The following is a 144,179-nucleotide window of genomic DNA, read 5'->3' as shown; positions in this document are numbered from 1 at the left end:
ATTGTGGCTCGGCTGATCACCTTCTGCGCACTTGTCCTGTTCGCCCAGAGGGTAATGGTCCTACAAAGACTGAAATTAAGTCCCAGCTCCAATTTTCAAGTGCCCATATTTCTCTGTTTATCTCTTTGCAGTGGGGAACAAACCGTCTGCAAGTGGCGGCAATCCTTGACTCAGGCGCTAGCAGTTGTTTCATGGATTCAACTTTCGCAAGGGACCATCAAGTTCCATTAATGACGAAGTCTCAGCCGATCCTTATCAAGATGGCCGATGGGTCTCCTCTTCGTTCTGGTCCAGTTACTTTAGAGACTTCACCTTTATTTTCCTCAATAAATGAGATGCATTTTGAGTTTATTCGCTTTGATGTGGTCTCTTCTCCTTTATTTCCAATTATTATTGGACTGCCATGGTTAAAGGCACATAACCCGGTGGTTGATTGGGCATTAGGAACTGTAACATTTTCTTCTCCATATTGCCTCCAAAATTGTTTTCATCCACAGGCCCCTCCTAAGACTGTGGCTTGTACTACAACTGAACAAAAACTGCTGTTGACAGTGCCTGCGGTTTACCATGAATTCTTGGACATCTTTAATGAGAGGAGTGCTGATGTCCTTCCACCCCATAGGGCATACGATTGTCCGATCGACTTGCTGCCCGGTGCTCCTATACCGTTTGGACGTATCTTTCCTCTTTCAGAAAGGGAGCTAGGGGTCCTTCTCGAATACATTAACGAAAACTTAAAGAAAGGTTTCATTAGACCATCCACGTCACCTGCCGGAGCTGGAATTTTTTTTGTAGAGAAGAAGGACCATTCTCTTCGTCCTTGCATAGATTATCGGGAGCTTAATAAGGTAACCATCAAGAACCGTTATCCGCTTCCGTTGATCCACGAACTGTTTCAGAGATTTCGTTCTGCTTCTGTGTTTTCAAAATTGGATTTGAAGGGAGCTTATAATCTCATCCGAATTAGGAGAGGGGATGAATGGAAGACAGCCTTCAGAACCAGATACGGACACTTCGAGTATCTCGTTATGCCCTTTGGGTTATGTAACGCTCCAGCAACGTTCCAACATTTCATTAACGACATTTTCAGAGACATTCTGGACATTTATGTGGTTGCATATCTTGATGATATTTTAGTATTCTCCTCATCACTGGAGGAACACCGTTGTCACATGAGAGAAGTGTTTCGTCGTTTACGCCTTCATGATCTGATAGCGAAGGCAGAGAAATGTGAGTTTGAAAAAGACACCATTGAGTTCTTGGGGTTCATTATTTCTGTTAATGGAATCATCATGGATCCAAAGAAGACGTCGGCAATCCTAGATTGGCCTATTCCTACAGATCGTAAAACAGTACAAAGATTTGTGGGGTTCGCCAACTTCTACCGTAAATTTATTAAAAACTTTTCCATGATTATCCGACCAATTACTGACCTAACGAAGAAATGTTCTAAATTTCTGTGGTCTTCCCAAGCGCAGGAAGCATTTGACACCTTGAAGAAGAGTTTTACTTCGGCCCCTATTCTTGCACATCCTGACCCTTCCCAACCATTCGTTCTGGAAGTGGATGCTTCTGAAGTTGCCGTAGGGGCAGTTCTATCTCAACGTCTGGGGACCCAAAACCTTCTTCACCCGGTTGCCTTCTTTTCAAAGAAATTGTCCAGTTCTGAATGTAACTATGACGTCGGAGATAGAGAGCTGTTAGCAATTAAATTGGCTCTAGAAGAATGGAGACACTTGCTGGAGGGCGCAGTCCATCCTATCTTGGTGTATACAGACCATAAGAACCTTGAATACTTGCGAACTGCCAAAAGATTAAGACCTAGACAAGCAAGGTGGGCCCTTTTCTTTTCGAGGTTCCAGTTACACATTACCTATCGTCCAGGCTCACGAAACAACAAGGCAGATGCTTTGTCCCGTTTGGGTTCTCAAGAAGTAGCTCCAGTAAAGTCCCCCGAAACTATTCTCTCAGCCAACAGCTTCTTATTGTTACAATCTTCATTGTTACATAAGATTCGAGAGAAGTCGGGGAGTTCTCCCCCTTCTACAGAAGTTCCCTTACACCTTCGGGAAGGACTTTACTTCAATAAAGGAAGACTATTTGTTCCTGAAACTTTAAGGACTGAAGCATTAGAAGCCATCCATGATTCTCCTTTGGCTGGACACTTTGGGTTACGTAAGACTCTAGATTTGGCACGGCGGCATTTCTGGTGGCCAAAATTGGGCAGTGACTGTTCCAGATTTATTCGATCTTGTGACATCTGTGCCCGTTGTAAGTCTTCTACGGGGAAACCAATTGGACTTCTTCATCCGTTACCCATCCCAAATTGTCCTTGGGCTTCCATCTCAATGGATTTCATTACGGATCTTCCTCCTTCCCAAGGATGCTCAGTTATATTTGTAGTCTTAGACCGGTTGACTAAATGGGCGCATTTTATTCCTCTATCTGGAGTTCCAACGGCAGCAGAGACAGCAGACACCTTCATTAGAGAGGTGGTACGACTTCATGGGCTACCAAAAGACATTGTGTCTGATCGAGGAGTCCAGTTCACTTCAAGGTTTTGGAAAGCTCTCTGTAGGGGATTACAAATTAAGTTATCCCTTTCGTCTGGATACCATCCACAGTCAAATGGTCAGACTGAAAGGACTAATCAGACCTTAGAGCAATACTTAAGATGCTTTTCGTGCTTTCTTCAAGACGACTGGGTCAAACTCCTACCTATGGCGGAGTTTGCCTATAATAATTCCGTACATTCATCCACCAAGCAAACTCCCTTCTACGCTAATTTTGGTTATCATCCCTCCATGATTCCTGGGTTACTCAAGGAGGAATCTGTTCCTGCTGCACAAGATAGACTTGCCCTGTTAAGATCTAATATTGAGATGTTACACGAGAATTTGATAAAGGCACAGGCTGATACCAAATACTTTGCTGACAAAGGCAGAAATCCAGATCCGGAGTTTGTGGTCGGAGACAAGGTGTGGCTGTCTACTCAAAACCTGAAGCTGAATTGTCCATCCAAGAAATTGGCGCAACGTTTTCTGGGGCCTTTCGAGATTATACAACGAATCAACCCAGTAGCCTTTAGGTTACGATTACCTGATTCCTTTCGGATACATCCAGTTTTTCATTCTTCATTGCTGAAATCTGTAGTACCAAATCAATTTCCGGGGCGGAGGAAGTCTACTCCTGATCCTATCCTGGTGGAAGATCATATGGAGTTCGAGGTTGAGTCTATCGTGGATTCCAGACGTAGAGGAGGTAAACTTCAGTACCTCATAAAGTGGAAGGGCTTTGGCCCAGAAGAGAATTCATGGGAACCAGCAGCTAATGTTCACGCCCCTAGACTGGTGGAAATCTTTCAGTCTCGGAGGTCTGGTAATACTACTAAGGACCGCGTCCGGAGGCCGCGCCTAGGGGGGGGGCACTGTCAGGATCGTAAGGGTTCTGGCTCCGCCCCTCGAGTCATTCCAGGCGCAGTCACGCAGCGCGTCAGAAGCGACGCAGGCGCGGTGACGTCGACGCAAGCGCGGTGACGCCGGCGCAAGTGCGACGGCACTGACGCAAGCGCGACGGTACTGACGCCGGCGCGGTGACGCTGACGCCATTTGGACGCTGGGCCTATTTAAACCATCTTTTTAGAGCAGGACCTTGCTCAGACATCGTCTTTGCTACTCTGAAGATTCCTGTGAATTATCCAAGCTTGATTCTTTTCGACCTGATCCACTTGACTACGCCTCTTGCCTACTCCTCCTGTTTTGACGTTCCGGTTGCTGTTTTTCTGGTTTGACCCTGCCTGACCTTGACTTCGCTGACCTCTCCGTTCCTGACCCGGCCTGCCTGACCAATCTTCTTGTTCTCCGCTGGGAGCTGTGCTTCAACATCCAACGGCTAATCGGCTCTCATACCTTCCCCTACCAGTCTCTCCTCTGTTCATATCGAGGGTATACCGTGTGGGGTACTGTAGGAGCGGCCTTCTATCAGCATATTGGTTCCAGATTCCTGGTAAGCCTGACAACATGTTTCCTGCTTCTTGCTGTCATGTGGGCTAATAGGGTTTAAAAAAAAAATAGAAAAAGAATATCCACTGTGATTTATAGCTAAAAGCCCCCTCAGCACCAACATGATTTATTTATGTGGTTTCAATCCTATCCTGATTTATACTTATTAAAAAACCATTTCGAAGGTAATACTGGTATTGTTTCCAACATTACCTAAGGGTTACTAAAACATTTCACCTCTAGGTCATTGGTTCAAATTAGACACTGGTAAGTATTGACTAGAAGTGTTTTAATATTTGATGGCTGTTGATGGCCTATAAGGGATAAGTTAATGGTTTCAGTTCAACTCTCAGTGGAGAGAGGTCAGCATCACACTTGCACCTTTCTTGTCAATTTTAACAGCAAGTCCTTGTTTTCTAAATATGGCCACTTAATAATAATTTCAGTGACAACACTGATTCTTGTACAACAAAAACTATACCTAGACATGATTTTAAAATGTTCTAGAGCAATTAACCCTACAAACAACAATAGAAACACTATTCATTATTAGAAAATAAATGGGTATTTAGTTTTACATTTATCAGAGCACTGCTAAAACTGAAGAAAAATATGAGATTGGCTTGTATCTATCTATAGCAATGTGCAGTCAAAATTTGCTGAGATAAAAACCATTGCAAATCAGAGGCTGCAAACACAAAATTGCTTAATATTACAGGGAGTCCTTGAGTTACATTCATCGACTTACATACAACTCATACTTACAAACAGAGGCTATTACAGTAACATACTATGGTTTGCTTGGCCTTTATTAGCATTTAGCTTAAATAAACCACCTGCCTCAATCCCTTCTGGCATGTGTTGTCTACTGCAAAGCACAGAAAGGTGAAAATAAATATCACATAAAGGTAAAAATAAATACTATGTTGAGACAGACATCTGTCTAAGTTGCATTTAATAAGTTTCAACTTACATACATATTCAACTTAAGAACAAACCTACGGACCCTATCTCGTACATAACCCGGGGACTGCCTGTATTTTAAAAAAATAAGAAAATACATTCTAGCATTTCTACAAAATATTTTTTTCTGAAACTCCTATATTTAGAAATGTATTTTTCATTCCTTTTGTGTCTTGTGTCATTTTTTTTTTATTCCTTTTGTGTCTTGTGTGTTTGTGCAAATAAATCTCATAAACTCTTCCTAAGAATGAAATGTATTTTAAGATAATAATGGCAAATAGAAAATATTTATGAGCACACGGGCATTTTTCTGCATTTTAGTTATGTCCACAATTTTGGTGATGGAAAGAAACGTATGCTAAATAGTTCGCACAAACTTCAAGTTTATATTGAAATATTACTAATCACCACTATATTCACGCACAATGTTCACCCATCTCATTTGCAAATATTTGTGTACAATGTACATCTCACTGTGTTTTACAAATATAAGAAATGAAGGGCACAGCAGTGCAATATTTAAGTATTCAGAGGAAAACCATATACGATATTACGGATTTCTCAAACACGATTTCCAAAGTATAAAATATTGTACTTTATTTGTTCATTACATATTATCAGCTAATGTACAACCATATGCAGATAACTATGTGCTGCCCTACATTTATAAATGACCCCATTTTTGTCTTCACATTTTTCCTTGGTAAACCAAGAATACATGACTACAAGAGCTGCTGTGACTTGTGGTACGTATGGCATACAGGTGTGATACTTTCACATGGAAATACAGATGCAGATATATGCATTTGCCATTTACATCCATCTGTCTTAAAGCAGATGAAAGTTTCCTACTTCCCACTATGACAGAAAGCAATGAGAACTCATTGAGTTTTCCCAGAAGAAACACAGAGACAAAATGCCCCATGTGCTACACCATTAAATGTTCTCATATATCACTTAGTAATTAACAGGAATAAGGTTCTCCAACGTCATAAAATTGAGTAGAATGTAATTAATTAATTATTGTTCTAGAGGTACTACATAAATATAGTGGACCATGCAGAAAGTTAAGTGCACTAATTTCAGTAAGATTCAGTTTTAGGTAAAGTAATACAAATTTCTTAACCACTTTAAATATATTCCATTTTTATACCCCATCCCCCATTACAAACACAGTGCAATACATCATCATGTATTTACAAAGTGCCAGCCTATTTTACAGAGGTGTACAGGTGGGTAGACCTAATTACAGAGTGACAAATGGAAACAAATGGTCAGGCATTTGGTTCATTACTGGAACAATATTCTAATCTCTAAAGCATACCAAAAATAACAAGGATAGCATTTGAAATAATTTCTGAAAGCTTTCGCAAATCAACTACAGACTATTTGCTTAACTCTCAGATATTCCTAAATTCATCTTCCTTTTGGCCCATAACCCCTATTTGTTTTTATTCACTAAACAATAAACTAAATAATGCAAACATGTTTATTGGAATTTTTGCTCTAGCTCTAACAAATAAAGCAGTCTTGTTGAACTAAATCCTCCACATTTTCTTTAGCCCGTTTAAATTAAAAGCATGAGTTTCTACAGTTGAAAAAAATATCTGTGCTTAGAAATGTTTGAAGCCCATCAATCTCCCTAACCACAGAGTTAATGTGTTCCTTCTGTTTACTTTGAATGAAATCACTCTGAGTGGTTATATGTTGATGTAACATAAAACAAATGGAAATGGGTGTTTCCTCAGTTGAGTATAGACTTTATTTTGAAAAACAATTAGAAACTATTGTGTGAAAAGATGAAGAGTTTTTATATACTAGTACATCTTATATAAAAAAAAATGGACATTGTATACTATTTAGGCATGAATTTTTAGATTAGTTTATTTGGCATATACCAGCTGATTTCCTATAACAGTAAGGTCACCTGTTTTGAATGTATTGACTTATGTCTACTAAATTTGCTTAAAAATGTTTATTTGAATATAAAATACCTTTTTTTTTTCTTTTTAAGCCAATGCATTTGGGGTAAATATCTACAGATTTAAATGCCATGATAAGCAACATACTTTATTTAAAAGCAACACGAGCAAGTTCTTATGCATTTTCAACTCAGTAATAAGCAAGGGAATATACCAGGAAGAACAGTGTACTCAGGGTCGGACTGGAGCATTAGGGGCCCACCGGGTCTGCAAAACAAGGGCCATGTAGTCCCCAGGGGCCCCCTTTCAACTTTAAAGCTCATAGCGCATGTATGTGCGAACGCGCTGAGCATGTGTTAAAGACGTGGCACCTGCTGCTGCTCTGGAGCCGTATGTCCTTATGGGCAGCAGGAGGAGCAGGCCTGGGCCGGCGGGGGGCCAAAGAGGGCCGGGGCCCACCAGGTTTTTTTTCACATACCTTAGTTTGTTAATCAGAGCGAATATATTTTAAACTTGGATGTTATTTCTTAATTGTACTAAATGTCTCTCTCACTATCACACTCCTGTTTTTATTTTAAACTTTTGAAGTTATGCCCTGTTTGTAGTAATGAGCAATTCATATGAATGAGATTGATAGTTACAGTTGTAGCTTTTGTTTATACCCAGCATTTTTGCTTTGTGACCATTTTGTTTTTGATAAGATGTATAAGATATTTTACCTTATTGGATAATACTAATAATTTGATAAAATCAACTATAAGCCAAAAAATAGCAATTCTAGTAATGGCCATGTTAACACAAAAAATATGCAGCCTTAGGCTAATGACACTATTTCCACTGGTGACTGGCAGTTGCCAATAAATGCAATGGCAGGAAGCATGGGTGGTGACAGGCACTACATTTGCCATTAACCTAAAGGGAATCATGAACAGTGCCAGCTGATGTGTTATATAAAAAGATGGTAGCTACTCCATCAGGCTTTTGTTGCATGAACATGTTGGTAAATGCTGCTATTTTGATATTATAAACTAACATTAACACACATTGCACTTCAATGTATTTTATTGTATTTGTATTTTTGTGGTAGAGAGAGAATTCTCAAAATTACAATAGAACAACTAGAGAGGTACATTTCCTGAAGAAAATGTGAGTGGTGCTTGCCGTGGCAAAACTCAGGCCCAAATCTGATTGGCTGTTGTTGCCCCGCCCCTTTTTTTCCTAATTGTGAACCACAGTCACTCAGTGACTAACATACCAAAGTTTGGGAATGCTGTCATTTAATGTGTAAAAATGGCAGCATTTCTATTTTTTTCTATTGAAAATCAATGAATGAAATTTGATTGGTTGTTGGTGGCTCCGCCCACTTTTTCTAAACTTGAAGTGGAAACCCCCAGCGACCACATTTGTGATATTCAAGGTCCCTGACATCAATACTGAGAGAATGGCAGCCTTCTTAATTTTTCCCATTAAAACCAATCAAAGAAATCTGATTGGTTGGTTTTGGCTCCACCCAATTTTCTTAATTTTAATCCCAGTCCCCCAGTGACCAACTGTGCCAAGTTTGAGGACCCTGCCATTAACCGTCTAAGAGCGGCAGCAGTTTAAAATTTTCCTATTTAATTGAATGGCTGAAATTTGATTGGCTGTTGTAGACTCCGCCCACTTTTTGTAAATTTTGGCTGCAGTCACCCAGTGACCCACGGTGCCAAGTTTGGGAGCTCTGGCTTTATTACTGTGAGAATTACAGCTGTTTACATTTTCTCATTGAAGTCAATAGGGAAAATCTGATTGGTTGTTTGCGGCTCCGCTCACTTTTTTGGGTCCCCAAAATAGGACAGAAAAGTCACAACACCCCATTCCCGAATAAGCTGAACGGTTTGACACCTCATTCATGGGTCTGCGACAAACTAATTATTCGATAAATTCCCCATTATAAGTCAATGGGGCAAATTTGGGGACCTCTCCTGCCCCGGGGGTAAAACTTATACCCTCGTGTGGGGTATCATCTGACACAGGTCGCAAACCTCTTCAAATATGGTAAATTTAACGTTTCTACAAGATTCCCTCTCTGCGCTACAATCCGTCAAAAGTTGGCCTCAATGTTAATCTATGGGACTTTTCGGGGTGGTTAATTGCCCCCGCAAGGGGCAATTAACCACCCACCCCTTAGAAAAGTCATACCACCCCATTCCCGATTAAGCCGCACGATTTGACACCTCATTCATGGGTCTAGGACAAACGGTGCGGGACTAGTTACGCGCCAAACTTTCATACGGAAGAAGAATAAAAATAAGTTTGCAAGATAACAGTAGTGATGCTTTGCTTCGCAAGCACCACTAATTATTAGTTAGGATCTTGCTAATCAGCCTGATTTGTAAATGTTTTGACATGTTAATGAAAATATATTCACTCTGATTAACAAGCTAAGGTATGTGAAACCTGGGCATGCATTTGATTATTATGAAGATACAACCTTGAAAGGCACCTTTATTTGTATGATGGACATAAGAGTTTTAGTTAAAGGTGATGCAATCAGCAGCTGCTAAAATTTTCCAAACTGCACCATAAAAAGCTATTCAATGTTTTTCTATCAGTCACGTAGATTATTTAAGGCTCCTGCATGAACCAATGTGAGGACAGTTTGACAACAATGTTAGTCTGTACGTAGACAGCAGCACTATTTTCCTTTAACTCAGATTGTGAATGGCTTACTGAAAGTGAAGCTTGGCTGCCTGACTGATGGCTTTGGGTCAGCTGAAATCTATGCATTTTATAATATACATCATTAAGCAGAATGAGTAAAAAGTCTGGATTCATCTTTAAGATGTTTTCTTGGAAACCTCATTGTGTCCAGATTACACATGAGAGGCAAAAAGGGCCATGTTATTTATATACTTGTACTTATGACCATTCAGCTATTGTTGTACTACAGTTACAACCCCTTGACAGCTGAAGGCTGTTGGAGGGTTATTTGGGTTCAACACCAATTCAAGGTCCACAGGTTAGACATGGCAACACTAAGGTAAAGTGTTACTGCTGCATACCTCCCAACATTTTGGAAATAAAAAGAGGGACACAAAAATTGGTGCGTGTAGCGCGGCAATTTTTTTTATACCACGTCCATTTTTGTGGCCACACCCCCTAATTACCATGTTTGTTTTATACAAAATGAGGCAGGTTATGAAAGTTTGAACATATTTCTGTGTTTTTTCAGTTATTACAGTTTTGCTAAGCTGTGAGTCTAACTTCTCCCAAGGGACCTGTTATCTTATATTGTTACAGTAAATTATTTGTTTATCTCGAAATTGTTACAAAATTATCCTATCTACTGTTGTGGCTGTTCTGGGCTCTCTGCCAAAAGCCAATTAAGTTAGAAACATTGTTTCTTTTTCTGGCTGTTCAGTGCAGAGAAAAACGGGACTTTCCAGTACAAATGAGGGACTTGTATTGAGCTGTCAAAAGAGGGACTGTCCCTCTGAAAACAGGCCAGTTGGGAGGTATGCTGCTGTAGTGTCATCTGACTTTTACCATCTTGCTCTACTATACATGCTATAAACTGTTTTTACTGCTTATCGCTGTTGCATTATGGGCCCGAAAAGCCCAGGAAAGTGACCTATATTTGCTGGCAGTTACACTAAAAGGACCAGTAACATAATTTTTTTTTAAATCGTTTGTACATAATGAAAAAACCCCACAAAGACACATTTAACTTTAAATTCGCAAAGTCTTTATTAAGAAATAACTTACCGACACGCTGCTTGTGCTCCTCTTCAGAAAAGGCTACAGGGCAACGATCCATCGTGCGGCGCTCAATTTCTCCTCCCTGGCTATCTCCTATACACGGCAGGAGATATCGAGCACTGCACGATGGATGGCCCTGTCGCCTTTTCTGAAGAGGAGCACAAACGGAGTATCGGTAGGTTATTTCGAAATAAAGACTGCAAATTTAAAGTTAAATGTGTCTTGGTGTTTTTTTTTCATAATGTAGAAACTATTTTTTTTTTTTTTTAAAAATAATGTTACTGGTCCTTTAAACAACAGCTGAAGGGTCACTGATTGGGTGACATTAATTATAGTTGCTATGTTGCTCAAAAGCATACATATTTTCCTACTATGCATACCATCCAACATATATGAGCAGCCGCCCCTACTTACACTTCTCTAAAGACAAATCTGTGTTTAAGAATAGTACAATAGTTTATAAGCTATGTTTGCATTTTACAACATAAACATCAAAAATGCACTTACTTGACAAAGATATCTCTATTTGGTTGGATCCCCCTCCCCCACTCTGTTTTGGAATGCACAAATTTGTATGAGCACAATGAGAAGCGAGGCTCTTGGGCTCAGAGTGAAAGGGATTTAATGAATGTGCATCGAGTGAAATGCGTTCAGTCAGGCTTCTGTGCATGCATTCTTTGTAAGCAGGGATTGTTTGGAGAAAAGACATTCTAGATACGTGCCAATCTCAGAAACACACCTAAAATGTATCAACTCATGAACTCACAGAATTTGCTTTAAAAAAATGAGATCCGAATTGAATATTAATCTCTGGGAAACTGACACAAAAGCTTTTCATTGTCTTTTGTAGGGTTCCAATTTCTTTGGTGTTTGTGAACATCATAGTTTGATGTTTAGTGTGAACTGAATGAAGACTAAATGCTACACCATGTCATTGTGTATTTAAAGCCTTCCTAGTGTATCTATATCAGCCCCTTTTTTGCATGTTCATAATTATATCTAGCTAAATGTCTGTTATTTTGTAAACTTGTTTTCTGAACCTTCCTTTTAATGAAAAATATCTAGATACATGGTGGGCAACTTGTGACCTTCCAGATGTTGCTAAACTACAATTCCCAGAATACAAATGAGAGCCCAGCTGTTGATATAATGGAGGCCACACACTTGACGATCTGATTGTTTGATTGCCAAATTAGCGTATTTTCCCCAATGTGGCCAACTAGTGCTAAAAAAATATCATTATGATCTGATAATTTATCCCTTGGGCCAACATCTTGTTCAAAATTTTCACTTTGAAATTTTGCTGTTTTTTGTGAAAAATTGCACAGATGGCAAAATGTGACATATTGCCACTAATCCATGCATTGCAGAAAATTTTGCTCATCAATAAGCATGTCACAATGAAAATCCATGGTTAAAAATTAAATATAAAAGGTCAGCTCATGTTTGATAATATGTTAGACCATTATAAACTTGTGGCATTAATAATCATCATTACAACAATATAATATCAAGCAAAATGACTGTTAGGTGAACAGGTCTCACTAGAAGGTCAGTAGAATGTTTGCAGGCCCAAAGTGAGAAAATAAGGAAGGTTGGGGGTCCAAATCGAGAAAAGCCTATGCAAATAAAAGATGTCCAACCTGCAATCCTCCAACCATGGTTAAAAGGCAATTCTCAGCATCTACAGGAAATAGAAGTTCAACAATAGCTGGATAGTCATAAATTATACATCACTCACATCAGCTGCTGCCTCATTCAAGTAAACAGTCTAATTTCCCTGTCACATTCACACACACATACAATTTGGTTAAATGTATCATATCCCTTAATTATTAAGCGAAGGCTCCCAAACTGTGTGGTGTACTCCCTAAGATTTCTGAAGGCAGAGAATGAGGATGCAGCCTAGAAATTAATTAGGTTATTAAAGTATGGGACACTCACGCTACATTCATGGTTCAATGTGAATAAAGTATAATCTCTGTAAAGCACCTAGCAAATAATACATAACAGATGACAAATAAATAATAAATATACCTATAATCGTGCATGCACTGTGGTAGTTCAAACAAATATGGGACCACAAAGGAGATCTTGAACCCAGAAAGTATGAACTTCTTCTACAGAGGGCACTGTCAGGGTCTACACTAAAGCACAGTTTCATTCAGCTGCATTAGATTGTGCTTGTGTTCCGGTAACTTTTATTTGGATTATATGCACTGTGTCCTCCTCTACAATCAACTATGCTTGTTTCTTCCCTAATAATGAGATCTTATATCTCATAATAACTAATGAACTTATGGTGTCACAAACATTTAAATGACAATAAACAAAAGAAACCTAGAATATTGCTACTGAAATTCTACAAATCTGAAACTCGTTTTTCTCTGGTAACAAACTGAAGGGCAGTAGAAGAAAAATAAAACCATTATTGTCTCAATAATTACAGCTGCTGACTCTCAGCGCCCGTCAGTAATTCAATCCAAGCCTGTGGTAAAGCCAATAGGAAGGACCCCTGCAGGGCAGAATGACTCCCTGGTGGCTATTTGTGTTTGTAAAAGGCCACCAGGGCCACACAAATACAAACAGTAAAAGTAATGATACTGAATGAGTGTGTCCATCAGATGTCAGTGTAATTGCTTATGAGACAAGAATAAGAATGTGTTTTTTGTCTTGAAAATAAAATGAATATTTCCAATGGTTTTTAAAAATACTTAGGATGCTATTAAATGATTGAAGGGTATAGCTTTTGATTAAATATAATTTACGACTGTTAAAGACAATGTCACATATTAATTTGTCGTTTGTTAAATATTAAAGCTAAATGAAACATACATTTATTTTTTTTCTAATTCAGTATATTAAAATAAATCATGCTTCTTAATATCACTTGAATTTATAAGCAGAAAATTGGACATTTCCAACAATGTGACATATATCATTTTTAATTAATAGCTATCTTCCTGGCACTGTTTTACTGTACTCACTCATAACATGCTTAGTTTTCTTTGGCCCTTTGTTCATTTTTAGGTTTGATTACTGCCTTTGATTCCAGGCACTGATAACAAAGACATTCCTGTACAAGGCAGCAAATGTGCTCAGCGGACAATAGCAAACTTGATGGGATAATTTCAATCTAAGGAAATGAAGGAAACAGACCCAAAAAAACTCTGATTACATTGGGAGCCTTAAGCTTTGTCATCCTTCCTTCCTCTTCCATAAAGCCCTCATTTATTTATAACAAACAAAACCTTGTGACCTGGTCACCACCTTGAAAGGAAAAAAATTCCTTATTTATGAGTAAGGTTTATCTTGAAAAAATAATTGCAGCATTACTTCACCAAACATTCTGCCTACATATATGTATACATTTCTGTTGATGTTCTTTATAGAAGGCATTCTCCATTTTACCCTACTGATCTATGGCTAATTTAAGGTCAGCAATATGGCAGCTCCTACAAAAATAAGTGAATCCAAATTTATTTGATTGGACTGGTTAGTATTAGCCAGAGCCAAAACAATAGATTCTGCCATTGGGAGGATAGAACCACATGGCCAAACCACAACTTCAATCTTCGACTAAATAAACTGGTACAGCACATACAATGCATAGTACATCAGTCAGTTGAAGTACATTAAAACTGTGTAATTCTATGGGTGTGCTGGTGAAATTTGAAGAGTACAAATTTAATTTATGAATATCATTAAGAGCATATTTCTTTATGAAGGTTATACGTTTAAGGTTTTTTACCTTCATAGTTTGCCTTTCACACTGTATTGACATGTAACATTTCACACATGTATTAACACATCAACATAATATGTTGTATATATGTTATTTCACTATGTATTAACAGAGTGCAGTGCTAATTTGCAATCAAATTGAGAGAAATGTAAATTAATTTCCATCTGAAGAGAGAAAAAATAGTTTCCAGCACTTCCCATGATGCCTATTGGTGTACTAAAGCCATGCACTGTGGTGCTTCACCTCCAGCCACCATTGCTGGTGTTACAATGCATTGTCTCCAAGCAGGTGTCCATTGTTGTTTTCTGCTTTCCACCATTTTGTTTAGCCTTTATCCTCATATTGTCTCCCTGGTTTTCTGGGTTGCTGTTTGACTGTGATGCTGGTTATGTACCTATAATCTATACATGTGGAAACATTTTCTGTTTTTGATGTTACTCGCCCTTAAAATGACTATTTTGGCCCTTCTGCAGTACAAACTTTATTCATTATGCTAAAAAATATTTTGCAGTTTTGTTCATCTTGAAAGTAAGAATTACAACAAATATTTACTTCTAAAGTACATAACCACACTATATAAATATTTGCTTGGATCAGTTAAAGACACATCTGTGACAATTATGTTTATGCCTTGCCTCCATAAAAAAACTGTTATGGTATGTTTTGTTGAGAAGAGAGGGTGAGTGAATTTTCCTTTACACATTATACATGTGTTCTACTCTGCACAGTAACACTGTAGACTACAATATCATATATCTTATGTTTATTTCAAAGACTCTAAATGTTCATGGCCATCTTTCAGTTTACTTTAATTGTATTTAAGCAGCAGTTGTTGTTCACATAAGAGGAATATGCACTAAACTGACATAAAGTATTATAATGGAAACGCATCATACCAAAGTAAAGCAGCTTATCGAACAGACCTTCTTCTACATAATCTGTAAAGCACTTTCTGCTTACCCTTGTTTTCATAAAATAAAGTGCCAATCCTTCCTGCAGAATTACTATAGCAGCATGCGCTTTTCTCTGCCTGGCTAGCCTGTCTCATGGCTTATATAGTTTTCTGAACAAAATGACTAGCGCCCTGGGAGATTCTAAAACACTGGATAGGGAGGTTTTCTACAGTGTATTCATCCATCAACATATTTGTTATAAGGTAAAGTGGGCCAAGCTAAACGCTGAACCACAAATGGGACTTCATTGTCCAAAAATAACTATTCTTCAGATGAGACTTAGTTAGAGTCACATGCCTGGAAGTCAAACCCATGTTATCAGGAAATACGCAAGCAGAATTGATATTTTTTCTGCACTTTCATTTAGTAAACAAGCCAATGGCAGAAAAGAGTCCAGCCCCCCCCCCCACCGACATTTGTTAATTAAAAAATGTTAGAGGTTTCAATTTATTTGCAAATATAATTCATTGCTATAAAAAGCAGTACATGCCTATTTCTTTCTTATTTCAGAAAGCTCGTTCACAGACCTGAGCATAAGCAAGGCATTTTGAGAGTCAGAACTAGGAGTTCAAAAGAAGGACATATACATTCGGATTTCAATTGCAAGTATATTTGGAAACGACTTCAAAACTGTGAAAAATTATAAGTGTACATTAGTTGCTTAGAATTATAATTTATTTCCTTGTGTGAAATTTTTTGGAGGGTTTACATCCCCTTTAATTCTCCAGGACATGACATCTAGGTGCCATGATGCACTTAAGGCTATTAAGGTGCGCTTTACTCCTGTCTAGTAATGCTTCAGCATTGGCCTATGACCTGAATTGGAGCATTCCAGCTCAGCATTCCAAAACGCAAGTTTGTATCTTTGTGGGAACACAGCTTGCAACATTCAAGAGCAAATGCTTTGGCTGACATTGGCATTTCTTGCTGCAGGCTGTACATAGTAGTTGTACAGGTGGACTAGCTGGCATAACTGAAGAATTTCAGTTACGTTTTTAATTTTGAGAGAAATTAAAAACATTGTGGTCGTGGTTTGAATCTCAGTCTGCCAGGATTGAAGAATAAACAGGCACATATACAGTTATTTAATACCCTTTTCTGTGTAAAAGGAAAATAGAAAGTCTACTTATGTTCAAAATGCCTGTTAATTAATTCTATTGGAGCTCTCCTCTCCTTTACTATACATTAGGCAATGTTCTCAGGCATGGAGATTATTTTTTCATGATAATATTGCTTTAAATACCATCTGCTTGCAAGGGCCGGAAAGAAATAATAGCATCCACAAAATACAAATATATTTGAACATATGTCAACACAGCTTCTTCAACAAATGTTTAAGGTCACAGGCAGAACATTATTCTAACTTATTAGCCTGATATGATTTTTTTTCGGACTAGAAATAGGGTTTTTGAAGGTGAAAGAAAACATTGTTTTCCAACATTAATCATCTAATTTATCCTGAAGATCTTATTTTCCAATCACGCATACATCGCTCCTTGTATATTGCCCCTGGGAATAAAAGCGGATATATTTTCAAGAGTAAGCCCTTCATTGGAGATCTACTAACATTTGTACTTTGTATCTTTTTTTGTGATAGAATAGCTTTGTTGCTATGGAATATACCTTATAGAGGTTGTGATTTGCATAGACTGAAAATAACGTTTATCATATAACCTAGATGCATTGCTTAATGTCGGGAATGGGATGATTCTCTTATGTATGAAGTTACTTAACTGTGTTCTCTTCTGCATTAGAAAAGCAAAATATTTCAGGCCAGATATAAAAATCTTCTCTGAACCAGAAGTTGATTTATGCCCCCTGTCTCAGTGACCAGTCTTGTCAAATGTTCTCCTATACTTTCCAGCAGTGTGCAGAACTATTATCTTGCAGAGGTTAGATTAGGTAGCTTTGGTTCTCTATAATGAAAGGAGGTTGATAAACCTAGCATTGTATTTAAGGGATTGAGGGAGCAAAAAGACATCTTAATGCACTGTGCAAATAAATATAATGGTTTTCTAATACTCGGCCTACTACCTTAAGATGTTATAACAATAAGCAATATAGGTAAATATATTTTTCCAGAAGAGTAGCTAAAGGCAAAATTGAACACAGGGCATCCTTTATATCACCCCAAAACAACCAAATTCCCCTTTTCCCACAATGTATAGTTGTGAACTGGAACTATACATGACACTATTTTCTTTCTTCCTTGGTTAAAGGTCTCATTATTATACATTGTTTATGAGCCTTACCTGGGTCCTATCCATGAACCCTATGCAGCTTCTGCTATACTAATATAGTTCCCTTGGCACTGCCTCGATTTTCCTGCCTCCTGTTCTGAATTTTGCACAGTTACTCCTACAGATGCAGGGGAACCCTGGAGCTGCTGCCCTAAGAACAAGATGGTAGCTCCAAGGTTCCTACAGTGGCCTATGTCAATTGCTATAGCACAGTTACACCAAAAAAATAGAGCGTGCACGTCATGCCGAAACTAGATATAACACCAGACTTTTCAGCGCAATGGCATCCAATCCATGTCAAAGTACAAGCACAATTGCATTGGTTTTGTTACTTTGCAATTGCATCAAGCACATCTCCCCGCAACTACAATTGCATTAAGCACTTCTTCCCCTGGCGACTGCATTTCCATCAAGCACATCTCCTCCTGGCGAATGCAATTACAATGGAATCATGGGAAAAACACTGCAGTGTGGATAAAATCATGGCAACTGCACTTAGAATTTCATTTAGCCCTCTGTATTTGCAGTTGTGAATGACCCTTACTGGTTTTGGGCAGAAATTTCAAAGAATATATATTCATGAGACTAAGAGGCAAATTTACTAAAGGGCAAAGTGACTAATGCGGGCGAAAATTTGCCAGCATGATGTCATTTCGGTACTTCGCCAATTTACTAATGGTTGCTGGCTTAACATCGCTAGGGAAGGAGATAGGCTCTAGAGGTACTTCGCTCCCTAACGCCTGGCAAAGTTGCGCTCTGGTGAATGGACGTAACTATGCAAATTCATTAAGATGTGGATTTTACTGAACATTACCTCTTACGCCAGACTTGCCTTCACCACCTCAGACCAGGCGAAGTGCAATAAAGTAGATAGGACTTCCTAAAAAAATAGTTGAAAATTTTTCTAAGTCCTAAAAACATGCTAGTATCTTTTCCCTTTTCACGGTGATAGGCTGAAAAATATCATTACATTTTTTTGGGGTAACCAGCTTCCCCCCTACATTTCCTAACATATGGCACATAAACTATACACTGGGCTCACGTGTAGGGCAATGTAACAACTTTATTTTATTATATTTTATTAAGGTTTGCTGGGCTTGTGTAGTGTAATGTATTGGCTACAACATATACGTCTATTGAACGTTAACTTGCCGCCGTACTTCGCCAGCATTCGGTGCCCTGGACGCAACTTTGGATTTTAGTGAATCAGCATTGTCCTGGCGAATCTACGCCTGGCAAAGTGTTACGATGGGAACGAAGCCGTCGCTGGCGAATTTTCGGAGGTTAGTAAATTTGCCCCTAAATCTATTTTAATCACTAGGTAACCAAGTATCCTATTGTTCAAGAATATTCTACATTGATGGAATCTGCAGACATGTTCAGCTGACCAACTAACATTTTTTTCTAATTATCGAAAAAATGAACACAGAAGGAACAATGTGTAGCAGAGATGTGCTCATCTGCCTAGATGCAAGGCACAAAACAGTTAACTGCCGCTTTGTGCATTTATGAAATGACTGCTAAAGGGGGTGATAAGGAGGTTACAATCCACCCTGAATTGTTGCATTTCACCTGTTGGCATCATGTTAAATTGTATAATTCTACCACACAATCCAGACAAGCATATGTACATTTTTTCAACTAGGAAGTAAGGTCTATAACTTCCAACTGCCAAATCATATTGATGCAAAGACCACTTTTTTATTTTTTTATTTGCATCTTAGCTATGTAGCCTCTAGGTGACCCGTATTCATAAACAAAATATGGAGCATTTTCATTTCTTCTTTTATTGTACTAGATGTCAATATCCAATATTACCTTTTACTCTATCAACCTTTATCTGCGGATATTTTCCACAGACATGAAAATACTGTGCTTTATAATGTGAGCTTCCTATGAACTGTTTTTTTTTTTTTTACCTGGAATAACCAACTTAATTGCCCCTTTCACTCTGCCACAGTTTGTGAAGATTGATATAGTAAAGAAAGATATTGCACATTAGCCTTTCACAATGAAGGCTTTTCCCTAGTTGCTGTACCTTTATTACACGAAAACAAATGCAAGTAGTCCTTTTTGTTTATTGTAATAAAGTGCCATGAAATGGAAGTTCCATGACATGGAATTCCAATGTGAAATAATGCAGTTCTTTACTTAAAACATATTCAATACCAACTACAAGTTCAGCACCTATGAAATAGTTGAGTGTCCACACATAACAGCATAACGTATTTTGCAGTTTACAAAGATTATAGCTTTGTATCACATCCATACACAGGTATATACTGTAGATGTGAATATTCTGTGCCCTATTGTAATTGTAATAGTAATTCCAAAAGCCATTTATGTATGGGTGCTATAAATGGAAAATGGATGAATCCACCACTCATGTTTATTTACCATATTGTTCATTTGCTAGTACTCTGAATACAAGCGTTTTTCAGTGTTGTGTAATGTTGTGGCACAATGCAAACACATTTGGGTAGCTCAGCTATAACCTATGAGTTGCTGAATATATTCCAAATTTAGAGGCTTTCCGTGAAGTCAAATAAAAGAGACTTCATGCCTCATTTACCTACAGCAAAAGAACTGTAAACATCAGTGCAACTGACCATAATGTTTGCCCACAACCCATATTTTTTTTTAAAAAGGACATCATGGTGCACAATGCAAAATTTTCCTCCCATGGCCAGATAAAAGACCAATAACAGTGCAGGGATCAGACGCATATGGTAATTTCTTACAAGACCTCTCTTTGTGCCCAATAACTTGCTGATAAAAATGTTGTGTATGGGAGCAGATTGCTAACTTAATGGGCAGTTTGCTGGACATAGTGAGTGGTCAAAGGCAGATATTTGCACCTAGCATTATGCTATTGCAGTTCACCTTATTCACAAGAGTTACTGCTGTGGCTTAAGCAAACTAGGCACAACAAGATGACTCTAAACTAGAGATGCACTGAATCCAGGATCCGGTGTGTGATTTCAGATCAGGGGGGATTCTGGCCCGTAAGCCGCCCTTAGGAGGCTCCTGTGTTTCCGCATCCCCCCCCCACTGTTCTTACCTTCTTCTGAGCAGATCCAGGGGGCGCATCGCTAGTGCAGAAAGTGCAATTGCACTCTCAAACTAGAAGAGCTGAATTTTCATTTTAAAACCTGGAAATTCAGCTCTTAAAGTTACCAGGAACAGCTTTTTGCACTCCTGGTAACTTTCGGGAATATGCCGCCTGTTGCAAGGCTCTTACCTTGCCTCATGGCTGGTGTGCCCCCGATTCACATTCGACCAGATATTTGGTATTCAACTTAAACTGAATCCTTACCCATATCTGGGTTTGCCATCTGGCCGGTATGTTACCAGCCAGGCCAGTAAAAATAATGGTTGATCCCAATGTTATTAATAGAGGAAAAAGATAAATATATAGGAAGGCCGGTATTTTCTTCCAGAAAAGATGGCAACCCTACCCATATCCTTAATGCCACATGAATTAAAAGCTCTGCTAAACTGATGTTGAACTGACTGTGACATGTTTTCTTTAACAAAAATTAAGGAATTGTAAAAATGATTAAAAAATGTAAAATGATTACAAATTTTACTCAGATTTGAATATGCAAATTAGGGTTAGGGTAAAATGAAGCCCTGAATGGTTTTACATTTAGGTTTATCCTCCAAGTTAACTTATACAAATCGTGCTTAACATAACCAGTCACTGTGCTACCTAGCAGAATACCAGTGGTGCGAAATTACAGCTTTATTAATCTTTGCAGAGTTAACACTGTAATGACCTAATGACCTCCCCCCAGGAAATGAAATGTTAATATTAAGTTGTCAATATCCCCTTGGTGGACTGGAATTCCATCATAACATGGAAATTATTTTATTTAAAGGAGATCCATACTTTGTAATTCTAATTTTTTGAGTCCTGTTAATCTGTAATCTATGCATGCTCCTTTGGACGGATACAAAAATGCTAATTTTAGAACTACAGTGACCAATGGCATTTATAAACCACCACATAAAATATAAATCAAGCCTATAAATATGCCCTTATGCTATTATTTTAAAGGGGTTTTAATATATGAGTGCACATTTATGTTATTTTAGTATACACTGAAAACATTATAACGAATTCTGTTCCTACAAGATGTATATTTAGAGACATACAAAGGGCGTGCGCCAGTCGAACAAGACATTTTACACTGAAATTAATTTAGTTGTGCATATTTAGAAAAAAAACACAATTGCTGTTTTTATATTTAGTTGTCAGCCAGAGACCAAAACTCCCAGCATACACTGCCAGAAGGATACTGGATGTTGTTGTTTTGTAAAATGGGAGGGCAAAGTAAACATGTAATCTGTCAACAGGTGACCCTGAAATGCCTGGATGGTGTTTCTCCTCCCCTTCCGCCAAGTGCTCCATTTGATTATGCCAGGGTCAACTGGCTGGATCAAAGAAATGTCATTATGACATACAGATGCATGAGCAAATTGCACTTATATTCAGCCAGTCTGCAGGACAGTCACCAATTATGCTTAGTTCTTGGCAAGAACTAAGCCTCCTTCACACAGAAAATATAGATTGTGCTGTATATATAATCAAAACTGGATTTGAATTACAGGATCTCCCCTGAACCCTTTTTAAAGACTATCCAGTCTCTAAACTGCTTGGGTTAGTTTGCTCTGCTCCTTTATGTGACCCTGCTGACCAATTTGGCCTTTGGGTTACGCACCTTCTTTAAGCAATTCTTCATTTAGTTTTTCTAGAAAAAAGTTAAACAATAACTATTTAAACAAACACTAGGTCTGACTAGTCCCATGGAAACGGTATGCATAGTTCATGTGATTTATTTTGTGTTCCATGAAGATGAATGCATATGTGTTAAACCAACTGCCCGGATTAGAGCATAGCTGCAGCATACTGCTATTCTGTTGGCATTGGATCAGATCTGATTGCATAGTGTGAAGAGGACTAGATAAAGGCTGCTCTGTGAAAGAGGCCTTCAGAGTTAAGCTTTGTTTAAAGATAAACAGCACCACTATAAAGAGGGCAGAACAAATATTTTAGTTGCAATGCAAATACAATAGGGGAGAGAACTTTAACAGATCACTAATCACTAGTTTGTTGCACCACTTAAATATCTATCATGACAAGGGTACAATGTTAATAGCTCTGTAAACCTTAGATGTTGAAGGAAGAGTAAAGTTTGAAGGCAAGTATTTTTTGTATTGAAAATGGATGCAATAACTTGTTAGAAAAAACAATAGATGAAGTTGTCAGTTTACAAGGACAAGAATGTGCTGTTTTACTTCAGGAAAAAGTATTGTTTTGTGTAAATTCCATACGTGTTGTATCAAAGCCACCCTACACTAATCATTTCTTCAAAGCTCAACCGTTGTACAAGGCAAATGGCGGGGTAAAAAAAAATCCAATGCTTTTTATGGGGAAATGAAAATTGACATGAAGATCAAGTGCGTCAGGGCAGTGTGGTTATTATTTGTATTAATACTTTTAATGACAGATGAGATTCTACTATTGCTAGTGAAAAATGATCCTTGCAAATACAGTTGTGTTGCATGATACAGACTCATTTTACAATTTGGGGGTTGGATTATTTTCTTACTCTTTGTAAGTAATGGACCAGTTGGCTGACATACATATCAGTGGGCCAGATTATATAAAATTATAATGTTATATGCAGAGGTCTTTGGACCCCAAAAGCAGGCTGGAGTCTGTAAAAATTCCTTGGCGTACCACATTCTCCCTACAAGCTGCAACTTTAAAAACCTAATGTAAAGCAACTGCCTCCTTTATCCATAATATATATGTCTAATTTTTCATAATTAGTCATATAATTAATACTCTTTTATTCATCTGTAAGCCCATGTAGCAACCGTTTCAAATTCTAAAATATCTTTAAAGTGTTTCCTTGAAATTAGAGGGGAGGAAAATATTCCCCTAACCATGTGCATGATAGCTACTTTTTCAGCCTTTAATCTTCTGCGTTCTAGATAATTTTACGTCTGTGTCTGCAAATGACACAACATGACCTTTCAGCTGAAAGCACAAGCTATTTCTAAGCGTTCCTGTTCCTTTGAATATCATAGGAAATATTTTTATTCCTTACTTGGAAAGTTTTTGTTACAGGATGCTTGCACTACACGGCCCTTGGTAAGATTCTCAGCATTCTATAGAAGAATTTCTAAAGTGCAAAGGAAAATGACGTTCAGGCAGCCTCCAGCGTACACGGCACCTTATATGAAATTATACCAATATATGTAAAGATTAACACATGCATATTTATGTCTAAATCAGCTAATTAATGTTAGTATTATGTTATGCACTGATGATCTGAAGGTTATTGCAGTACTGAGAGATAACACTTGAACTTGTTAAGACTTTAGCATTGTACTCTGAAAACAGTACATTGTTTAAAAAATATATATATATATTTGTCAGCTGAAATGGATCCAGTTTCTGCTCATCTGTTCAGCAATCGGCTCCCACATAATAAAGAAAAATAAGGACAGCCATTATCATTCTATCAGGGCTTCGGGGAAATGACGCCACTCTTAAGAGAACAATTGTGTCTTGCAGAATATTCCGAACTTGAATAAACACCTGGCTCCCTCGGATAAGGCAGGGCAAAAGAAAATGACACCATTGGTTTACTTTGGAAATTTTGCATAGACTCTGTGCTCTGAAAGGAAAACAAGGCACTGTGGTAGGCAGGAGTTTAGAATGGGTGTAGAGCAGGAGGCTGTGAAAGTCAAACTGGAAGAGAAAAAGAATATGATTAAAAGCATCACCAGCAATAAGGCTGGCTAGGGTTAGGCATCATCATCCCATAGAGATGAGACTGGCAGCTCAGAAAAGCCCAATTCAGCCTCCTTCGGTCAGTAGCTTTGTTGCTGTATTACAGTCTAGATTTACTTCTGCACCAGCCAAATGACTAAGTGATACACAGTGATACACAACATAGCACAGCCCGGGATGGGGGGAAACAAAGAACGTAGAGTAAAGAAAAGTCCATGTTCTTACGCTCTCTAGCGGCTGTTGGACTACAAGTCCCAGAATCCCACAACGGGGCATGCTGGGATTCGTAGTTCTACAAAGATAATGGGGTTCAAGTTCGGCAGGAAATACAAATAATTGGAAGAGTCCACTTCGGGGAAACGTTGCAGGAATAGGAGCTGTACGCTCTCGCCGCATGATACTTAGCTCGCTACACAAAGCACGAGCGCTACATGGGATGCAAAGTGATACAATGAGCGCGGCTGTTGTTGGATAGAGTTTCCAGTGAGCCGGGGAAGAAGCCACCATTGCTACACTGGCCCTGGTTGCTGTGGGGATACACTGAGCGCAGCGGACTCTGGGGATACGTGTTGATACAATGAGCCGGCGGTACTGAGGGATACGTGTTGATACAATGAGCCAGGGCTGGGGGCGGAGCCTCCTCTTTCCAGTCTGTGCGGCTCCAGTTCAGCCCTTGGCGGAGTCTGTGTCGGGATTGTGCAGTTACCAGTGAGGGAGGAGGGGGCTCCAGAGACAGTCAGTGCTGCCTTTCCCCCACCTCTCAGTCCCGGTCTGTGGCTCGGTGATTGCCCGCAGTCGGAGCAGGGGGATATCTGAACGCTGTTGGATGTGAATGCAGCTATAGGCCGGAATGTTACCCAGGGAAAAGCCCTCCATGTTCGGAGCGTTATAGGGAAGAACTGAGGGAGCGCTCCTTGCCGCTGCAGTCCGGCTCCACTCCCCTCCAGTCCGGCTGTCCTCCAGCCCGGCTCCACTCCCCTCCAGCTTGTGCTCAGTGACCAGGACTACTTGGAGTGTGCCCGGGACTCACAGTGAGCCGTGTGTGCGCGCGCGCCGTCGTGTCTGGAGTTTGTGGGGCTTTTGTCGGCGCACATTGCATGGTTTGTTGCTTACTTGCCTGGAGAAAGTGCCGAACAATGTTGACTTAAAGCCGGGGAGCTGAGGAGAGAGACCCGCCTCCTACATTGGGAAAAAGGCATTTCGCGGCCAGGGACCCCCCGGGGCTGCCGACTTGTTTGGTCTCTCCGGTCCTTTTCACAGCGCAGGAGCGAAAGGGTTAAAGGCCGGCCGAGCCCGTTTCCAAGGTCGGAGCAGGCGGCAGGTAAGAGGCAAAGCCTGAGTGTCTGGGAGAGGTCGGGCCGGTGTTTGTGCATTATACAGGGAACGGTGTGTGCGAGTGTTACAAAGTTCCATTCCACTGGTGTAATGCGGGTCAATGCTGATCACTGCCTATAGCAACCACCGCACGACATCGGCTTGAGTTTTGGTTATAGGAACAAGCCCCGCACAATGGCCACATATATATATATATATATATATATTTATATATAAAGACTTGTGCTGCTGTGCATTGCACTCACCCTCTTTACCCAGCAGGGTGAACGACATGGAATCAAATCTGAGTTGCTACAGTGGAGACCTAATGAGGGATAAGCAGTTTTTTCAGTGGGTCATAATAACATAATGCTATTTCTCACTGAATCACAAGTGTAAGATCATGTCAAATCAGTGGTATGTGTGTAATCACCCCTCCCCCCATCTTCCACAAGTGAGGACCCCCCCCCCCCCCAGCAGTCATCAAGTGAAATTTTCAAGACAGAAGTACAGGCAAACCAGCAATCTGGAACCCTCCATCTTCCTCAAGTGAGGTCCCCAAGACAGACACTTTTCTGTGGCATCTGTAGGACATAAACATCCTATTCTGCTATTGAGACATCTAGGACAGGCAATCAAGCTCTTCTAGGTGTTGTTTAATAATCTTATGTATTCCAAGCCCCCCTTAAATTGGCTTGAGAACGGCAAGAGTACATCAGACCCCCCCCTTATAACAATAATAGCGAGCCGGTGGCTCACACGCAACATGTTGCTCAAGTGGCCTCAAAGCAGGTGCTCATTTTGGATTTCAGGCTCAGCCACAACTATATTTGAAAAACATCTTTGAGGACCTCTATCCTATAAGTACGTAATAACCCACTAATGTAAGAAGTAAAGGGCACCAGTGACCAGCCTTAAGTTCTTTTGAAAGACACAAGGAATTCAATATTTATAAATCTAATGCGCCAGGGTTTTTGAAACTCAAATCTACTCTGGGCAGCAACGTTCATTTGTACTGGTCAAGAGGACAACTCTTCTGTGCTTTCTAAAAGCAACAAACAAAATTATGTTTACCTTAAATTGAAAAATTAAGCATTACCTTCTCTGTAACTTCCACACTGTGTGTGATTCCTAGTCGAGGTTCCACAGAAAGGTAACCAATTTGGGGACGTGGGGGAGGGGCTCAGGGGCAAAGTTAGCTGCTGCTGTATCTTGGGATACGGAAAGAGGTTAAATCAAAATGTAGCCAGATGTGAACTGGCTCCGGCAGTGGAATGAATGGCAACAATTAGATGCAGGATCCTTTGTTCTGTGCTGCTAGGGAGCCAGACACACAATCTGGGGTCTGGGGCCCCGGAGACTTTGGCTTCCAAATTTTGACTTTGGGTTTGAACGCTGCAGTGGCCTATTTTTCTTTTGTTCTTTGAAGGTACCTATTAGGTGAATCGGTGCAAGGATTTTAAGCTACTATATGTAAAAAATAATAACAAATGTATATATTAGGAAGGAGGGGGGGGTAGATGGTGCTGGAGAAATACAGATTTGTATGCCCATCCAGATTGTTCACTCTCGGTGCCTTTGATTTCACTGCAGCAGATTGCATTTAATGGCATTTCCCGTGCACGGATTTTAAAACAAACACTCATAATTTAGTTATTTTGGCCCAACTTAATCAGCTTTAATGCACTTGGATGATTAATAAAGTAAAGTGACCCAATTGACTTGGGCTCATGAAAGAGCTGCAACCTCAACCAACATATGGAAGGCTTTGGACAGCTGCAGCATGGTATAAAAAAAGTGACTGAGAGGTGTTATCTGCAGCACATTTTTAAAGCTGATCGTTATTTGTGTCTTATACAGCCCCCAAAGCTTTGACTCTATTAGGCTTTGCCAAGAAAATCTGCTTATATTTAGGTGTGTATCTGTTTTATTTGCACATAAATATTTCCCGGCACAAAGTAATGATCCTGCAGAACAAATGCCCTGTTGTTTGGTTTGCTTTCAGCAATTCACATCCCCTCCCTTTGTTGCCTGTTACTAAAAGAGGTGCCATTTCACATCATTCTGCACAAATTGTTTGAATTAATGCAAGTGTGAATTCTTAAGGTTTGGAGGGGTCTATTACCATATCAAAGCTTCCCTGGCTCAGTCTCAATTGAGAAAAAGTTTAGCCAGGCTTCTGTTTTCGTGCAAGTTGAGGCCCATGGGGCAATGGGGAGTTTCGGTTTAGCAAAATAGCGGGTTAGCTTAGATTGTCTACTTTAAAGAAGAAGCAATTTCAGGTTGGGCAATTAGAGGAAAAACTACATTATTTATCTGCTGTTGGAAAGTGCTCATGAAAAATGACCTTCCAGGCAGCAGCAGCACAGTGTATGTCTTAAGGCCTTTGGCAAGGCTTTTCTGGTAGAGTTGTAGTTTTCAGTGCTCAGCCTTCTTACTCTCTGCACCATTCTATCGAAGCTCTAACTGCTTTGCAAGACAATAAAACTCAAGTGTGATCATTTATTTATTTAAAAATTTCTTAAATTAAAAGCAGGAAGGGAACTACAGCAGCCCTCTCACCTTGTTCTTTGTGACCCTTGAAACACCCATCGATTACTCATACTGGTGTAACAAAGCTCCTAGTTCTACAAAGTGCAACCTGCCTTGTAATAAACGTGAGCTTGTGCAGGTGGTTGCAAAATGTATATTTCATTGTGACATTAAAAGTATATATATTTTTTTTTTTGCTATTGCTAAACATATTGTAATTTAACAAAGCACTTTAGTTGGAGTAGATGAAATCCCTGCGTTGCAAGTCTTAAACTGGAATGTTTGAGGGCAAATATCACACTTGCCGATTACATTATGTTATAATTGGAAAAATGGACTAAATAAAACTAGGAAGCTGTGAGATGTTAAAATCTAATCCTGGTTAAACTGGGATGTCATCATTATTTTTTTATTTTTCTTTTCTTTGAGATTCAGAGGGAATAGCAGTTGATTCTGACATCAGTGCCAAAAGTGATATTTCCTGTTCACAGATCTATAGTCTGTCTTACATGCTATCAATGCTATAACTCTAGGCTGAGAAGCTGAAAGGTATTAAACCTGGCTATAGTTCATTTTAGAAGGTAAATTAATTTATGGATAGATTTCAATATGAAGGGGATGGTTCTTATTGTAAATGCCCTGGCTGGCAGCGTGCAAGAAGAGCACAGCGAATTTAATAAAAAGTAGAGCACAGGCAGAACACTTGGAATAAAATCAGAGCTAATTAAACAGCTATAAACCTTGGCAAGAATATATCTGTCTCTCTCCTCGTTGTCTCTGTTTTTGTGTGTGTGTGTGTGTTTGTGTGTGTGCAAATTTAAACTCTAGTTTTAAAATTGTATCTAAAGTGTTTAATTCTCTCTCAAGCACATTTTTGCCAATGTTAAAGCAACACACCTTGATGTAGTTGTCATTGTCACTCTTAAAGTGCTGCTTTGAATTTGAAGTACTATATGCACTGATTTATAGTCTTCCAAGCTATCAGTCATAATTTGAAGGCCTCTTGTTATCTTCTTGAGATGCAAGGACCCAAGATCCAAATGCCGCTATCCGTGTAAAATAACATGCAAAGAACCTTTTTACCATGGGGCAGAACAAAAGTCCAGTTAATGTGTACTTCAGCTGCCGCTGCCTGTCACGCCGCGTGACTTTCACTCACAGGAAATAAATTTAGGATCACTGGTACCAAAGGCTTGTGAAAATAGGGCACACTGAATTGAGCAAAATATAGTGGATTTATTTCATGTTTTCACTTGACCATGTAATCATAATTAAATGGGATAAAATTAAAGGGTTTGGCTGACTTAGATTTATTAATGGTTAAACAACAAAGAGCACGCCCAAACCATTTGAGCGCCATAAAAACTAGTTTAGAGATCCAGATCTCCAATCCAGCCCTCTAAATCCTTTTTTTCATTGTAGCGATATGAGTTTTATGACATCAGTTCTTGCAATCACCAGAAGCATGAACACTATGTATCTGGGTGTTTCCCTTTTAACAACAAGCGTGATACCCCCCCCCCCCTTATTTGAGAAATCAATCATATATAAAAGAATATTTTCTAAACTATTTGTAGCTATTACCTATATGTGTAGGTTTTGGAACATTTCAGTTTGCTTATATAAAGTTAGTGGCAAAAAAGAAGTTGCAACTATTCTAGACATTCTGACATGTTTTTCTTCCTAGCCTCATAACATTGTTGCCAGTTACTTACAAAATAGTTTAACCATTTTTATATTTCATCATCCAATTTGTAGTTTTTTGGTTTGGATTTTTTGCATAAAGAGCACTTCATATGTTTTGTTTAACAACTTTTTTGTCTAATGGAATTTAACACCAAAAAAACAGATCTGTTTGTCCATCTGTTAATCTTTTTAATGTAGAGGTTTTATTTCTGTAAATCTACTGGAAAATGCAGGCTGGGAGCAATCACTAGACTACTTGCATCACAGCATTTATCAGGGAGAAAGCTGGCAAAAAAACTGTAAATTGAGGAGCTGGCTCCTCCACCAACAATGTAGCATTGTAGGAATGACCTGATTTGTTCTCAGAAATGTGCAGGTTTTTCTTCTTAAATGACTCTGATTTGTAATGAAGCAATTTGTGCTATTTCGGTTTCTGTAATGCTGTTACTAATATCTGCTGGAAAGCAAATCATAAAAAATATATCTATAAACATAGATTTATGTATATACACGTGAAGGTTTACGCTAATTTCCATATGCAGTGATTTTCTGTTTGTTTGAAAAATCAGTAGCTCTTTTTCCACAGAGCCTGTTATTCCATGCCCTCCCCTCCCAAAAAGGGGGGCAAAAAAAAAAAAAAACTAAGGGCAGAATAATCAAGTGCACTGCAGCCTGACTGGAGCAAACACAATGCTTACCACCTGCAGGTAAAGTGCAGCCTGCAGCAAAATGCTATTGATTGCTTCTGAGACACAAGGCAGGCTTAAATACAATTTGTTTAATTACAACAAAAATGCAGTTTTATGAAGTGATATACTTTGTCTAAGCAGAGGATTTTATGTGTTTTGCACTGGTAAGCAAAATCCCATCACAGTTGTATAAATTTGTTCAATTACTAGGGCAGCAAAGGGAAAAAATCAATTTACACTGCAGAAATGAGATTACTGGTTGCTAACTTCACTAACCCTTTCAGTGCCACAGAGGTAATGCTAAGTGTCATAAACTTAATGGCAACCTAAATATCAAATGGTGAATTATGCTTTTGTTTTACACCATGTAGAATAATGACATTTTACTTGGACCTTTGCTGGTCTTTAATGTTGAGTAAAGATGTACTCATTGGATTGAAACATATGTACTCTGACTTTAAGCCACTTGTTTGGTTTTTAATACACAAAAAGCAAGTTAGTTTTCTTGGTTGGATTAAATTACAAGGGTAAACACAACCGTATGACATACAAGTTCTGAGGTTATCCGTTTTAGAAAGGTTGAGGAAACTAGAAAAGTACAAGAAATTTGTTTTACTATACCTTAATATACATGATTCTGTCCATGGAATGTGGCCTGTACAGTCAGCTTGCTTTCTCCCTCTATAGTGCAGCTAAGTGGTTAGTCTCTGCCTAGTGAGCATATTTAAGGAGCTGGCAGTCTTTGATTTTTTTTTTTTTTTCTTTTAACATTATGTTAGGGAATATGCTATAAACATTCGAATTCACAGAACTAAAATGAACCCCCGTATTTGTATTTATGCAGGAAATCTCTTTCCTTAAGAGAAGCCACTTAAAACTAAAAATGCTTTTGGGGCTGGAGTATTTCCACAGAGGTGCTAGCAATTTCTCATGCAGCTGTGCAAATTTATGGTAGTCCCAGCCTGATCCCCAATTAGTCTTATCTTATTGAGTACACAGGGCTGCTGGAAGTAATCTCAAATCTGTCTATCAGAATAGATGTGTTAGCAGCTTATAAATAGGCCTAGCACTTGTGTGCAAACTATCTCTTCATCCTGTCGCTGAATTTTAAAACAGTGGACAAACAGGAGACCACTGATTTTTAGGTTCCTGACAGCATGTCAGACAGTTTTAGTGTGGCAAATAAAGTAGCAATATAACACATGCTTCTGGCTTGAATTCATCACTCGCACTCAGGGATTTCTCTCTCTCTCTCTCTCTCTCTTTTTTTTTTTTAATAATTCTTTCCTTTAAGTTGGAGGTGTCATATTCATTTCTTAATTCCCCCATCCACACAATCCTCTGCATATCTGAGACAATGATCTCTTCTAGTAACACAGTGATGTGTTAAATAAAAGATTTTTATTTGATACAAATTTTTTTTTAAAGAAAATTTAAATACAGGATTTTTAAATTACAGCCCCATTTCCAAATGACTAGCTGTGCTATATTTTGTACTTGAAACATGTACAGTTCTTTCTCATTTATTTATATTGTGTCATCAAGTTATCCTAATTTTTACAATAATGTAAAAAAACAGGTTATTTGCGGTACATGAGCAAGGAGGGGTTGCAAGAACCTTCCATCCAAAGGAATGGGTAATAAGTGGCACACAAGGTTATTAAGGAATTTATTTTATTATTGTTGTACTGCATTTCTGAATCCCAAAATATTCTGTTTTTATCCAGTTTTATATATGAAAGAGACAAAAGGAGTTTTGAGAAGTCAAAGGCTTTATTTTTAGCCTTCTTATAATTCTGTGCATGCTTCCTATATGTACACAGTTTTCCTTACATAGTAGCAGTATAACAATGATAAAATCAATTCCATAATATTACTTTGTGTGCCACTTAATATCCATCCCTTTAGACGGAAGGCCCTTATGCGTAAAGTCCTCAGATCCTGAATCCGGCTTCATTTTGTAACCCCTGCTTGCTAATGCACTGCTAAGAACCTGTTCGTTTTTTATATTATTGTAAAAAGTAGGATAACTTGATTGCACTATATGAATAAATGAGAATGAAATATATGTTTCAAGTGCAAAAATAGCACAGCTAGTCGTATTCTTTTCTGATGTAATTTAGCTTTTCATAATATTTTTTTCTAATATATTTTCGAACATATTCTAGGGTCAGATCTTTAGACAAGTTTTAAGGCAAGTTTCAAAATGATGCAATTCCTGCATATTACAAGAAAAAAAAAATCTTTGCTCTCATTGAACATGCGTTTGGAGGCGGGACATAACTTATTTTGTCTGTTTCGGCCAGCACTTTTCCCTCACTACTGGTATTTTTATATCAGTCACCAGCTCAAACTGATTATTGCTGTGGATGCAGATGACAGGATAATCTAACACCCATTGCTGTCAAAAACTGTTCTTGGCAGCTGTTTGTGGGGAATGACCTTCCTTTGGTTTTCAGTGCTTTGTTTAAAAGATCTGTTGTATATTCAGGAGGCCATCCTATTGCAATAATATAGTAGTTATGGGCTCCTCCTTGTTGTATTTCTGGAAGGTGAGAGTCTTTTAAATATGTTTATTTTGCATGTTCAGCCGGAAAGTCTATGTTTACATGTGCTTAGCTTACAGGATACTATTCTTGTGTTTGTACCTGACCAACTGCTTTTCCTACAATTTGTGTTTTAATCTGTTTTGTTGCACTATCTAATGGTTATTAGCAAACAGGGATCTTAACTTTAAACAAGCGAACACATTTTAAAGAACAACTAAGCATTTTTTAATGAATAAAAGAGAGAGTAATCGTATAGGTATAGAATATACATTGTTGATCCACATATTGCATTTTTGGAGGAGAGGCAATGGTATTGTTACACTGGGAGGTGACACTGACCTCTTAATATGAAGAGACAAAAAAAAGTTTTGGAAGAAAATGGTCCCCATACTAAATTGCCTTGCTGCAATTTATTTACATGTTTTGTATTGCTGTTCCTAAAGTACTATTTGCTGCTTATTTGCATTTTATCATCTTTTCTCACTGGATGGCATCCCTGCACTGCATCCAACAGGTACAACAGATTCTGAATTACACAGCATTTCTTAGAATGTGTATTTCTTTTTGTCTCAAGGTCAGCATGAATAGATTTCTGTTCCCAACAAGTTTTGAAGGTTTTAGAAGAAACCCAGTATAGCATTTTATGAAATAGGTCTGCAAGTTGCAAAGAACACTACATGTTTTCCTCCTCGTTTTCCTTGTGAATCGTTCATTTTTCACAAGCCTAGTTGATTATGTCCTGCCTTTTATCTTTCTGTGATCAAGGAATCCTCCATTATTGCCACTCCTAGGCATTCCTTACTGCAAGAAACAAAAGAAGAGAGAGTTTTGAGAAGTCAAAGGCTTTATTTGTAGCCTGCTTATAATTCTGTGCATGCTTCTTTCAAACCTTGTCTGTACTAGAGGAGGGAAAAGTATTTAAACAAGGGTTACATCTGGACATTACGAACAAAAGAATCACATTTTATTTTGTTTTAACTAGACCTGGCATCTGTGTATAGAGCATGTAGAAGTGTCCTTTTTAACACGCTTAGCAGTTGGGAGGAGAATATTATGCAAAAAGTCAGATGGCATGAAGTCCTTAATCCTTAGAAGTAAACAGAGACATTGGTTCTGTTGATATTTGTTTAAGCATTGGGAGCTGTTCTTGTTTTGGGTGGTCTACAATTACAGATGATGCCAGGAAAGCATTTATTCTTTGTTTTTTTTTACCTGCAGATCTGTTATGTTCACAGTACATTGGGACAACTTTCAGTCTTGATACTGTAGTCCTTTGGGGTGTAGGTTCCTGATTATTTCATGGCTGTCATTAAGTAGCCAGCTGTAATCTGTAAATGTTTGGAAAAGTACAGAATGATTTGGAAAGTAATTTTTTTTTCTGATTTTTTTTTTTTTAAAGGTGCTTTTTTCCTCGTTATTTTCTTAATTTATGTTCTGAGCGTAAAATATTTTATCTATCTATTAATTAGGATGGCATGAAGACAAGTGTTTAGCTCCTTAGTACAAACCAGTTCAAGGTTCTTTAGTGTATTCTTTAGTGTAGGTGGGCACAGACGTTCGTTTTTGTTCCTGTAAATTCATAAATATATCTTAACACAGGTAACTATTGCATATTATTAAAGCAATACAAGTTTTCTCTTGTGCCATAAATGTATAGATTATTAAAAAATATCAAGTTTCTTCTGCTTATCTCGATTTTGCAAGCTTGCATTTTTTTTCTGACAAATCTATCTTTTCTCTGTGAATCAGAAAATGAAACTTAAGCTGCAATGGCCATTTTAGGATTTTTATCCCAAAAACATATAACTCTGTTGATAAAAATGTATGGTTTTACCATTCATTTTGTACTTGTTGGAGTGTATTTTAAACTGCGGCCAGTTTTGCCTAAGAAATATATTACAGATGCGCTTGTTTTTGTGGATTAAATAATTTAGTCTTTGTTTTCATCACCATTATTTAATAATAAATTCACAAAACCTTTTGAAAAAAATTGCGTTTAGAATTGTGTGAAGTAAAACACACTCTGGGTTTCTCAGGGTTTGAGCAGCAGAACCACACAGCAATCTTTTTTTTTTTTTTTTTTTTTTACTCAAATGCTTTCAGGCGTTTGTTGTAAAACATTGCCTTGCCAGGTCGTTAGCTTCCAAGACATTTGATTTAGTGCAGAATCCATCATGTTGCAGCTTTTTGATTTTGTACAGTCTTTAAAGTTTAAGAGCTTCTAACAAGGCCCCATACTTGTGCCAACCTATTATATATTCTGGATAATCACTGCTAATATTTAGTTAGTTGCTGCTGTACCAAATAGCCTTTAAGTAGAGAAATAGGTAAGCAGATTTCATAATAAGTTGATGTAAGATGCTGGTAATGGCTATTGTTTAGGAATTACCCTCTCAGCAGGCTCGGGTATTATACTAATACATATTTGGCACATTTTCATTGCATGGTGGGAATATTAGCTGCACTCGGATTATAGAACAATTATTTAAGTGGAAATTTGCGCTCGCCCTCAAATGTTAAATAATTGTGATAAGAACAAAAATAACCATTAAGGGGCTCATTTTTATCTAAAATTAGCACTGTGGTTAATATTTTAAATGGTTTTATATCACAGTAAGATTGAAAAGTAAGGTTTCTTGCAATCCAAATAGCTTCAATTTTAAAGGTAGACATAGAGTGAGTAATCCGTTTCCATATTAAATTTGCCTGTGTGACATATGCACATGTACCATATGATTGTTCTGTTCATTTTGGCCACAGCATAAACGATTGGAACTGCAGGAAGTGAAAAGGAACTGTGGCTCCTCTTTACTCCTCTTTACTGCTGATGCACTTGATTATATGATGGATTGGTAGATTACATTTTCAAAAATGTTTGCTTGGTTCCCCCCCCAATAGAACTGCAGGATGTTTTGTTAAAAAGGATTAATCGGCAGATAGTTGGGCAGTATCTTAAAATTATGCAAACTTTCTGTGGCCTGCTTCAGTCACTAGTGTGTGTTATAAGTGTGCGTGTCCAAGTGCATAGACGGCAGATCCATAACTGCTAGGGTTCCTGGACTTGAGAGAGCCTGGCTAGGAAAAGTCAGGAAGTAAGTAGTGAGTCTTTGTAACATTTAGTCATACCACTTTGTTCGCACACATGCCTGCGTATTTCATAGAGATTCGTATAAGAATGTATTTTGGTTGATTACAACCCTATATACACTATTTGTTTGTATATCTAAGTGAAATCGTTTGCTTTGGCTTCAACTTTGCTGGGAATGCTATACCGTTCTGTAAGTTCTATGATACGCTTTCTTTAATAATATCAGTAACCCTCCATATATATTAGAAATTTTAAAATTGCCTTGCCATTAATAAGCCATTTACTTAGGGGCCCATTTAGTTAGCTCGAGTGAAGGAATAGAGGAAAAATAGTTCGAATTTTGAATGTTTTTTTGGCTACTTCGACCATTGAATGGGCTACTTCGACCTTCGACTTAGATTCGAACGATTCGAACTAAAAATCGTTTGACCATTCGATAGTCTAAGTACTGTCTCTTTAAAAAATATTTTGACCCCCTAGTTCGCCACCTAAAACCTACTGAGGCCAATGTTAGCCTATGGGGAAGGTCCCCATAGGCTTCCTAACAATTTTCTGATCGAAGGATAATCCTTCGATCGATGGATTAAATTCCTTTGAATCATTCGATCGAACAATTATTCCTTCGATCGTTCGATCGAACGAATTGTGCTATATCCTTCGACTTCCATGTTCGAAGTCGAAGGATCTCAATTCGGCAGTCGAATATCGAGGGTTAATTAATCATCGATATTCGACCCTAGGTAAATTTGCCCCTTAGAAATTGTATCCTGACCATATATTTCCTTAAAGGACAAGGAAAGGAAACAAGGAAACACCGATTTTCTTGGAGAGGATTCCAATATGTTGGTGGCATGGTAACAGTCAAATGTGTGCACTCAATTCAATGTGTAATGTAATATATATATATATATATATATATATATATATATATATATATATATATATATATATATATATATATATATATATATATATATATATATATATATAGTAGCTATAGAGATAGAGATATGTGTGTCTGTTTGCGCTACTGTCCTTTAGAATATTGCTACAAACTGTAGTGCTCAAGGTCATTAACATCATATTTGATCATTACTGCTCAGTGCCTCCTAGCTAAGTGATGAAAATAGGTATTTGAAATCTACAGACTTCTATTATTTTGATGGCAGATGCACTTTGAATAGTTCACTGTATCTTTTTGTAGATATGACATTCAATATGTTCAGTGAAGTATATAAATGATACTACCACTTCCGAACCCCACATATAATTATGTATAGGATGATTATAAAACAGCAAAGCATATATATCTTATGTAGCTTTGTCAGCAATAGATATACATGTAATTATTAACACATAGTATAAAATGAATGTCCAGATCAAGCACCTATACAGATATAAAAAGTGCTGGGCAAAATTGTTGAAACCGATCCTTGTATCTTAGCCCTTATTACTTATAAAAGATTGTTAGTCTATTGCCAGCTTTTAATAAGATTTTTGTATACTGTAGATAGTAAAACTACACCCCTTGTAATCTAAAATAAAAGTGATAATAAGCAAAGCTGAGATGATATATATTATGGCATGTCCATTTGCAGCTTAGAACATAATTCTCACTTGATGGCTTGCTGCAAAGGCAGGTGGTGGCCATATCTGCCGTTGTTTCATTATGTTGCATACATTTTGGGGAGCATTTTTGCACAAGGGCAGTAACCCACAGCAACCTATAAATGATTAGCTTTTCACCCAACTTTAGGTAGAACAAATATTGCAATAATTTGGTTTCCCTGGGTTACTGTCCACAGGCAAATTTGCCCATTGTTGATGAATGATTCCCTTTATGTTTTTACAGGTTATAAATCACATATATTTGAATTATTCAATGGTGAGTTATTTTTCCCTTATTGTGCTCCATATTCCTTATGTTAGCACAAAGATAATGTATTAAATCAGCAGAAGTTTTACTTGCTACTTCAACTTTACAGCAACTAAAGTATAAATGGTCACAACTTAGTGAAGGCCTGACTGCTTCAAAGTTACTCTTCGGTAATTGCTTTTATCTCGCACTTTATTTTATGTACATGACAGTTTTAGCTGTATAGCTTGACATTTTAACACATGATTCTAGAACCTTTAGGGCTGAACCACACAGTGCGTCTTCATGAGCTCTGAAGCGTGGAAGGAAGTGCATGCGAGAAGACAAATGCGGCCAATATAAGGTAAGTAAAAGAAATGTCGGACCTTGTCGCTGCGTCCATACAACACGACTGTCTCATGTGAACGCTGCACGTTGCTCCTTCATCCGACAGTTATACTGTGTCTGATGCACTCAGGGACAAGGTCCGACATTTCTATTACTTACCTTATATTTATCGCATCCGTCTCCTCGCATGCACTTCCTCTCAGTGCATCGGATCTCAAGAAGACGCATTAGTAGTTTCAGCATTATTGTTTAAAACTACTGTAGTTAAATTTTCCTCCTTTTAGATATACATACTCATTTGTTCTCAGTCTTTATTAATCGGTTTTTTTTTTGCTTGAGTAATGAATTATGATTTTGTATTAAGTATATTAACATATTTTACATATTTTAATATTATATTTTGTGTAGTGAAAAGGCTTTAAAATGCAAGTATTATTTGGTTATCGTCATTTGAAAGCATTGGACCAAAAAAAGCCTCTGCAATCTGGTTTCCATTTTATGCTTTTTATAGATCAGGGCTTTTTAAATTATAATTTAAGATGCAATGCCATATGTGTTGTGCAAATCTTAGTATTAGCGCTTACAAGTTAGAGTCTTGACTAAAGTGCACTGCAGTGGTTTAAAGGTGGACTAGTGCAAAGCATCTTTGTTTACAGTTACAGAGGGCTGCAAACCTACTACATCTCTAAAACGTTGGCATTTTTTATCGTTCACAAACCAAAATGAAAATAGACCACCTATAGTATGGCTAGCAGCTAACCTATCTAACCCATGTACTTTAATTTCATTAAAATGTATGTTTTGTTGCATTTGGATTATATAAATTATCCCTAGGGATTTAAACTACATAAATAGTGACAATTCTTGAATTTTGAATCACTTGCCGTTTCTCTGTAAGAAAATCATTCCTTAAATATAATAACTAGTTAAGTGTATGTTGATGGCAGAACAGTCCTTAATTTACTATATTTATATTGGTTTTAATTATATTAAGCCATGGTTCTCTAATGTACAGAAGGATTCATTATCTGGAAAAACCCTAGATAATATCAGAAAAGGTTTCCAATACCTGTAGCCAAGATCAACTTTTCAATATTTTTCTGCTGAGAGGATGGCTCAGAGAGTGGCTACATCTCTGACACTTAAAGGAACAGTAACACCAAAAAATGTAATGAAAAAGTAATGAAAATATCATGTAGTGTTGCCCTGCACTAGTAAAACTGATCTGTTTGCTTCAGAAACACTATTATAGTTCATATAAACAAGCTGCTGTGTAGCAATGGCGGAAATTGAAAAACGGCTATATCACACAGGTTAACTAATGGATAACAAATAACACCATTAGACAGGCAGAGCTTATTTGCTATCTGCAGTGTAACCTGAACCCTTTCTCATTTGAATGGCTGCCCCTATTGCTACACAGCAGTTTATTTATATAAACAGTAGTAGCGTTTCTTAAGCAAACACAGCAGTTTTACCAGTGCAGGGCAACACTGCATTATATTTTCATTACTTTAAAACACATATTTTTTGACGTTACTGTTCCTTTAAGACAGCTGTTAAACTAAAGACAAAGCGATTATCATTATGTGACAAACTCAGCATAGACTGGTTGTAGTTTAGTTGAATTTCCTCTGCAGAAATATATCTCCTTGAATTTAAAAATGGTGTGACTTTTGTACATGCTCAGTTCCACTAAGACTATGCCTTCTGTTATCCTCCTGCCAGGTGTATAAATATAAAAAAATCTGGAGGACTGTTGTGTCATGATAGGTGCCGTAATCATTATAGGTGTAATAACTTCTCTTCCAATATTGTACTTCTCTGAGGGGTTGATTGGAGGAATTTCTAACATGCCAGATTCCATAGTTCTAAAAAGCCTTTACAACGGGGAAACTATTTATACTGCAGCTTGGCAATTATTCCCCTGGAAACAGTAGATGTTTACGTCTATATGAGAATTTTTTTTAACCATATTTCTCGTCATTTAAAAATAATAATAATAATAATAAAAAGAAATGTGTGTGTGTGTGTGTGTGTGCATTTATGTATATACACAATGGCTCAAAAAGATTCCACTTTTTCCAGATATAATTACACATCTAGTCACCTATAGGAGCCGGTTATCAGGTATCATTTACTAATCAGCCGTTTGCAAACAATTAATTGCTTGTTATGAGGGAACAGACTTGGGCAAGCTTTTCACCTTTTATTACATTACCACCTCATTTTATGGGGTACGTTTATACTATTCTATACTGTTTGGGAGGCATTTCTACTAATTTTCTCCATGTTATTCAGGTTAGTAGAATGACACCTGTGCACCTCAATTGTCAAACGGACCCACAGATTTTAAATTGGATAGAATACTTCATATATATATATATATATATATATATATATATATATATATATATATATATATATATATATATATATATATATATATATATATATATATATATATATATATATATATACATATACATACATACGTACGCATGGAAAATGGTATTGCTTCCATAGAAGCTTATTTCTGGACAGCTACATTGAAGCACTCGCTACTGAAGACTTTTGTATTTATAAAAATGTATATATTAAGATCTTCACATGCAGTCAGTCCAATTACTTTCATTTATCTGACAGCTAGAGACAGGGACATTATGTATCCACAGACAATATAATTTAAGGTTACAGTCTTTGACAGAATGCAAATTAGAAAGGCAAATCATACAACTGCCCATACATGTGTACATTTACTTGTTAGCGAGGTCGCCAAGCAAACTAATATTTTCCCCATTTTGCCACCTAAGTGATGTGCTAAATTGGGCTAATTTTATATTTGGTCATGTAGCAAGCAATCTAATTATATGTGGGGGGTATCCATGTATACCCATTGGGAAAGGATCCTGTTCTGTGATGGTGTTCAAATAAATGCCCAAGCCATCAAAATTAAAAGTTTTTAATTCTGGTACAATGCATTTAAAGGTTTTAATTGTTATTGAAAGCAGTATCTGTCTGGCGATTTATATTCTCTGAACTACTGGTATTTATAACTATTTACCTTATTGTAATCTTACCAGGTGCAAATTGTTCTTATAGGTCACTGAATATTTTCAGGTGCCTAAGTATACACTTGTATGGTGAAATATATAAAATGCCTATTAATGTTCACAGATGTTGTACAGTAATCCCATACAATGGCTGTGTTCTAACAGCTGGAAATTTATTAAGCCTAATTTGTGTGAAATTGCATGCACATAAGCTCCTATTTAGGAGCTTTAAAACACATAGATCTGGAAGTTATTGCTGTAATTGGCGGTGAAGTATTGTCACTGCTAAGCAACTCTTCCTTGTTGGTGTGTTTGTTTTTAACCTTTTTATCATTGTATCATCTTGTATTAATGCATCTCTATTATTCATGACCAGTGTAGCTGTGGTGAAGGCATTATTTAGAAATGTGACAAGCATTAAACTTATCACCCAAGAGGGAAAATGTTATCTGCAAAAGTAAAAGGTTTTTCTTTTTCTATAAACCTACCCACATATTATTATGCTTGTTTTAACAGAGTTTAAATTAAGGAAAAAAGTATATAAAAAAGTGTTATATAAGCATTTGTGGCAGTTATAATATGAATCACCAAAGAAAAAAGATGCTTACATGTAGTGTACCAGCAACTGGAAATATAAAGTTTAGCCTGAATATTGTAGTTCAAAGTTATTGCTGTGCTCTATATTAAAAAGGATGCTCGATAAATACATTGACAGAAGAACTTAGTGTTTTTTTCACTGCATAATGAATCACAGCAGCCAATTAACTCAAACGAAGATGACTCTTAGCTATAGAAAAGTGTTATGGAACTTACAATTGATTCAACAATGTCACAGATAAGTCAAAGCTGTTCAATAGCAAGTGTTATATTCGACATTTGCACAAATGACCTTGCATTGTCCAAAATATTCAAATATTGGTTAAGTTAAAATGGCATTTTTATCATTAGTAGAGTTTTCCAATGTGACTTTATGCTAAACCTCAGAACCCAAAGTTGTTTTATTTTCTTCTATTATTTGTAGAAAACCCTGTGCATTCTGGTCTGGTGCTAATTGATTAAACAAACCAACATAAAGAATAGTTGACCGTTATTATTGCGCATTGGCGGTTCCAGTGGTACTTTAAAATAAATTCATATTTTTCCATAACATAAATCTTTAGTATTTTCACTGTATCTATCTATTTGTACATCTCTATAACACTTCTTTCAGAACTTCTGATATTTTTTGTTTTGTCCAGCAAATTTGTAAGAATTCTATTTTGTCTATTTAAGATACTGGTTTTCAGTAAATAAAAAAGTCCTAATGCGTTGTTTGAACTCATTATTTTTTGGATAACTCGTTGTTGATATTGATGACCCAGTATGACATATCTTAAGTCATTATTATTTCATTTAGTGGCTGTATGTATAGACCAAGTGGGATTCTGACTATTGATTCACTGAATGGCTTGTAACATTGATTTATGAGTCAAGGATTTTGTGTGCTGAGCCAAACACAGTTGAGATTGCATCTTATGTGACCATTGATTTTGTTTCATATTTCACTTCACAGTAATTAGACTATGATCTCACAGATGTTAACATTAAATTCAGTTTTTACACAGAGCACAGTAAGCCCAAAGTTTCCTGCAATGTGTTTGGGTTACAGTTTCTGTAAATAGAACAAATAAGATTTGATTAGAAAACATCTTTCTTGATGTACAAATGCCTAAACTATTTTTCAGGACATATTTATCAAGTTATACAATTATTTTACATATAAAAGTTGTTAAATCAATTTGAGATAAGTGGAATATTTATAAAACCCTGTTTTAGTCTATACATTTGCCACACAATAGTAACCAGTATCATCCACCTTGTAGATGGGTGTTTATTTTTAGAAGCAGGGCTACCATCATAATTTCCTCCATTATTATACACTATAGTACATTGGATAGGAAATCAATTCAGGCTTAAAAATTGGGCTTTTCAAACACTTCCTTTTTCACACCAGAATTTTATCTCAAAACATCTTTACACGCCTTTATAAATATGCCCCTTAATCTTCTTCACTTATCTCAAGTCATTCAGATGACAAAAGTGAAAAGCTAAGAACTAACAAGATTGTGCTGCTGTTTCATCTGAAAATTGGATTAGGTTGAAGGCTTCTCTATTCATTTCTCTTCTTTGGATATTGTTTCTGTCCTCTTATTTTCTAGTAGAAAAGGTTGAAAATCAGATCAGTATGTTAAAAACTGCAGTGCGCTGCACACAGATTGGGGAATATCTCTTTCGGGCAGACACGTCTGATCGAGGTCACTTTTATCTATTTTGACTTCAATAGTATGGCATAACTTTTTTAAAAGCAAATAGGTTTATCATTATTTAAGGACATCTAATTTACAATGGTTTGTTGCATTGAGTCTCAATCCATGTGTCAAATTGGCAGCAATAAGGAAGGAAAAAAAGTATAATTCCAAAATATTTTTTTATTTTACTGAAGGAAGTGTAAGGCTATCGCACATATGTTGTTTTGACCATTATAATGCCATAACCATGGAAACCCTTCTATTGACTTCTGTAAAACAGCATTAACTTGAAGCTTCCTTTCACATAGTCATGGTAAATACACTATGAAATGCACAATTATTTTTATAGTATTAGGACAATGGAGAAACTTAACCTTTAACGGAGAAGGAAAGGCTTCATGCACTTGCGGTTTAAAATGTTAGGCACCCCCAAGTGATTGTATTGACTTACCTGAAACCCAGGCTGGCGCTCCTATCAGTAGAAAACTGCACCGGCCCGGGGTTATACTAGTGAGCACCACAGTGCAGTTTTCTGCTGATAGGAGCACCAGCCCGGGATTTCAGGTAAGTCAATACGATCACTTAGAAGTGCTTAACATTTGCCACCCCCAAGTGCACAAAGTCTTTCTCCTTTTAACACTGTACCTCTCTCTCTCTCTCTCTCTCTCTCTCTCTCTCTCTCTCTCTCTCTCTCTCTCTCTCTCTCTCTCTCTCTCTCTCGTTGAAACAAAACTCAGTCCGGCACACCGGCTGTCTATTGAAGTCTTCTGGACAGATAAAGAAGAAGCCTCAATTTCCTTTGCCTTCCTTACTTTTACTCCCTGTCTGTGTCATAGTTAAGATAAAAATGTGTATGTTTTGCAAAAAAATTAATGATGAAATTTAAAGGCAAACATAGACATTTTAAACATATTTATTCTTTAGTCTTTGTATAAGATAATGGATGACACAGTGCTGTGGGACTCTCTTCTTTACTTCTGTAATGGAATTTGAGTTATTTTAAAATAATAAAGAAAATGGTTTAACCTGCATTTTAAACTTGCATTTTCTTGCAAACATTGTTTGGTTAACTTCTTTGTGCAGTTTGTGAGCCAACTTAAAGGAATAGTAACTTCAAAAAATGAAAGTGTTTTAAATTAATGAAAATATAATGTCCTGTTTCCCTTAACTGGTAAAACTGGTGTGTTTGCTTCAGAATCGTTTGGCAGCAATTTAAGGGTAAGGCCACACTAAGCGATAGCGCGGCGATTTGACTCGCCGCGACTTTTAATCCTCAATCGCTGGCGAAACTTTGGCGCTGGCGTCTATGGGGAATCGCTGCGTAAAAACACACGCGGCAATCTTTTTTCTATTGTCGCTCGAAATTATAATTTTTTGGCGTTACTGTTACTTTAAGGTGTAGGGTTTTTTTCCTGCTTCAATTATGGTCACATCCCCAATAATTTTACACCATTTTTTTTCTTAACTGGTGCACAGTTTCTTTAGAAAGCAGAGGATGTTCAAATCTCCAAATCCATCACTTCACAATTGAAAACCACACTTGATTCCTTCAGATAGCCTGATACTGCTACTACTGGCATTTCTATCCCTTAAAATGCTCTGTTTTTCTGGCCAAGAACAATCTGTATTAGTGGTGTCAGATTGTTCTCAGTGGAGTCATGCTGGTGGATTAATTGTCGGCTGATGATACTGGCCCTAGGCAGACTACAAGATCTGTTGGGGCAGGGACTTACGTCAATGATAAACATTCGTTGTAAAGCTTTGAAAAACATGTCAACACTATATAACCGCAAACATAGGCAACATAAAATGTCAGTTTGGGCTGATTGGCTATTATAGCCAGTTACAACACTGGAAAGCCTTAGCGTTATATTAAAACTACAAAAATTACTCTGCACACCTGCCTTAGGGTTATCTTACCAATCAAGAGGTCAGTTATTGTGCAATATTGCCATCCACATGGCTGGCCAAATAACACTGTTCTACCTGGTCAGCTATTGAGGAAAAGGAATTGAGAGAAGGTGTAGATTCTCTAATTTCATCTTTCTTACCCACTTTAGGTTGTTAGGTAGTAAGAGTTTTTTTATTCATTTGACTAATGTATCTAAAGTGCAGTAGTTGTACATTTGGCTTAGTTTACCTGTACTAATTTTATTTTACTTGTTTTTAGGTATGAAAATGAATGATGCAGACCTCTTGCTTCACTGAACCTGGTTATATGTAACTGGATTCATTAAGGAATACAAAGCAATCAAGAGGAATCAATAATGGTGACTCCTGGCAGCAGGATGCAAATCCATTGGCTATTTCTCGTAATCATCATCTTGCAGTGTACAGAAGGTAATTTTATTTTGTCTGATCAATGTCGGCTAAATTACTTCGTTAGTGTTTGTAGTTCTGTGCTCTGCCCATGTTTATGTCATGTATGTATGTTGCACTGAAACCTTAAAATTCATGCTCCTGATAAATTCTCCTGTTATCTTCAGATGATAGCTATCATTTAAAAAATGAATGTGCTGCAATGTCTACCCCTTAATAAGTATAAAAATTATTTAATAGCAAAAATATGCCATTAAAGAATTTAAAGCAAGTAAGGATATTTTGTTTGCTTAGAATATTTCTGCTTATCAGCTCAGTACTAAAACATATATGGGGTTATTTAATAAAAGGCACTGTTTGTCCATGTGCAGTAACCCATAACAACCAATCAGCAGGTAACATTTACTAGTCGACTGTTTAAAAGCAAACCTCTTATTGGTTGCTCTGGGTTATTGCTCCTGGTCAAACTTGGTGCCTTTTATTGTATTTGAAGTATAGAGCTACTGCTCTGTTTCCAGCGTCAGAGATGTTCAGCATAGTTCAATAACAATAAGAGAGGTGCAAGTTACATTTTGAGGTTTTATACTTGGTATATACTGTGTATATTGTAGACCAAATGTTGAAGACAATGAACAAGTGTGGTTTAAAAAAAAAAAAAAAACTCTGCGCAGCAGTTACAGTAATCTATTGCTATCCAACACCAACATCCGATAAAATAATTATTTATTTTATGAAAACAAGATACTGTCTGACTTTATCTGATCATATTTTACAGCATGGAGAGTCATTTTTTTTAAGTCCAGTCTTGTGCAGTGGCATTAGTAAATTTTATGAGGCCGTTGAGTTCATATAATAGTCCCTTGTGTAGTCTTCAATTAAGTTGACAATGTTGTTGTTTCATCTATTGTGCTTTATCACCCACTGCATGGTATATGGTTTGAGTGGTATTTAAAATAGAGATACTTCAGTAAACCTAAATGTTAAAGTGAAGTCAAACTACAGCCCTTGTTTTAATTGTATGTAGTGATGGATTTCTGTTGGTACGCTAGTACTTAAAAAGTTATTAAAAGGATTCACCTTTTGACTTGTTGACACCCTTGTTTGACATGCAGAATTTTATAAAAAAGATTTTTGAATAAGATCTTAATATAAAATATTGGAAGCAAACAAAATGAATTGCATTCATTTCAATAATCTTAAGACCTGCAGTGACTATGAAGTATGTACCATTGCCTTGCAACAACAGGCGATGCTCTACATATTCCTCACACACCCCAAAAACACCCATAGACAAGTTAAACCAGCTTTGTGTGAATGTAATGGGCAGTATTTATTGTTAACTTCACTCTGGCAGGGGCCACTGTAAATGAAAAGCTATCTCTGTAATGTGCTACCAGACATAAAGATAATATATTTCTGTTATTCAGTAGTTGCCCATACAAATAATTCTTTGAAAGATGCATAACCCTGAGTCGAATTGGTGGCAACATTATATTTTTCACTTTAAAGATGTTTATTAGGATCTAGTTCATTCATATTTGTATGCAAGTTGTTTGTTTCCAGATAGTTAACAAAAACAGCAAATTAACAAAAAACAATCAGCAAAATTTAAAAGCTAAGGAGCATTTCTTAGACATATTTTAGAAGGGAAAACTTCTGTGCTTCCAATCGACATCTGATTTGCTATGGAAAGAAGATGTTTCAGTATAGCTTTAGAACATTGCTGGAGAAAGGCTAAAGTGTGGTTCAACTACCTTCACAGGGGAAGGTTGGGAAGAGCTAATTAAGCTTCACCGTGGAAATGCTACATTTACTTGACTTAAATAATTGTTGTGGTTCATGAACAAATACATTTCCCTTCCAAGAACACAAAGCCATCTTTGAAAAAATTATATATTTAGTTCAACGTAAGTGCAAATAGTGGTTTCACGCTGTGGATTTACCAATTAAAAGTTCACCCAGCCAAATCTGAAACATACAATGCATTATTACTAACTGCACATATATTACCATAAACCAGAACCAGGCAAATGCCTCTTTTTTTTTAATTGCAAATAGCATTCGATAACCATCAGAGGCCCTTGCCGACACAAATTTAAACAACCTCAACTCTATATATTCTAATAATCCCTAAAAACGTAACTAAGTGCAATGTTTGTGTGTTTTATTTTAATTTATCTCCTATTCTAACTTTGAGTGGATGGCCAGCATTTTTAACCTCTTAAATACCAGGATGTTTGAAGGATCTCAAATGACAGCTTCCACTTGAATTAATTGTGAGATGCATGCAAGAGTTTATACTTCATACAAGTTCATACTTCACATGTTAATAGAAACATGGCTTTCAGCCACAAAATCCATATGGCTGAAATACATATTACCTTACATAGGTGCTGTTCACTTGCCTGATCAGTGGAAATTCTGCCAAATACAACATGATAGAAATTAGTAGCACTTAACATGAATGAAAAAAGTGTTAAACGGGAAATAAATGTTATGTTAGAAATTTGAACTTGGATGAATCTTGGATCTGCCAACAAAACTTTGTAATGGAAATTTTGTGTACTTTAGTAAGCTTGTGCAGCTGTTTTGGAAAATGAAATTAATTCCCTGCTGTTAATCTTGTATGTTTCTGTACAATTTAAAGAGATTCCAGGTGTAGGCTAATTACTCATTATTTCATAATGAACCTCTTTTTTTTTTCTTCAGGCAAGACAAATATTTTGGTTGCTGTAACTTGTTTTAACAAATTTGTCTTTTTTATCATCTCTTCTTTTGCCACCTTGGTATTCATTTTTTACTTGAGTATTGGCATATTTTTCAAAGACCAAAGAAACAGTCATTCACATAGTTCTCAAGAAAATACTCTGGAAATCATATACATTTGAGTGGACTTGTTGTTTTGGTGAACTTCAAACTCTGATAAAGGTGTCTCTATGTTTGAATACGGAATGAGCTGTCTGTTGACTAATAAGTTAATTTAATTTCACCCTGGTGAACATTTTGATAGCAAATGGTTTGAGTGGCTGTCAGAGGGATTTTCTGAGACAGATCACACAGTTGGATGCATGATAAACATCAGCAAGTTTTTTTTCCCTTCTGCTTAAAGGCCTCCACTCCATTATTTCCAGTGGTTAGTGTCTTTCTTGCTGTCGGCTAAAGTACCAATTGCAAATAATGCAGACCGTATAATCAGCAGTGGTAAAATAAATGTAATCCTTGTCAATAAATATTTTTACTATTTTACATTTTATCCTTTTGTCTTTGTAGTCTTAAGTGAAAACCACATACAGATCTCTTTAATTGTCTCACTAAACATTGTAATTGATTATCTATGTGATTGGACAACGGCAATAGAATGTTTTTACATAATGGAACTTTCATTTGAAATTGGCTTGCTAAAAGGTCTTTGACTTCTCCAGAGTCCTCAACAGTCATTAACTTTCAGGAAATTCCCTCCCTCTTGGTTCTTATTACTTAAGTAATCTCTTGGCTCCAAAAAGCAGCAAGAAAGAACAGCACTTTAATGTGACTGAAAATAAAATACATAGTAACAGAGTAAATCAAAGTTTTTCATCATTGTGGAATTTGAAAGGAAATAGTTTGCTAAAATTTCAAGGTAGGTAGGTGAAACCAAAACCACACTTTGGCTACATTTTTAAACAATTTACCATGGTTTAACCAAAGAACAAACTCCTTGCTTTGAAAACATTTGCTATAACTTTTATCAGAAAAGGAAGCCTAGTAAAACAGGAATTTTGTTTTATATGTCCACATTTTTTGTTACATAGCTAGGAATTTTGTCACATTTTGTTTTAATCTACAAAAAGTGTATTCATCTTTTTGTTGGCAAACTCCAAATCTCCCCCTCCCCTTAATTTTGTTCAGTCTAAATTTTGACTCACGTTATTTTCTCCCTATTTGCAACCTAACATTTTGTAAAAAGCAAGTTCAACCCAATAATTTCTATTACAGCTACTACATGGTTGCATTCAAAACAAGTGTTTTTCACGTACTAAAGTAGAGTTAACTTTTATTATTGCAGATGAGTGTACAATATGCAGTTTATTTGTCCGATGGCATTTAATGTTCAACCACCAGATTCGCATAAAAATGAATTTGCCCCATTTATAAATCAACTGCTAGGATTCAGCTGTAGGCTAAGGGAATGACAATTGAGCCACTGAAATACGCAGACCGAGAATCAGCCCCGACACTGGTATTAGCCTCCTTTCCTGTCTGTACCCAGGATAATTGTGTTAAGGTGGCCATACACAGGCATACTTTTATCGTTCTGTGATGAACGATTGTATCGTTAAACGATCATCTCATGATTTATTTTATACGATATGCCGCCATCCACGGAGACTGATTATAAGAACAGATGTAACGGTATTGTTTGCTTCGTGTACGGACGAAGGTTGTTCAACAAACGAGGAGTGGTGCTAGCATTGTGTCACTGTCTGTAGTATATAGTCGGTTTCTCCTTCCCTGCTCCATGCAGACATATGGATTTATGTCTTGCTATGGCATAATAAACTTCTTTCACATATGATTTGATAGGGTGATATTCCTGCAGTCAGCACCAATGTATTTCTTTACATAGTTTATATAGTTACAAATGAAGCGTTCAGCAAAGAACGTTAGGGTCCTTCAGTATATGTTCGTTTTTCCTTATATGTTCGTTGGCTTGTGCTACAATCCTGACATGCGCAAAGATGGATTTTATCCCTGAAAAACTAAAATTTTTAAACTTATCCGATCAAATTTGCAAACGATAATGTTGAGATGACCGTTCGTCCGCCAATTGTTCAACCATCCGATAGGTTATCAATATTATCGGAACGTTCAGGAAGTAAAAAAATCTGCCCGTGTATGGCCACCTTTAGTCTGGGTGGCACATTTGAGCCCTGAAGCGTGAGCGTTGGAATAGAGGGTGTTCACATAAGTGGCACAGTTAAAATTAAATATAATGGTTAATGGATCACAAAATCACTGAATAAAATCACACATTTTAATTTAGATTTCAGTTTTTTAATATATAACTGTATGCCTTGATATTTTGTAATGTTACATTGTAACATATTATCATGCAGATTTTTTTAGCTAGTTTCATTCTTTTGAGGTGAAAATTAGGTAGAAATTGCCTATGCTGGTAATATATTCTGACCAACCAAATGATTGTCTCTTAATAGCATAAAGCTTTAAAACCCTTGATCCATTGATAAAATTACACCAAATATGTTTGAATCTATCTTTTGTTATATTGGTCCTGATAAACCAAGAAGCAGCTACAAAAGTAACTGCCAGTTTGAAATGTCCTTTTACCCCTTCCATATCCAGATAGATGGAACACTATTGTGTCTTTTACAGTGCGTTATACATCACAGATTTATATTTTCTTTGTGGATCCACATAAAATATTAAGGACTTTGGCATAAATGATATATAATTTTACCTGCTTTGTGGTTCACTTGTCATCACTTTCTCAGTATTAATTACCCCCCGTCCGTTCTATTTATGGACCATTTTTGGGATGGCATTGTTATATGGATTTGCACAGATGTAAGGAAGTATGCCCAGAATTATTTTGCTTACTTCTCTTAAAGGAACAGCAATATCAAAAAAATAAGTGTTTTAAAGTAATACAAATGTAATGCAGTGTTGCCCTGCACTGGTAAAACTGCTGTTTTTGCATCAGGAACACTACTACTGTGTACAGGGGCGCACCGCCAATGAGGCAAGTTGAGAAACTTGCCTCAGGTGGCAACGCCGGAGAGGTTTCCATGGGCGGCAAAAAGACGCTCCTGATACCTTTAAGAGCCGAATTTCCGGTTTTTAAACCAGAAATTTGGCTTTACTAATGCGAAAGAGCGCTCTCTGCATTAGTGTTCCTGCCTCCCCTCCCGTCAGGAAGCCGGCGAGGGGGGGCAGCATTGCAGCAGCCGCCTCAGGCGGCTATTAGCTTAGAATTGGCACTGACTGTGTAGTAGCAAGAGTGCAGCCATTCAAAGGAGAAAAGGCTCAGGTTACACAGCAGATGGCATATCAACTCTGTAAAACATAATGGTGGTATCTGTTATCCACTATTTAACCTGTGTCATGTAGCCTTTTTTCAATTTCCGCCAATGCTACACAAGCAGCTTGTTTATATGAACTATAGTAGTGTTTCTGAGGCAAACAGATCAGTTTTACCAGTGCAGGGCAATAGTACATTATATTTTCATTATTTTAGAACACTTACATTTTTTGGTGTTACTGTTCCTTTAAGTAAATAGTATTACATTTAACAAAGCATTTGATAGTTAATCTGTGACAATTTCTTCCCCTTGTGTTGCATTTTGTGCATGTTAACTTGTGTGTTCTGTATTTTATTCATTTCAGCCAGTGTCTTTAGATGACGGGAAACCTTTCTGGTTTCAGTGTTTAAGGCAGCCAACAAACATGGCTGGTATTGGCTTTCTGCCTTGCTTTTTCTTGAGGCCAGACATTTACAGCAGCCTTGATGATACCCAGCCTTATTTACCTTGAAATTGGCCTCTCTGATGAATCGTTCCAATCTCAGAGCAGCATTGTTAATTGGATGGCAGCAATGATATAGTAAAAAAGCTATGATGACAAAAGAATGCATCAAGGTGTGACTGTTCCTAAGCACTGTATTAAAATATTTCATTTCTTTACAGTAAATGGAATAAGATGTGAGACCACACGATTTTTGGTTATAAAACTTAAGTATTTCAGGTTACAGTAAAACTTTGCGACTATTCAAATGACAGCAACTACCTCCTTGAATTAAGTTTTTTTTATTTGGTTTAGTTTGGGTTTCTAATTATTCCTAGTTTATGTGAGTAGATTTTCAATTATAGAAGACTGCAGGGATTTGCAACTTAGGCAACTGAAGGAATCATTTTACATAAAGTAGTTTTGTTCTCTTGATTAGGTTAAAATGGAATGTCAGATTAAGCAGAGGCAAGTAGATTCTTTCGTCAATAATAGGAAGTTGTTATAATTATACTTAAATATTTCCCGTTTAATTGAAGAGAGTATAGGTAGCCAGTATTTCATCCAGAATAAACTGTAGAATTGTCTTTAAAATAACAGAATTAAACATAAGACAATTTTCATTTCATATTTTATTGTAGATTTTATTTCTATTTACCTTTTAAAGGAGAGTTTTTGTTGTGTTGTTATGGCCATTCTGCCCTCTGTACTTTTTCCCTGATTTAAATTTAGAATTATTTGCTTAAATATTCTAGGGGAGATGGTCTATAACTTCTATTACTTCAAACATCACCCACCTTGTTTTGTTCTAAAATAAGTTTATAGGCAAATGTAACACCCAGCATTTTTGGCAAAGAGCACTGCTATAGAGGTGAATCCCTAATATTACTGTGGTGTGGAAATACACTTCTGTTAACCCTTGAAAAGTTGCACTTTAGTTATTTTGATTGATCAGCGTTGATTTAAAAGGAAATGCATGCTTTTCTGTGAACTTTATTTTCTTTGACTACTTAAGGTCATTTCAGTGAAAACAAGATTAAAAACATAATTTGTAAAGCTTACACTTCATACACACAATCAACACATTCTGGACTAGGTTTTCGCAAAGGGTTTGCATTTTACACAACTTTTTCATGTCAGCATTTAAACATATAATCATACTGTAATATCTCCATGTTCACTGAATATAAAATAGTTTCCTATTGATAGACAAAAATGTGTAAGTAAATTAGAATATAGTGTCTGGTATATTTCTCTAGATTCCACTGCCTTTGTGCTTTTATTAAAGCATGCTTTTAGGTATTATAGAATTATTAACCCTTTAAGTGCCATGCATTGTAGAATTTGCGTTCTGTGGATAAAAGTATCCAAGTACCACAGAATGTAGATTCGACGATCTGCAGCACTTTGGAGGGGAGGAGCAGCTTAAAATCCTCCCACTCTGTCCTGCTCTTTCAGAAGCCCCTAGGCAACGAACGAAAGTAGACATCCAATGGCCCCTAGGGTGCAATCACCCAGGGGCCCCTAAAGAGCAGCAGCCACGTGAATAATACGTGTCTGCTGCGGCCTACGTTAATCTACATTCTAGGACCACCCTCTCCACCAGATCATCAGGGATGGTGCACTTCTGCCACACCAGCAACCCTCCTGCATCCTTCTGCTTGCACAAGTAAGTAACACTACACAAACTTTTTACACTATCACATTTACACTTATACACATACTTATATTTTGGGGGCATCAGGGGGCTTTCACACATTCACAGCACTCAAACATACTTACACACACGCACAAAACATGCATTTTGCCAAGTGTACACGCACATATGCATGCTTATACAATTTACAGTTTGTTTTTAATCTCAATGTCTGTTTTTTTGCCTGAAAAAAGGCACTGTTCTTTGTTGCTTGTTCTTGCCCATTGAAATTTTGGCTTCTATATATCCACTTGGGTGCCTCTGTACGCCACATAGTTTGGTAAATCTATACATATATTGCATCAAACTGTTCAGTAGACTGCTGCTTTCATCTTTAGGATGTTTTTGTTGGTATGTTGCGAAATGTGAGGCATATAATGGGGTAAAATGCAAGCTTTTAGAAATGTCATAAAAACCACTACGTTCAGCACAGATTTGCAGTTTGGTAATTTGCTGTAGACAGACCTATTTACCCATTTTGGATTCATCAGAATGTGTACTTTACAAAAATATATGGTTTTCTTGGGTCTCCATACTGTTAGGGGGGTCTTATGGCACATAATATACATACAGGGTGCATATCCACTGTTTTCATTTGGGTGACTCTGTATGCTACATAGTTTGGTAAATCTATGCATATTGGGCATCAAACTGTTGAGAACACCTCTGGAATTTCATATTTACAATGTTTTTTCTAAGCGCCTAATGCTATGTAGAAGATAAGATGCTAGAAAGTAGTAGCTTTGAGGCGATTTTCAGGTAATTCATCGAAACCAAGAATTTGGAGAAAACATTGTGACTCTGGAAAATTGGATTACAAAGGCATGGTTACCCATTTTGGATTTGGCTGAATGTGTTCTTTCCAAAAATATATGGTTGGGGGGGGGGGTTCAGCGTATTGTTTTGTGCTTTTACTCCCAAGAAAATGAAGTAAATGTGTTTAATTTTCAGTAAATGACTTGGACCATTTGCATGTGCTAACATCATTTTGGGGTCTCTAAGTGCCAGATACTTTGGTAATCCTCTGCACAATGGGCATCAAATTGTTCAGTGGACCTCTTGACATTCATATGTAGGATGTTTTTTTCTTGCTACCTTTTGCTTTGTGGGAGATAAAAACTTGCAAAGTGAAAATGTTGCTGATTTTTCTGAATTTTCATACATTTTTATATAAACTGCTGAGTTTAGAAAAGCTTTGATGCTTGGTACTTTGGAGTAGAAAGATATCTTTATACATTTTGTATTCGGCAGAATGTGTACATCTCTAAAATATATGGTTTCCTGGGGTAAACCAATTGTTCCCGGATTTTTGGCTCTGGAATCCAGCATATGCCATATTCTGCTGTAGTGCTTTGAAACTTTGGTCATATACTGCTGTGAGTTTTTGATCTATAAATGTCAGAAATCTTCATAAAACTTTACATTCCTGGTATTGGCATGTTCAAGACACTTGGTGCAAATCAGTTGGATTTTATAATTTTATATATTTATATATTTTATATATTTTATACTGAAAAATGTGATTCTTTTTTTGTATTTAGAGCTCTCAATCTTGTCCGGAAGCGCAAATACACAAAAACTCAGGCAGATTTAGAAAGCTAAGGTTCTCCTGAAAAAAAAAAAAAAAAAAACAATGTAAGTTTTCTCTAGGTAACTAACCTCCCCCCCCCAGAAAATGTCCCTAAAATGAGAGCGCACAAAATTTTCAAAAACATGAAATGTGAAATTCTGATGGCACTTAAAGGGTTGAGTTTTTTGTTTTTATTTTATTTATTATTATTTTATTTTATTTTTATTTTATTTATTACAAATTATTTATATCCACAAATATCCCAAAAAGAATAATGTAGTCCTTTTGATGGCTTGTTACAAAACCTAGTTCAGAGCTAGATGCAGAATTTAATTTTTGCAGACTTCCAACAATTAAAGGCCTAGTAACCCTGTATAACTGCAGACAATAAAACCAGTAACATAACAGAAAGATGGCTTTTAAAGTGGACCTGTCACCCATGCACAAAATACTTTATAATCAAAGTCCTTTGCAAATTAAACATGGAACACAAACTATTTTTTCATTAAAAAATGAATTATTTTCACTATCCATCTAGCAATTCCTACAAGGCACTGCACATGGGCATTAGGTCCCCCATAATGGTACATCCACAAGATTTTGGTTTGATACACAATTTGTCTTAATAACAGTGTCCACAAAATGGCAGTCTGCTAGCTGTGATTGTATGATTCCAAGACTGAAGTAAACAAAAAGTAAATAATAAATCTAGTGTAAGTAAAGTTTATTTTGCTTAACTAACACAAAATAAAATAATTCGGAATTATTTCTTAGGGTGGCAGGTCCCCTTTAAAAACCTTTGTGATACTAATAAACATGGGTGTTCACGTCACTTTAGGACAGAAGGGAAAGAGCCTCTGTACTTTTCTACACAAAACTATAACATTAAATTTCTTTGTATGTAAAAGCCCACTTCAATATGCTGTCATTGCTATAATATGTAGCATACAATATAAAGCTAGTAATAGTTAATATTTTAAATTGGGAAACTAGCAGCATGTTTATAGAAAGACTCTCCCCCCCCTCCCAAAGAAAAATTGGTAAAAACTTACTTAGGATTTGTTTCTGAGCACTTTGCTTACACTTAAATTTTCTTTTTTTTTTTTTTAGTGGTTCGAGAGTTGGCAACCTGACAGTTAACAGAAAATGTATAGTATATAGAGTGTAAAACATCTATTTCCCTGCCACCTTTTTTATCCTAACTGGAAAACACTTCATTCCACCTGTGCAGACTGCTTGTGAATTTTATGGATGTCATTAAATTTATGGTCAGTCTACACTGGATTTTCGTGTCAGAATCCACAGCATGTGCCTGCACCCAGACCAACACAGTGGTTTTGTGCAGTCATGGAAGATGGCTGATGCCAATGTAGGCGCTGATTCTCGGCCCATGTTGTTCCTCAGGCCCAGATCCAGCCCCGTGTGGCATTATCCTAAAGATAGCTACACTCTGGACGATCTTGCAGGTCTGACACCCATTCTATAAAACTTACTTTTTTTATGACCCAAGCAATCGTTAAAAAAAAAAGAGCGACTGAAAGGCAAAGATTTTCAAAAGGATTTAAGTGTTAGACTGTTTTAATTATAGGTGAAATGTTTAAAAATGTGCTTCAAATAAATGTGTAAACACTAGCCTATAGTGCTGTTGAATATTTGTTTTATACATCACAGCCTTGGACAATTCTGATTTTTGCCATTTGAGAACCTTATTTTCCTCTGGTGTCCTCCTGTATGACACCCCTTCATTGGTTGTGTCAATTTAGTGCACAGGTACCATACAGACTTTTATATAGCCATTACCTCTGTGTGTGTGTGTGATCACTTGATGGTGCAATATACTGAGAATGGAGACATATTTTGTGCTCTCACATTTATTAAAAGAAGAATAGTGCGGAAAGTAAGCTAAACTCTTTCATTTCAGTATTTTGGTCTCTGTTCCTGGAATGACAGTGAAGTTATTTGGCATGTGTAGAAAGCCTCCTGCATTAAATGGGATGAGTGCAATGGTATTTGTTGTTTGGAGCAGCAGAGCTAATGAATTATGTCCCTTGTGAATGATTGGCACTGCTACAGACACTGTTATCTCCCATGACAAGTCAGTTTATAGGCAGGTAATCCAGTCAATAGATACATGGAATGGTTGTAAACAGTAGAGCAAAGTCTACAGTAATAATTTTTGTGTTGTGAAATGATTTGATTTTTACTTTCCTTTTTTTTTTTTTTTTTTTTTTTAAATGGAGTGTTCTAGGAACAGTTATTTTGTTGGTGATGAAAATCAATAAATTGGTAAAGAAAAATGCAAATGTCATTAAAGCATTACCTTTCAGTTCCCCTTTTATGCATTTTCTGAAGGTCATATCTGCCTAGCCTAGTACAATTTTGTCTGCTGATTCCAGAAACAACCTTAAATTCAATAGAACAACGCTGGAAATGCTGAAGCTGAAACTCTGAATCCATAGAAAATTGGAGTTTGGTTGTCTCAGAAAGGGAATTTACATTCATTTTTTTTTTTTAACTTTTATTAAATATAGAACATGGTATACAGCAGATTCATGCTGGCATTTAAATTTAACTAGAACTGATTAAAAAATACAGTGTAGTGCAATATATTTTACAGGCATATAGCTCCTTCGTATGTTTAGTAGATCTTATTCTTCTGCATTTTATTATTAAAGGGATACTGTCATGGGGAAAAAAATTTTCTTCCTCAAAACGCATCAGTTAATAGTGCTGCTCCAGCAGAATTCTGCACTGAAATCCATTTCTCAAAAGAGCAAACTGATTTTTTATATTCAACTTTGAAATCTGACATGGGGCTAGACATTTTGTCAATTTCCCAGCTGCCCCCAGTCATGTGACTTGTGCTCTGTTAAACTTCAATCACTCTTTACTGCTGTACTGCAAGTTGGAGTGATGTCATCCCCCTCCCTTTTCCCCCCCAGCAGCCAAACAAAAGAACAATGGGAAGGTAACCAGATAGCAGCTCCCTAACACAAGATAACAGCTGCCTGGTAGATCTAAGAACAACACTCAATAATAAAAACCCATGTCTCACTGAGACACATTCAGTTACATTGAGAATGAAAAAAAGCAGCCTGCCAGAAAGCATTTCTCTCCTAAAGTGCCGGCACATCACATGACATGGGGCAGCTGGGAAATTGGAGCAGCACTATTAACTGATGCGCTTTAAAAAAAACATGTTTTCCCACGACAGTATCCCTTTAAGGACTTAATGATATTTCATAAATGACTGATTTTAAATAACATATATACAGGATACTTCTGCAAATATATATTTTTTTCTTTGACACATCAAACTGTTTAAACTGTCTTTTTAACAGATATATGAATGCATCTCTTTGTCTTGGGCAGAATATGTTAGTACAGCCGATTTGGTACACAGCAAAATGGAATATGCAGGTCAGGCTTCTATTGAGAATAAACAGTGGCATAAATCATTATTGAAATGTCTACTACAGAATACTTCATTATTTGACATTGGGTAAATAGTAAAAGGCCGATTCTGCATGTATGTATCGATATATCACATGCAGACTACATGTTTTGATTAAAGGCGATGATCTAGTGTTAAACCTAGATTACGAGAGCATCTTAACTCCTATTGATTCTGTCAAGCTTTCCTCTGTTTAGACAATATAAAAATAGACACAAGTGCCATATAACTTGTCAGAGAGCTCTTTTATGGTACAGCAACTAGCTGAAAGAACAAAGCGCATGTCCATCATTCAAAGACATAAAAGACACAAACTGGAAATTTAGTTTGCTTTACCAACTTACTGTAAACTTATACTTTTTAATGTAAACTTGATCATTTGTGCTTATGTAGAATAGGTACAAGCACACTATTTGAACATCCAAAAATAAATATAAATGTATTTCGTTTTACACAGACATACCTGATTTTATAGAAAACCACGATATTGATATTTCCCAGCATTCCTTATGCTGAGAATGTATTGCAATCCTTTCTTTGCTGAGGATGTATTGCAATCCTTCTTTAACCATGTTCCATTGTAAAGTGACAGATTTTTGGACTTGAATCCATCACATCATAAAGGAACACTGCAAAAGAAGAGCTGCATTACTGCACAAACCCTTCAAAATAAATAAATAAATAAATTAAAAAAAAAGTGGGGGTGTGCATACTTCCCAACTGTCCTCTTTTTCAGCTGGACAATCCCTCTTTTGACAGCTCAACCCGCAGTCCCCCATTTGTACTGGAAAGTCCTGTTTTTCTCTGTACTGAACAGGCAGAAGAAGAAACAAGTGTTTCTAACTTAATTGGTTTTTGGCAGAGAGCTCAGAACAGCCACAGCAGAAGATAAGATACTTTTGTAACCGTTTTGAGATAGACAAATGAGTAATTGTAACGATATAAGATTACAGGTCCCTTGGGAAAAGTTAGACTCACAGCTTAAACGACAATTCACCTTCATTAGCAAAACTGTGATAACTGGAAAAAAAACACAGAAATCTGTTCAAACATTAATAACCTGCCAAATTTTGTAAAATGAACATGGTAATTAGGGGGTGGCCACAAAATGGACGTGGTCAAAAAATTGTTCTCCTGTTTATTTCCAAAATATTGGGAGCTATTGGTGTGTAGCTTTCCCCCCCCCCCCTATGAATTAACTCAAATACAAAGCAATCTTGCTTTAGTTCAATTTGGATAACTTTGTAAAAGTTGTGTATACCTGATGTACACCTGATGGAGTGATTATATAATGGTATGTTTGAACCTATGGGAATCAAATGGACAGGTGGGTGGCCAAAGGACCTTGATTGTCAAATAGTATATGTGCTATTACATGTTAATTGTGGTGATTAAAAATTAATTAATATTGTATGTTTATTCATCTGTTGTGTATTGTATGTTTATTCATCAATAGTGGTATATTGTTTTTTTGGCTTCACGAAAACAGCACTGACCACAAACTATATTTATATTATTGGACTTATTTGTCAAAAATCTAATTTGTGAGGCTTTAGAGTGTTTTTTTTTCCAATAAACTTACTTATAAGTTAAACGTTTTATATACTTTTTTACTTATAAAAAAATCTGAATATAAAAAACTTGAACAAATAGTCGCGAAAAACAACTGGAAAAAAAATCAAATTTGTGAGTTTGCAAGCTCAAAAAAACTTGAAAATCTCAAATAAAAAATAGCTTGAATTTTGCAAGCTATATGAATATATATAATTTTGCATTATTACGACACCCATTGACTTCTTCATGAACTCTCAAGCTTTTAGATGCCAAGTTTCTTTTTTGCTTAATAAAAACAAAAATTTGAATCATGGCAAAAAGTCTAATTGAAACGTTGATAAATCACCCCCTATGTGCTGTTATCTCTGCTCAATGCAAACATGCTTAATTTCCAGCATCCCTTTTTCACAAAATTCCACAAAGAGGTGCACCTTGTTGATAGTTGTTTTTTTACCTTCACTGATTCAATTTTAAACTGAACTATATACACAGGTCTTCATGCTTTAGCTTTCACGGTGCATCAACACTTGTGGCTATACCAGTACTTTGGCTGCTACTAAGTACCAACAATCAAAACCTGTCTGTTGTTCATTTTGTAATGCTTTAGAAGCTAATCAGAGGATGTTGTGCAATAAATTGCACCTTTTTTAGTTGAATTGTTCAAACTGGACCTTGGTTGATTTTGAAAGGCTTGATTTTGTGAATCCTGTATCCATATTTCCATTCCTTTCTTTCATTTTTATTTAAATGGACCCTGTAAAAATGATGTACCAGGGTTAAGCTTGTGCTATGGTTTAGTCACAATGCTTTGAGTATTGTGTAGTAACAGCTACTGGGGAAACTGCACATGATTATAAAATGGCCTTTTATGATCATGAATTGGAATAATGAGTTAAGTCACATAACAGTGGAGACCATTTAGTATTTCAAAAACACAGCAGGGGGCTTTTAAAAAAGACATAATTAAAATCAACGGAAGATGCAAAAGGCTGTTATGGAGCTTAGCTCCCAGGCTTCCATGATGATTTAAAAGTCTCTTGAGCCCTTTCTGCAGAACAGAGACTCCTATATCCATTATATTTTTAATTTTACAGTTTATTTACATTACACATAAAACCATTAATAGATCTCAATCTCATTACCTTTTTAGCAGAAAATGTTTTGCTTTATTTAAATAATGTGCTTTACTTTTATATTTGTGTAAACGTGTATATGGAAAGTAACATGTCAATTTGAATTTCTTAGTAATTTTTTGCATTCGGAGCACGCACATTATTTGCTAAGTCTTAAAGGAGCAGTAATGTCAAAAAATAAGTGTTTTAAAGTAATACAAATATAATGCAGTGTTGCCCTGCACTAGTAAAATTGCTGTGTTTGCTTCAGAAACACTTCTATCGTTTATATAAATAAGCTGCTCTGTAGCAATGGGGCAGCAATTCAAAAGAGAAAAAGCTCAAGTTATGTAACCGATAGCAGATAAGCTCTGTAGAACATAATGGTGTTATCTGTTATCCACTTTTTAACCTGTGCCATATAGCCATTTTTCAATTTCCGCAATTGCTACATAGCAGCTTGTTTATATGAACTATAGTAATGTTTCTGAAGCAAACACATCAGTTTTACCAGTGCAGAGCAACAGTACGATATTTTTATTACTTTAAAATACTTTCATTTTTTGATGTTACTGTTCCTTTAAAGGAGAAGTAAACCCTGTAGGCCAACTAAGAATAATACAGATCACAAGCTGCAAGAGGAACAGTGCAGCTTCAAATCTGTTTTAATTTATTAAAATAAGTGTAAGCCTAGGCTTATCTCCTTGCTCAACCCTGCCCACCATCCCATTGCCATGATTGGCAAGTAAATTGTGTGCAGATTGCAGCATACATAAGCAGAAGTCAAACTTTTAACGCATGTGACATTTGGTTATTTGGATTGGTTTACTTTCCCTTTAAATTTTTCATTGTTCCCATTCAAATTAGTATGAGGCAGCTGGGAATGATTTTACACATACATGGAGATTTGATCCCCGCAAAACTATAGGGATAGTGGAGGAAGTCTTGAGGTCTGTGGGCGACAGATGCCCAAAATACCTTCCAGTCCAAATGAGTGGGAATAGTGGCATGTAAAACACTGCAAACATTGCTCAAGATTATGCTGGTGCGTAGGATGTATAAAAAATGACACAAGCCTTCCATCAACCATAAATTAACTGGAAGCCACAGCACATGGTTACAGCAACTTTGAAGGCTGCTGAAACACACCACATGAGAAACACTTTTCATGATATTGGCCTAAGCAACCACAATATTATAAGTGTAGTTACGCTCTATTTATTTTTTATGGTCAGTACTGATATAATTTTGGTGCAGTTGACCACTAAAAATATCAGATGCCATTTGCATATACTGCATTAATGTATTCAAGTTCCAAAATAGTAGTTTATGGGCATTATCATCCTATCTATGAGTACTTTTCTTGCTTGCTTAATAGCACAATTTAAAAAATCTGCTTTCAACATTTCTGCAACTTGGTGGGCATAAAGGTTGTGTCACCATGGTTTCAGGTTTGTATTGTTGTTAGGCGGGTAGATAGGTTGGTGTGCAGTGTTAAGGTGGCCATAGACGCACAGATGATATCGTACAAAACAAATTATCGTACGATATTCGGTGCGTGCATGGTGGGAAAAGAGCCGACTGATATCGGCAGAAGACTTGAATATTGGTCGGCTCGTCGATCGTGCTGGACGGAAATTTTGATTGGGTGCCTTTGAAGGGACTCAAACATCGGCCATTGTTAGTGCTGATTCAGTTCTACACATGTGTATTGAAACGAAAGCTTGTAATTGTTACGTCTATGGCCACCTTTAGGCTCATGCCAGTAGAGTGACTGATTATCAGCCCTGTGTGGCATTAGCCTGAAAGAATTCAATTCAAATATAACATTTGCATTAAATGTGATGCAAAAAAACTTTTCTACATACTGAAAGAACATATAATTCTAAGCAACTTTATAATATACATTAAACATTTCCAATGACTATAATTTCTATTGAAAGCTGTATATGTCTGGAAGTTTACATGCACTCTGGGCTCTGATTCTTGAAACAATATCATATCAGCTGATTGCAGAAGAACTGAATCTTATTATTTAAAGGCGTGGTTCACCTTTGAGATAACTTTTAGTATGATGTAGAGAGTGATATTCTGAGACGATTTGCAATTTGTTTTCATTTTTTATTATTGAAGGTTTTTGAGTTATTTAGCTTTCTATTCAGCAGCTCTTAAATTTGCATCTTAACCAATCTGGTAACTAGGGTCCAAATTACCCTAGCAACCATGAATTGATTTGTTTTTTAGAAGGGAGGCAGCGACGCCCATTTGAAAGCTGCAAAGAGTCAGAAGAAAAAGGCAAATAACTATAAAAAATAAATAATGAAAACCAATTAAAAAGTTTGCTTAGAATTGGCTGTTCTATAACATAATAAAAGATACCTTAAAGGTGAACCACCCCTTTAAGAGTCAAACCCAGAGGAGGGAAGGGATACCAATAAGTAATAAATATACAAAATACTTTGAAATAATTGACTATGTTAATCTAAATTGGAAATTGTGGACATAAATTCTATCAATATAAGTATTAAAAGCACAACTGTAAATAACATTTTAATGGGTCTTCATGACTGGAGACAACAGTGGTGGCTATACACATAGAGATCTGCTCGTTTGGCAACATCGACAAACGAGCATATCTCTCCCCGATATGCCCACCTTGAAGCGGGCGATAGCGGGCAGATCCGCTTGTGGGCACTAAGGCCCAATGATTGGATCATAACGAAGGGTAAACAGGCGGTCGGATTACAGGACCGCATCAACAAACAGATACGGTCCGCAATCTGACTGTTTTTTTTCGTCCTGTTCGATCGACATCTGACCGACTTTCGGCCAGATATCGATCAAAGAAGCCTGTCGGAGGGCTCCATACATGGGCCAATAAGCTGCCGGCTCGGTCTGTCGGCAGCTTTTATGCCATGTATGGCCACTTTAAGGCAGATCCTTTTTCCCCCCCTGTGTGAGAAGTGTTCAGCATCGTAGTGCACATGTAAGCCGAAACCCAAAAGGAACATTCCTTTCTCTGATTGAAGCTGAGATCCAATCAGAACATTCCTTTCTCTGATTGACTGTGACTTGTGTTGGCAAACAGTGGGCATTGTCCGCTAAATTCCATTGGCACAATCATTGCTGTAGATATGGGTCAGCAGTGCTGTGACATCAACTGCCAGGCTCCCTAACCAGGATAGTGTCCAATACAGTTTCCAGCTTCATTCCCTGTGCCATAACATAAATAAAGCATTCAGTTTGTGCATCAGAGCCATCAAGCATGAATACCTTGGTGGACTGGGAATTAAATGCCAAGTGTGGGTCAGAGACAACAAATGCTGAATAACACTCATGTATACATATTAGGTAAGGAACACTGTCCTGATGCAGAAGAAATTGAATAAGCACCTTGCTTCGCCTAGATCAAGCATAAATACTTCTTTTGTTTGTCTGAACTGTCAGCATTGACCCATGCGTAATGTGCCATTATTGAATGACTTGGGCAATGCTTTATTAAATGGGGAACCTGTGTTGCCAAGTACCCTTTTCCCTCTTACATCTTGAAGCTTTTTCATATTGGTTTGATTTATTTTACTGGAATTTCAAGAGACTGATACATTCTGCAAAATCACATTTTACTCATTCACATTGACTCCTCTCTCATATCTATACTGAATATCTATATGTGCATATATCCCTGTGTAATTGGCATCAAGCGTTTATTCCTGCCAAAGGGGACAAACTAATCACATTATTTATTAAAAACAAACAAGGTATTTACAGGTATAATGGTAATTATCCAGTTCAAATAATACCAAGTCACTATGGCCTATGGCTGAGAGTTCCAGGGTGCGGCTGAAACAATGGGTTGCCGTAATAATAACCAGAGGAAAATTAGGTGATAAACTCTTTTAGGGCAATGTAATAAAAATCGCAAAGAGCAAAACAATTTGCACAAATAAGGGTTAAAAGTCTCATTTCACAATGTAATATTCTTTCTTGAACTGTTATTACATTGCAAATTTTAGTTGCGTATTGCCCACTTTTAAGAAGTGCTTGAAGGTGTCTTAATCTTATTGGATGGAGCACACACAATTTTTTCAGTAAGAAGTTTTATTACATTCACTGCGCACTGGCGCTAACTATAGAATCCGCAAACCTTCTTCCACTGTCGGAATTGGTCGCTAAACCATTTCCGGGTTTGCAAAATCTATATTAAGTTCGCTCAAAGGCAAATTTGTTCACGTAGAGGCATAACTTTTCGCACAGTTTTTAGTACTTGCATAGTCAACTTTAATCAAGGGTCGAATTTCGAATTCATGTAATTAATTTGAGTTTTTTTCTCCAAAAAAACCTTGAATGTCAGGAAAGCTACAAACCACCAAATTGATCCCTGGACTTCTCCCATTGACTTATACTGTAATTTAGCAGTTTTTAGATGGCGAATGGTCAAATTTGAAATTTTAAAGAGCCACAGTATGATAATTCTCTGTCAATCCTGCAAATGTGGCATGCATATATCCCTGCTTAATATTAAAAACTATATAAATAAAAGTTAGATTCTTTGTGGATGCTAGAAAGGGGAAGTTAGCCTTTCAATCACCTATCTTATTGAAGCATCTAAAAAATCCAATGCTTGACCAGAAATGTAATTTAGTGGGTAGAAAAACTTAGAATGCTGGTACTTTCTGGGACTTCTTAATATTACAGAGCAATTGTACATATTTTTAAATCTCTGATGTTATTGCCTGTGGCCAAGCACTGTTTGAAAAGGTATGGCAAATTAAAAAAGAATAATTTATTCAATGGATTTCTAATTATATATTCAAAATCCATTGTTCTTTAATTATTGCTTCTGATAGTTTTAATTCTTAAAGCAAATAGTGGTTTATGTGATGCATTATTGTTTCTATTTGCATATTTTAAGGTGTTTCCCTATTATAGCAATAACTATATTGTTCAAAGTAACCTAATCCGACCCACACATTTTATTATCTATCCTCTGACAAAAAAAATGTCATCTTTTTTTGGACTTTTTGTAGCCTCTGTGTTTCATAAATCTTGAAAAATTTCAGTTTTATTTTTCAATTTCCCTTTGTATTTTATTATAAAAAAACGTGCATTTTTTTTTTTTTTTACATTTTTAGCATTCAGACTTTAATAAATGACCCATTTAATGTTTAAAAAAAATGTTAATTATTACGGAAAGATTACTCATCCAGAAAACCTCAGGTCCCAAGCATATAGATCCTATAACTGTATAGACAAAATTGTAATCCTAGCAGTGGTTTTCGTGCAGACTGTTTTTAATCGGACGTTACTGAGCAATGTAGGCATAACTGTGGCAAGCAGAGAAGAATAGATATCCCCTTATAGTTTAAATCTGTTATTTAAAATAAATAATATTCTATCTACAATCACAGAATCTCACAGAATTGCATCTTAGTCTCTCCGCACTACCCCCTTTCTCGCAGTCTCATTACCATTTTTATTAGTTTACCATAATCTATTATTATTTGCATTTTACTTTGTATTTGCTATTCTCTTTAGTTTTTCTTCTTCTTGCTAAACAACATAATTTGGAGTTTTTGTTTTCATATTGGGGTCTGTTGTGCACCATTGAACAGTACAGGTATGGGACCTGTTATCCAGAGTGCCTGGGGTTTTCTGGATAACTGATGATTCCGTAATTTGGGTCTGCATACCTTAGGTCTACTTAAAAAAAATCATGTAAACGTTAAATAAATCCAATAGGTTGGCTTTGCTTCCAGTAAAGAATAATTCTCAGTTTGGATCTAGTTTTATTATTACAGCAAAAGAGGACATTTTGAAAAAAATTGGATTTGGATAAAATAGTCTATGGCAGACAGCCTTTCCATAATTCAGAGCTTTCTGGATAACAGGTTTCCAGATAACAGATCCCATACCTGTTATCTGTGAACCAGAATGTTACAGATCATACACTTGTCTGATATGTTTTCCTTTTAAACTGACTCTCTCCTGGAAAAAAAACCTATATGTAAACCTAAAACCATTCTGTACAATGTATATTGGAGTTGTGCAAGAAAAAATTCACATCAGTTAATTTATATCAAGTCTCAAAAAATCAGTTCTGTCATTACTTATCTCTAAGATTCTAGCCTTTGTTATGAAATCAAACTTGGTTGTGTTGCTAGGTAAATACATATCCCTGATTATCGGAAGAACCTACTAAAAGAGCAATACTTTTTAAATACGTTTAGTATTGTTCTGTTGAAGAGTTGTTCACCTTCCAAACACTTTTTTTTTTTCAGTTCAGTTGTTTTCAGATTGTTCACTAGAAATAGACTTTTCAATAGTTACATAGTTAAAATTTTGGATGTGCATCCGAAAAGTCGCTCACGTGATTTTCAGCGCAGTCGTTAGTCAATGGGCATCCGAATAGTGTTGACGCGTGGCAATTTTGACGCAATCGATTTTATTTGACAGCACAAATTTGTTTGCCAGTTGCGAAATGTGGAAATTCGCCACAAATTCAAGCTAGGCAAATTTATTCACCCATCACTAATCTGGAAAAAACGGGACTTTTTCAGATTGTCTGGAAAAATCAGAATTTTTCAGATTTGACGCCTGAAAGGTCGATGGAAAATCCTGACATTTTTGGATCATTGTACGAAACCCAGTGCAGACAATAATAATTCATATTGCAAATAGGACATCTGCCAATGACTTCTACAGGACCTTGACAGGTTGAAGATGGTGTATTTTTGAATTTGGACTTTTTGCGGCCTCGGGGTATAATAAAGCTTTAAAAAGTATTATTTTTCCACTGAAAATTTGGATATTATAGTAAAAAAAAATAAAATTTTTCGCATTCGGACTTTAATAAATGACCCCCTTAAAGTTTAAAAAAATGTTTATTATTCCGGAAAGATCCCTTATCCAGGAAACCCCAGGTCCCAAGCATTCCAAGTTATAGATCCTATAACTGTAGTGACAAAATTTCAATCCTGGCAGTGGTTATTGTGCTGGCTGTTTTTAATTGGGAATTACTGAGCAAGGTAGGCATAACTGTCACAATCACAGAAGAATGAATATCCCCTTATAGTTTAAATCTGTTATTTAAAATTAATAATATGCTTTCTATAATCACAGAATATGTCTTAGAAATGCCCTCCAAAACATACATGGCTTAAATTCAGATTATGACAGAGTATTCTCTGTGTGAACATTTTATTGAAGCTGTAGGCATGCAGTGTAAAATAATCTGTTTTTCTAATCCTGTATTGCAATTAAATCCATGCTTTATTCTGCCTTCAGTAAATTTGAATAATAAAAAAGTGATCAAAAAAAGAAAACTTGTTACATGATGTATTTAGGATTATAAAATCCAATTTCTTAAATCTACCTATTGTGTTGCTTTCAATAGAAAGATACTGTCAGTTGTGTTATTGCTAAACTAGAACAGTCAGACAAAGTTTTTGGTAGTACTGCTAGCTGCAAACTTTTTTTCTTCCCTCCCCAAAAAATCCCCACAGCAGGTGACCTTGTCAAACAAAAGTATAGAATAATAAGAGTCAGCCTTAGGGACTGTGGTTCATTTACAAGCAGCTGTTTGCTACTGTCAGAATAAAGACAAATCCGAGTGGCATTAATGGAGTCTGACAAGCACCAGTAGCAAATGTGTACCCTCCTTGATAAACAAAGCTCACCCCGAAACACACAGATGGGTGGTTCATGCTGGGTGGGCGTTGCAAAAAGATTGGTGACAAGTGAACCCACGTGACGACATGCAGGTCTTTCTAAAAGAGCTTCACAATTTTGTATTGACAAGTTCCTATTATTTATTTGTTTAAAATTTGATAAACTATTTTTTATAACTATATTAAAGATTCTATGCGAATCATAATAAGGTAGTTTGTCTATCCTGGAAACAGTCCATACTTTCTTAGTCAAAGATGTAAAGAATGATTCACCCTTAAAGTAGAGGGAAAGGCTAAAATTAAGTAAGCTTTATAAGAAAGATCTATATAAATACACCAGTAAACCATCAAAGTAATGCTGCTGAGTCCTCTGTCAAAGAAACACAGCATTTCCTTCTATTGTGTTTAAATGGGCTTCTGAATCCGACTTCCTGCTTTCAGCATAAACCTCCAGGGCTAGGGCTTGAGCATGCTCAGTTTGCTCCTTTTTCTCCCCTCAGTGCTGTAATCAGAGCCCAGAGCTGTGAGTGAGCAGGGAGAGACTCAGGCAGGAAGTGATGTCACACCAAGCTAATTTGGCAGCTGCTATCCTAAACAAACAGAGCTTCTAGGGCTGTTTACTCAGTTAGGGTAAAGCATTCTGCAGAATAAAAATAGTATTATAGTTTGTACTATTGTGGCTAATCTATTGGCAATAAACTGCTTCGGTAGCTTTCCTTCTCCTTTAATAGTTTTCATGTTGTCCATAGGGGCACATACTAGACTTGGAAAATAATATATATTTTTTTTTTTCAAAATGAATCAGTTAATAGTGCTACTCCAGCAGAATTCTGCACTGAAATGCATTTCTCAAAAGAGCAAACAGATTTTTTTTATATTCAATTTTGAAATCTGACATGGGGCTAGACATTTTGTCAATTTCCCAGCTGCCCCTGGTCATGTGACTTGTGCCTGCACTTTAGGAGAGAAATGCTTTTTGGCAGGCTGCTGTTTTTCCTTCTCAATGTAACTGAATGTGTCTCAGTGGGACATAGGTTTTTACTATTGAGTGCTGTTCTTAGATCTACCAGGCAGCTGTTATCTTGTGTTAGGGAGCTGCTATCTAGTTACCTTCCCATTGTTCTTTTGTTTGGCTGCTGGGGGGAAAAAGGGAGGGGGGTGATATCACTCCAACTTGCAGTAAAGAGTGATTGAAGTTTATCAGAATACAAGTCACATGACTTGGGGCAGCTGGGAAATTGACAATATGTCTAGCCCCATGTCAGATTTCAAAATTGAATATAAAAAAATCTATTTGCTCTTTTGAGAAATGGATTTCAGTGCAGAATTCTGCTGGAGCAGCACTGTTAACTGATTCATTTTGAAAAAAAAAACATTTTTCCCATGACAATATCCCTTTAAGGTACAAACAAGAACCACTTTTACCCAAAACTGAATTTATTACCAGGTCATCCAGTGTTTCAGCTCGCAGTAAAACCCTATGGAGGCCTGCTATTGACATACTAAACATAATAAATTACAATAAAAATTCCTAAGTATGTTGTTACTATCTGTACAACATTCCTTTTCATTATGCAAACTACCTCTATCTTAAAACCAGTTCATGTATATTCAGCTTGTTCCATAGGGACAGATGCCTTACCCTATGGAACCACAAGGCAGTTTAATCATGCTATATGTAGAAAGGGTTATCCAATATGCAGCAATTTTGTGCAAAAGAAGCTTAAGTTTCCAGCTGTTATTTACAGTATATTGTATTGTCAAACTCTATTGGCGTAACATGTCTGTGGTTCATACTGGCCAAAATATTAATGTTTTAGTTTAAAAAACTGTTTCACAAGTGTTTTTCTTTCTGCACAGCATCGGCCTGTGAATTTTTCCATGGAATTAGAAACTACTTGATACTTGAACTTACAGTTCCCTTACTCCTTCTTTGTAACACAAAGCTGTTTATCAGTCTGTATTAGCATAAGTAATTATGTTTTGGGGGAAATCGGTTTAAAAATAGAAAATAGTTTTATTTTGCTAACTTGCTGTAGAAGTATTTGAGTTGCAGTGGGGATTTTCTGCATTGAATGAGTGCATACCTCCCAACATTTTGGAAATAAAAAGAGGGACAAAATAGTTGCCGCGGGTAGCGTGGCTAAAATTGTTTGACAATGCCCATGAACCATGTTTATTTTACAAAATTTTGCAGGTTATAAAAGTTTGAACATATTTCTGTGTGTCTTTTTTTTTCAATTATTACAGTTTTGCTAATGATGGTGAATTGCCCTTTAAGCTGTGAGTAGCTTTTCCCAAGGGACCTGTTATCTTATATTGTTACAATTACTTATGTGCTTATCTAGATACATTTGAATTGTTACAAATGTATCTTATCGTCTGTTGTGGCTGTTCTGGGCTCTCTGCCAAAAGCCAATTAAGTTAGAATCTGTGTTTCTTTTCCTTGCTGTTCAGTGCAGAGAAAAATGGGACTTTCCAGTACAAATGAGGGACTGCAGGTTGAGCTGTCAAAAGAGGGACTGTCCCTTTAAAAAAACGGGTTGGGAGGTATTCAAGTGCAACCTTTTTTTAAACACTTTCCCGCGACCCACCAAGGCAACTATAAATTGCTCTGCTTCCAGTAGAGGGCTTTATGTGAATTTTGCTACAGCTTGCTAGTTAATTACTGTCTGAAGATACAAAATGGATGGCCTTGAATGAAACGTTTGTTTTGTAACATGGCCCTGTTCGGTCATGCTCAATGCATGTTACATGATTGCCTGAGAGGAATAGAAAAGCTACTTTCTCGGTCTATGACCTGAATGCAGGATAAGGCTTGGTGTAAGGAAAGGGCAAGGTGGGGATCACAGTAATTATGGCAGAGGCACACCGGTTTCCATGACTACAAGATTGTGAGGATTCTTTGTGATTTATTATTTACCACTTCAAATTCTCATTCTCTGATTTAATTAGAGGAAGGGATTTCCGTAAGGTCTGTCACTTCTAAATTTGAATAGCATTGTTATGGCTACCGAACAACTATCCCCTAAAGGAGCATTACCATAGTGAGTCCAGATCTCCACTTAGCCCACTGGAATGTTGCACTGGGAATTTCAGCACAAGACAAATAAAAATAATGGAATTCTCTCATGATTAATTGCTGCCTTTTAACAAAACCAAATACCAGAAGGTCATATTAAGGTGAGACTTTTTCTTTGTAGGTAAATACTTTTGGGCTTTTCTTTTTAACTGAAATGAAAATATATGACCTAAGAATCTGCAAAGGTGTCTGAATGTTGTTTTTTTTTTGTTTTGTTTTTTAAAAATATGAAACCTTTGCTTCCTTTAGTAGATTTTATCCTGCATAACTGTTTCTTTCCACATTCCACCCCCCACAGGAAATTTGATTTTGCGTTAAATAGCTTTGCATTAAGTATTTAAGTACAGTATTTTGTCACTGGTTAGAACACACTAAGAATATTGTATGGATAGCAGATTAACTTTGCAGTAAACATCAATTTTTCTTCAAATCTTCATTAATTTTTAAAGTTGCTACTACTAGCCATTCAGGTTTATATTGTGATTGAGGATGTCCAGTTGCCCAAACCCCCATAAACTAACTTGCTTATAAGTAACTTGATTATATTTGTGACCAAATCCCCAGACTTTGTTTGAGTGTGATTTGAGTTTTAATGGGCGTTACCTTACACCTTTTTCTTTGGCATGATTAGCTACTAGCCAGCTAAAATGTTTTTTGAATGGTTATAAAAGCCTACTTGCAACCGATCTCTAACAAACTACAATATGACTTTTTTTTTCTTCCCAAATTCATGGTACCGTATATACTCGAGTATAAGCCGAGGTACCTAATTTTACCTACGAAAACTGGGAAAACTTATTGACTCTAGTATAAGCCTAGACACAACTACAGCCCTGTCTCCCAGCAGCGCACATTCTGCCAAAGCGACCCCCCCCCAGCGATCAACCGGACTTCTTTGCAAAGTTGATGGTGACAGAGAATTGCCAAACGGATTACTGTGTGCATTGTCCCACTGTCCCACTACCATGTGCAGAGGGTGCTGTTTGATATTGCCATCACTGTTAATCTTTCGTATAACCAACAGAGGGCGCTGTGTGATATTGCAGTCACTGTTATTCTTTCATATAACCAACAGAGGGCGCTGTGTGATATTGCAGTCACTGTTATTCTTTCATATAACCAACAGATGGCGCTGTGTGATATTGCAGTCACTGTTATTCTTTCATATAACCAACAGAGGGCGCACTGTTATTCTTTCATGCAACCAACAGATGGCGCTGTGTGATATTGCAGTCACTGTTAATCTTTCATATAACCAACAGAGGGTGCACTGTTATTCTTTCATACAACCAACAGATGGCGCTGTGTGATATTGCAGTCACTGTTATTCTTTCATATAACCAACAGATGGCGCTGTGTGATATTGCAGTCACTGTTATTCTTTCATATAACCAACAGAGGGCGCACTGTTATTCTTTCATATAACCAACAGAGGGCGCACTGTTATTCTTTCATATAACCAACAGAGGGCATTGTGGGATATTGCAGTCTCTCCCCAAGTGTACTGTTGGTATAGGAATGATTAAAAGTGACTGCAATCTCAGCTACTCGGGTCGGGTACCGCTTACCCGAGTATAAGCCGAGGTAGACTTTTCCAGCACATTTTGGATGCTGAAAAACTCGGCTTATACTCGGGTATATAGTACTTGCTAATTATTTTCAGTATAAAGTATACAGATGTATGTGCTTTAGACTGTTTTTTGGTGTGTGTAAATGCAGTTTGAGAAACGGCTAAATCACTTGCCTCTGTAGTTTCTGTTTTAAATGTCCCTAATGATTTGCCTTTTAGTAATATTGGTTTGCTTGTAATGTCATAGAGTATACCGTCGTATGTACATTTAGGGATACCCAGTTTACCATTCATGCATAGCTACGGGAAACCATAGTGGGCAGTTTTCTAGATTGCTGCAAAGTACACCATTAGACATTCGCCTATTTTTCATGTTTTTTTGTGCAGATCTGTGCTTCTTTAAAGGTAATTAAAGTCTAAAATAGAATAAGGCTAGAAATGCTGTATTTTGTATACTAAACATGAACTTAGTGCACCACAACGCCTAATCAAACAAATGATTTATGCTTTCAAAGTTGGCCACAGGTGGTCACCATCTTGTAACTTTGTTAAACATCTTTGCAAGACCAAGACTGTGCACATGCTCAGTGTGGTCTGGGCTGCTTAGGGATCATCATCAATTATCAAAACAGCACAAGTCAAATAATATCTGCCAGAAGCCGATACGGCAAGACTGATTGATAATCAGAATAGGCAGACTGCACTGGGTCCTGTGTTGTCATGTAATCTAATGTGGATTTATAGTTTTTGTATTGTTTAATACAAACTATCTTAAACTCTGCAGAACCAGTGGCTACAGCAAAACAATCCTCCAAATAGAATCCCAGTTTATCTGATTAAATCTGACTCCATGATCTTTTTCCCTGCTGCTGGAGTTGGAAACAGTAAAGGGGATGTAAAGGCAAAAATAAAATCCAATACAAATCTCTACAAATACGCCGACTGCTCTACAGGGAAACAAACAAACTGCTTGAGTTCTGCATGGCTCCTATCCACAGCAGTAAATGAAGGGAGAATGTCACTGCATACAGTCAGGTTTCTTAAAAAACAGTAATCATTTGTTAAAGTATATTGGTAGGTTTCTTTTTCATTACAGAAAGTAAAAATGGGATTTTATTTGTTTGCCTTTACATACCCTTTAACAAAAGGTAAACCTAAAAATTAATTGATGTAAACTTAGAGCATTTTTGCAATTCATATTTTCTATTAGAGTTTCTGGGATATTAGCAGTTTTTGTGGGTTTTACACTGGTACCATTAATTAGAATCAGCAGTTTTCTTTGAAATTCAACATTCCTAAATGTCTATTCTGTTCCTGTATTATCTGCTAACCCTAGGGTTGCTTACTATGATTTTAAGAGAGAGCTGTTGAGCAAAAAGTTTACATCAATTTATTTTTTGGGGTTTAGATTATTTTTACATTTTTCTGAGGGAAATAAAGCAGCTGGTGTGAGGTTTTACCCTGTGGTTAAGTACCCTGTTGGTGGCCATATATTTTAGATACAAACTATACTGTGGCCCTAACTGGCAGACAGCTGCCTATAAAATGCATTTTCTTGCTCTTGAACAAAATATTATTTTAGGTCTTCCTAGTCAGCAGCTTAAAGAGATACCGACACCAGAAATGCCTTATATGAAATGTGAATGCAGGCTAGGAAGGAAGTTGAAGATGAACACACAAATATATTGAATTTTATTGAGTGCAGCAATTGTTTCTAAAATAGCTCTTATTTTAATTTGATTCATTTTAATGAGCAAATGTGATTATGGTTTATAAATTATAAGACTGCATTTTCCATCACCAGCTGTGATTTGTGGCTGAAGCAAATATATAGCTCATATCGAAAGTCATAGAGTCAATACATTTGAATGCTAAGTAATCAGCTTAAAATATCCTTTCACATTTCGGACAGCATCAAAACGGGTATGCATGCCAGGTTTATATTTTGAGGCAATTAACATTGTCATTCTAGTGATTTAAAAAAAAAATTTGCTTTGTGCTAAATGCACAATATTCTACAATATATTTTGGTTTTACAGAAATATATTTATTTCAAACTGGCCTACAGGAGAAGCTATCCATTTGAGGAGGTATTGCTAGCTGACTGTAAATACTGTTATGTCTTTGACTGCTGCACAGTGAAATACACTGATTAATGAGAAGGCGACATCTATCCCCAGTATAATCTATACAAACAACAAGCTGTAAGTCATTGCAGTCAGTAAGAAAGAGAGGCAATGCCTTGATAAACACCAGTGTGTTTCTAGAGGGGGACTTGTAACCAGGAAACTGAGATCTAAACTAATACTCTGTCTTCAGGGACAACAACAGGATGAGGTGTGATTTCTCAATGCAATCCTCTCCCTGCATAGTCTTCGGGAAAAGAAAGGTCATTAAGGTGTGGCCAGCATGCTTTTATATGTCATGCTTATTGTCTTTTATTTGTTCAAAATGGTAGGGATAAAAAATCTGCATGTCAGCTAAAAACGAAGCGAAAAAAAAATAAAAAATCAAGCAGCATGTTGAATTGCTGTTTTTCAAATTACATAAAAATAGGGAAAATTGTTTTCCCAATGCTTGCTGAGGCATTATATCACAATATATCCATCTCATTTTGTATTTTGGGTTATCCTGTTTTACCCATTGAATGAAAACACATGTAAGTCTGGTGTCAGTCCAGCTTGAACAGTGGTTATTTATTGCAGTCATTCATCCAGCAAATGGGGCTAGTGGTTGATCTATTGTGAAACAAAAAATCAGCAGTGTAATGAAAAACACACAAAGAGTTAATGCTCTGTGAATAGTTTTTGCAGCCTGTTGGGCCAGTAAGATTTAGCTGTATCCCCATATATTTAACTGCTGTATTGATTTTATCTTGTTTTTCCCCTTATGTCCTCCCCCCTTCCCCACTCATTGAAAGTTCCAAGACAGACTGTGTTATGGGGTAATGTGCTGAACAGGGCCGGATTTACATAGTGGGCGCCCCTAGGCCCACTACCGTTCGTCGCCCCGTCCCCTCCAGGGGAACAGGAGAAATGGAGATTGGTGCGCGGGAAATTTAAAAAATGATTGTATCTCCAGTGCATCTCCAGTGTTTTTGAACCAATGTGGGTGTGGTTGGGCAGCATGCCGCCCCCCTAAAATCCTGCCGCCCTAGGCCCGGGCCTAGGTGGCCTTTCCACAAATCCAGGCCTGGTGCTGAATCGTTCCTTCTTCTAAAATTAATTTTGTTTTGTTTAACATACAAGCTACATCTATATTCTTTAATCTGCCAAAAGGATTCTTAGCTATACACAAACTGTTATTGTGGTATATGAACACTATAACAGATTTTTCAAAAGTGATTAATCTACAAAGTGACACTGATGTAAACGTATCTACGGTAAATGCATTTTCTTGTTAATGATAACTAGATATTATTCAGAGTAGCATGTGTGTAGTGGGTTACAGAGATGAAATCCCCAAGGTTTAATGTAACAAGAGACATTGCCATTGAGCCAAACAAAGCAGAAGAGGAATGCCACAGGGAATAATCTAGCAGAGAGCTGGAAAGTAAAGTTGTGATGGGAACAAACCAAAAATACTGAACGGTAAATGTTTTTGCTCTTTAGAAATGCAAGGAGACTAAGACTAATTTATCTACAGTAGCGTTGTTTCGAAGCAGGAATTTGCTCAAATTAATTTTTAACTGTGAGTGCGAGTAATGTGAAAAAGTTTTCTTACTCTGAACTCCCTTTCCAGAGAACTAAAATCTGTGTGCTCAAAAAGAAATGCACTTGTGGTTGTACAAATATTTCTGTCAACTCCATTGAATCTAAAAGCCCCGAAAGTGCATGTTTTCACTTCCTGCAGATTTAGGACTTACAAACAAATTATTTGGTCTGTTCTAGGGTTCAACACGCTGATCATGCTGAACCAATTTTTAAAAAAGGTTTTATATACATTTCATTACTTGCAATTTATACCTTGATCTATCAAAGTTACATATTTGCTTCATTTGCTCTACACTTATACTCTCACTTCAACTGACTCATTTCAAAAGACAAACATTTTAAAACCTTCTCCCTTCTGATGCTTTGTGTATCATTTAGTAAAATCTGCAATTACCAGCCCTGCACATTAAGGTGGCCATAGACACACAGATCCGATCATACGAATCGAGGATTCGTACGATTTTCGGCTCGTGTGTGGCGTGTGCCGACATCTTTCGTCAGGCGGAGATCGGTCGTTTGGTCGATCGGTCAGGTTTGATTTTGACCCTACCGATCCCGCCAGAGCCCATGGCACATCGTAATCTGATCGTTGCATCTATGGCCACCTTTAGTCCTGTTTTGTGGGGTGAGGTGGTACACCCTCATTGAAATCATTGTCACATATTACTTGAATTGTAGGTATGGCATTGAAGGAGATTTTTGTTCTGGCAGTTGGCAGGGTTTATGTACTGGAGGCTCTTATTTATATTATATGTTTATATTGGTAGATGAGGTTAGCTTTTTTCCTTCGAAATTTCTCATTTTTAAAAAATGATACCTAAACAAGGAAAAAAATGTTTATGTATGCAATTTTGACTATTAATACTTTCTTTCGTTCTGTTTTCCAGCTTTCAGCCGGGCAGCTTTACCATTCGGTTTAGTACGGAGAGAGCTAGCTTGTGAAGGGTATCCCATTGATCTTCGATGTCCGGGGAGTGATGTCATTATGATAGAAAGTGCCAACTACGGCCGTACAGATGACAAGATCTGTGATGCTGATCCCTTTCAGATGGAAAATACAGACTGTCATCTTCCAGATGCATATAAAATAATGTCACAGAGGTAAATAAATTTAAGCACTTCATGATTATATGTTTCTGATTGGCTAATCCGTCTAATTCAGATTTGTTAAAACAAACTGTCATGCAGTTACATGATGTCATTTATTTTGTGCTTCAAGTTGAAAAATTAAATGCAGGTTTAAAATAACTAATTTTATGAGATGCTTTCCATCTTATTAGTGTATGAGTATTAGTGACACTAATACATTGCCTAGTCTATTATACCATCCCCAAAATCCTTGTCACTAGCACTGCATTCATGAATGAAGAAGTGTCAGAGTGTGACAGATAGGAAGGTGATGTCAGAGACAGGACATTTTTGTGAAGTGATAGTGACACTATAAAATAACATATACTGTAAATCCCCTAATAAAAACAGCTTCTATATTAATCTTATGACTCTCTAGGCTGATGTTCGATTTCCCTCAACTCAGGATACCCAAGGCAGACCCCATTACTTTACAGCAGAGATCCATAACCAGTGGCTCATGAGCAACATGTTGCTCTACTGTGCCATTACCACACAGCATGTGAATTTGTTCTTTCTTGTGTGCCTCTACAACAGTTTTTAATTTTGACTGTGGCTCATGGATAAAAAAAAGTTTGGGAGCCTTGCTTTACAGGTTCTAAAAGTTTGGCTTCTGATACATTGTTCAAGCCTGGTTTGCACAGTTCCATTTTAAAGGAGCATCGCATCAGTTGCGTTGGTAAGAGGGCTGGCTGCATGTAGGCAAAATCTTAGAAGCACTTAGCTGCTTCCTGTCTCAAAAAAAAACAAAAAACTGCATATCTTGCATAAAGTTGGAGAAAAACAAGAGCCAGTTTTTAGTAATTGTTACTCCCTAACCGGCCAACTGGCACTGACCACATATTTGCCTCAGCATAATTATTATTATTTTTTTTTTATTTATTATAGCACTATTATCACTAGCTTTTGTCCCAGTGGAACTTATACTCTAAGGCAGTGATCCCCAACCAGGAGCTCGTGAGCAACATGCTTTTCGCCAAACCCTTGGATGTAGCCTCAAAGCAGATGCTTATTTTTAAATTCCAAGCTTGAAAGCAAGTTTTAATTGAATAAAAACGAAGTATAGTGCCAAGTAGAGCCTCCTGTAGGCTGCCAGTCCACATACGGGCTACCAAATAGCCAATCACAGCCCTTATTTGACATCCCAAGGGATGTTTTCATTTCTGTTGCTCCCCAATCTTTTTTTATATTTGAATGTGGCTCACAGGTAAAAAAAAGGTGGGAGACCCCTGCTCTAAGGGACCTGTCACATTTACATAGTGGTCACTTTTATTGCAGGTCAGTTAACCTTCCTGTATGTTTTTGGAGAGGAGGAGAAAACACTCAACCTTCAAAGAGAGAGCATACCAACTCTTTGGAGAATGTGTTCACAATCCCTGTATATATGTACACTCCTTATAGCCCATAACAATTTTACTTACATAATCCCACCCTGATCCCAGCTACTTGTATTATAACCTCTCTTCTTCCTTGCCATATCATGCTCTTCAGGGTGATGGATATGTATGTGCCATGAAAGCACTTGACTTGAAGAGTCTTGTTTTCATATTTTACAACGAAGCTGGAGAGGAAGCAGCATAATAAGAATGCCATGTTTTCTATGAGTGAAGTGTCACTTTGTCCTTCTCTTATTTGAAAAGGTCACATTGAATTTTGAAGGCCCACAGTTGTTTCCACAAGCTAGGGCAGCTTTTGCTTGTTAGACAGTAGTCTAACAAAAATTTGCCTAATGGTGCTTTCCAGAAGCATTTGAGTAAATGCATGCAGTAATGCAGGTGCCACACTACTGGTGACTAGTTACCTAACCCGCATTACTTTTATTGCATTTATATGAATCTAAATAGAGAAAAATAATGTGCAGGTAGTCCATGCACAATTTCTTTTTTAATTGAGTAGGTCTGCTCTTCCCTGCTAGAGCTAGGGATTATATGGAAAGCAGCTAGACATTAATATGTATTAATAATTCATCAGTATGGGTCCATCAGTCCACAGAATGTTGCATCTTATTTCTCTTTAAGACAGTCAATGTGTTATTTGGCAAATTGTAACCTCTTGAGCACATGCCACTTTTCAACAATGGGATTTTGCAGGGAATTCTTGCAGATAGTTTGGCTTCAGACAGGTGTCTTCTAATTGTAATAGTACTCACAGGTAACTTTACTCTTCTTTGATCTTCCCAGAGCTGATCATTGGCTCAGCCTTAACCATTTTGGTTATTCTGTTTTCTTCCTAATTTTTCAGGTTTTGGTTGCAATTCTAATGCAGTTGAGATCATTTTAGCTGAGCAGTTTATCATTTTCTGCACGTCTTTATATATTTTCCCCTCTCCAATTAACTTTTGAGTCAAAGTACACTGTTCTTTTGATCAATGTCTGGAACAACCCATTTTACAGAGAGAAATGCTCTATTACCAGTAGGCACAACATTTGCTGTCTTACTTTCTTAAATAAGCGACATAATTGACACCTGTTTTTCCACAGAATTAACAACCTCGCTAATTGAAGTTATTAGTATTTTGAACACTGCTATCATTTGGAACAAGCCTCGGTTAATGATTGTTACATAGAATCAGCAGGATGCATGTCATGGGTCTGTTGGTTTTCTATTACTCTACTAGTAATCTACTATCTATATCTATCTACTAGTAAATTATTTGCCATGTAGAAATAGAATTTCTACTAAAACCAGTGATTGATCAGGTTAGTGATGCCAGACTGCTATTATTCTGAACACAACTGTATATGGCCATAAAGTCAAAAAGCATTGGGATGGGCCCTTTAAAATTTTATTTTTTGTGGTCATTAGTGATTGGAGAATCTGACCCGTTTTGTGTCACCAAAATGCATTGAAGTCTATAGGTGACAATTTTTTTTTTTTTGGCATGCAACTTATTGTGTGACAAATGTTTGACGCGCAACAAATCTTTTCAACCATTAGAGTCTATGAGTGTCACTTTTGTGGTGACGTGACGAAAAATTACGCTTATAACTAGTGGTCATCGAACAAAAAAGAGGCAAAGAGTGCATTCCTTGGATACAGACTTAAAATTAAACCCAACAATAATAAAAAAATATCAAGCTTTAATGCAAAGCCCTAGACAAGACTGATCATATAGACATCACAAATATTTCCATTTAGTGGCTCCTTTACATAAAAGGTTGATTACTTTACATGAAAAATATTGATGCTAGCATTGTCTTTCTTCTAGAATGCTCCATTTCCAGATTTATTTTTGTACTGCTGGGAAACGTATCTGTTTTCTCGAATATATGCATGTTATACTCCTCGTTTTATAGTACAATGCTTCAGTCCTTTATCTCTTTATCTCTCTGTTGGCTAAGAAGACCTTTAATAAGCTGTGATCATTTCTGAATATGAAATGTAACCAAGATTATTTTTATACAAATATAATTTAAATATTCATCAAAGAGGAGTAAATCTTGAAACAGACAAAGGCTATTTACATGAAAAAAATATTTAATTAATTGCATTGGGTTTCACATAGCAGAGTTAGCCAAATAGCTAAGAGGTCTAAATAGCAGCTCTATAGATTGAGTAGCACTAGTTTACTTCATACAGTTGCTGTGAAATTAATCATAATATGGTTTCCTGCATGGGGCATTTAGACAGTTGTTTAGGTTCATGGCTGTGGAATTAATTGTGCATAACTTTATTTGCTTGAAAATAGGGTTCTAAATAAAAACCAGGCACACAATGTGTAGTACACCCAAGGGCTAGCAGGCTGATGTCATTCATATAGTCTTTCAAACTTGGTTGATGCCAATGTAAGTGTTGACTCTGTCAGGGTTGCCTGTGTTTTTTTGCACATATAAACCTGACATGAGGTTTAAACAATGCAGGGGGCAGTTAATCTCTGTAGTGATACCATTTAAATCTTACACATGGTAAGCAGACACAGCAGGTAGGTGGGGGGGGCACGCAAGGGGGGGTCAAGGGCCACAATTCCATTTTTACTTTCTTTAATTAAAAAAATAAATAATCAAAGACTGTAGTTTAAAAATTTGTACCATTTTATTAAAACAAAACATGATTGTATGCTGTGAAATTCCCCCTTCATTGTACTTTCTCTGACTGCTGCGGATAGGGAACTATAAGATTTAGACGGTTCCTAGCTATTTTGCAGGGAAATGATTGTACAGCTATGGGGCCTGTTATCCAGAATGCTCGGGACCTAGGGGTTAAGGGATCTTTCCATAATTTGGATCTTCATAACTTAAATCTATTCGAAAATAATGTACACATCTACTAAACCCAATAGGATGGTTTTGATTCAAATAAGGATTAATTATATCTTAGTTTGGATCAAGTACAAGCTACTGTTTTATTACTATAGAGCAGTGCTGTCCAACTTATGTGGTACAGAGGGACAACATTTTACTGGCCTATGTGGTGGAGGGCCGATAATAGAAGTTGGTATTGGTCACTCCCCCTTTTGAACCACACTCACTGTAAACCACAAGAACTTTTAAGATCATATCCACGTTAACGGTGGTTGCACACCAAAAAACCAAATGGTTGGTGCTCACTGCAGGTAAATCCCTCATCACTCACATACCTCCCAGCATTTTGGAAGTAAAAAGAGGGACAACATTTTTTTTTGCATGCAGTGCAGCATTTTTTTTGACCACGCCCCTTTCTATGGCCACACTCCCTAATTACCATGTTAATTTTACAAAATCTGGCAGGTTATGAAAGTTTGAAAATAATTCTACTTATCTAAACAGTTTTTATGTGTCTCAAAATTGTTACAATGTATCTTTTTTTTGCACCCGTTAGCTGTTTGGTGGTCTCTGCTAAAAGCCAATTAAGTGAGAAACTTTGTTTGCAGGTTGAGCTGTCAAAAGAGGGACTGTCCCTCCGAAAAAGGGACAGTTGGAGGTATGCACTCACGCGGCGACACGTTTTTCAAAGTCACTCGAAATTGCCTCGTGAGGCAATTTCGAGCGACTTTGAAAAACGTATCGCCGCATGTGAATAGGCACAAACGACTTTAGCGCTAGCGGGTGCGAGACACCAGCAAGCCATTCAGGGAGATTAGTCGCCTCAAAGATGCGGCGATTAGTTGCCAGGCGACCTATCTCCCTGAATCTTCCATGTGGCCCTAGCCTAACAGGCTTACATTCCACAGGCAGCGTAGGGCAAGCAGAGAATGGCACACACAAGCAGCACTGGGCAAGCAGAGAATGGCACACACAAGCAGCAGTGGGCAAGCAGAGAAAGGCACACAAACAGCACTGGGCAAGCAGAGAATGGGACACACAAGCAGCACTGGGCAAGGAGATAATGGCACACACAAGCAGCACTGAGTAAGCAGAGAATGGCACACCCAAGCAGCCCTGAGTAAGCAGAGACACACACAGGGAGGGAAGGCAGAACAGAGCAGGAGACCGGGAAACCTATCATTCCGATATGTACTACATACAGTGACACAGTGGTGCACCATTAGCATTTTGAATAAGGTGTGAACAGGTGAACAATGTGGGCAGTTTCAGTCTGGATCTCGGTGTGAACAGTACAGAACAAGTGTGAACAATGCAGGGGGATCACAGATGTGAACAATACAGGGGGTTAGTCTGAATTTGAGGTTTAAACAATGCAGGGGCCAGTTAATCTCTGTAGTGATACCTTTTAAAGTTTAGATATGGTAAGCAGACACAGCATGTGGGGGTTCACACCGCTGGCCGCCAGTCGGACAGCTCTGCTATAGAGTAAAAGGAAATAATTTTTTTAAAACTTGGATTATTTGGGTAAAATGGAGTATATGGAAGACAGCATTTCCGTAATTCAAGATCTTTCTATATAACGGGGTTCCAGATAATGCATCCCATACCTGTACTTTCGAACGGCATGGAAGCAATGTGCACTGTTATTTTATGTTTTGTTTGCATAACCTGGCTAGCCTAAAATAATCTGTATGCCATTCAACCCCTGCACCGTACCAGCCCTGCAAAACTCGGCCTGTAGAGCAGCTGATGATCGTGTAGAGATTCCTATCCATTGCAGTCACAGCAAGTCAAGGGATGGAGGAATTTCACTGCAAACAATGGGGTTTTTCTTAAAAACAATGCAGATTTGTAATATAGGTATATTGGGAATATGTTTCTTTTTCACTAAAGAAAGTAAAAATGGGAATTTTTTTATTTATTTATTTTTTTTTTAAATGCCATTTAAGTATTTCAGAACCAGCCTTTAGCAAATGTTTATGTTGCGGCTCAGGCCGTAGACTACATTGATTTATAAATTTATATTGTTACAGACATATAGGGTCTATATAGTGCCAAACTGTAATGTAAGGGAACACATACCTCCCTTTGAAACCGTACCAGAAATATTTATGTAGCAGTTCAGTCCTTCATATGAGACCTGTAATTGTTTTTAATACCTTTGTAAAATGCCTAGTGCAATTGTTCACCCATTATTTAGACAAATGCTTTTTGTTTGTTTTTTTTTGATTTTGTGTTAAATGCATGCAAGATTTTTTCAGTAAGGGAAATTTAGCATCTGCTAAATGCCATGCTCCCTTCTGCATTAAAGGCAGCAAGGTGACCTTTGTGAACGCATTCTCACAAAAAGTGTTTTATTGAACCCTGTTGACTCTGTTTGTAGATTTTAAAGGAGGAATTCTGAAGTAAACATGAATTTAATTGCCTTGTGTATTTATTTGTAGTTCTAATTTCACAAAATAGAAAAATAAGAGAACATTTTCAAGATCTTTACGTTTATCGAGAATGTGGCTCCATCCATTTAGCCTGCAGGTGCTTCAGCATCCATGCATATAATGGATAGCCTTGTTTTAGGTAGGGAGTGGTCCTGAAGATAAACCTCTGTTGCTCATTATTCAGTTATTGGTTGCTCATTAGTCAGACATTTTATCCATACAAGGTGTTGTGAGCATTGATACATTGGTGTTAGCGTTCAAGTAGGTCCTGATTACCCTTACATATAAAATATAGATGTTCAAGATTTTTCTTAAATTTACAAAATGATGTTTTAATTTTTGAGGCATGTTTCTTACTCAATATAGGCTGAAAAGAAAAAAAAAGGTAATATACAAACAGATTTTTCTAAAAGCAAATGCTCTCACTTACACACTTATACACTTATGTATTATTTAGTAGACTCGCCCTGTTTATATCAGTGACATAAGAGTGTGTGCTAGTTTCTCAGAAGAGCCCTGTCTTTGCTGCTTCATAGCACAAAACCTTGTACTCTGAGGCCTGCACATGGTGTTAGCTGATATTTAATGCACTTCAGTCTAGCGTTTTATAGGTCATGATAAAATGAGGCTATAACACTAGTTACATTTAGGATTTCTGGTCCAGTTTAGTATGAACTGTTTGTGCCTTCCATTTAATCCATTTGTTTTCAGTGTGTTCAAAAGTGCATTGATGTCATGGTATAATTTAATATTCTAGTTAATTATGATTATGTTGTTGAAGTTTTGTAGCCATTTAAAAATGGTAAAGTCTTTTCAGTTGATATGGTACATTTGGGCAATTTTGCAGGCTGATATATATATTATTTTACATGGCTCAAAGAAGGTTTGCCTTTATGTGGCCAATGGCCATTATATAAAGGTAACCAAACAAAGAAGCACTTTAATGCAGCACTGCATCCGTAATATTTACATAAACTTATCATATAATATTAAGAAATACGCACCTGCTAAATACAATTTGATTCCTTGTTTCAGGTTGGATACTTGGATAAAAGCTCAGCATAAACCATTCTAGGTCATTGACCGTAATGGCCATGGGGCTTGAGGGCTAACCCTCCAAACTAACTACCATAGCATAGTTTATTGCTAATCATTAGGGATGCCACCGGGCTGATATTTTTAAGATTAAATCAGTAGTTCTTTCTACATTTGGCACAGTTTTACATAATGATGTTTTTAATGTTGTAATATTTAATAGCAGTTTTAGACATCTCTTTGTGTTTAAAAAAATATACTGCACTACACATTAATGTAATAAGTAAAGGGATAACATTTTGAGTAATAAAATATTAGCTGAATAGTAAGAGATTTGGCTTGGTTACTATGGACGTCTTAGCAGTCCCAAGTAGTTCTCTTATCAACCACTCCCTGCTGTTTACCCACAGTTATTCGAAATATAATCAGATTTACTCTCAGCTCTGTTTAGTATTGTGTAAACTTGTAGTATTCCTGTTGTGTTAAGTAGTCTGATAAAAAGATTAAAATGTTGGTTTCTTGACAAGAATTTTGTGTACAGGTTTATGACAAACAGCCATTAGAATAGCTATTTTTATACTACTTTAGACATATCCTCTATTTTAAAAGAGAAGGAAAGGTTTGCCTAACCTCAGAGAATACACTCCATGCCACAGTTTTCCATACATACAGTGAACTAGTAGACTGCAGTTGCAATAGTTTGTATACCTTTGGTGTTCTCATCCCTTCATACAAGTTTGGCCTAAAAAACATGAAGTAAAATTTTAATTGTACAATATGGTTTGCATTTAATTGTATCCCTGTTGATTTTAGAAGTTATATTTTCCCCCAGTGATCCAATGCATGCAATATCTGCACTTTGATGCTTCTTAGAAAAACTTTGAAGACTTCTGGCTTTTAGTAAAATTATTTTATAACTGAACCGTCTTGCTGTTAGTAGTTGAAGGGAATATATACCCCTTCCTGACATGAGCCCATTCAGTCGGACTTAAGTAGAAAAGATGCATAAATGCAACAAAAATTACATCTATATACTCCAATGGGAGAAAAAAAACTGATGCCCATAGACTTTAATGCATTTTCCCGCAAATTTCCAGCAAAGCAAAACGATTCAGATTTGCCCATCCCTGATAAACACTGAAAATCCAAATATATATATATATATATATATATATATATATATCTATATCTATATCTCTATATATATATATCTATATATATATATATCTATATATATATATATATATATATATATATATATATATATATATATATATATCTATAGATATATATCTATAGATATATAGATATATATAGATTCTTCTTTACACAGTCATATCTAATTCTATAGATTGAAAGGAAAAATTATACAATTCATTTTCCAAATCCCTTAGGCTTACAGTGTAATGCAACCCCTCTCTCACTTTGTTCCTTTGTGGATATATATGTATAATATTTTATAGACTGGCTGCATGGGTATATTTTTCAAGTAAACAGAAAAACAAAGTTCTAAAAGTAGTTAAAAAGCCTGTTCTTCCAAAGGACTTTACATAAAACCATTTTTATATATTTTTTTCATCCTGTAAAATGTGTCCTAAATGCAGGTTCCTTAGCATTACTGCAGACTCTAATCCTCTAAGTGGGTAATTAACAGACCAGAAAAGCAATTTGTGCAACGTAAGAGCCATAAAGGTGAAAAATATTTCTCCTTTGAGTGATCTTTAAGGAGTAAATAATTGTAAGAGAGAGAGAGAGTTTTAAGTTGACCAATCTGAATCTGAGCATAATTAGGAAAAACTGAAAATGAAGAGCATGTATGTGTAAGAGTTTCATATCATAACAAGTATAATTAAATATTGAAAAGCCAAAAATCTCCTATTCTGAGAAGAATTACCTGCCACAAAAGGCCTCTAACTTTGCAGATAATTAGCAAGGGTTATTGGAAAAAAAGTCAGAGATTGCTTCCAAGGTTTCGCAAGGTCATATCTTATTATAGTATATCTTTTGTATGGGTTTTTATCTAGTGCCTTGCTAATTTCAGCTAAATAAGGCATCCTATTGTGAGTTTCAATTTGCTAGTCTTAAATGTGAATGTATTTGTACATGCAGACTGCAATAAATTAATATTTCTGTAAGTAATTTCCAAATGTGATTGTAGATGCCAATATGTGCACAAGCAGGAATGATGTGCTACGTAATGGGGCAGGATGTTTGAAAGGTACAACACGGCTATCTTGGTCCATTTAACAGACTTAAGATAGGATGATCCAAATTCCAGAAAGAACCCTTATCCAGAAATCCCCAGGTGCCAAATATTCCGGATAATAGGTCCTATAATAGCCCAATAATAATTAATAGCCCATCACAAGAAGTCCCTTGTCTTACTATGTATAAATATAATTTACCAGTTCATCATGATGGAAATGCACTGGTATAATATGGAATAATTTGCTATGTTAGAAAATTTATACTTTTTGTCCTATCTTTGTTTTATGTTTTGCTGTCATGATATACAGAGCTTTTCATTTCCATGCAGCATGTTAATCTTTCTTAGAATGATGCTGAATAATGGCCCCTGGCAGAAGATAATGACATTTTCTTAATTTATATTTTTCGTGCTGAAACCTCGATTGAAAATGGCATCCAGTGGCCTAGAGACATAACTGTAGTGGAAGTTTCAGGGGAGCTGTAATAATAAGGCAATAGCAGTGATAATGTGAAGTGATAGAACCAGGAAGGAGTAATTTTGAGCAAGAAAGAGAAGGCGCCATCCCTTTATTGTTGCATATCTAATGATCAACTGAAGATTCCCAATAGTTTTTAGAGCATGACAAAAGAAACTAATGTTATCTTGCCAAAACAGAAGCCTTCACTTAATCACTAGAACAGAAATATTGATTAAGACACTTGCACAATAGATTACATACACAATCTCTGCTGCATCGTTCTATATTTGGAAACATGTAACAATAATGTGGGTTACTTGAGCAAAAAGCTATTTGATCGATATCATAAAAGTATAAACAGACTAGAAAAAATATACGCAGAATTCTGCATTCTTTTGCAGAAATAAATAAATAATTAAAATCTGCTTCTTTTCAGGTTCACTGTGATTATGTTGTAAATAGCCGTAGGCACTTGAGTTTCTTTGACTGTTTATGATGATGGAAATTGTAATTCAGGTAACAACTGGAAGGATACATGTTTGAGTTTTCCTTGTTTAGTGGGCAGACACCAATACAAGTTAGAAATGTAGTTTCTTTGTTAGTATACTGAAAAATAGCACCGAAAAATATAAATATAGAGTGTACTTTGACACCACCATATTGGCACATTTGGTAGATGCTGAGGTGCTCTAGGCCAGTGATCCCCCAACCAGTGGCTTATGAGCATCATGTTTTTTTTTTTTTCATTCTTGTTTTGGAAGCCAGTTTTGGTTGCACACAGAGGATACTAGATAACTAACCACTGCCCTTATTTTGCATCCCCAGTAGCTTTTTTCATGCCTGTGTTGCTCCCTGACTCTTTTTAAATTTGAAAGTGGCCCATGGGTTATATGGTTGGGGACCCCTACTCTAGGCTATAAACAGGGCATATTTTTCCCTGCCCAAAGTATATTTATGTATCTAATATCTAAATAGTTACTTATATCTAAAGATGTACTCTGGCCAGGCACTAAATAATGAATTAAATACATTTTCTCTGTAATAATTGCACCTTGTACTAATCTGCATGAATTCATATTGATGGCAAAACTTTACTGTTGGCTTTAAATGATTTTAAGTAGAATTAAGGTATGGTTATCTGAACTATAGAAAAGAAGAAAAAAATATTCCTGTGAAATAGATACATAGCTATTTTACAGCTTTCAATATTGCAATATATACTGGATTTGTTTTTGTAACATGACAAGTATGTGTTTTAGAATATTGTGGGGGAAACCTCTAATAAATTGCCAAAGCTAGAGAAATATTATATAGCTTTGGGAAACAGTTTTTTAAACCTTAATTAAAATAAAAGGAAGAAATATGCATTCTGAACAAAAACTTACCCATGTGGCTAGAACTAGTGGTAGGCAGAAGAGTGTTATTTGTTTTAACTGTGCTTTAATTATCAATACACTTGTAATAACAGTTTCAGGGAGATGTGTTTAGCCTTCTTAAAAGGTCAGGGCAGTGTGCAGAGTGCACATTATAGATGCAAACCAGCGAGTTTTGTCCCCTGGGAAATGCAACATCTCTGCATCTGCATGCTGAGTTAGCCTGCTACATTTGTCCAATTGCATTTTATTGAGATCATGTGTAATATGTGGCAGATGTTTTATTTATCTGTGTATGATTTCAGCAGAGTTGTACATCGTACATTTTTCGTTATGTAAACTTTTTGAAGTAATTTGTAAACATTTCAAAGTAAGATCTTTGTTTTTAATTTGCAGATGCAACAATCGGACGCAATGTATTGTTGTTACAGGGTCAGATGTTTTCCCTGACCCATGCCCTGGGACCTACAAGTACCTGGAGGTTCAATATGAATGTGTGCCATACAGTAAGTAATACAAACGAATTGATTTTATGCACAAAATGCATTATACATGCAACATTTTAGCAATTATACGTCCAAGACAGACTGGATTCTCAAGTCATACCCTTCAGTTGTGCATTTTTTTTTTATTAGAACACAAACCAAATTTAGTTATTCAGAGTGCCAACTAGAAATGTGTACATCTGCCCAATACTAGGGCCTGACAAATTGATTTGGCTCTCTCTTTCTGAAACTAAGTATTGACATGGATTTTAATCATGAGTTGCCCGAGCAACTACCTGCTGTTTTTTTTTTCCTTTTGTGCATTTTATTAAGTTCTGCACAGACAAATCCCTCCATTATTGTGGATTTATATGTGTTTTCAGAATAAATTCAGCTGCAATATAGTGGAAATCAAATTGACATAAGTGGCTGTAGAGAAGTTTTTATTTATTTTTGCATGTACATATGTGCATTTTTAACTCTGCATGAAAAAAAGATATTGTATTTGTTGCTATGTATGTTTAGGGGTAGCAGATGTAATAATTCTAGGGAAACATAACTATTTTAAAGGGGTGGTTCACTTTTTTTTAAGTATTTATGCATTTTAACTTTACAACAGAAAGGGGGTGGTTCACTTTTAAAGTAACTTTTATTATGTTATAGAACCAATTCTAAGCAACTTTTCAATTGGTTTTCAGTATTTATTTTTTATAGTCCCATCATCTCTTTCTTCTGATTCTTTGCAGCTTTCAAATGGGCGTCGCTGTCCCCTTCTAAAAAAACAAATGCTCTGTAAGGCTACAAATGTATTGTTATTGTTACTTTTTATATGATCCTTCTCAGACTCTCTCCTATTCATATTCCAATCTCTTATTCAAATCAATGCATGGTTGCTAGGGTACTTTGGGCCCTAGTTACCAGATTGCTTAAAATGCAAATTGAATAGCTGCTGAATAAACTGAAAAACCTTCAGTAATAAAAAATTAAAACAAATTGAAAATTATCTCAGAATATCACTCTCTACATCATACTAAAAGTTATCTCAAAGGTTAACAACCCCTTTAAGCACAGAAATGTCAAAATCCTGCTAAGGAAAAGTTGGTGTTGCTATTTTAAATATTGCCTGATTTCAATATGATAATGATTGTGATACATTGCTAGTTATATTTGACAAAGCTAATACAGGTAAGGGGCCTATTATCCAGAATGCTCTGGATCTGGGGCTTTACGGATAACTGCTCTTTCTCTAATTTGGATCTTCATACCATAAATCTACTGAGAAATCATGCAAACATTAAATAAACCCAATAGGCTGGTTATTCTTCCATTAAGGATTAATTATATCTTAGTTTGTATCAAGTACAAGGTATTGCTTTATTATTACAGAGAAAAAGTTAATAATTAAAAAAAAAATGGATTTAGACAAAATGGAGTCTATAGGAAGGAGCCTTTGCATAATTCTGAGCTTTCTGGATAACATGTTTCCACATAATGGATCCCATACCTGTACTGATGAGGTGATCTCTTTTCACCACTTTTTCATTATTAAATCATATGCAGACACAGACATATGCAATTATAAAGTATTATAATTGTTGTCCTTTAATTTCCATGCACAATGATTACTGAAGATATTATTTCATGATGAGCAGAATTTCACAGACAGCACAGCAGAGCATAGCCTGACAAAATATGGGGTTGATGAAACAAAGTCAAATAACTTAAATTAAGGACATCTAAAAATAATACAAAAGCTTTTTTTAAATATAACTATATTCAATAATGTGTTTGTGCAAATTGCAGAGAGTGGATGTGGATTTATTAACCAGACCCATATCTCCTAACTTTGTACTGTACTGAATGATCTTACTTTACAGAAGCGTAACTCATAACAAGGGGTCACCAAACATAAATCTATTTCCTTGTGAATGGAATGCCTCCTTTTCAATTTTGGAAAATGAGCACATTTATTTATTTCTACGTTTTTATTTAATTTTTTTTTTTCCCAAAAATGTTCCTTGTTCAGTTTCTTCCACTTTTCAGAAATAGGGTTGCCACTTGTCCTGTTTTGACCTGAACAGCCCGATATTTTTGAAGGGCTGTCTGGGTCAAAACTGCCTTCCCTGGTTTTCCAAATTGATTGATGTGGCGATCAGCCGAAAGCCATGTCATAGAACTGCCCCTGACATCATGGCCGCCCTGTCACGGACTCGCCTCATTAAGTTGCGTCTCCGCCCCCCTGCCCGGAGTTCCACGGTACAGAAGGTGGCAACCCTATTCTGGAATGCATTTTCTGTCATTTTTGTGACGTTTGCAAAAAGCTGTTCCTAAACTCGTATATACTGCTGTTTTTCCTATAGGGGTTTTCCTGTCCTCTCTTAGTATTACCATAACTTGTGAATGAAAACTGTGTATTTTTTCCTTTGTTTTTTCATTTCTAATGTCTTTTTCAACAGTGTTTGGTTAAGGGTTTTCCGCGTGGTTAGAAATATTCAGTTACTAAATATATGCTAATAAATTGTACTATTAATCTAAATTTTACAGTTTCCCTTTCAGGATTTAAGATGTACCATAACAAGCGGTTTAATATTTATGTTTATATTTTCGTTATTTTTTATGTATGTTCATTATTTGTTTGGGAAAATCTAGATAACTTTTAAAGCTTACACATGGTAAGACACAGCAGGCAGACTTTCATGTGGGGAAGCTACACAAGGAGGGCCAGTTGGTCAGCCCTGGTGTAGACAATCAGATTACCAGTAAACAGACAAATCCTATGCATAATGGATTTTTGCTTTATTAAATAATATAGGAAATGAGACGTTACTGAATAAAGAAAGGCTAGTAAAGTTATAGTTCATTGTACTTTGTCATAAATATTGACTAAATGAACTGTCATGTCTACAACAGCTACTACATGTGTATAGACCCAGGGGCATATTTATATTAAGGCACCTGAGGGCCTGTGCCTAGGGAGGCACGGTTTTGGGGACTGCCTATTTTTTTTGTGGTATTTTTTCCCCTACCCTCTGCCACAGATTTCCATAGGATATCAGATAGATGGGGGTATGGGAACAGAGGAATCACAAGGAAGTGACGTCACACGCAAGGCGCACTGACGTCGCTTCCACGTTATACGCCGTGTGACGTCACACGCATGATGCGTTTATGTCACAAGCAGGACGTAAGGGGCGTGTTAAGGTCCAGTGCCTAGGGCAGCATCGGACCTAAATAAAGCCCTGAGTAGACCCTGTCTAATTGCAATGCCACTGTAGGTATTAAAGATTTGTCTTCCCTTATATACATTTTTTATGTGGTTACTCACAAATGTTATCTTTCACAACTTGCACATAGGAATCTTATCTTGCAACACAGCTCTCCTCCTGGTGTAAGCTGGGCCCCTGCAACAGTGGACTTCTGCACTGAAATCCATTTTTCAAAAGAGTAAACAGGTTTTTTTTTTTTTTTTATATTTAATTTTGAAATCTGACATGGGGCAAAAAATATATTGCCAGTTTCCCATGTATCCCCAGTCATGTGACTGCATGTTGGAGTAAAATAACCCCCCCCCTTAGCAGCCCATCAGAAGAACAATGGGAAGGTAACCAGATAACAGCTCCCTGGCAGATATAAGAACAGCACTCAATAGTAGAAATCCATGTCCCACGGCGACACCTTTAGTTTCATTAAGTAGGAGAAACAATAGCCTGCTTGAAAACTATTCCATCTTGAAGTGCTGGCTCTTTCTGAAAGCACATGACCAGGCAAAATTACCTGAGATGGCTGTTTACACACCAATATTACAACTAAAAGAAAAAAAACACTGCTTGGGTCCGGAATTAAATTTTACATGGTAGAGTAAATTTCTAAATTATGTGTTATTTAGAAATAAAAACCACAAAAATCATGACAGAATCCCTTTTAGTGCTTATTGTCAAGGAAAAAAGGATGGAGGCCCCTGCTTACAATCTAAAATAAAAGAAGTGGGATGTAATGTCATGAAAGTACCAGTAGACCTTTAGCTGGTGATCAGTAGATCTCAAGACACTGTCAACAAACAGCTTGACTAAATCACCCTCCTTTTTCATTCTGATATTTATTATTTTAAGGTTGCATAAGAAATAATTGTTTGTTAGAAATATACATTTTCTCAAAAATCAATATACCGTATATACTCGTGTATAAGCCGACCCGTGTATAAGCCGAGGTACCTAATTTACCTAAGAAAACTGGAAAAATTTATTGACTCGTGTATAAGCCTAGGGGTGAGAAATTATTTTAGGACATGGCCAATTTAAAGCTTTAAAGTTGCTGCTTACTCACTGATCTGAAGCATGCATTAACTCCTCCATGCTGCTGCACATACTTCTCCCCCCTCCTCGCTTAATTCTGCTCCAGCCCCTCCCCTCTCAGCTCTTGTCAATCAGTCCTCCCTCTTCAGCCCTTCCCCTCCGTGCTCAAATGACAATGGTAGCTCTTCTTTCTGACAGGCACCATAAAGTATTTAAAAAGTACCGTATAACTCCAGAGCTGCAGCCCCTCCCGCAACTGAAATCAGGCTACAGGGAAGCGCAGGATACGAACGGAATGTCCTCCTCCTTTCCCCCTATTACGAGGCTTCAGCGTCCCAGGGCAGCATCAGAGACTCCCTGTACAGGTGCGTGCTCGTATCACAGAGTGAGCGCGCACCTCATCCCGCCTCGAGCGCTCCTCTTCTAAACTCTTGTGCGCTCCTGCGCGCAATACGGTAATGCGCACACATTGTCCCACATCTCCTGCGCAAAAAGGGGAAGGGCTGAGGAGTACTGTGTGACGAGAGTTTAGAGGGGAGGGGCTGAGGAAGCCACGAGCGGGGAGAAGTATGGGCAGCACGGAGGAGTCACTGCACACTGAGTAAGCGTCAACCTTTTTAGCTGACCCGCGTATAAGCCGAGGTAGAGTTTTTCAGCACATTTTGGGTGCTGAAAAACTCGGCTTATACGCGAGTATATACGGTAATGGTTAAGTAATATTTCCATGAAATAGAATACTAACAATGCTTTTATGGGTGGAGATCATAATGGGACAACATCACTAAAAGTAGATCTCTCATTAGTAAAGTATAAGCAATCCTGCGTTACAGCCTTATTCATCTTCCAAACACTCTTTAACATCTTACATCTGTTCTCCTGATATAAAACACATCTTACATATTAGAATTCTATAGAGCCAAAGAAGTCCTTTATATGCTTACTACTCTTAAACCTCTCTGAGTAAGAGAGATAGGTTTAAAATGTATTAAACCATATAAACTAATATTTCAATTGCAAGACTGACAGCCACCTAAAAGCTGCCGAAGTGCTGTTTTAGCCTATGGGGAACCTGTATGGAGGCAATTGGGGGAGTTTGGGAGATCGAAGGTCGAAGTTAAAAAAAACTTTGAATCGAAGTAGCGCTACTTCGAATCGTACGATTTGAAGTGGGCCCACTTCGACCCCAAAAAACTTTTGACCACCCTTCGGTTGGTCTTTTTCGAATTTCTAAGTCTTTTTAACTTCAACCTTTGATAAATCTGCCCCTAAGGGTAGTATTTCCATATTTGTAGAAATTGGTTACAATGCCTTCATAGATTTCTGAAGCTTTATTTTCAATATATTCTGCCAGTAAGCACTTATGTTGCAAAAATACCAAGACTGCACAGACAAAATATAGCTTATATTCACTAGGCAGAAATTAAATTTTAAATTAACTGTTTAATGATTAACTCCTTTATGACTTAGTGCCAGTGAAAGGTACCTGTTAATCAAATTCTGACTCTTGACTCCTGCATGAAGATAGACAGAATGCTGAGAGCAGAATTACCAAGCAGGTTTAATTCCTCGCTAATGCTATAAAACATGGTGCAGAAACAATAGTAGTAATGCTACTTTCTAAAGAATCTAGTCTAATGCTGACAACAAGCAACTGGAATTTTTTGATACATTTCTCAAACAATCCTATTAGTAAACAACTGGCTTTATATGTGTTGGCAGACTGCAGTGGAGCAAACTATACCACAGCTATTTATGTAAGCACAATTATCGTATAAGTTTAGTTTTTGCCATAAGAGGCTGATTTATATTGTGTCTTATACACTAAGCTTTCTTTAGATGTTCCTTGGTGCTTTGTTGCAGTTTGTAAACAAATTGCTATACTTGAAATTATCATAAAAGATCCTCCGTTATCCCTTGTGGTTTTTCTTAATTCATCTGATTTTTCATTTATTTCATGGTTAAATTTTATGTTTCATGAAAAAAGTATTTATATCCACCTAACAATTATGAATCCTTCAATCCAGAAAATACATATGTGAATGTTATGTTAGTGTGCTGTATGACTATAAGTTAATTACATGCCTGATAAATAGATTAGAAATATATTTTCCCCATTTAAGAATCCCTAAAGTTTTACAAATCAACTTCTGTGCTATGCTTTTGTTTATTTTACTCATTCACATAACGTTTAGTCTTTCCTTTAACAGGTGTTCCAGTCTTTCCAGTTATACAGCATTCTTACTGTCCCTTCTTTAATATCTGTACTAATTTGATTACAGCAGAAATAGTTAATTCATGTTAATCTCTCTTCTTTTCTCCTTGCACCCTTTTCACTTTCTCTTCCAATGCTTAAAATAGAAGTGGAGCAAAAAGGTAAATAATCTACGCAGTCCAAAATCCCAGCTCCTTGTTATGTGCCATATAGGTGTAAACCTTCTATATTCCCTGATCCCTAAACACTTATGTTATTGCCAAGATCACACGTATACACACTTCATGCACAAACTGATTGAATAAAATAATAACCTGGGTTTGCCACACAGTCTCTGAAACACATTGGGAGCTGTTTTTCTTCCACTGTATAAAAATGGAAGTCATTTGGGGATTTCCCATTTTGTTTATTGTAACAATTAATCCTCTTCTTTTATTTTATGTTTATTTTGACCTGAGAGGTATTAATTTTGTGACCCCCCCCCCCCTTCCACACACACACTTTCCAGGCTATTGCCAACTATATATCCTGTATTGTTGAACCAAAGGATGGTTTGGGGATGCACAAAGCTGTAGTTTGCAATAACTGGAAATAATGTGCACATATTCACATTCTTGCAAGCTCTTTACTTAGCATGCTATGTTTTAAGACTTTTCCTTGTTTGTTTCATTCATAGCTTCAGATGTGTTTGTTATTATGTTTCTTCTATATTTTCCAGCTCCCAGTTTATGCATAAATGTTTTCTTCCTTATTTTTAATATGTTACTGCTTTTGTTTTGCTTCCCATTTTAGTGCATACATTAGTAACACAAACGGAAAACCATTCATGTATTTTAAGTATTATACTCTGTGTGGTTTTTCATTGTATAATAGATTGCAACCAACATATATCTCCAGTCGTAATGTCCTTTGATGTAATGCAGTGTGTTTCTATTATCTACTGCTTTGTACATTTATATAGTTTTTTCCACCTAGAATGAACACATTGTCTCCTTTATGAAGGAAATACACTTTTTAATATTCATATCAACTCTAGGAACTGCTTTATTATACTGATTACGAAAAAAGAGAAAATGTATTGCTAAAATAACATTGTGTGTCTCTCTTTTTCTACTAGTCTTTGTGTGTCCGGGGGCATTGAAAGCAGTTGTGGACGCTCCGTATATATTTGAAGCAGAACAAAAAGCAGGTGCTTGGTGTAAGGACCCACTACAAGCAGCAGATAAAATTTATTTTATGCCATGGACTCCTTACCGTACGGATACATTAATAGAGTATGCTTCTTTACAAGATTTTCAAAATGGCAGACAGACTACAACATATAAACTTCCCAATCGAGTGGATGGCACTGGATTTGTTGTGTATGATGGAGCAGTGTTTTTTAACAAAGAAAGGACAAGGAATATTGTAAAATTTGACTTGAGGACTAGAATCAAGAGCGGAGAAGCCATTATTAATTATGCTAATTACCATGACACCTCCCCATATCGATGGGGTGGGAAGACTGATATTGATCTTGCTGTTGATGAAAATGGATTATGGGTGATATATGCTACTGAACAAAACAATGGTATGATAGTCATCAGTCAGTTAAACCCATATACACTCCGATTTGAAGGAACCTGGGAAACCACATATGACAAGCGGGCAGCATCAAATGCTTTTATGATATGTGGGGTTCTGTATGTTGTTCGATCTGTGTATCAAGATAATGAAAGTGAAACTGGAAAGAATGCAATTGACTACATTTTTAACACCAAGCTTAAACGTGGGGAGTCTGTTGATATTCCTTTCCCAAACCAATACCAGTACATTGCTGCAGTGGATTACAACCCAAGAGATAACCAATTATATGTCTGGAATAATAACTTCATCCTGAGATATTCCTTAGATTTCAATCTTCAGGATCTAGCCCAAGGTAAATAAAACTTATTTTCTGCTTATTTATTGAGTGCTTACTAGACATACTATCTGAAAGAATAATACTTGAAGGACTTCTTCCCTTTTTCATTCTTGACAGCATAGTTTTTGGGAATTTAACCAGTTCACTTCACAGACATTGGGTGGTATTTTTTGTTTGAAAAATCAAATATGGGCCTGACTGATAACTGTTACGCATATCAAGTCATGCAGCCAGTAGTCTATAAAATGAGTTATCTGTTTATCTATATTACATTATGTAGTTTTAGGGTTAAACTAAATATGAAACATGTTTTAAATATTTTTCAAGTTACCTCAGGCACATTTTCAACTTCCTTGCTATTTGGATCCAATATATGAACTGTATTATTTGGAGCCATGGTATCCTGTGGGGCTGGACTCAAACACTCTTTGGATACTGGGGCAGTATGAAAGGCACTTAGATTAGAATCAGGCTTTCCAGAAGCTATAGTATGATCATCGACTGTTAAAACCCTATCTTCATTTATGTACAACTTTTAGGGGCAGATTCACTAACTTCGAGTGAAGGATTCGAATGAAAAAAATTCGAATTTCGAAGTATTTTTTGGGTACTTCGACCATCGAATTGGTTAAATTCGTTCGAATTCGAACGAAATCGAACGATTCGAACGAAAAATCGTTCGACTATTCGACCATTCGATAGTCGAAGTACTTTCCCTTTAAAAAAAACTTCGACCCCCTACTTCGGCAGATAAAACCTACCGAAGTCAATGTTAGCCTATGGGGAAGGTCCCCATAGGCTTGCTAAACTTTTTTTGATCGAAGGATATTTATTCGATCGTTTGATTAAAATCCTTCGACTCGTTCGATTCGAAGGATTTAATCGCTCGATCGAACGAAAAATCCTTCGATCGTTCGATCGAACGTTTAGCGCTAAATCCTTCGACTTCGATATTCGAAGTCGAAGGATTTCAATTCGAGGGTCGAATTTCTAAGTATTTTTTACTTCGAAATTCGACCCTTAGTGAATCTGCCCCTTAATGTTGACTTTTTTTCCATTCAAAGCTTGGATGGGAAAATGGTCTTGAAACCTGAACCTCTGATTTAAAACATATTCAGTATTTTTTGTGGCAGAAATGAATTTCCAACTTTTTCCTCAGTTTTCATTCTGTGACTTTTATGAAGTTTTGTTCAAGGTGTTTCTGCTTTTCAGGATGTCTATTGGGCCAAACACAATGGCAGATTAGAAAGTCCCTGTCATATATTTATACAGCATTGTTTTTGTTTTTAGTTTTTAAAGAAAAATACAGTTAACAGTTGCCTTACATTGTTGCAATCACTATGACATGTATTGTCTGCTTCCCAGTTAATACTAATGCTAGTTATGACCAATGGTAGCAGCAGATTGCCAGTGCTAGCAATACTCTATATAACAATCTGCTGCCATACTCCTCATAGTACTGAACAGTTTAGAAGTTCAACATGAACGTTTTTCTGCAGAAGTTATGATTAACATAGCACCTCTCCTTTTCAATAAGAAGACTTCTTTGACTTGCCTTAGCCCAACTTTGTAGAACAAACATAGCAACTCTGTTGTTGCAGTGAAACAGAGCTTTCTTTGCATTGCTGGAATTACTAATGTTTTTTGAGCTTCTCTACATATTCAGGAGATTTATATAACTTAAACTGTAAATCAAGGTGTCTCCTATGCTCTGTAAACATGTTGTTAAAAGTTCATCCTGTTGGATACATAGCTAAATACAGTTTGCAGACAGAGGAGTAAAATGAAACGATAAAAACAAGCCCACGGCCTTAGAAAATCTGATCCTGACCTGATCTAGCAATGATAAGTGGCATCTAAACCACTGGGCTTGTATCGGTTTTGTAAAATGTAGCAGGATAGGCAAGTGGTATGTCTGAGTTCACCAGACATACCACCTTTTGACTGCCTTCCCCATTATGGAGAGTCTGGATCAAAATGATTCACTGGTTCAAACAATCCTTTCATATTGTAACTTACTTACACTCATCTGAGTACCTTTAAATTGGCAGAAACCAAATATGTTTGCTTAATGGAAAATACATTAAATGTACTATAAGTTTTTATAAATATAACTTTCCCTTTTCATATTTATGTTCGACCAATCTGATCAATGGTTTGTTTTATTTTTATCAAGATAATAAATAATTAGGCATTTTATGTCAGAAAGCATTTAACTGGTGTATATATGAGAGAAAGAGTCTTTCTATTTACTTATGCAGTCATTGCCATGCTTTCAACCTCAGCACTGTTAAGGCTGGTATGACAGCACTGAAGAAAAATATATCCATTTAACCATATTCATCTTCATTTTGAAATGGGAATTGATGCCCTTGATCTCGAGTTTCTTCCGCTGGAAGACTGCAAAATGTAGATGTAATGATTTTCTATGCAACCTCTGCTTAGAACATAAAGACAATATGTTCTATTTTATCTGTTCTCTTAACCCACAATGCAACCTTGGACCTACAAAGTAATGCTATCTTTATTATACTTTGAGAGTGTTATAAATGAACTGAAAAGGGATTTTAAATCACATCAGTAAGGTGCCACACTTACACAGAATCACCTTTTGCAGCGTCGGGTGCACAGCTGTGTTCCTCTCTGCCCGAGGAAAAATTCAAATGAAAAGCAATAACTCCAGCAGCACTCCGATATGTGAATCAAAGGTTATTTATTCATGCCATTAGCAGAGCGACGTTTCGGGCTATTCCAGCCCTTTATCAAGCTTGTAGCCCGAAACGTCGCTCTGCTAATGGCATGAATAAATAACCTTTGATTCACATATCGGAGTGCTGCTGGAGTTATTGCTTTTCATTTGAAAAGGGATTTTAGGCACAGATAAGAATGATTCACAAATCTGTGTTTGCATGTATTCACATACTGCTTTATTCTGAAGAATTTGTTATTGATAAGTTATACCTTGGCTGGGTAAAGTACATTGCATTTGGATTAAATGGGAATGATCACAATTTTTCGAAAATAACACCTAAATAATGGTGGATATTTAAATAAATAGGTTTCACACATACAGGTATGGGACCTGTTATCCAGAATGCTGGGGACCTGGGCATTTTTTGTAATTTGGATCTTCATACTTTAAGGGGCCTATTTAATAAGGGTCGAAGTGAATTCGAAGTGAATTTTCGAATTCAAAAACATCGAATTTCTAAGTAATTTTTGGGTACTTCGACCACCGAATAGGCCAACATTCGAATCGAATTGAAAAAACTTTGAATATTCGACCATTCGAAAATCGAAGTACTGTCTCTTTAAAAAACTTTGACTGCGCCACCTTAAACCTGCCGAATTACTATGTTAGCCTATGGGGACCTCTTAAAACCTATAGCCAGTATCTGGCTAATTTTTATAAGTCAAAGTTTTTTTAAAAAATAACAAATTGTTCGAATCGAACGATTTAAATGATCGATCGAATGATTTTTACTTTGATCGAAAACGGGCGTTTTCGATCTAAAAAAAAAATCAACTTTCGAAGTATCAAATTCGATGGTCGAATTTCGAAATTCAACCCTTAGTAAATGTGCCCCTAAGTCTGCCCGAAAATGTAATTATTAAATAAACCCAATAGGCTGGTTCTGCTTACGATAAGGATTAATTATAATCAAGTACAAAGTACTGTTTTTTATTACAGAGAAAGGAAAAAAATTTAATAATTTGGATAAAATGGAATCTATGGGAATTTCTGTAATTCGGTGAACAGATCCCATACCTGTAGTCTATATTGTGTATTTTTTGTCATTCTTTTTGTATTTACCTTTTAAATTGAGAGTTCTTTTTTTCTGGTTACGTTAATTTGCTATTTTTTTTTCCACCTGACTAAAGTTAGCTGTAAAGAGGTTCAGCTTTGATCCAAAGGGTGGGATGGACCCAAAGTAACAGCATACCTCCCAACTGTCCCGTTTTCAGAGGGACAGTCCCGTTTTTCTCTGCACTGAACAGACAGAAAAAGAAACAATGTTTCTAACTTAATTGGCCTTTGGCAGAGAGCCCAGAACAGCCACAACTGCAGATAAGATACTTTTGTAACAATTTTGAGATTAGCAAATAAGTAATTGTAACAATATAAGATAACAGGTCCCTTGGGAGAAGTTAGACTCATAGCTTAAAGGGCAATTCACCTTCATTAGCAAAACTGTAATAACAGACATATGTTCAAACTTTCATAATCTGCCAAATTTTGTAAAATTTTGTAAAATGAACATGGTAATTGGGGGTTGTGGCCACAAAATGGGTGTGGCCAAACATTTTGTCCCTCTTTTTATTTCCAAAATGCTGGTAGCTATCTAACAGCCAATTTGTGGTTAAGGACTGACAATTCATGCCATTCCCACCAGTCAATTGTATCTTCTCAGTTTCTCAGTTTGAAAAACCCCATTGTTTTCCAAATGAGCATGGTTGCTAGCTCAATAGCTCAATAACAGCATGAGGCAGCAGTTTTCATTGCATTTCTAAAAAAAAAAAACACAAGTACATAGTATTAGTGACAGTTTTTAAGATATCCGCATGTTTCCCCCCCCCATTTTAATATAGTGATAGATATTTATACATAAAATGTAATTATCAGCCTTTCATTCATTAAGTCACAGAACCATAAACTTATTATTCACAATTATAAAACTATATTTTATTACCCTGCAACTTTATTTTTTATTCCATGTATTAGTATATAACTAAGAACTAACATAACATAACAATCAGTACATGCTGCGAGTGTGAGGTGGCATGAGTTTACAGATTGCATGGAATTGCTTTGACTTAATTCCAGTTCAACCAATGTTGTTTGGGGCTCTACTTCTAAAACATTGTTTTTTTTGTTTATTTGTATTTCACTTCAAAACAGTACAAAATGACGTAAAGTGAAATACCTACTGTTTTTGTGCAAATTGGCAGCGTCACCTTTTGGTATAAATTATTTTGGTATCCGAGTTACACCTTGAATTTTCATTTGGTATCTTACACTGCAGTGGGCTTCTAGTTTAGTGACCAATGACCTCAAGTCTAGTAAAGTTACACAGGAACTGGTGTTGTGATTACAATTGCTAAGGGAGTTTTATTAAGGCAGCTTATACACAAGTGTAAGATTTGTGGTGGTTTCTGCACACTTTTTTTTTTTTTTTTTTAACAATATTATGAATAGGCCACTGAGAGAAAAAAAAACAGCCCAGGAAAAGTGTATTGCTACACAGTTTTATAAATACAGCTTAAAGGCATTCACTTTAGTTAATGCCTTTTGTGTATTTAATATGGATATGTTGAAATGCATTCTGAATACATCAAAATGCACTAACAGGTATGGGACCCATTATCCAAAATGCTCTGGACTTGGGTTTTTCCCAGATCTTTCCGTAATTTCGATTTCTGTGTTTTAAATCTACTAAAAATCATTTAACCATTAAATAAACCCAATAGGTCTGTTTTGCCTTCAATAAGGATTAATTATATCTTAGTTTGGATTATGTACAAGCTGCTGTTTTATTATTACAGAGAAAAAAGTTATCGCTAAAAAATGTTTTAACTATTTGATTATAATGGAGTCTATGGCCATCTGTAATTTGGAACTTTCTGGATAACTGATCCCATACCTGTATTACATTCTGTTTGCATTTTTTATGCAATTTAGTATATTTTTGTCAGCTCAGCATGCAGAATTTTAGTTTTAATGTTCTCCATACACATCTAAAGCATTAAAACATTTTTTAAACATGGCTGCTGGGTACAACGGCAATCTGTTTATCTCATGTTTTTGAGGCACAGAAATGAACGCATAACTAAATGCAGAAGAAAAATACCCCTTATATTATGTTAAATGTATAATTTGAATTAAACATTTTCATTATCTGTTTTTCATATGTTCAAAATTATTTTTTAAATATGCAGTTTTAAACGCTGCGGTAGTCAGCCTGCCTCTCAATGCAGACAAAAAAACATGGGCTGATATCTTATAAATGTGGGCTTGTCCCAGCTAGTGTGAAGCATTGTCAGGCATTAAATCGATACCGAAACGTTCCTATAAAAATCATAGGAGAGTGTCAGTATTAAGAATGTGCTGCACCTGCAATAGCCCCCCTCAAAGCCGCCTCCAGCCCTGCGAACCTTGGTGCTGCAGATAGGCTGACATTACTAACAGATCTTCCATATTGCTTCAGCGACGCTGGGCCTGGAGCGGAGCGATCCTTCCATAGGCTGAAGTCCTGTTTTCATTCTTAATTAGCCTATGGAAGGATCGCGCTGCCCCAGCCCAGCGTCACTGAAACAGCACAGAAGATCTTTTAGCAGTGTCAGAGGGTCGGGTTCATACAGGGTTGAGGGGAGCACGTTCCTATGATTTTTATAGGAACTTGTCGGTATCACTTTAAATAGCTTGGAGCCACAGACAAGACCATTCTCTGCCTCCTGGGTCTCTAGGCTGTACTCCACTACAGGAGAACTATTTTGGATGATAAAGAACATTGTAGCCAGCCTATGTGAAGGCTGATGATGATATTGAAACTGGGAGCTAGAGGGAAAGTCTCTAACTTCCATTAAGGGGAAACAAACTCTATCCAAATAATTTCATGCATTCAAATGATCCTAAAAAAACTGGCATATGTGAATTTATTATATGAAAGCAGCTAGTTTTTTTTAAAAAAAAATAATGTCATTCATTTTACCTGGTGATGGCATTTGTTCCCCAAATGCCCAATTTTCAGTAGTATAACCGTACAGTATATCAGCATATGTTTCTTCCTCTAACTCACTAAAGAGTACTTAAGAAGTCTAGATTCTCAGAGAAAATCAAGAAGCAACTCCTTTTCCAGTGCTCCTTAGTGAGGCAGTCAAAGATGTTCAAAAGAGAGTTTTAAAGGAGAAGGAAAGCTATGGAGGCATTTTATTGCCAATAGATTAGCTGCAATAGTGCAAGCTAGAATGCTATATTTATTCTGTAGAATGTTTTACCATACCTAAGTAAAAAGCTCTAGAAACTCTCTGTTTGTTTAGGATAGGAGCTGCAGTATTAACGTGGTGTGACATCACTTCCTGCCTGAGTCTCTCCCTGCCCTGGGCTCAGATTACAGCAGGGGGGGGGGAGAGGAGCAAACTGAGCATGCTCTTGTCCAGGGCAATGAGGTTTAAGATGAAGGCAGGAAGTCTGATACAGAAGCCCATGTGTACACAATAGAAGGAAAGAAATGCAGTGTTTCTTTTGACAGGGGACTCCGAGCAGCACTACTTTGGGGGTTTACTGGTATATTTAGATGGATCTTTCTGATAAGGCTGCTTCGTTTTAACTTTTCCTTCTCCTTTAAAGAAAAGCATGTCAGCAACAGGATACCTGGTCCTGTCGATTGTATTGGTTTTTTTAGAACTACGCATAATGCATTAAAAAGCCATGATACATGGAGACAACATGGTACTGGGAAGCATTCCCTTTTTAATTCATCTCCCACATCAGTCCTATGTAATTTGTTTGACTCTCAGGGCCCAATTCATGTGACTTCACAAAATGTAGTAAATGACCCCAGGGAGTCATGCGCACTTGTTATGTCAGATAGATATGTGACACTAAGGGGCAGATTTACATCGGGTCGAATATCGAGGGTTAATTAAGCCTCGATATTTGACTGCCGAATGTAAATACTTCGAATATCGAAGTTGAAGGATTTACCGCAAATAGTTTGATCGAATGAAAAATCGTTAGATCGACCGATTCGAAGGATTTTAATCCATCGATTTTTCTTTGACCAAAAAGACATTAGAAAGCCTATGGGGACCTATGCACTTCGGTAGGTTTTAGGTGGCGAAGTAGGGGGTCGACAGTATTTCGACTATTGAATGGTCGAATAGTCAAACCATTTTTAGTTCGAATCGTTCGAGTCGTATGCGAAGGTCGAAGTAGCCTATTCGATGGAAGTTTTTTTTTTTATTCTATTCATTCACTCGAGCTAAGTAAATGGGCCCCTAACTAACTGGAAGGTCATTTATTTTTATTGCCTTAAATAAAATTTAAACAAAAAAAAAAATTGTGTGAATGTGAGAAAGCATATCATAGCCCTTTCGCAACATGTCAAGTAAGCCTTTATGGATAAGACAGAGACTTGAATATTCTGTGACACAGCCAAGCTTATAAATTCAAATGCTTTCTTCACCTGCAGTTTTGAAAATTGAATGGTAGGATGCAAACATAACTCATTTTTAATAGGATCTTTGTAAAATATTGGCCTGCTATAGTCCATGTAGTTTTTTTTTGTTCCATATTACAAATATATATTTATATACAGAGGCTGATTTGTTAAATATTGTTTTATTTATTTACTGAGTGGTAACAATGGTTAAAAAGAAATTATACTGTCAGATCTACCAAGATCTTGCCACACTGGAACACAATGTATTCCAAATTGATAATCCCGCTTTGATTTTTCCCGCTTTGATTTACATTTTGTTAATGCTTGTTAATTAATTTTTTAACCATACTTATTTTTGTTGGAATGGATTTTCTAAGAAATTCAAATATAACAGGTGTTAATGCTTGTTAATGGAGTATGGTCCATTTGGAATTACAGCTCAGCTTTAACAGTGAGCTCTAACACCCCATAGAACAGCATGGTGTTTGTTCAAAGAAATCAAGGCATATGACGACGGACTGACACACCGATTTGCTTTTATAAATGTGCAAGTTTGTTAAAGACACTTAACTGACAGCCAGGAAAGTGCTTAGTAAATGTCAAAAGAAATTCATACTGCTGGGAATCTTTCAGAATTCTTCAGTTCAAATGTTCGTATAGAATTAGTGTTGATACATTTGCCACTTGTAGAAAGGATTTTTAATTAGTGGACAACAAAAGCTTGATGCAAAACTGGTTTCTTTTGGTGTGTTTGTGTTTTCACATGTTCGTTAAGAGGTAGAATGGCAGACTTCATTATGCTGCAGTTGTTGGTGATGGGGAAAAAACTGTTTTTTTTGTATTCCATAAAATAAATCGAGAAGAGCCTTTTCTTGGAAAGTGCCATCAATTGATTTGCTTTGGTGTTTTTCCCTTATTTTGGCAATTCTTCATAATATAAAAGATGGCAGAAATGTTTACAGACACCACTCGACTTATTTTATTATTCTTTTCAAATTATTAACAGAAATTGTGTACCCTTCTCTCATTTGACTTGTTTCTTTATGCCTGCTTTATCTGGAGAAATCATGTCAGTTCATGAAATACTCAAGCTCCAGCCGAAGACGCTCATGCAAGGCTTGCCTCTATTTAGGTCTAATCAGGCATACTGCAATTTCCCAAGCTAGAATCAGAGCTAGATGGGAAGATATTTCAATGGTTTCTATTAAGATGAAGTTGCATTGTCTTTCTATATAATAATTATATGACTGTTGTGTTTGTGCTTTGTTTTGGTCGTTTCTGAGGGGTGCAAGCATCCCAGGGAACTCATTATGAGAAGTTTGCCCATGAGCTGGATGGGAAGATATTTCAGTGGTTTCTATCAAGCTGAAGTTGCATTGTCTTTCTATATAATAATTATATGACTGTCGTGTTTGTGCTTTGTTTTGGTTATTTCTGAGGGGTGCAAGCATCCCAGGGAACTCATTATGAGTAGTTTGCCCATGCTTAAAGTAATTATTCAATATGATTATCTTTGATTAATAAAGATCACACTCCAAATTTATCTTAACAGTGCCTACAACAGCAGTGGCAGAAACACCTTCAGTAGACTTGCTTGAAACAACTACAACCACCACCACCACCACAACAACATCTCAAAAAGCTCTTGTTAGCACAACATTGGCTACTGGTACAAAGGAAGGAAGCAGAGGACCCAGACCTCCACTAGCAGCTTCAACCACAAAGAACCCTCCACTTACTAGTGTATACCCTCTGCCAGAAAAGTACTGTGAAGCAAAGGAGGCCAGAGGAATTAGCTGGCCACAGACACATAGAGGAACAATAGTAGAACGTCCATGCCCCAAAGGAACACGGGGTAACTCTAAAACCTTTTTTTTTATTTTTTTATTTTTTTAAATATTGTGTGCTTAAAAGTCATATAAAGCAATAATAAATAATCTGTGCACCAAAGCACACATTTATTGACTAAATATAAGTTGTGCAATCTCTGTTAGCATGATTAGATCTATTAACGCTGTAATATTTGTCAAAGACAAAACATGGCATTTTACAGGTTGCACATAATCTTTTTATTGTCTATATGGCAAATATAAATGGCCTGCATTCAATTGCCTTTTTGTTACTAACCAACTTCCAGTAATGTGTTTACTATCTTTGCTGTAAACTACTGAACTGTTTTACTAAATTGCTTCTGTATTAAAACAATAAGCCTGGGTATTTGCATGTGCAGTAAGGTTTAGATTCTGATTGTTTTTATTTAAATGTACTAGGTATAGCATCCTACCTCTGCTTGATCTCCACTGGAACTTGGAGCCTTAGGGGCCCAGACCTCAGCAATTGTACCTCCCACTGGGTAAACCAGTTGGCTCAAAAGGTAATTTCAACACCAACTTCTGAACCAAGCTGTAAAAACACAAATGTTAAACTTAATTTAACAGTATCTTTTCCTAAAAAAACTTTGTATGTTTTATAGGTTATCTGGATAGATTGATAGCCACACACACACTGCACAATTGTTACCACTATTCATAGCCGCACACACTGCACTGTTATATATTGTGTTAATGTTTGCAATATATTGGTTATAGAATATGTGCTTTTTTGTCATTCCTTTATAATACAGATAAGAAGTGGGGAAAATGCTGCCAGCCTTGCCAATGAATTGGCAAAACATACAAAAGGCCCAATATTTGCTGGTGATGTAAGCTCTTCAGTGAGGCTAATGGAACAACTGGTTGACATTCTTGACGCTCAGCTGCAAGAATTGAAGCCTAATGAAAAGGACTCAGTAGGGCGCAGTTATAACAAGGTAATTTCGAAACTATTTCCAATCCTTCTCAAGCCTGCCTCTCAACCAAGCCTTTCATTATTTTCTGTTAGACAGTGAGGATGTAGATAAATAAAGCAAATGTTTCTGATCAAAGACCTAACCTTATTTGATTTCTTGCAATTCATTTAATGATTTTATCCAATGCAAAGAACCGCATTTATATATACATGTGCAGCTTTAGATTGTCTATTATGTTTTGTGCTTTCCAAATGTATTTGTGATTCTCTTTAATTTTGTGTAAACTGTTCTAAAATCAAAGTTGCTAAATGATGAATTGTGAGGCTCTCATCATGCTGACTAACAGGCTCTTGTTAATATAACATTCCTATTTTCTTTTTAAAAAGCTCCAAAAGCGAGAGAAGACATGCAGGGCTTACCTTAAGGTATAATTCCTTCTGTGCTGTCATCCTGCTTTATTCCTGCTTCTTTGTTTTGATACTCCTCCTTCACTTTTCACGCTGCATGTATCCCAGTCTTTGATAAACGGTTGCTGAAACTCCTGTCCACTGTTCCGTAATAGTAATATTGTGAGTTTTCAGTGTCCCCCCTACAAAAGATGTTGGAGCCCACAAAGGCTATAATTTCAGTCAACTTTATGGTCCCTGTATCAAAGACTGTGGGCTCTGTGCATGTGTAAATCACTTATAAACAGTTGCAGGCTGTTCACACTGATGATTTTTGTAACGGCAAAAATACACTGAAATAGATTGATAAGATGTCTTTACAGGAGAACTATGGCTTGTCCAACAAAATACTCTCCAGATGCATGGTTCTCATTTGGGTCACATTGTTACAGAAACAAGTGATCCATGTGAAACAAAATGAAAATAATATATAAAATTGAAAGTTACTTTTTTATTGAAAAATGGTTTATCAACATATAGACATTTGCAGAAGTTATTTTTAATGTCATTAAGGAGAAGCAATACCTTATGTACATCATAGTCACCGTCTGTGAGTGTTATTAGGGAAGAACTGTGAGCCTAAATGGTTGCTAACCAAAAATGATAGTTTGTTATGAACTAAATTTTTACATTTTTGTTTCCTTAAAGGGATACTGTCATGGGAAAAAAAGTTTTTGTCAAAATGCATCCGTTCATGGTGCTCCAAAATTTGCTTCTCAAAAGAGCAAACTGTTTTTTTTTTATATTTCATTTTGAAATCTGACATGGAGCTAGACATATTGTCAATTTCCCAGCTGCCCCCAATCATGTGATTTATGCTCTGATAAACTTCAGTCACTCTTTACTGCTGGACTGCAAGTTGGAATGATATCACCCCCCCCCCCCCCAGCATCTTAACAACAGAACAATGGGAATCGCTCCAAGTGCCATCAACCTGGCAGGAGGCAGTTCGATGAGATTAGCCGTCCCGAAGAGGAGGAGATTTGTTGCCGGGCGACTAATCTCCCCCCCCCCCCCCGAATTTGAGTGTGTGCCCTGACCCTAAAAGACAGGTCCCACTGCATCACAGTCAGTTACACTGAGTAGGAGAAACAAAAGCCTGCCAGAAAGCAGTTCCATCCTAAAGTGCTGTCTCTTTCTGAAAGCACATGACCAGGCAAAATGACCTGAGATGGCTGCCTACACACCAATATTACAATGTAAAAAAAAAAAATACACTTGCTGGTTCAGGAATTACATTTTATATTGTAGAGTCAATTGTTTGCAGCGTAAACAGAGTTATTTAGAAATAAAAACTACATCATAAAAATCATGACAAACCCTTTTAGGAGCTGTCACCATGTATGCTCATCCAAAATGTTTATCCTTTCTGGAGCAAATAATCCTCCTTAGTAACTGCTTGCTGTAACCCTGGTAATCCTCTTGTCCAAAAAGAGCAAGTAGCATGGTCTAATGACCCGTGTGGCAAGGAGATTTTAGTTTAAAGGAACAGTAACACCAAAAAATGTAAGTGTTTTAAAGTGATGAAAATATTATGCACTGCACTATTATATTTGTATTACTTTAAAACACTTTCATTTTTTAACGTTACTATTTCTTTAATGTCTCTGCATTTTGCTTTATGATAGAAATATAATGCAATAAATGAATTTTTAATTTATATTAAAATACAGTTCTCTTTGGTTTCCGTAAAACTTTAGATAATATTTAGTTATAACTAGGTAAATTGATAGTTTAAGTGGGATATTAAGCATCTATCATGTATCTATCTAATATATAATAGCAGAACACTGGTATGTGACCCATATCATTTTCCAGTTCAGCTCCTGAAGACTAATAAACCACATTAAGTTACAAATCAAATGCTGACTTACACTATGCAAATTAAATAATTTTCTTTATGGTAAAATTCATCCACACTTTGTGTTTCTTTGTGACGAATGAAGCTGGCCTCAGCAGACAAATTCTGGCCCACTCCAGTTAATGGCATCAGCTCTATGAGCATTTAACTGTTCTACTTCCTATTAGAAAAACAAAAATCCTTTAATGCCACTTCTAAGTATCTTCTGCCTGCTAGGAAGATTGTGGTGACTAGCTATTCAGACTGAAAGAGGATATTAAGATGGATTAGGCTAATTAATTTTACTCTTGCAAATGCTTTTCCCAGTTTTTCCCCTTACTTCACTCTTGTGCCCACATTCTAGGATTCCAAAGAAGCATTTCTTTGTTTGCAATACTGAAAGCTATTTTCTTTCCTTGGGAATTAACCATTGACCAAATCCAATCATCTATGCCTAAGGGCAAATTAGATATAGGAAATGTGGAAAAAAAGAGATATGGCAATTCAGTAATAAATACTTTATTGCCGTTTTGCTCAAGTTTTAAATTATTAACAAAGCTTATGTTAAATGGGATCTAAAGTCTGAAGTAAAGTGTGCTTATGTTGCTATTATAGTGCAAATAACAGTTGGTGTTTATGGCCAAATGTTTGCCAATTTGCATTAACCTGCGGCAAGATGCTCTTATGAATAATAATGCAAGTATTTTGCAAAGTGGCTTAGTTTTCACAATAGTTTAATTGCAAATAAGCGCAGTTTGTTCCTTACTTTAGATCACTTTTAACCGGTTATTGCATAGTTTATTTGGTGTAGATAATTAGTTTTAAAGTATACACTAGTATACTAATGGTTTGCATTGCTGTGCTGTAATATAGCAATAAACAATTATTTCTGGCATTTGTTCTTTTTGCATGAATTGCTGATTTGTTGTACATGTCCCATACATTTTTTCAGCTTACGAAATCCAGGAACATCCCTGATAAATCTGTCATTTCAGGTTACAAAATGTCATGTAAAGGTGACTTTTGTAATGATGGATACACTAGATCATAGCATTACACTGCTCTATTGATCAAATAGAGGAAATACATTAGTAATTAGTGTAGATAACCTTTGAACCTGACCACCTGTGTACTCAAGTAAAATAATGAGTAAGGAAATTCCATCTTGTGCGGAACATTTGGGCACTCATAGAAGTCATTTTTATTATGTATTACATGGATTTGTATCCATTTGTAAATATTACAGTGAGAAGAAATGAAATATTCTATGTGCCTAATAAACTTTCCTGATACTGTACTTCTAAGGGAAACAGTGTAGTAATTTTCATAGGATATTAGAAGCTGGCGAAAGCTTGGTGTTAAAATGAAAGATAAACCCTATGTCAGCAGCAGCCACTAGACTAGTGCATCTGTTTTTATAGTTCCAACTTAATTAGAGCAAAAGTGAAGATATAAATACATTGTTTTGTTTCAAGGTGTGTATTTGGTGTGATTTGAGATTTACATTCAAAACCTTTATAACGTCTGTTACTGGTTTGTTTGCTTTTGTCTCCGGTATCTTACTTCGCTTGTGGCCACTTAAGACCACAGTGATGTCTACAGACATCTAAACATTTCTGGGTGTCTGTCAGTGCTTTACTTTCTGTCCTCAGCAGATGCAGAATACATAACTGGTTCCTTGTACACTTGACATGTGGTATTGCAGCTGATTTGTTTAAATATTTGCACTTCAGTTGTATACCAAAAGCATCACAAACTATTCCATTGACTTTTCACTTCAGTATTATATTTGTGTCCTTAAATGAATGTGATTTAACAATAGGATGTTGTTTTATTTTAATTTTGCACTTGCTGGGTGAATTTATTTCAGCTGCATGCCTGCGTTCATTTCAAGTATGCACTTTTTGGGATTGTTCTGTAAAATGTTAATGGTTTGGATATTCTGGCCTTCTTGCTGTACAGCTTAAAGCAACTATTATTCTGGATTTCTATTACCGTAAGCATTTGTCCCTTGACTTAACTTAAGAGATAAATCCAGTTTGTATGATTATAAATGCTAATGGTGAATCCTTTTATTTGTCTAGGCTATCGTTGACACAGTAGACAATCTGCTAAGATCTGATGCTCTGCAGTCTTGGAGAGACATGAATTCCACTGAACAAGCTCATGCTGCAACAATGTTACTTGACACTTTAGAAGAGGGTGCTTTTGTCTTGGCCGACAACCTTGCAGAGCCAACGCGTGTCTCCATGCCTACTGAAAATATTAGTAAGTAATATTAATCAGGGATTATGGTTTGAAATTCCTTATATGGAATTCTTGGACCACAGTTTACCATAAAAGGTGTGACACTTGTTGATCAGGCTGTAGTTTGAGCTGCATTTTCAAACCTGTCTATAATTTTAGTAGCTCAAAAGATGAAAAGGCGGCACTCCGGTTAGATAAAAAGGTGGTTTATTCCAACAGGTCACTGACCAGCATCACCTGACGCGTTTCGGGAGTAACCCCCCTAATCATAGCCTATGATTAAGGGACTTACTCCCAAAACGAGTCAGGTGATGTTGGTCAGTGACCTGTTGGAATAAACCACCTTTTTATCTAACTGGAGTGCCGCCTTTTTTATCTTTTGAGCTACTATGATTCCAGTGGGGACTCTGATGGCAGAGCACTCGGACTACCTCAATTAAAAAAATGGAGCTACACTAACAAGAACACACAGGGGGTGAGTTTGGAGCGCCCTATTTTCTTTTTGCACTGTCTGTCTATAATTTTAGACTAGTTATTGTTTATTAGGAGTGCCAGAGCCAAGGTAAAGAGCTTTGGCACCCAATGCCACCCCACTTTCCAGTTGTGCTACCACACCATTACCCACTGTTAGTGGTATACTGATATCAACATAATCTGGCAGGCATATGCGAGATGAAGAGCTGCTGATGATGTAGTTTTTTTTTGCAGTTTGCAGAGAATAAAACGGCACTAAAGTTCAAAAGATATATTCTCGAATTGCATCCTCAACAGGTTCTAGTCCTGCTATAGACTTAAATACAATAAAGCACAAGAAGAATGTCTTCTTGTGTAAATGGTAACATATTCTCTACATAGGTGTTAATTAAAGCTATGTTTATATGTTACAAGTACATAGGATTCTGAGCTCATACCCCCAATGAAACAAAAGTGTTTAAAAGTACATAAAATCTGTAGTTTAGCATGGCTCTGCCTCTTTTTGCTTTCTTTAACTATTGGGAATGAAAGTCCTGGTCATATTAATTTGTGTAATTTTATTGCCAGCACCTAAGCCAGCCCTTTTTTATGTTCCACTATATAAAGTGCCTTGCAAAGAAAAAAAAGTATTCAGTCCCATTTTTTTTTTACTAACAAACAAATCCTACACTGAAATGTTCTGACATATTGACTGAAAACATTTTAACATTTCACATCACGTTGTTTTATGAAAAACGTTGTTTTTAAAAAACTAAGATATGCTGTTTGCATACGCATTTTAATACTTTTTAAATTTTGCAGAGGCGCTTTTTGAAACAAGCAACTTTGGAGGTTATTAGGCATCTGTTTTTGAGAGTTGTTCAGACTTTGTAATACTTAGTAAAATGACCCAAAATAGATGTTTCTTGTAATGTAACATCATAAAGTAATTAAACAGATCTGCTGTAGGCTTTCGTTCAAATGTGCCATTCACATAACTTAAGCACAGCTCTCTATTAACAAGATGTTTAACAGAACAGTTCCACTGTTTCAGTTGCACATGTTGAAGAAACATATAATGCTGGCATTGTAACACCACTATATTTTGCCCCCTCTTTACCCCCTCTTTCTTGTTCTCTGACAAGTTCTAGAGGTTGCTGTGCTCAGTACAGAGGGCCAGGTGCAAGAGTTGAAATTTCCTCAGGGCAGTAAAGGAGGCAATTTGATCCAGCTTTCTGCAAACACTGTCAAACAGAACAGCAGGAATGGTGAGTCATTGGGCACATGTTGTCTATGCCTTTGTTAAGCCTACCCGATCTGTAACCCTAGGATTTTGATTGTTTAATAGTAACTGCATACAGTTCTTTCTTTCTGAACTATAGTATATGTAAAACAGCTCTAATTTCTAGTGCCCTTTCATTAATGAGATAATGTAGCCATCATACTAAAATTCTTATGATTGGCCTGTTCTCTGTTTTGTTTTTTTTTATGTGTGAATGTTTTCCTTCTTGCCAGGTCTCGCAAAGTTGGTGTTCATCCTTTACAAAAGTCTGGGCCAGTTTCTAAGCACTGAAAATGCAACTATAAAACTAGGAGCAGATTTGGCTGGTCGGAACACAACTATTGCAGTTAACTCTCATGTTATTGCAGCTTCAATAAATAAAGAGTCCAGCCGCGTGTATCTAACGGATCCAGTGTTTTTTACCCTGGAACACTTGGATGTGAGTTGAATTATTGAATTAATGGGGAGTACATACAATCTGTAAATAAAGCAGGGTTGGGAGAGAAGAAAAGTTTCCATTAGAAATTTAAATGCTCTGCTAGGTCAGATTGAGAGTTTATTTGAGTCAATGAACATAAAATCAAATGAACCTGGTTCAGTGATTATTAGAACTTAAGTGTATTCTTAATTAAAGCTAATTCAGTAATCAACATGAAAATGTAAATGAGTCAAATTCATTTGAGAGTGAAAAGTAACTCTTGCCTCATCAGCAGGGCATCCATATTTAAACTATCAATTTATGATGCCAAGAAGAATATTAACTATTTCCATAATAGCATGCGTTAATATCCTGGGCACACTGAACCCTAATTTTAGTTGCTCACCTTGCATTTATCACTTGTGTGCTAGTACCAATTGCTTACCATCCTCTGATAGCCCTTCATAGTATGTCTATTTTTCCTTTTCTGATATTCTCCTATTTTCTGTATCAAACTCGGCATAAGGTTTTGTTCAGTTTAGATATGTGTATTGGTACCTTTTAAGTCCATATCTTTTTTTCATAATTTAATGAACATGTCTTGTTTCTTGGATTTTTGTCTTTTGCAGCCTAACAATTATTTTAACGCCAACTGTTCTTTCTGGAATTACTCAGAGAGGACTATGATGGGATACTGGTCCACTCAGGGTTGCAGACTGGTTGAAACAAACAAAACTCACACAACATGTGCCTGTAGCCATTTGACAAATTTTGCCATACTCATGGCCCACAGAGAAATTGTGGTGAGTAATCTTATTTGGCTATAAAGAACACGTCAAACCATGTTCTCATGGCAGGATATTGGAGTATATTGTACTGTTTTAAACTTCTTTTTCCTCCCCAGTACAATAATCATGTTCAGGAGCTGCTTCTCACTGTCATCACTTGGATTGGAATAGTCATCTCTCTTGTCTGCCTCGCTATCTGCATCTTCACGTTCAGCTTTTTCCGTGGTCTACAGAGTGATCGCAATACAATTCACAAGAATCTTTGCATCAACCTTTTTATAGCAGAATTCCTTTTCCTAATAGGCATTGATAAAACAGACTATGAGGTAAGTCTTCTGACCTCATTAAAAACAATTATATCTTATCTGTCCATTTACAACATTGTACTGGGATATGTTGTACATTTTTTATCTAAAATGACTACAGTCACATTTGTACATCCACATTTTGTTGATGCAGAGGCAGATTTATATATGAACTGGATTTTTAATTTAGCTTTTTTTATCACCACTAAAAAATTCAAGTAGTTTGTGAAAAATTGTATAAAAATATTGTTCCAGGAGTTTTCCAACACTTTTTTGGTGAAAAGAAATGTCTTAATGAGAGACATTTTGGATCATCCAGGATCCATGATTATCACCCAAAACTGTCCCATTGCAAACTGTTGATTAGTGGGAAGCCCAGAATCCAAGGTGAGGGTTTGGTTTCTCTAAACTTTTAGGGGGTGGATTGTGTTCATGCAACCTTTCTACTTAAAGGAGAAGGAAAGCCAAAAAACTACCTTCACTTTGTTCTCCATCAGGCCCCCTCCTGAAACGCCGCAGTAAAAACACTTAAAGCAGTGCTTGTTCTGTGCACAAGCGTTTTGAAGTTTTGTCCGTTATCTAAGTTTAGCGCCGCCATTTTCAAATTTGCTTCTCTTCAGGCCTACTCTCCGTCGTCAATGCGCATGCGTGACGTCGTCATTTGCGCATTAACACTGCAGGCAAAGAGCCATACCAGCTTGAAGATCTCTTAAAGTGTTACAAAAAGTACAGACCCGATCCTTGGCTGCCTTTTTTAACGCTCCCCTCCTCAGCTCCTGCGCTCGCTCACTGGCAGGAGCTTCAAAGCTTCCCCTGGTTTCCTGGTTGGATTTATGAGGCGTGGGCAGAGAGGTCAGCAATGACGCTCCGTCTAGGTCATGTAACCGCATCATCATTGCTGCACAAGGAAGCTAAAACAGTTTACTACGCATGCGCAGGGCACAGATGGAAGCTATTGCGCATGCGTGTGCCCTAATTCTACGGATTTCTTACAGAAGCAAAGGTAGTCTTTTTCATACATGTCTATACTTTTTAAAAAATCGATAGGAGCAAAAAGATTGAGGGAAGAAGTAATAGGGGAATGCTTGCTGGTAACTATATATACCATACATTGGCAACATTTAGAGCTAAAGAATTTTTTTTGCTTTCCTTCTCCTTTAAGCCAAACTGAATCATCTTGTGTCAAAAGGGCAAATATGTTTCCTTTTAATCTAAACCAACCCAGATGAGATAGATGGATAAAAACTAATATTGCAATGTTATTTATATCACCCTTGATCTAGATTGCATGCCCAATATTTGCGGGCCTTCTTCACTTCTTCTTTCTTGCTGCATTTGCCTGGATGTGCCTGGAAGGTGTACAGCTTTATCTCATGCTAGTGGAAGTATTTGAAAGTGAATATTCAAGGAAGAAGTATTATTATGTGGCTGGTTACCTCTTTCCTGCTACAGTCGTTGGTGTATCAGCTGCTATAGACTACAAAAGCTATGGAACTGAAAAAGCGTAAGTAATTGTAATTGAGCTTTGTATCAGAGTGATTTTTTAAGCTGTTATCTACTAAATGTTACAGACTTGACAAAAGTTCTCCAAAGACATTATTAGCAAAACACAAAGTTAAAAAAAAGAATGGTTGTGGGTGCACACCTGAGGGCAATTTCAAAAAGTCTAATTCCCTGTCTCAGTAATTCAAGTAAAAATGCTAGTGCATGTAGTTTTGAAACAGGGTTGTTTAGTTACAAAGTTAACAATCATAAAATTGATAAGCCACCATACCGCGTCAAGGTAAACCCCATATGGTGGTCCCTAACTTGTTTACCTTTAATCATAGTAAAATAGGTATCTTACCTCTCTTCTTAATAGCATTTATGTGAAAAACTCCTGTGCCTTGGTTTCAAACTGTGAGCTAAATCCTCCCCCGCCAACTGCTATGCGGCTTTTAAGTGGGAGAGACTGCCTTCTCTCCCAACAAAGTTATGCTCAGGCTGTAATCATCTCTGAAATACTGCTTGTGAAAAACATATTTTTTTTAAAAAAAGAGACTTCAAAAAGAAGTGTTAACCAGGGTCATACCCCTTTGAGCCTTTTTTTCCTTTCTCTATATAAAAATGACATTATTCTCATTTTAGATCTTCTGTGTTCTATCACTGAATGTTTTTTTCATGCAGTGGTTTGTTGAACAATTAATATTAACCAACAATAAAATCTTTATGTATATTTTTATGGGAGTAATTTGTTATCCTGGCATTGAAGATTACATCCTGTGGTGATAGGAACTGATGCCCAGAATGTATTACTGGCAGCAGTATTAATATTAAGGGAAAATATATTGGATATCTTCATAGTGTGAAAATAGACAAACCACTCCATGAAGTCCAGCCCAATAGGTTTATGCCTCATTTAGTCTAATAAAATATGTTTTATTTTTAAATTTGCCTTAAGTGCCACCTGGTCATTTTTTTTCAATCCTGCTGTTTTACTGTACATTGTGACATCTGAATGTTTTATAAGTGTTACATTCCACTGAGACACCTACTTTGCATATGTTTTAAAGATAAAAGACCAAACTTGAAGATTACATAGAATAGTCTGAACATGTTTATAAAAAAAAAAAGACTGGTTATAAAATCTTTTAACTAAATTTCTTCTCCTCCTACAAAAGGTGCTGGTTGAGAATAGATAACAATTTCATATGGAGTTTCATCGGCCCAGTAACTTTCATTATTTTGGTAAGTGATTTATTTCTCTTTGGTAATCATAGACTTTAACTGAGAAAATTTTTATTTTTTCTTTGTATAGTTATGTTTGTAAAGATTGACAACTGAATTAAAATAATGACTAATATATTTCTGGGAAGTGTGTTTTTAAAACTAATACAGGTATGGGACCTGTAACAGATCTTTCCGCAATTTGGATCTTCAAACCTTAAGTCTACTAGTACATTATGTAAACATTAAATGAACCTAATAGGCTGGTTTTGTTTCCAATAAGGGATAATTATATCTTAGTTGGGATCAAGTACAAAGTACTGTTTTAATATTACAGAAAAAAAGGAAATAATTTTTAAAAATTTGGATTAATTGGATAAAATGGAGTCTGTGGGAAATGGCCAATCGGTAATTCAGAGCTTTCTGATTAATGGGTTTCCGGATAACGGATACCATACCTGTACTTATTAAAGGGAACTTAAAGAATAATTTTCTAATAAAAGAAGACAGAACTCTAAGCAACTTTGCAATATACATTCATTACACTTTTCAATAATTTTCAAGTTATATGTATTGCTATTGCTATTGTTTGTCTGCCCCTTTCTATTCTTTGCTCTGAAATCTCAGACTCTTGAAACAATGTAAAACAAGGCAGCTGATTAACAGACATGTCTTTTCTGGAGAACGAAGACTTTTGCAACATTGTTTAAAAAGTAACAACCAGAAATTAAAGAGATACTGACACCAGAAAATAACTTTTTTTTATATATATATCTATCGTAACATTGTCTTTGCATGCTATGTATTTAGTTTTGCCATAAAAGTATTTGCCTGATGCTTTTAAATTAACTTTCTTACCCCCATGTTCCTTTATAAGGGGTCTGCCATATTTGTGCAACAAACTCTGACAGGTTAAGAAGGGACAGTCAGGTTGGCAAAACAACCTATATATAACTTTTAATGTAGATTAATATTTTGAAAATAATGTTTTGTGTCAGTGTCCCTTTGATTAAATGCTGATTTCAATAGCAATTGTTTTTACAAATAACTTCAAAAGCACTGACAATTATTAATACTTGTATATTGAAAAGTGGCTTAAATCTGAGTTTAGGAAAAAATTTATTTTAAGGGTTTTTCTCTCTAATACCAATCTCCATTTTAGCAAAGATCAGTCCTGTCAGCTAGCATGAGGATAATGCTTACAGCGAATAGATGCGTGACAGGCCAAAAGTGCGGTTTGAACCTCTAACCCTTAGTTTTCAGTGAATGCAAGTGGAATTTTTTAGCTGCACACATAAGCAATATGCCTTCAGAGTGCATTGTGTGAGACTGCACCTTGGAAACAACTCAACGAGTGTGGCTGCTTTACATATTTTAGCCAGTTTTAATTTTTATATAAAGGCCTATTTAAACACTGCTGACTGTTAGGTCACTGTATTCTTTCAAGGCTTCTGATTTTATTTATTACCAGGTCAATAGAAGAGCGGAAGTAGAGGACAAACATTTATATTGCCCATATTTAGTTCAATCTAGTAGTATTTGATGGCCATGACATTATTATCCTGTGGCAAATTGTTTAAGGCTGCAATGTGAAGGACCGTTGGGAGCTGTATTCCCAATTTCAAAAATGAAACAGCAGGTAGCAATCTTAGCACTGTTCCTTAGAGTGATTCTTCTATTGCAATTGGTTTGCCCTCTAATCGTCCCACAAGTAAAAGAAGAATAGTGGTTCAAAACATTATCTCCTCTTCTTACATGAACAGTGGTTCTCTAAGCGTATTTCATGTGTTATTGGCTCTGCAAAGCTTCAGGCATATATTGTTTTTGGTGTCGTTTTTGTCTTCTTAAGTTATTGGGACTTTAAAATTAGTTTTTGCTAAACCTAACTTTGTATTATGGAATAAATATTTAAAGAATAATTAAGACCTCATATGAATGTGCCTTTTAAATGCGTGGATCTATTCTTAAAGGGATTCTGTCATGACTGTTATGGTATGGTTTTTATTTTTAATTAATAATAATTCATTTTACCATTTCAAATGTCAAATTTATTTTTGTTAGTTGTAATATTGGTGTGTAGACAATCACGTTAAGTCATTGTCATTATCCTGTGCTTTTGAAAAGAGTCAGCTACTACACAGTGCAACTGCTTTCAGATAAGCTATTGTTTCTCCTAGAAAATGTAACTGGATGAGCCATGGCCGGATTTGGGTGTTTTACCATTTCCGCTGGGTGGGGTATCAGAGCATTTTTAACAAGGCAGGTGTCAGGGAGCTGTTTTATTGTTCCTTTCCCAATGTTCTGTTGATAGACTGTTGAGAAGAGGGTGGTGATCTCCAACAGTGGAGCTGTAAAAAGTAAATGTAGTTTATCAGAGCACAAGTCACATATACATATGACAAATTCATATCACAGGGAATAGGCCCTGATTATGGTGTAATGTACACTATGTGTAACAAATCTTAGGAGCTATTTAGCAATGACTATTTATAAGAAATAACTCCATTTTAGTCTGCACATCTCAGGCCCTAATCTAAAAGAGCAATTTTGTATAGTTGTCCATTTCTGATAGTATGGCTGCCCAGCAGATTCTTTCGTTTTTTCCCTCATTATTTTTTAAGTGTGAATCATTCAGTGCATGCTGCACTCAAGTTTTAAGGAAGGCCCATCTTTCTCCTTCAGTTTCCAGTTCCTATGACGTTCTGTATCTATAAGAGAAACCATGTTAAAAATGTGCACTGGGAAGCCATTAGTATGCCTGAAATGCTTTAATGAAAGTTTAGATCATGACACGTCAAGAGCTGTACTTATCATTTGGACAGATCCATCTGCATCTTTAATTATTCATCCAGTTCACAAAGAGTTCAAACCCGTACACTCATTTAGAAACCTTCTATAAAGAAACTCTCTGTTCTTCCAGGGAGAAATGGACTTCTGCATGGCTAACTGCAAACATCAGGAAAAACAAGTGCAGTTTTTAGAACTGCATTCTCACTGTGTAATAAATGCCCTAGAGACTGAATTAGGGTTGGAACATGTGCAGTTTAGCTAGGTTACTTTTGAGTGGTGTTTTTGTTCGTCTGTCTCATCATATCCATGTCAACACTGCGGGCTGTATTGAATAAATTTTTAAGTGTAAAGTTCAGGCAGGCATGATTACGTATGTATGTAATGGCTATAGGAAAAATCTGTTAGAGCATTGTTTAAAAAGCATGATAAAAGAATGGTATTATTATTATTTCATTAATTAAGAATTATATAACCAAATAAACACACTATTCCAAAAGTATTTGCTATTTCTTAAACTTGACCAGCAGGTTATTAACATTTAGGGGCCGATTCATTAACTTCGAGTGAAGGATTCGAAGGTAAAAAGCTTCGAATTTCGAAGTTTTTTTGGGCTACTTCGAGCATCGAATGGGCTACTTCGACCTTAGACTATGACTATCGAAGGATTCAAACTAAAAATCGTTCAACTATTTGACCATTCGATAGTCGAAGTACTGTCTCTTTAAAAAAAAAATTTGACCCCCTAGTTCGGCAGCTAAAAGCTACCGAAGTCAATGTTAGCCTATGGGGAAGGTCCCCATAGGCTTGCCTAAGTTTTTTTGATCGAAGGATATTCCTTCGATCGTTGGATTTAAATCATTCGATTCGAAGGATTTAATCGTTCGATCGAAGGAATAATCCTTCGATCGTACGATCGCAAAATTTGCGCTAAATCCTTCGACTTCGATATTCGAAGTCGAAGGATTTCAATTCCTAGTCGAATATCGAGGGTTAATTAACCCTCGATATTCGACCCTTGATGAATCGGCCCCTTAATATTCAATATGAGCTTGGGTTGAAATCCATAGGTTTGCTTTCAGATGAAAGTTAGTCTGAGAACACTTGTGCACCTTAATTTCTAGTTACTAAAATATTGCCACTGATTCTCATGTTAAGATAATGGCTTTCATTGGGCCATTGCGGGAAATTCATCTTTTCTTGAGTCTTTGGCCTTCGTTTTTGGGATCATTGAATCACAGATAATTCATGAATGTTCTGCTGAAGTATTCCCTGTATTTTGTATTTTTATCTTTTTTATTCAACTAAGCATCCCTGGAGTTCACAGGGTTTACACTAGAAATTAAAAAAACACTAGAAAAAAATACCCTGTTCCATTTGAATATTTTAGTTTACAAAACTTATTTGATATGCTTTTTATATAGAAGTTCAAATTAGTATACATTAGATTGAGGTTTGACACTGTCTAAAGCGTATAAACTAACTTTCCTTATTTTGACTTTTTGCAGCTCAATCTGGTTTTCCTTGTGATAACGTTGTGCAAAATGGTGAAGCATTCCAACACTTTGAAACCAGATTCCAGTCGATTAGAAAATATTAAGTAAGTCATTTGGAGGAATTGCTAATTTTCTAGTTCAATTCAGTTGTTGTTAAATGTTTGGTGTCTGTCTGTGTAAAAACTGTAAGTATATAAAAGAAATTAGGACTTTCACTTAGACTCCACTTCACTCACCACGATGCAACCACAATTAATATTGCACTTGAAAAGGGGCAATTTAATTTGCATTTAAAATGATGATCTCGTCACAAGGCTGACATGCATGATTCTTAGTTTTTTTTTTTTTTTCCATTGTAATCCTGCTGTTCAGTGAGACTTTTATATTGCTAGTTACTATTGTTAGCTTTTAGATTATGCATTGAAGTCCTATTAAATATTTGCGGTAATTTAGATGCTAAATAAAATCTGTATATTCACTTAAAGTGGACCTGTCACCCAGACACACAAATCTGTATTATAAAAGTCCTTTTCAAATTAAACATGAAATCCAATTTCTATTTTTTATTAAAGCATTCATAGGTGTTGTAAGCTCATTTAAACATCTCAGCTGTCAATCAAATATTGTCTGCCCCTCCTCTATGCTCTGGGCATAGAAGCGGGGCAGAAAATTACTTTCACTTTCCATTTAGCACTTCAAGGAAACAAGATTCAAATAATTTATATAGTGTAATTAAAGTTCATTTTGCTTGACTGATGTAATAAAATAGGATTATGAATATTTTTTTTTGGGCGATGGGTCCCCTTTAAATTAATGAAGTATAACTGTATAAGTCTCAAAAACTTTTTATGTACGGATTTTTTAATATTTCTCAGTTCTTTATTGACCTCACAACTGTTAAACATACCTGGGAACTTTTGTATGATCCAAAGGATTTACAGTTTAACAGCAAATGCTCATTCTCTGGGAATAGAAAGGCCTTCGTCATATGTGGTGATATGTCATTTAGGTTTTTTATGTATTGAATGCCAAAAATATTATCTAGCCTCAAAAAAGTACAGGATAAAATACACATTCAATCTTTCAAGTATGCTGTCTACATTTTGCGATTTATTTCTCAAGCCTGATGTTCCTCTAGTTTTTTAATAGTGTAGTGATTCCTGGTATTTTGTTGCTACAGTTTGTCTTGGGGAAAAACATTTGGCATTACCTTCATAGGACACACAGGCCCTTTACTTTCTTCCAAACAAATACTAACATTTTCCTTTTCACTGGAAAGCAAATTTTCTTGTCTAATAAATATATATATATATAACAGTTAGGACATTATTTAATGTAAACTTCACTGCATGTTGCATGATAGAAGAGAGCTTATTCTAGCATCTATTTTTCTCTCCTCTCCTTTTCCCTTTTCTTCGTCTCTTTATCCACACCAGTAATTACCGTGTTTGTGATGGCTACTATAATACGGACTTACCTGGGTAAGATGAACCCTTAACTTTTAACTATTTTAGCACAACTTCCTCTTTTTCCCTGGCAACTAGATTTAAAGTTAGATATGTAAATAGTTGTATTTAATTCAGTCCCCCCATTTGAAATTAATTTGCATTTATTAATTACCCCCTTCTTTCATATCTCTTTCTAACAATTTCATATTTTTCTGCTTATAATGCTTTCTAGATATGAAGATAATAAACCTTTTATCAAGTAAGACCATTCGTTAGTTGTGGAATGCACTCAGATTTCTGCTTCCTTCATTTGTTTGTTGATTTATATCATCAGCATCTACATCTTCTTTAGATGTTTCTCATGTATAGCACTCTCTTTTGCCATAGATGTCTATGTTTTACCTTATTAAGCTGGTTATACATGGTGAGTTGTGGGGGGCCTATTCAAACATTTTCTGAGTCAAATCTGTGCAAACAGATATTGAAATTATAGGGTTGAATCACCATATTCCATACAATATTCGGCCAGCGTCACTGACCAGGATCCTTAGTTGTATCTTCTATTTATCCTTTGGTAAAATATTAGAATGTGCCCAATTGTTTTGCAACATTTGTAAGTGCCCTAACCTTAGATTTGGTTTTACACTCAAGCCAATGATTTGTCTCACCTTGAATTTGCCAGCTGTAGTTGCTCAAGGTTCTCCATTCATTTCAGCTTTTGTGATGAGACATCATGGATATAAAATGTAAATGCATAATTCTGTGGTTGTGTTTAGCATTTCTTTCTGCAGTTCATATTGCCACATCAACTTTGTCTCACGGAATTATGGATAGGTTTTTAATCTATCTCTATCTATCATCTTCCTATGTATGTAATTCATATATTGAAAATGTAAAAATATAACTCTTTCCACCACAAAAAAATGTAAAACAAACCAGTTTTATTTGTTTTATGTAGCCCAAACAATATCTACTCTAATGGTTTGCAAGTGGGCTTTTTACCTTTAATATGCTATGCTGTAATCCCCAGTAGCTGTCACTGCTATAGATAACTTAGGAATCATTCTACTTAAAGCAGACTTAGTGATGACATGCAAATCACCACTCAGACAGTCATATGAAGGCTCAAATGAGGTCTGAGATGTAGTCTGCCTGTCAACATGGTGTTTGGCAGCATTTTCCTTCAGTGACAGCTGGGTAGGAGAATTTTGACTGTCTGGGCACAGAGGCAGTCAAAACACTTTGGGGTCAATTTATTAAACCATGACTTTTTCCAATCAGGCATTTTTACTCCAAAAATCACAGAGGAAGAAGAACACAACTTTTTCCAGGACTAAAGTGTGGCCATATAACAAAAGCACCAATTCATACCAATAATGTTTAGAATTGAATATCCAAAATTGGTCATGTTCAAAAAGTGTTTCCAATGCACAGTGTCAGCCAGTTTATGGTGCATCAGCAGATAAGGAAATGAGGTGCCATGTCTCCTCTTCATTTTCTGCTCTTTAAATCATTTCTACACTCCTGTATGGCTGCTTAGGACCATTTACATGTCTTTTTTAATTTTTTCTAAGCATTGTTTTTGCTATAGTATCTCCATTAATACTTATTAAATACAGGACTAGAGAGAAGTTATTTATATTACATGCTATTTTTATTAAACTATATTCAGAAATATTTTTTTTTCTGTTACTATTGCAAATAAGAGATGATAAAATAATCTATGCACATGACTCCTTAAGTTGATATGTTTGAGGTCCTTTATAAACTTGCTGACCTTGTATTTTCTAATTTCAGATCTTGGGTTCTTGGAGCCTTTGCTCTTTTGTGTCTACTTGGCCTTACATGGTCTTTCGGCCTGCTGTTTATCAATGAGGAGACTGTTGTGATGACATACCTCTTTACAGTCTTTAACGCTTTCCAGGGAATGTTTATTTTTATATTTCACTGTGCCCTTCAAAAGAAAGTAAGTTGATGAAAATGAACCACTTTGCATGTGCAAGTGTTTATGTTCCTTGAAAATGTTTATTAATGTATCACACACCAGACACTTTGCATATGTGTGTTCAGTTGTGGGTATGTCAAATGGTTGTTAAAGAATGAGCTGGTAACTTGCCTGATATCGGAGTATACATTTATTTAAACTGTTAAGGTTTTCCACACTTGTGTTTAAGTTTGGATTTCTCTCCCATGACTTTGCTATTAAGTGGTGTTAGTAAGAATGATAATAGAAGACTAGTGAAGTGGAAAAAAGCCTTACCAGCAGCAGAAAAATTATTTTCCTACAATGATATGTAAGATGTCATTTGAGGTATAAAAGTTTCATTGTCGCTCTCTAGATATTACCCTGCTCCTGTCTGCATATTTTATCTAGATTCTTTATTCTATTATTACTAGCCGGTCAGTAAATTGAATGGAGAAATAGAATTGTGAAAGGGAAAACTATTATGTTTCTGACTTGACAAGATGATAGCGCCTGTACTTCCATCTGTTTGAGCAAGCTGTAATTTAGAAGTAATGACAGTGGGATGCACAATACAGACCGATAATGTACATTCCCCACAATATAGGAACCAGGAAAACTAGAGGGTCCCAGAGGGTATCATTTGGATAGAACACTATTTTGATTGATACTGTCCCGGCTTTATGCTCTGTTTTGTTGATACCTGGAGAGATTAGGATCTATTATTGTTCAAAACGAAATACTGTTGGTTTATTGTTTTAATAATTTAATTATGGTGTTCTGTCCCTTTTTCCTAAGTTGCAGATTAAAGCGCTGATATTATATGAATATGCAGTAAAATATGCAGTTGTCTGTGCATACATTTTATTACCATTTAATGCTGACTGAAGTTTTTTTTTTTTTTAAGTACAAGCACATATTAATTGAAGAGCTCCGGCTAAATTAAGAGCGCCAGGCATATATGTGCTTGAACACACTGGATTTTGGTTTAATAAAATTAAAAAAAAGATTAATTATGTCTGCAGTTTTATATCCTTATATGCTGCATGCTGCATTAAAGTAGAAGTAACAGTTGCAAAACTATTACTTATTTTTGCTGTATTTTATACATCATGTTAAATATGATGCATACTTTTGTACTATGAAGCACCTTAATACCAGTGTGCAACAGAGAGTAAAAGTCCAAGTATGAAAAGAAAATATTTTATAAACTATAAATGAAGATCACAGGAGGAACACACAGAGTATCTGTATCCGATCCAATATCTTGTTTTCTGGAAAAAAAAAACTAGCCTATGCAAAATATTTGTTAAATACAGCCAGTGGTTATAAGCCACTTGCATATACATTGTCCTACTTTTACGCCACACCCATTTCCAGTTTGCTTTGTTGTTTCAACAAACATAAAATAAATTGTACTCCTGCTGTAATATACAGTTCAGTTATTAAACGCTCTGTCTTCCCTCTGCTCTAGCTAAGATGGTTCTCTGTTTAAAGAAAGGCATTCATTAAATACAGATTGGTCCTCTAAGGGTGATGGTACACCCTGGTTGCTCTGTTGTCTAAGAGAAATTGTCCATAAATACTTTTCTATCCATGTAAATTGAAATTGCATGTATACATGTAACAAACCTGCGTCATTGCGATTAGAAGCTTTTAGCCACCATTTCTCATAAATATACCAAAATAACATTAGGGTGCTAGTCACTAATTAACCATTACACTTATAAACAACTATAAGAAAAAATGAATTCAAAAACATTTAAGAAATTGATTTATAAAACTGATTTTTATAAAGGAGATATTTTACTTTTAACATGTAGCACCGTTTTATTGGCTGCTGTACAAAAACCATTGTTAATCTAAACCATTTGATGCAAATTTGCTCAAAATCAAATATTAAAGGCACTGTTGGGTTTCATTATAATGCTAAAATGTGCTAAAACGTATAATCTGTTTTAGAACAGTTGGTTTATTTTTCCTCTTTATTTCTTCCTTTCATGTTTTTTATTATTTATTTATTTTTTAACTTAATTTCAATTTTGTTTTTAGATTCGGAAAGAATATAGCAAATGTTTCAGGCACTCATACTGCTGTGGTGGTCTTCCAACAGAGAGCCCCCATAGTGCAGTAAAGGCGTCAACTGCAAGAACTAGTGCTCGTTATTCCTCTGGCACTCAGGTAACAAAGAGGTTGACAGCGTTTTTAATTAACCTTATTTATAGCAACTCTACAGAGACACATTGAGTTCAGATGTACTAATTGTCTTCTCATTATAGTGATCTAGATGTAAAATACATGTCCCCCCCCCCTTTCATGGAATAGATTCAATTTTAAATATTTCCTCAAGGTTTTTCATTCACTTCTTTTATTTTTTGACTCTTCGACAAGCAGTCTCTGTGCCCAAGATTTTAATTGCATTTCATTTAATTGGGATTTGATAGATAATTTCTAAAAGTATGAGTTTGTTTTCTGCTGCCTAATTGTGTAGTGTGCCAGAAACTGCCACTTGTGCCTGACTGTTATCCAAATCCTAATGATAATGCTTTGTGGCATTTACTAACAGAGCCGTATCAGAAGAATGTGGAATGACACTGTAAGAAAGCAGTCAGAATCTTCCTTTATCTCAGGTGACATAAACAGTACATCTACCCTTAATCAAGGTAATTAACTCACATTGTTATTCTAGTTTTATATACCTTTTATTTTTTATGTTAACATTACTAGCATTTCTGTCACAAAATAAGTTAAATAGTTACTCGTAATGTGTCAAGGCCACTTGCTTATTATAAATACTTACAAACCCAGAAAGTTATTCCTCTAAGTCAGGGGTCCCCAATCTTTTTTACCCATGAGACATATTCACATGTAAAAAGAGTTGGGGAGCAACACAAGCATGAAAAAGTTAGGTGCCAAATAAAGTATATGCTTGTCTATATGGTAGCCCCTATGTGGACTGGCAGTCTACAGGAGACTGCAGGACTGGCCATAAACCTGTTTTTTAGGCAACCAAAACTTGCCTCCATTTCAAAAATAAGCATCTGCTTTAAGACCACTGAGAGCAACATCCAAGGGGTTGGGCAGCAACATGTTGCTCGTGAAACACTGGTTGAGGACCACTGCTCAAAGTCATTGCAACACCTATTAAGTCACTGGTGAACTGAGATGATTGGGTTTTCTCATTTTGATGCCCAGTAAACTTTGCTTACATTCCCACTATAGTTTTTTCACATATTAAATAAAATAGTTATAAAAGATCAACATAACTGGGCAACTGCCTATTTCTGGCAAAATAGGCAATTTAAATGTAAGTAAAAAGCATCTTCATAAATATAAATTTACATATGAAAGACCTTGGTGCTGTCATTTAGTGCCCTCTTTTCATACTTCTGTGCTGGAGCAGGGAATAATTATGCTTGGCCTTTTATTAACTGGCCTGCAAATCCTATCAGTGCAGTTTGCATATGTAATGATACAAGTATGCGTTTTTGCCTAGGAAATTTAGCCAACTTTTGTTATAGTTAGAATTTGTTGTAGTTTAAACATTTGTTCAACTCAATTGTTTTGTTGTTGTGTATATATTTATAAAGACCCTATTGTTTAAATGTGTGCTTGAGATACTGTGCTCTTCTGCAGCATGTTATGTAAGCTATGCAAGGCTATCTTGGCATTTTGTCTTTTACTATGTGTTTGTTCTTTTTTTCCCCTTCTACTTTTGAGTCATCCCTTTTATTAACACAGATGTTCCCATCAGAGATTGCCCACTCCTAAAATATTAATTTAGTTTGGAATCCCAGGTCCCAAGCAAAATTGACTTACATTTATCTTGATGTAGCAGGCTGTAACATCCTAAAACACAAACATTTTTCTGTGCCTTTAATTACCATCCTTGTTTGACAGTAATTTTGTGTAAATTATTAAATGTCATTCTCGGATGGTGTTTACGAAAGGGATTTTTGAAAGCACCTGTGAATTAGGAAAGCTTCACCAGTATTCTTCAATTTCTCCTACAAATTAGCTGTTTAAATATAATCAGTTATTCAGAGCTAAATCACAGATGACAAGTTTGAAAATGCTAATAAGCAATAATACACGCAATATACACTCTATTGGATCTAACACCCAAAAATTTCTACTGATGTCTCTTTTTCTCTTTGCTTTAGGAATGACTGGCAATTACCTACTAACAAACCCTCTTCTTCGACCCCACGGCACTAACAATCCTTATAACACATTGCTCGCTGAAAGAGTTGTATGTAATAACCCTTCTGCTCCTGTGTTTAATTCACCAGGTGTGCTTCTACTTAATTCATTAAACTGACAATCTTTCTCACTACATTTTTTCAGATAGAACTTTAAACGTGCATATTAACAGACCTTCAGCACTGCCTATGCCAGTCTTTTAAAACTGCACTATATTATAGTAATGTCTTAACTCCTATAGTATTTACCTATAATTATCCATGTTTTCAACACAGGTGGCATAAATCTTAATATACTATATCAGGACTGACACCACATGGTCCAAGCGCCCATCTTCAAGATATTTTTCACTTAGAGGTACAAGTCTCTGTAATAATAGGATCAGTTGATAAGCTTGCAGATAAAATCAACCTACTATCAGTTGCGATACAGGTGGCTTGACCCATTTATGCAGCCACACGTGTTTATCTACAATAAATCTGGCACTGATTATAGTATAGTGCAGCTTTATGCTGGTACATAGTTTTCATAAATTACCAAGTGCAAAAGGTGCATAACACCCAGGAGCCTAGTAATATTGCATAGCATTACATTTGGGTTAGATGAGATAAATTAAAACACATTGCATTTTGTAAAAAATGTTAGCTTAATTTATTAATTTAAGGCATTCGGATATTTTCACTCCACTTATTGTTCTGATATAACTCTTAAGATTGTAACTTTAACACAATATCCTATTTTAACATTAGTTTTCTACTTTTATTCTCTTGTTTTTCTTTACTTTCCATATGCTTTCCTCTAGCGACGTACAGAGAGACAAGTATGGGAGTAAAACTTAACTTTGCCTATCAAATGTAAATTTTTTCAGCATGGTTTTTAACAGGCACATTTAAAACATAACTATCAATCATGAAGTAGACTCAGCGGGCAAGTGGTTCACAACCTGTATTCAAAGTCATAGTCATATTTATTTCAAATTGAATCTGGACTTTTTTGTCTACATTTGGATAACAGCAATGGATAGACTGCAATCTCAGTTGGTAATATATTTGCAATGCTGAAATAATTTGCTATTTAAAAGAGTGCTGTCAAGCAGAAATGTTTTATTTGCTTATCATTTCTACATTCCCACAGTAATCTTGCTACAGGCTAAGGAAAGACTTCAAGTGAATTACGTGATCAGAGGCAGCAAAATCTGCCTCTTCAATTGAGATAAAATGCACTCTTTTGTGCTTTACTCTGCAGCATATCGGTGAAAAACGGCATCCTGAAATTTTCCTTGTATCATAGGAAAATCAGGATTATTACAATGTCTTTAAAACAACTTCTTTGTGGTCCCCTTGTTTATAAATATGACAAATGCCAAAGACTTATATATATATTATAAATTATCTGAGGTGAACATGCAAGGGGATCCTAAAAATCCTCCATGAATTAATGTTTATTATAAGCCTTTGTAGCAACTCCCATTTTCTCAGTCATTAATTTTGCCCATGCTGAAATTATTATTCAGTTGCCTTTATTATTGAAATCCTCAAGTTGCTGAAGTGTTAAGAAATATATCGTTTTAGAAGTATCTCATGACATGAACAGCTCATTCAATAAAAGTCCAAAGTAGACCTTAATTAATATGCTGCAGCCTTAAGCATGATTGTGTCAAGCAGCCCATGCTTCTCCAAGCCTTGCATATAAAGCAGCAGTCTCACAGTGGTCAGTTTTATTTAAAGATCATCATGACACTTTTGTTGTTGTTGTTGTTATGTTTCTTTAGCTTCCTATATTTTCCTCACATCTCTCTGTTAGTCAAATGATTGTCAAAACTATATTCCCATTTTAAAAAGAAACAAAGTTTGCCTTTTCAAAAATTTTCTATAAAAAAAATATGTCCTTGTGACCATGCATTTAGTGGCATTTGTCCATGCAATGACCATTTTCATGACAACCATACCTTGACTAGACTTCTTCAGCACCACAGCTGAGATTTCCTCCCATTTTACATCAAATATGTATTTGTTAATGTTATTTCTGTGAACAATGCTCACAGAAATTCTTGACATTTCTGCATTTGACCTTCAAGCCCAAGCTGACCTTGGGCTTAACTCTTTAACTACCCATGTGGGTTCATTTAATACTGGCACTGTGACTGATGCATACAGCAGGGCTATAAGAACATCTTGACCTTTTAAAGCCTTGGGCAGTTGCTGACAGATTACTACTAAAAATATTTTATACATTTGAAAGGCTGTTATTGCTAGTAGTCTTACTTGCTGAACCCTTGCTCTAAATAAGTTGCTGAGAAACTTAGTTATTCATCTTGCTGCAATAAATCATTTTACTTTCTTTTATATATCAGCTACTCTTAGGCCAGATAGCCTGAGCAGACAGACATGATGTGAGTTGTCCACAGTGAGTCATTCCACCTGTTGTCTTATCATGTTGTTGGATGATGCTTGTAAGCCATGCCTCTAGCGTGAAATGTGGCGGTCCATGTTACACGTAACTTCTTTGTATTTGTCCATTTTCCATACTTTTTTTTTTCTCCAAACAGAAAGGAAACATTAGAAATGTTGTTTAAGTAGTTGCTTGCCTGTTGGTTGGTTTATGTTGTACATCTGCTTTGAATTCTTCTGTATGTATTGAACCAGTTTTTATTATTTAGTGTTGTTTAGGACAAATTGTTTTGTTTCGCTCAAAAATCATTTGCGCTTAATTATAAGTGTGACCAATAAAAAACTAACTTTGCATAAGATATGCAAGGGCATGGAGTTAACAAAAATAAATAAATTAAAATGTTGCCAAAAAATTTAAAAAATCCACCAATCTGTTCTGCTGCGAAGTCATTTTCCCAACAAAAAGGTTTACAACTAATTACAGCTGGGAATGCCATATATCGGAGTAATTAGAATTCAAATTGTCCTAGACTTCATTAAAAGAAAATCTTTGTCATTATACTTTATAGATTCAGTGGCATGCTCTATAAACCTTCTTTCTTATCTATTATTTTTCAGGACATTCACTGAACAATGCCAGGGATTCAAGTGCCATGGATACTCTACCGCTAAATGGTAATTTTAACAACAGTTACTCTCTACGGAATGGGGACTACAGTGATGGCGTACAAGTTGTAGACTGTGGACTAAGTCTGAATGATACTGCATTTGAAAAAATGATAATTTCAGAATTAGTGCACAACAACCTCCGAAGCAGCAGCAAGATCCACAACCTAGAGAGGACACTACCAGTCAAAACTGTCATTGGTGGAAGCAGTAGCGAAGATGATGCCATTGTAGCAGATGCTTCATCGTTGATGCATGGCGATAACCCAGGCCTGGAGCTTCACCACAAAGAGTTAGAGGCACCTCTTATTCCACAACGGACTCACTCTCTTCTGTACCACCCACAGAAAAAAGTGAAGACCGAAGGAACAGATAGCTATGTGTCACAGTTAACAGCAGAGGCTGAAGACAATCTTCAATCCCCAAACAGAGACTCTCTATATACCAGTATGCCCAACCTAAGGGACTCTCCATATCCAGAGAGTAGCCCTGAAATTGAAGAGGATCTATCTCCCTCACGAATAAGTGAAAATGAGGACATATACTATAAAAGCATGCCAAATCTTGGATCAGGTCACCATCTTCAAATGTACTACCAGATAAGCAGAGGCAATAGTGATGGCTATATTATACCAATAAACAAAGAAGGCTGTATTCCAGAAGGGGATGTCAGGGAAGGACAAATGCAGTTAGTTACAAGTCTTTAATAGAGAATTTGGAGCATTATACATGGCCTCAAGCAGGTATTCAAGACTTGTACTGATTCAAAAGAGGCCATATCATTTATGACCCTCTTGTGACCTATGATTCTCCATTGTGGAGGAGTTTAATGGACTTTTCAGTTCTGTGAATATTTTTATAATGGAAAAACTTTGTATATACACAGAGTATACTAAAAATTATTTGTTACAAAGCAAAGAGGTACCAACATGGTATTTAAAATATCTGCTGCTGACTAACTTCCTTGAGAATAGCAAATGAAACTTTCAGCCATTTTACTGCAGCAGCTAAAAAACATAATTTGTAAATATGGCTGCCATTTTGTGAGGCCTGCATTGTATTATATACAAGATGTAGGCCCAAAAATCCTGTGGGATAGATTTTACTGTACCTTACTGTTTCTGACCAGTCTTGGATGTAGGATTTTTATTCCTGCTTAGGTGTTTGCAGTTCACTGCAAATTGTATCCATTAAGGCAAAGATTAATCATGTCTAACCACTAGCAATCAAGCCACAGGCCTTATTTCATATGTTTTCTCTATTGTACAATGAACTGTTATCATGAAAATGGCTAAATAAATTATATTTTGTTCTATTGCTAGGGTGAAATACATTTGTGTCCAACTGAAATATACTTGTTGATTAAATAATTTTAAGAGTTCAGAGAAAATATTGTGGAAGATCTTGATTGCACAACGCTTTCTTACACGCTTGTTCATAGTAGTATTAACCAAGGCAAGTTCTATCCATTATTGCATATTTTTTTCACTAAAAAATTTGAGCAGACTATCAGTTATTTTGTTTGTTCATTTTTATGCCAAATATTATGTTCTCCTTTTTTAAATATTTAAATATATATATATATATATATATATATATATATATATATATATATATATATATATATATATATATATATATATATATAAAAATCCTCTTTTGTATATTTGGAAGCCAATATTGCCATTAATTGCACAAGTTTAGGTAAATTTGGCAGATAAAACAGGGACAGAGGGCACAAGCGACTTCTCTCTAAAACTTAAACAAATGGTGCCTGAATTTTTTTTTTGTGTACATATAAGCTCATAATATTACTTTTCCATGACATCTGCCTATGTTTAGCAATTAATTTATTTTATAATTAAATGTGTACATTTTCAGCGAAATTTTTTTTATTTTTTATTTTTCCTTTTCATTAAACGTCAGCTGTTAATAAGAGCCCGTGACTAATATCCAGTGTAAAGTTTAACACCTGTTTGACAGTAATAAATGTGAATTTTTTTTTTCAAAAACTCTACTGCTGTTTCTATTACATATATTTATGTGTCAGTCAGAACAGGCCAATGCAAAGTATTATAGCTCCAGTCTTCAAGGACCCAAACCGTTTTCAGTCTATGCCACTGTACAGAATGAAAGAGATCCACTTGTAAGTCATTTTGAGCTTCTGCGATTTACTTTTTCTTATGCAGAGGTATATTAAAATAGCACTTTACTAGCCTAGTGTTCTGGAACCCAGAGGAGTGCAAAGTGTTTCTTATGTGTAGTCTGTGGGGGTCATTTATAAACTTCGCGCAGGGCAGATTGGTTCGCGCAGTGAATATATTTTCCCTTGCGCATGGTTATATTTATAAAGCTGAATATGAGTGTGCAAACAGAATTGCAAATTTATTTTTCACAATGAGAATGTCTATGAGAGATTTTTAAATATGCAAAAATCGCAAATATTTATGTGCACATATTAATTATGCCACAACTTTGGTGGTGGAGAAAATATTCGCAAAACAGTTTCGCTACTCAACGATATTTTTTGCACACAACAACCTCCCACAGTGGGCGCACTCACGCAAACCCCCGTCTCATTTGTGAGCCATTTGTAAAATTGTATTCACAATGCGAATTCGCAAAAACCGGAAAGACGGGCAGAGCAGTGCAATATATTAGTGTTCAGGAAAAAGCATGGGCAATACAACCATTTGCGAATAAATATGCGCTGCACAAACTTTATAGATGACCCCCTGTATGTTATAATACATGAGCAATAATGTGTTTGCATAACAGACCATTTAATCTTGAATGAGAATTTTTATAATCTGGATTTACAGATCCACTTATGCTTTTTCCTGCATTTTCACTTATGCTGTAAAATCATTCATCATATTTTGACCAAATCTATTATTTTTGCCATGGTTGGATAGGATTTCATATGTCAAAATAAATAAGTTGTGATCTATAGGACAGCAGTCCAACAGTCTCTTTATGGCATTTTTATAGCTCTCATAAAACCTATGAGCTCTCTAAGCTTCTTTGTATGATATCACTATTATAATATCATCCATTCCACAAACAACTACAAGAGAATGCCCCGCTATTTTGGAAAAGCTGAACATCACTTATCTGACCTTTATAACTATTTCCAACTCCATCTTCCTCCATATTCTGATATTCTTTTGTGTAATTTTCCTGTTATAGTTTTGCTTGAGTTCAGGAATTGTACCACATTGTTATTACAGGTAGGGGGTTCATACCCCAAGACAGCAGATGGGGTTATATAGTTATTATACTTTAACAATTATTTATTTATTGTTAATCATTCACAGTCCCTATGGAGCTTACAGTCAGGCCCGAATTTGCGACAAGGCCACATAGGCCCAGTCCTAGGGCGGCAAAAAATAGGGGCGGCATGCCGCCCAGCCTCATTATGGGGACGTTCGCGTCCCCGTTCAACTACACCAGCTGCGTCTGCGTTTTTTCGCTGGCGCGCTGGAAAGGCGGGCGCTAGGACCGCGTGGCCTAGGGGCGGCCGGAGAAAAAATCTGACGCTGCTTACAGTCTAACCCCCATACTGTATGTAAGAAAAGGCACTTTGCTCAGGAGCAGTAATCCATAGCAACCAATAAGATGTTTGCTTTTAAACAGGTAACCAGTAAATACTACCTGCTGATTGGTTGCTATCAGTTACTGCCCATGGGCAAACTTAGTGCCTTTTATTACATAACCCCTTAAGTTCCTTATTGTGTTCACTGTGCACACATCCATTAGGGTTAATATCATCTCTTCATTTCACGCTTTTTACAGATGGACCCCAGCACTGAAAGGCAGAAGCACTAGTCACTATGACTTATTCTGACACAGTTTGTACTGGTGACAAAAAAAAAATGTGTTCATGAACATTATTTATAAATGAATAGGCCTGACTTTGCAATTGTATTGTTTTATTTTCTGACAGCTTGTCCATGTTTGTAGATATAAAGATTTTCTTGCAACTCTCATGTAATTAAAGGGACAGTAACACCAAAAAATGTTAGTGATTTTATGTGCTGTTGCTCTGCACTGGTAAAATGCGTGTGTTTGCTTCAAAAATACAACTACAATTTATATAAATGTGCTGCTGAGCCATGGGGGCAGTCATTCAAAGCTGAAACATGAGAAAAGGCACAGGATACACAGCAGATAACAGATAAACTCCATAGCATACAATGGGATTCTTCAGAAATTATCTGTTATCTACTTTGTATCCTGTGCTTGAATGACTGCACACATGGCTACAATAGTTGTGTTTCTGATGCAAACCCACCCATTTTACCAGTGCACGACAATAGTACATTACATTGTCATTCCTTTAAAACACTTACATTTTTTGGTGTTACATTTCCTTTAATGGGACACATTATCAGACTAAACAATGTTATTGTATTGCTGACCATACAGTGAAGATTTGCTTGTTTGGTTCTGGGGCAAATGTGGCTGATCATTTGTTCAGACGATGTATATAGTGGAGCAGCCAAGTAGAGGAAGAGGCTTAACAGGAGAAAGGTGGGTCTCAGATGCACATGTCCCAGACATACAGCTTGAGCAGGTAACTGAGATTGCCTGCTGTGCCTTTTGGTATGATGGGATCATTTGACAATAATGATATCCTGGAGGGACACCTGCACAGCAGTTAGTAGAGAGCATTCATGGCCTAAAACGTTTCTCATTGGCATGACTTCCAGCTATCAGATTGATATCTGTTCAGGGCTTGGTCAGATAATTGTCAGGTAGCTGGAATCCTACAAGATCAATTGCTGAGTGTGTTACAAGTCAATGAGCTGAACACTAATTAGTGCGCATGTCTAGCTGGTTTTAATTTTTGAAACAATCGTTAAGGTGGTTCCATGGAAAATGTTGCCCTCTGTTCTAAATCTCTTTCTGTGGGAGCAGCAAAACGTCTAACAATTAGGCATACACTAAATATGTTGAGTTTTCTTTCCCGGACAACATCATCTTTCTTTGTCTTGCAAAGAATCCCCAAATATCAAATGAGACAAAATCAGTTTAAACCAATACACCATTGTCTGTAGCAAGCAATGTTAAAGCTAAACTTTGAATTTTACTTTATTTCAATTAACTATGTGTTAAAATTTGTTCTTACCATGTGACATAGCTAGATTATCAGATTAGTAGTACAGGATTTCTTACTCCAATGCACTTGTCTTTATTCTGTGCAATACTTTACTTGCAGAAATGCACTACAACCTTATTAACTATTGGATGTGTACTTGATAACTATGCCTTCAATTATTACATGTGGCAAAATAAATAGGCACAAAATAGTTTTTGTGCCTTGCCTCTAGAACCACTTCCCAAACATTTTGGCAAGTTGGTCACCTCGATGGTTTCAGCAGATTTTTTTTAGTATGATATAGACTGTGACTTACTGAAAATTTTAAATTGGTCATTTTTTGTTTGTGCTACTTGAATAATTTACCTTTTTGTTCAGTAGCTCTACAGTTTGGAATTTCTGCAATTATCTGGTTGATAGGGTCCAATTTACCATAGCTACCAGGCAATTTTTAGAATGATTGGAATAAGGAAGTACTAAAAAGTAACAATAACAACATTGTAGCCCTGTGGCTAAGGATAGAACTTTCTATAGCATAGTAAAAGTTAACTTCCCCTTTAGCTATTTTTATTTCCTACTTTTGAATGTAATGGTCATATGCCCACACATACAGCCCTCTTCCAGTGGATTATTTTGTCTGTAAATGTGTGTATTGAGCAAACTGTTAGATCTATTGTATTTATTGTCTTTATATGCTGTGTTCTGGGTTCTCTCCATATGCACTCAAGCTTGTGTTTCATAAAAAGTAAAACATAAAAGCAAATTTCCCCTTTAGGTTAATGACACGCAGTAAGACTACTAATAATTTATCATTCCAAAATGACACATTGGTAATCCTATTGCAGTATCAACACCTCTGTGAATTTCTGATGTCAACTCTCTGAAGAGTTGCAGTGCGCCATTGTGATTGGATTAGTGGAAGAGTTTATATGCCGAGAACTTCCTACACCAGTCAGTTGAATTGAAGAAGCTGCTCGGATGAGCAGTGAAACGTCTTCAGTAATTACTCAGCAAGTCCAGTTGTTTATTTTTGAATTACTTGTATTAGATATGTGTTGGAAGAGGTTACAATTTGCCAGAGAACACATTGACTGGCCTAAAGAAAAATGGCACAACATTTTGTGGACTGATGAAAACAAGATTGTTCTTTTTGGTTCTAAGGGCTGCAGACCGTTTGTCAGATGACCCCAAACACTGAATTCAAGCCACAGTACACTGTGAAGACAGTAAAGCATATTGGCTCAAGCATCATGATATGGGGATGTTTCTTATACTATGATGTTTGGCCTATTTATCGCATACCTGGGATCACGGATCAGTTTCAATACATTAAAATACTTGAAGAGGTCATGATGCCTTATGCCAAAGAGGAAATGACCTTGAAATGGGGGTTGGTTTCAACATGACAACGACCCCAAACACACCAGTAAACGAGCAACATCTTGGTTCCAGACCAACAAGATTGACATTATGGAGTGGCCAGCCTAATCCCCCGACATTAATCCAATAGAAAACTTGACATCAAAAATGCTGTTTCTAAGGCAAAACCAAGAAATGCAGAAGAATTGTGCAATGTAACAGGTGCCAAAATGTGGTCTCCATGCAACACAGATGTGCAGCAGTTCTCAGATACCGTGCTTATACAATGAAATATTAGTTCAGCAATTTAAAGGAAAGGAAAAGCTTGAAACATTAAGTTTATCTAGTGAATGTTTGAGTTTATAAAGAAGAATGCCGACATTTCTATATTTGGAAAACGGGCGAATATTACCTTTTCTTCAGTTTCTATAAAGGAAATTGTGTGTGGGCATGCATTTCAGAGAGTTCTGTGGACAAATACAAATAACAGACTTTGTTCACATCAATTAGTCTGTGTAACATAAAATGGCATCTGGGCAAAATATATATTTCCCTATTACACCCTAACAGGGTGATGTAATATATGGCAGTAACAGGAAAAATATCCATAATGTCAAAGTGTATGCCTCTGTGCAAACAATTTTTGCTTTCTGTGAATTTAATATATGTTTTACAAACCCAGAAACTGTTTAGCGACCCCTTAACGGTGGATGAAAGATTGTGCATGTTATAGTTTGCACCAGTGCACAGTGTAATACAAGAAGTCCTCTGCACTTAACCCATTATCAATATATTTAAGACATTGAGAAATTTTGTCTAAAAATGAAATTTTGACTAAAAAAAGTTTGACTAAAAATGCCCCCACCTCCTTAAACAAAACAGGGATTGTTTGTCCATATATTGCAATATATTCAAGCTGGCCACGTCCTACACTCAACTTGCATACTGCTTCATTATTCATTTAACAGAGGGATTAAGTTTTACCTACACTTACTTGCTGCTTTCAAGGTTAAAACTTGGTTGCCCATTTATTGGCCACCCGTGGGATCACCTGACTATAGCTGAGAAGGGTGGGCGCTACAACATGGAGCTGGTCACTGCTCCTGTATAACAAACAAAGGAAAGTTGTGCTCACCACTAATTTTTAAAACCATTAGGCGGGGGAGCAATGAGGCTGTGACCACAAAATACATATAGTCAAATACAAGATTCCTCTGCACTCAACCCATTATCAATATATTTAAGACAGAGACATTTTGTGCCTTAAGCTACCAGTGCACAGTGTTTATAGTAAAAAAATTTGCTTGCTCCAAAAGATTATGCCACCTTCAAACATGCCATAAAAGTGTGCAATATGCAATTAAAATGGCAATGCAATAAGTCTAATGAAGAATATTACATTGCAAAATGCAAGCTTTATTTTCTTATTATTTGAGCAATTATTTTTTCTTTGCAGTTTTTATAACATTTTCCTCTAAGGAGGCTATTTATCAAAGGGTGAAAATACATTGTGCTTTCTACTTTATTCGAGTTGCTGTGGCTGTT

At 36.4% G+C, this 144,179-nt stretch overlaps 1 protein-coding gene across 36 annotated transcripts; it reads left to right on the top strand.

Annotated features, from left to right (window-relative positions):
- Window positions 1-24,541: 24,541 nt before the first annotated feature.
- adgrl2.S (adhesion G protein-coupled receptor L2 S homeolog) lies at window positions 24,542-137,489 on the top strand. Of its 36 annotated transcripts, none has more exons than XM_041561305.1 (27): window positions 24,542-25,694; window positions 45,946-46,115; window positions 78,901-79,114; window positions 91,291-91,400; window positions 98,030-98,044; window positions 99,001-99,801; window positions 109,501-109,803; window positions 110,219-110,322; window positions 110,572-110,757; window positions 111,123-111,161; window positions 115,107-115,290; window positions 116,868-116,990; window positions 117,238-117,443; window positions 118,052-118,225; window positions 118,327-118,536; window positions 119,799-120,019; window positions 121,176-121,242; window positions 125,517-125,608; window positions 126,941-126,985; window positions 127,185-127,211; window positions 128,750-128,918; window positions 130,968-131,096; window positions 131,482-131,578; window positions 133,079-133,207; window positions 133,921-133,938; window positions 135,472-135,524; window positions 136,127-136,266. In XM_041561305.1, the coding sequence occupies exons 2-26, from the start codon at window positions 46,043-46,045 to the stop codon at window positions 135,507-135,509; spliced, it is 3,774 nt and encodes a 1,257-aa protein (XP_041417239.1). In that variant the 5' UTR covers window positions 24,542-25,694; window positions 45,946-46,042; the 3' UTR covers window positions 135,510-135,524; window positions 136,127-136,266. The 36 variants fall into 36 exon arrangements, with proteins under 36 accessions (XP_041417239.1, XP_041417238.1, XP_041417240.1 ...); XM_041561304.1 differs by having other exon boundaries at window positions 135,472-135,510; window positions 136,127-136,252; XM_041561306.1 differs by lacking the exon at window positions 133,921-133,938.
- The last annotated feature ends 6,690 nt before the right edge of the window (window positions 137,490-144,179 follow it).

The sequence above is a fragment of the Xenopus laevis genome, chromosome 4S (assembly GCF_017654675.1).
Source record: "Xenopus laevis strain J_2021 chromosome 4S, Xenopus_laevis_v10.1, whole genome shotgun sequence".
Lineage (NCBI taxonomy): Eukaryota > Metazoa > Chordata > Amphibia > Anura > Pipidae > Xenopus > Xenopus laevis.
Note: the sequence above shows the minus strand (reverse complement) of the source record. Positions and strands in the feature narration are given on the sequence as shown.

Bases quoted from the DNA above. Each gene is read 5' to 3' on its own strand.
- adgrl2.S (XM_041561284.1), top strand. From the start codon at position 46,043: ATGGTGACTCCTGGCAGCAGGATGCAAATCCATTGGCTATTTCTCGTA. The intron at 116,991-117,237 runs GTGAGTCATTGG...CCTTCTTGCCAG, and splicing joins CAAACAGAACAGCAGGAATG to GTCTCGCAAAGTTGGTGTTC. The intron at 131,097-131,481 runs GTAACAAAGAGG...ATTTACTAACAG, and splicing joins GTTATTCCTCTGGCACTCAG to AGCCGTATCAGAAGAATGTG.